Source organism: Tetrao urogallus, assembly GCF_951394365.1.
Source record: "Tetrao urogallus genome assembly, chromosome: 2".
Classification (NCBI taxonomy): Eukaryota; Metazoa; Chordata; class Aves; order Galliformes; family Phasianidae; genus Tetrao; species Tetrao urogallus.
In genome coordinates, this window is record NC_136814.1 from 66,476,704 (window position 1) to 66,620,882 (window position 144,179).

The window sequence follows — 144,179 nt, forward strand, 5'->3', positions numbered from 1 at the left end:
GGGAAATTGGCGTAAATGTGGTAAAAGTTACCTATCCCGTGATGGTTTTGGTACAAGCTACCAAAAAACCTTGTTGCTCGGTTCTGGGCCAAACAAGTGTTCTAACTGACAGATATTTAGCAAATAGAGAAGTACAATAATAAAACTTTTGAGATAGACTAAACATACAGGAGTGAAGAAGAATCCGGGCAAGGGTTTATTGGAGAAGGAATGGAGAAAAGGAAGCCCAAGTTTTTCAGTCTCCCGAATTCCTATGATTAGGAATACCCCAGACAAGGCAGAGCCTGCCACATGGCTGCACACAGCTTGCACACAGCACACATTATGCAGCAAAGGACTATAGGTCACGTCATCAGCTGGGAGAAATCAGCACAGCTTCATTTACTTTCATGGAACACCACCAGTTCCCCCCAGCTGCAGATTCGGCTTCTCAGCACCCTTTTGCTCTGCAAAGGGAGCTGTTTTTCCCAGCAACTTTGTTTTCTGGATTTAGGTTTTGCTGTGGGAGCTGGGAGAAAAACAGAGATGTGTCTTTCCCAGGTGGACTTCAGAGCAGCTGGAAGGCTGTCCCTTTGCACAGCCACCCTTTGGCACCATCTCCCGAACCCAAGATTAGTGCAGCATGCTCAGTTACACAGTCCTCTCGCTTCAGGAGGCAGCCATCCTTACAACTCCTGTAAAGCCCTACAATTAGTCCCAGGAAGAGGGAAGTTTTGTACAAATTTATTAAAAGATCTGCAATGAAGCCTCAAGGTTACCTGTGTTGTGACCAACTCAATTCTCTATCCGCTTCTCCAGACTGCACAACTGAAGTGCTTTTCATAATGAAGGAGATGTGAAGCCTTCTGCCTCGGTGGGAAGGGACAAGGGGCCAGGATGAGCTGAGAATCATAATGAATCACAGAGTCATAAAATCATAGAATGGCTTGTGTTGAAAGGGGCATCAAAGATCACCTGTTCCACCCCCCTGCTCCTGGCAGGGCTGCCACTCCTCAGCTCAGCTGCCCAGATCCCCATCCAACCTGGCTTTGAGTGCCTCCAGAGATGGGACACCCACAGCTTCTCTGGGCAGCTGTGCCAGCACCTCACTTCCCCGTGAATGAAAAAGTTCCCTCTGACATCCAACCTAAATCTTCCCAAAGGATTAGGAGGCAGTGAGGGGCAGAGACCAGTTTCACACTTCATCCTCTGCAGCTCTTCACCCAGTAGTTCTGGCACCTGAGCAGGGCTGTGAGGCCACTGCCCAATCAATGAATGGGCCATGCTCTAATAGTCTGCTAAAGAAACACTGCTCCCGTTCTGCCATATTGCTTACCAAATGCACACAGTACAAATGACAATGAAACCCAGTCTGTCCAGAGCATGAATTCCAGGCTGTGGTGGCTGTGTTAATGCAACCCAAAGTACTTCAGCCCTCCCATTGCCCACAGTACTCCCCTTGGAGCATCCCATAGTCCTGGAGGCACTGACTGGAGAGACCCAATCTGGGATGCAGGTGGGCTTCGGGCTGGGTTTGCGTTCCTGGTGAGATGATGGCCCAAGTGCAAACGAGATGCTCTGGGTGCTATAATTTGTAACCAAGATTAAATGAGAGGTGACACGCCTACAGCATACACACAACAAGGGAAGCACTCCTAAAACATGAGCTGCCAGGGAGTGGGGAGCTTTTACATAATAGCAAAATTAGGCTTTGGATGACTGGTATTCCTTCAACAAACTTCTCAGAAATATTTCCTGGAGCAAACCCAAGGAGAGGATCCTCATTTACCCTATTCCTTTCAAAGGTAATTGAATTCACTTGTTTAGGGTTTCTGCCTCCTCCACCTTTCATTCAGCGGCAATGTGAATTCTGCTAATCTCCCCACAAAACAGTCAATCTCCTCGGGTCTCACTAACATCATTCAGCCACCCAGTAATGAGAAAGGGCTTTGATCCTCTCCATCTACTTCTTATTCAAATATATATATATTTGTTTAGTTTAGTGAAGATCTATCTATCTATCTATCTATCTATCTACCTAGATCTTCACTAAACTGCCAACAAGAGGGATGCGTAGGGTTAGTGCAGTTCTCCCTCTAATGTAGGTTGTTTGTGAAACAAACCGTGGGAGCTCAGGGCACTGCAAGAGCAGCTCACAGCTTTGGCAGTGGGTCTGCAGTGTTAATGTGAGTGTTCAGCGTTATACAAGCCACTGTATATACAAGCCACACATTATACAAGCCACTGAAAAGTATGTGGAGGAGAAAACACAGAAAAATGCAGGGAGGGGATTAGCACTCTTTCTGGATGCTGCATCCACAAGTGAAATCATTGCAGTACCTCTGTGTTGGATTTACAAGCTGATTGCCCTCTGCCTGCTGTCCCAGCCCCATGATCGCAGAACTGATGCTACGAACACTCTGCAGCACCTGGGAGAAGCGGCCACGCACTGCAGCTGCCAGCAGCCATGCAGGCACTTGGGGCATGATGGGGAACACAGAGCACGGGTTGTTTCCCTGAATGAAGCACTGCCGTTCCGCACACAACCATGTGTCTCTATGTGTGCTTTTATTTTCCTAGACACATTAGTTTTAGTTATTTATCCATTTGTGCTCCAGATAATTGCACGCTGCACATTCAATTGGATGCAGATTTATTCTTCACTTCCTGTCCTAAATTCTCTGCAATTAAACAGCTGCTGTGTGCTTGGTGTAATAAATTTACACAGAAGCTGTGATGGTTTGGCACAGCAGGAAGGTGCTTGGAACAGGCTTGGGATGGCCCCACCACTCACTGTGGCACCCCAGATTGTGCTGTGCACCCAAGGAGCAGAGCGCTGCCACGCAGCCACACAGCAGGGATACTTACAGACACAGAACTTGGTTCTCTTGGCTGTTCTGGTTATCTTCTTGTGACCTGAAAAAAGAACTTCCTCATGGGCTAAGTCTTGTGAGAAGATTTAAGTGGGAGAGAAGAAATTCCCCAGGAATTCTCCACACCCTTTTGCTGCATGCAGCTTTCTCCTACTGTCCTGCTGAGAAGGATGGGAAATATGGAACCGGGATCTTTTACATTTTGCCTGTCATCGAGTAAATGCAGATAGGACTCTGATTCTCCCATTGGTAAGGGCATACAGCATCTCTAGGTCCTTGAAGCCCTTCACCTGCCCTGTTTGGAGGATGTCAAATCTCCAAACTCCTTTTCTGCATCACTTCTGGTGCATGCAGCATCCCCATCTTTCTGCAACCTCAGATATCCGTGGTCTGTGTTGTCAGCCCTTTTTGGGGAGCAGATGTAAAGTCAGCCCTAGCACGGCCTGCAGCACAGAATTGGTGCTGCACTTCTGCCCGTGAGTTAGCACACGTGTCTTTTTGTTTCCTGCTACCTTCTGCATAATGAAGTCAGTGAGAGTGGCACTTCTCAGCTGTGATTCACATATTCATTAATCTGCTGCAGTGACAAGAACACATTTTTACAATGCATACAGTGCGCTTATTACTCAAGTAAACAACTTGCAGCATCCCCCTCAAGAAAAAAGAAAAACAAGTGTTGCAGGAATTAGGTCCCATTGTATTGATGGGGAGGGAAGTTGAAGGAATCTGCTGTGGTGCTGCCTGGGCTCGGATGGCTTCAGTGAAGCTGTTACTCCATGGTGGTATGGATGTTCTTGGAAGAGGCAGCCCACCGCTTCTATGGCTGCCATCGGGTTGAGGGAATTAACGGATTTAGCAAGCCCTGAGAGTCCCAAGAAATGCTGATAGGAGCATTGTGTATAAAAGCAAGAGCAATGACTGATCTTATCAGTGCAGTGCTGAAATGACACCCAGGCAAGAGCTGCCAGCCCTTGCTGGGTCTCCTCCATAGGAAAATCTGAGGCAGCTTCTCCTTGAGACATCACCCTGCAGCTTCTGGGGCTGCACATTGAAGGGTGCCCCTCCTTGCCTCAGATCACTTTGAACTTGAGTTAGGGGCAGAACTTAAGTCAGGATGAGGAGAACCATCTACCTCTTCTTTCCATGCTCTTTGTAGCTCTGTGCCTGCATTTCCTGAGCCATCCCTGCTCTGTGGGGACTTCCCTTACACAAGTTGCTTCCCTTACACAACTGACATGACCCGCACCCCATTGGCTGTGGGACATTTTGGGAAGGATCATTTTCCACTGCCCGAATCCATTTGACTCCACTCCTGCTCATGTTATAGAACGATTTTCCTTTTTGTATTGAGTTCAAGCAGACCAGGATCAGGCCCACGACACAGCACTGCAATGCTTCTGGTACTTTCTCCTCTAATTCATGATTTCTTCCCCCTGTAGAATGAAATCAGAACCATGAAGGCTCTGGGCCCTCCTGAGGGCTTCCTGGGCCAGACACGAAGCATGAAGGTGGTTGGCTGGGGGCTGCCGCAGGGATGTGTGTGAGGAGCACAGCGCAGAGGGAGCTGACGTGGGCAGTGACACAAAGTGGCTTGACTGTTAGCTTCTTTTTTTCCCCTCTCTAAATGACAAGACAAAGCCACCTCTACTCCCTCCAGCCTCCCTCGCCCCCCCCTCACCCCCCATCTCCCCTTCCCCCTGGGTACTTGGTGTTTCTTCTTTTTAGAGGGAAAAAGAGAGAGAGGGGGAGAGAGAGAGAGACATTTTCTTTCACACAAGCCCTCAGAATTACAGTTCATGAACTATTCAGTAAACTGACCGGCATGAACCTCCCTTCAACGGCCTAATCTAAGGGGTGGATCTATGTGTTTTGTTGCTTGTCAAAAACAATCACTGCTCGGCCCATTACATTTACAGCACGTCGTCCTTTAATTGGTGTAACACACTGAGGGCTGAAAGGAAGAAAGTCCGACAAAAGCCCCCGAGTGAATGAACCCTGACTCACACAAAAATACTCTTCAGAAGTTCAGAGCTGGGCACTAACAAGGGAGGTAGAGAGTTAGCTTGAAAAGGGGTTAAGTTCAGAAATGTGCCACCTTGAAGACCCTCCCATCAAAGCCATGATAGCATTGACAAGATGCAGGGGGAAAAAAGTTAATATTCTGGCCCTTGGGGTTTCAGGGGAGGGAGGGGGAATCCCTCCTTGCTCTCCTTTCTGGTGTAACCCTTTTCATGTCGGGGGCATTCTCATCGTGTCTTTCGGATGCTTAAGAAAAATGTGAAAGGGGGAAGGAGAAATAAAAAAAAAAAGAAGAAAAAAAGTAAAGGGGGGGTTGTGGAGGGATGGAAAGAAATCAAAAAACAAACAAACGAGCTGAAAAGCGGGATGCAGCACGGTTGGGCCGACAGAACTCACCCTACCAGGGCATGAAGCCTCCCCTCTCGCTGCATGCCGCCTCCCCCGGCCCGCTCTACCCGGCCCTTAATGATTCGACTAATTAACAAAATCGAAGTTAAAACGTCCGAAGCTTCACTTCGAGGGGAGAGAAGTGAGGGGGAAGGAGACTGGGCCAGATCCTGCTCGGCGCTGCCACCCTGGAGAGAAGGGGCTCGGGAGCGTCCACCTTATTCTCCTTGCAGGAGTCTTGGAGTCTTTCTCCTTCCTACACCTCTTTTTCTTTTCTCCTTTTCTCCTTCTTTTTCCTTCTTTTCTCCTTTTCCCTCTTTCTCCTTTCTCCTTTTCTGCTTTTCTAGTTCTTTTCCCTTTCCTTTCTCCCCTGTTCCCCCTTCTTAACTTCTCTCCTTTTCTCCTTGTGCTTTCCCCCCTTTTCTCCTTTTCCCTATTTTTTCTCCTCCTTTTCTTCCTCTTTTCTCCTCTTTTCTCTTTCCTTTCTCCCCTTTTCCCCTTCTTTTCTCCTTCCTTTCTCCCCCTTCCCCCCTTCTTTTCTCCTTCTTTTCTCCTCCTTTACCCCTTCCCCTTTTCTCCTTCTTCCTTTCTCCCGTCTCGCACCTCTCGGCGGACCGTTGCAGCCGCGGAATTTTCGCTCTCCCCCCCGGCACAATGATCATTCTGATGTAAATGGAGCTTTGGGTGGGTCCCCGGGGTACAGAGTTAGTGATTCCCCTGACTCGGCGCCGCGCTCTCGCTTTCCCTGGGCGCAGCACCGCGTTAAGGGCATCGACGCACCCACCTTCCTGAGCTGCTCCCCGCCCCGAGCCGCGGCCCCGAGCTCCCCGGGCTGACCCCGTTCGGACACTTTGGGAGCCGAGCCCGAGGCGCTTTAAATGCAGCCCCACGGTCCTTTCCAGGTTTGTAATCCGTCAGAAAGCCGTTGATTGCTGCAAGCGTTACTTTTCATTAAGAAAACTTCGAAGCAATTTGGAAGAACCCTTCTCAATGAATACATTTACCCCCAAACGCTTTTTATTCTTCGCCTCTACTTGATGAGTTTCTCTTGCGCAAATCAGTTCTTACAGGCACAGAATGGGCAATCCCCTGATCCCCATCAATTGTCATCCAGAGTTTGGGCCACTTTGACCGCCAATAGTGGGGAAGTCAGAGCTAATCCTCAGAAGGAATCACGGGAAAAGAAAAGCAACAATAACCAAGTCAAGCGTAAAAAATGAAAGAGAAATCTCTATTATCACTCACTACATTTCCCAGCGATGTACTGAAAAAATCAGCTCGTTTGTCATTCGAGTCAGACACCCGGAGAAGAATATGGGGTCGTGGTGGGTTGGTAGACTCACACGACGTAAGGAACAATATTTTAGAGCGAAAGGCCTCTTCATTTGCCAAATCCTCCTCACATCCGCCATAACCATTAAATACAGACTGACTTTATTCTCTATGGGAAGAACAAGGGGAAAGGAGCCCTCAGCCACATCGCAGACAAAAGTCCCCAAAAGGGCCGGGCCGGGGGAGCCGGGGGGAGCGGGACGGGGCCGCGAGAGCGGGCGGGGGGCGGCGGGGGGCAGCGGGGTCGGGAGCCTCCGGAGCCGGGGGACACGGGGACACTTGGGAGAGGCGGCGGGCACCGCCGCTTTCCACGCTGCCACCTACGATTAGCCGCAACGAGGGGCCGGGAAGCCTTTACTCCGCATCCAAGAGAAGGGGCGAAGTTAGCGCTAAGCGGGCAGCTGCCGGCCCCGTCGTGGGGGTGGCTCTGGGACGGCGGAAACGGCTTCGTAGAGGGGTGCCCTGTAGCACGGCCCGGCTTTAGGGGAGCGCCCCGAGGCCGGCCGTGCTAAGGGGAGGCGGGGAGGCGGCCTCGCGGGGCAGCGGGGGCGGTCCCGGTGCGGGGTTGGGGGGGGATGCTCCCAGCGGCACGCAGGTGCGGGCTGGGGGCTGCTCCCCAGACTCGGCCCACGGTTCTTAGCGGCTCCCCGCTGCCCTCGCACTGCCGGTTCCCTTGATATTTTTATCAGTCTTTTTATTTCCCAACGGCGCAACGTTTCTATTTTTCTCTACTAAAATAAAATAAAATAAACCTCCTAGCAGAGGGTTCCGACATTCCCGTCCTCCCCCCCCCCCCCCCCACCCTCCCCCCGTGCCCGCAGCGCCGCACCCCGCTGCCGTCCCTGCCGCCGGCACGGGTTCCCCCCCGGGCCGGGTCCCGACAGAGCCGGTGCAACCGGGAGCGCCCCGCGGCCGTGGTGCCCGTGTCCCGGATTTACACGGCAGCGCGGTCTCTTTGTATCACCCCTCATCTCCAAAGGGTGCTTGAAGAACTCGAGCCACTCCGCGCTCCTAATTAGTGATTTTTGTCCTCTCGTTACGGGGCTCAGCATCTCATGCAAATGAACTCTTCATCGCGGCACCATTACCCGGCGGCAGAATTAACTGACTCTTATCGTTAATGATATGCCGCGGAACGCTCGGAGCCCGGGCAGCTCCTCGTCTTGATTACTCTAATCAATAAGGGATGATCAAGTAGAATTACAAACTCTATTGGCTTCAGAATGCTGCCGGCGGCCCTCCAGACGCGCTCCCCTCTCATCGCTATTTATTAAAATGATCTTCAGCCGACGGAGATGCAAATGGGGAAAGGGCCCGGCGCGGACCTCCGCTGGGGGCTGCGGGGACGCGCGGCTCTTTTGGGGAGCGACTTACAAATAACAACAGTACAACCGTAATGAAACAAACACGAAACAGACCGAAGAACGCCTCTCCCTTCCCGACGGGTCCGGACAGCCGGGGAGGGGGCACCGCGAGAGCCGGTGTATGTGTGTGTTGGGGGGGGGGGGTGCGAAGCGGGAAGGGGAGGGGGGCTAAGGATGAGTTGTAACGCAAAGGAGCGGGGCCGCGAGTCTCCGCAGCAGCCCGTGCGGAGGAGCCCGGCCGAGCCCGAGGTCACGCAGCGCTTTGCGGGTCGGTGCCGGTGCCGTGCAGGCGGCCGCGGGCTGAGCGAGATGGGGACTGGGTGCGAACGGCGCTCAGTACGTGCACATTCCCGCGGCTCTCGGGTAGGGGAGGATCCGTTTGGTTGCCTGCATGGAAATGAAGGCGCTCCCAAACGAATCTGTGGGAGAGAAGCGCGGTTTCGCGTAACCGCGGGCTGGGGCCGAGGTGATTTGCAGCCCTTTGCCTTCTCCCGTCGGGGGAGAGCGGAGTCCCACCGCCAGCATTTTGTACCTAACAGACGCACTGCCCCGAGTGCTTTCTGTCCGGATCTGTGCTCCGCGCGGGGCTCATTCCTTACGGAGATAATAAAACAGAGAAGAGAAACGGTTGCGAGATTCTGGATGAGCCGGGGAGCAAAATAAAATAAAGCAAACTAGAAAACGAGACAAAACTGTTTGACCGTCCCTTTGCCGGGCATGCTTTTTGCACACATCCAGACTCACTGGCAGTGCACGGGGAGAGCCCACCGCGTGTGCCACGTGTGGAAGCGAAGTCGTGTGCCACAAAGGCACAGGTTGGCTCCTGGGGGAAGGGCTGCGCGGAGCGGAACGCCGGCGGCCGCCGCTCCCGGTCCCCGCTCGTTATTATTAGGAGTGATGACAAAACCTCCGAGATTATTCTGGACTGTAAGTTATCAAGAGCCCACTAATTTCACATTAAAACCCATTGACTGCAACGGCGTGATTGAAGGGTTTTTAACAATTAACATAATCAGAAAATGAGCGGAGATAATTTTTATTCAACTCATTACTTTTTAATCATGTATTGCTTTTAATTAATATCTGCTCCGTGAAAATAACAAAAAGCCGAGTCCCGGCGCGGCCCCGGGCAGGGGAGCCGACCCCTCGGTGGCAAGGATGGATCGGGGGGGTCGAGGGGGTCGGGGCGGGGGGCTGCCTCGCTCCCAAAGACAGCGTCGAGCAGCAAGAGCCGCCGCCCCTTCGAAAGAACCCCCCCTCCGTGAGAGAAACGGGTTCCCCTGGACTGACCCCGCTCCTGAGGGGCTGCGAGGACCCCCTGTCGTCCCCTGTCGTCCCCTGTCGTCGTCGTTGTCGTCGTCGTTGTTGTCCCCCCCCCCCCCCCCCCCCCGGACGCAGGGCAACTCTTCGGCTGGGTCTCTGAGCCCTGAGGCCCTATCAAAGAGAAAGGGCAATTTATTTAATATTATTATTTTTTGGGGGGGAGGGTGGGGGGTGGGGGAGGGCAGACCCTGGCTCCCCAGGAGGCTATTGGTGCAGCAGCTCTGCCAACAGGTCGCTGCCGCCTACTTTTTACCACTGCTGCCCTCCCCGGTGCCACCCGCCCCATCCCTCGGGCACTTGGAGTTTCCCATCCGTGTCCCCGTACTTGGGCGGGGGAAGGCGGGAGGTCAGTGCCACCGATGGCCGCTCGCATACGGCCGCATCCTGCCGGGGGCCGCTTGGGCCAAGACGGCGATCTCACCTGCAATGACCCTGCAGGGAAATGTCGGGTACTGTCCTGCATCCAAACTATGATTTAATGGTTGTGGGGCTTGGAGTTGTTGGTTTGTTTGTTTGTTTTCTTTTTTTCCAAAACGTAGGATAAAATTACATTTTTAGTGAACAACTCTAAACGATAAAAAAATAAATAGAAGAGAAAGAAGCTGAACGCCTATAAATCTTATTCTAGCAGCATAAAATGCATTTGGTATGTGCACCTGAGATATTATTTGTGTATTTCACTAAGTTCTGTAGGCTGCCAGGTTGCAGCAAAGGACCCTGAGCTCTGCAATTAGCACCGTGAGGTGTCACAGCCACTGTTTGCAAAACATCCTCAGGAGTCCCCAATCGCCTGCAGCCTTTTGGAGCTGACTGTTGGCATCAGGAGAGACATCTGGCATTCAGTGTTGTGTTTACACCCTCTTGATCAGAGCGTGCTGCCTTTTCTGCCTGTGTACAGCCCCAAGGAGCTAGCAGACTCACACATTTGCAGATGGGAATGTTTGGCCCTAGTAGGACTTCCATCACAGCCTGGGCAGTGACACCGTGTTCTCAGCAGCACCTAGCTCAGAGCACTGCCAGCATCAGGGTTCCCAATGCCCACTCTGTGCTGCCCAGGCAGGGTGGGAGATGCCCTGCTCCTGGCACTGGGCTGTCCTCCTCATGCAGCCACAGAGCATCACTGGCAGTGGGAGCTGGCTGGTGTGACAACCTGAAATACTGCTGTAGAGTCTGAACCCCACTTCTTTTTGCTTTCCTTCCCTCTACCCCAACCAACATGTATGTGGAGTAGGATAATCAGTCCCTAAATTCTGAGAACTTTGCTGAAATCATCTGGCGCTGTTAGGGGCACTCTTCTGTCATAGTTTGTCTTGTGATTCAGAGGGAAGTAGAAAAATCACAGAATCATAGAATTATAGAGTGACTTGGGTTGGAAAGGGCTTCAAAACCCACCCAGCCCTGTCATGTCAGGGCTGCCAACCCCCAGCTCAGCTGCCCAGGGCCCCATCCAACCTGGCCTTGAGCACCTCCAGAGATGGGGCACCCACAGCTTCTCTGGGCAGCTGTGCCAGTGCCTCACCACTCTCTGAGAAATGATTACGCCCCTAACTTCTAACCTAAATCTCCCTTCTTTAGTTTAAAGCCATTCCCCTTTCTCCCACCACTATCTGCCAATGTAGAAAGATGGTTCCTCTCCTGCTTATAAATTCCTTTCAAGCACAAATACTGTTTTGTAATATGGCTTCGCCAAGAAGCTGTACTACTCTGTGGGGAGAGCTTTCCCCACACTTGGAGGGCAATCCCTGCCCACTGCCACAAAAGGAGAAGCAGAAAGCCTGCAGAAAACAGCTGTCAGCTCCATGCTGACACAGCACAGAGACAGACTGATCAACTCAAAGGGCTGAGGGCTGAGGGCTGGCCATTCTTCTTGCTTTAGGCCTGTGCTTCAGGAACTTTGTGAAATTCAGCAGGAGAATATGGGCATCAGGGTATGACCTGCTCAGAACAGAGCAATGGGCTTGGATTGGCTCTTTCTGGGGAGGAGGCTGAGAGGAGGCTGGGGAAGGTGGAGCAATCACTCCACACCAACACTGGGTTATGGAAATACAGATCTGGGCTCTCTGGGTATGTCTGCGCATGGACAGTCATCCACACTCCCAACAGGCTATAAAAGGAATGTACCTTTCATACTGTTTACATTGATCAGGAAGTTTTTTTGTGGCAACTGCACTGTAATGCTGCCTCTGATGTTTCTGCCCTGTTTTAAACATCATTATCTTCAAAAGATTATTTTTTCCCCCCCCGTGCATACCTTCATTCTCTTTCTATACATTTGCTATTTTATCTGTATCATCCTGTTTTACTGCTGTGGAAGATATCCAGGCTAACAGCTCTTCTTTCATTTCATAACGAATGGCATAATTAAGGCTTAATTAGAAGCATATGAATAAGGAAATGGCATGCCACCCAGGACCTTAAATGTAATACCATTCAATTGCTCAAGTACAGCACTCTCCTGAAAAAAAAAAAAGAAAGAAAGAAAGAAAGAAAAAATCCTAAACCCACAAGCTTATTTCAAGCTGGATAGCTGGATCTTTTCAGAATGATATGATTACCTACTGACAATTAATTGTTTTCTAGTTGTAATTCTAAAAAGATAATGTACTTTCTTTCCCCTGCCAGGTGTGTGGAAATGACACCTCTCTGTGCATTGGATTTACAGAGAGTGTTATATGCAAACATTTAAGGTCTTAGCAAAGATCATACAGCACCATCTATGATACTCCAAGCTATGACACTGTTACACACTTATAGAAAATGAAAGCCTTCAAAACAAGATGTGGGTTTGTTTTCCCTCTTTAGAAGCATGATGATGTTAAAGAGGGAAGAGGGTCAGCTGATAGATGTCCTGTGTTCTCTGTATCTTTGGTAATGGGAAGATGAACGCAGGCTTCCCAGCTCCATATGTCAGGTCTCTTCAGTTCCTTCTGACATTACAGCCCCAAGGACGGGGTCGCATCCATGACTCCTCCACTCAACTCCTGGTTGAAGGAGACCGGAGTATCCACCAGAGGCCATGGGTTTAGAAGTGGGTGACTGTGGAAAGCATAGAGGAATGATGGGCAGGTCTCTGTGGATTGTGATGGTCAGTAGAGGAACTTTTGATCCACTCACTGCTATTCATTCTTCCTTGTTTCATTCGGTGAGCTCAAGGAGTCAACCTTGAATTTCTAGAGGGTTCCTAAAAATATATGAGACATTGTCACTCCTTTCCTAGGAGGTCTAAAATTTCTGAAGTTTGCTTGGGAATAGCATTTTCTCATAGAGAGAATGCTGTCTGTGAGTGTGTGTTCACAGTTCAAGCGTCTGACCTTCCCTGATTTCCATTCAGCCAAAGCAGCTTTATTGCTCCAGAGCACAGGGGAATGAAGGACAAGATTTGGCATCTAATTTTCAAATCCACTGGTAATTTGGGGTGTTCTTCAGTATTAATGACTGAAATTATTTTAAACCATCAGTGTCAGTATCAGTGAACTGCTTTTCTTCTATCTGCTTCTGCTCATTCTTCATGATTTAGAGAAGATGTGACTGTATTCTTGCACTGAGGGAAAAGGCTTTAATATTCTTTGCTATGCACATGAAAAAAAAAAAATACTCCAGCAGGACTGTGCTAACAGGCACGATGTCTCAGGCTGGCCAGAAATATTGCAGCTAGACAAGGCTTTGTCAATCATTTTTAAACAAAAGCTCACATAATCTTTTGAAAATAAGAAATTGCTCAGACAATTATGCTGTATTGCTAGGATGATTTTTACTTGCAGCCAACGAAAAATGGATCTGCAAGCCAATAGGTTATTTAACATATTTATTTCCTCACCAGTTCATTTTCTTGTATGTGATAGAAATGTGTTCATACCCTTAATTACACAGTTATATGCCTGAACCGCCTTCTGATGTTCTGTGGAGCTTGGAAAAAAGTCACTGAATTGGGTGAGCACTGCTGAGCTCTGACATCTGCTGTAAGCACCACATGAAGGAGCCAACATTGGCCTTGTGAGTGATCAGATACAGGCAGGGCTGTGAGGGAGACAGGGAAGAAAAGCTTTCCGTAAACAGGATACGGCTCTGCAAGAAGATGTAATATGCTGGTTCTTTGCTCATGTTTAGCTTTGCTGTCTTCATAAAGAAATTAGTTAGGATTAATTAAAAGATTCCCATTTGTTCTACTTCAGAGACACCTCTTCACAGACAACGCTGGCACTGCTCTGCTCTCATTTGCCCCTATTTTGGACGAGGGCAGCAGTTTTGGATCAGGGTTTCAGTTCTTAGCTTGCACTGCTGTAAGTCAGGAGAAAGATCACTGAAGGCAGTAAGGAGAAACCATGCAGACAAAAATAAGAACCAGCTTTGCAGCTCCCAACTCATTTTCTCTGGTTCAGGCTGGCATCTCCACAAACTTACCAAGATTGCATAGGAAATCAACATTCACCTGCTGTGTCCAGCTTCTTCGCTGTGAAGGTAAAGCTCTTGCAATTATACAGATCTCTTCTCGTAGTCAGGGTAGGCACTGTAATATTTTCTGTTCTCAGGAACCATATAGCTGAAACTATATAACAAAGCAGGACTTCTGATATTCTTAGATATTCTTAGACATTCTTATCCTGAGATTTCTTGGCAGAGACCCAATCCTGCTTGCTTTAGTCGTGAGTATAGCCACTTGAGAGGAAAGAAAACAGCACCATTTTTATGAGAAAATGAATCAAATTTGTTAATGGTTGACAAGGTGAACACTGATTTCTGCCCAAGAACAACACTTTATTTTCAGAGAAGAGATCTGGCTTGTGTCTTCTTCAGGTCCTGTTTTTGAACAACATCTGACAAAGTTTGCAAATTTCTGAATGAGAAGTACTTTAGGACTAGATACCTTTCTAACATGTCTGCAGCAATGCGTTTACTAATACCAGAAATGCTTTTATTCTGTTTAAACCTTCAAGATTTTATCCGAAACTATTACAACTTTTTTTTTTTTTCTTTTTTTTTTTCTTTTTTCTTTTCCCTCTGATCAGTTTTCTACTGACAGGACGAGCATGTTCTTGCAAAGGAGCTTATTCAGCTTCCATGCAAAATGGGAAAGCACATCCTTGCGACCCATGGAAATGAAGCCGCTGCACCCCACAGCATAGTGGGACCTCCCTGGTGACGGTGTGTGTCAGCAGGAGAGAGAGCCCGGGTGACGAAGGCTGCTTTGGGGATGTGGGAGGCCTGTATGTCTGCTGACCCCGTGAATGCAGATTTTCTGCAGGAAACTCATGGTTTGGGGCAAAGCGAGAGTGAGCGCAATGCGCCCGATTGCTGCTGCCCTCTCCCGGGTAGATGTGGCCAGACAAGACATACCGGGGCGAGGAGCCCAGGGGACACCTTTATTGTGCTTGGATTGAGCGAGAAGAAGGCAAGAATCCACCCGGAACAAGGTGATTCCAATTCCAGAATAAGGTGATCCATGCCCCAGAAGAAAGCAGTCCCCATACAGGTGCTTGGCTGAGGGATGCTGCAGGACACCCAGAGCCAAGGGGTCTGCACCACTCAGGCTTTGCCAGCTGCGCTGCGCTCACCAAACATACCCCATGGGCAATGTTTCTCAGTGTTCAGCCTACACCCCATGGTCTAGTTGATACTAAACTAAACAATAGCAGGGTAATGCCCAGGCCCTGATGCCCATCCTATCAAGCAATTCTAGTTTTCTAGAGGTGTTTCTCCTGTCCATGCTATCTGTTAGACACGGTCCTTGGCTTGGTCTACCAAATGTTGCACAGTATTACTTAGACCCACCTTGGCAGGCAGAGCAGTAGTACTGGGTGAAGATCTGTTATCCAGAATAGTACCTGATTAATGCACAGTGAAAAGCTTAAGGGAATGGTCTGGTGCACTTTTTGTCCCTGGTTTCTCGTTTCTCTGTGTCACACTTGTTAAGTTTTCATTTCATTTTCCATTTTCAAACTCACTGTTTTGTAAGACATTTCTTCACTGCCAAGATGTTCATCTTGTCTGAAGATATTAGGTGCCCTCTCTTCTGTCGATTGCCTGCCGGATGACATCTTTATAACTACCTTTATGTTGTATTTTCATTTGGCAGCATAAAAACATCCTAGGCATATCCATGGCATGATGCTGTGACATTTATCGTCAAAGTGAAATAAGTTAATGCTAGCTAGACCAGATCACAGCAAGCTAGCACTGTATCACTGCCATATCTGACCTAGACCTTTTCCAGAGAAACCTAGATCCTGTGCGAAGCCCATTGAAGTCCCTGGAAGTAATGGTAGTGACATGGAATGGGCATAGGTGAGGGTCCCGGTGGACACAGGAGCAAGCAGAAAGCAGGGCACTGCAGCCCTGGTGGAAGACTGCCTGCCTGCTGTCACTCACACCTGCTGCTCTGGAAAGGGCCTGCTTCCAGTGACTATGCTTTTATGGAAGCCATGAGGGAAAATTGGTGACCAGGTGTGAACAGGGGAGCCCTGCCTTGGGACACTGCTCAGGAGGTGCTCCGACTGCAGAAAGTGTGGTATGTTCCTCCCTCATTGATTCCTTTTTCTGATTTGGGGATTTTTTCTAATTATTGCTGTTTTATTTATTTATTTATTTTTTCTTCACACTTCAAAGTGCCTTCCTATACAACAGGTACTTTTAACCGTTATTTTTGGATGAAAACAGTGTTGCCCGACTGGAATATGGTACAGAAAATGCACTCGCACGTCACGAATATCTAAGAGAACAAAACTTTTAGATGTACTCAGAACCAGGGACGTCTTAGGGCCATACAGGGCACAGTGCATCTGCGCGGAGCCGCAAACCATCGCACCCCACAGGCCGCCGCCATTACCCGGCCCCATCCCCGCCCGCCCGCCCACCCACGAGCCCGCTCCGCCTTTGGCCCCGCCTCTTTCTCTGTCTCCACCAATGAGCGGCCGCTTCCCCAGGCGGAGGCGGGCCGTTGCCCGGCACGGCACTTCCGGTTCCTCGGCGCGGCCGCCATGGCGCCGCTGCGCTGTCAGCTGCTTCTGCTGCCCGCTTTGGCTCTCGCCTTCGGTCCCGTCGCCGGGCTGGAGGCGCCGGACGAGGCCGAGGAGCTGGCGACGGGGATGGCGGCGGAACTGCGAGCCGCGGGGTTGCCCGGAGATCTGCCCGAGCTGGAGCCCGAGTGCCGTCGCCTCCTCACCGCCTTCGCGGAGGGCAGCGCGACGCTGTCGGGGTGCCTGGCCCGCCGCGCCCGCCCAGTGCGGCTCTGCCAGGCCTGCGGCGGCCTCTACCGCAGCCTCCTGACGCAGTATGGGGACATCGCCCGCGCCGTCGGGGTGCGTCTGACGGGGCGGGGACGGGGGCCCGGCTCCTCGAGAGACGGGTGTCCCTGCGCTGAGGGGAGCGCTTTCGGTGCTCCGAGTTCCTTTTATGGCCTTGTGAAAGGGGAAGCGGTGTTCTGGTACCGGCTGTCCGTCTGTGCCAGTTCCTGGTGTGGTGGGGTGCACAGAGGGAAAAGACCCTGCCTTCTCCTTTGGATGGGGGTTGCTTTGAAGCTGCGCTTCAGGTTTGCTGAGTGCCTGAGGGGAGGCTTCGTGATGGCCTCCCTAGAGGAGGAGAAGGGCAGCACTTATCTTTGCTCTCTGATTATGGCAGCGGCAGGACCTGAGGGTATGGCATGGAGATGCGTCAGGGAGGGTTACATTGGGCACTGGGAAAGGGTTTTTCACCAGAGGGTGGAGGGCATGGCCCAAGCTGCTGGTTTGGATGGTGTTCTCAGGCATAGGATTGAACTTTGAGTGGCCCTGTGTGGAGCCAGGGGTTGGACTCAGTGATACGTGTTGGGTCCTTACAATTCAGGATATTCTGTGATTTTATGTCATCAACGAGTAATGCTGCCTTTCTGGGGAACCAAATCCCCGTGCGCATGGATCCAAGGCTGGTAGGAGCGTGTGGCAGAAACATGGTAGCTCTGGGCACTGGCTTATGCCTCTGAGCCTCAGCAGTGGGAAACCCTCACTGAAGACAGGTCTCCTGCTGCCATCTTCCTGCATCTCCATCCCCTTATTTTCATTTCTCCCTACTGGACGTGGTTGATGACTAATGCTATGCATTTATGTCTGTTCTTTAACTCATCCAACTTGTCTGTTTTTAAAAGTTAGTCCCTAACATGGTGTGAAGATGACAGCGGTTGGATGAGACCGAAGGGCTTTGTCCATTCTCTGATGATGACTGGAAGTGGTTGTCCTCCTAGAGTACAGGAAGAGTTTATAGCAAGTTTATAGCAGTCTGTCACTGAGACTCCCAGTTTAGAGATTACTGAATCTGTGTTTGGAATCACTACTGATAGACAAAACCTGCATAGACTTCTGATAGTGCAGCTTCATGCTGTAAACAGTTTCACATTCAGTTAGCTGTCATGTTAAGAAGTGTCACTTTTTGCCTACTTTTGATTTGTTGTCTGCCTGACCCCCCTCGCCTTTGTTCTGGTAGTGGAAAAGCAAATGGGCATTCATTTGATATTTGCCCTCTCAAGGACAAGTACCTAGCCTGTAGTCTGCTGTTTGAGTGTAGACACCTGTGTTATTTGTTTCTTGTCTGGAGACCGTTCCATGCCATCTCAGATTAGGTCATGTGAAGGTGTGGGAGTGAGCCTGCGATTCTTACTTTTATATGACATCTTAAAGATACGTACAGAACTCTGCTGAAATACCTTGCATTTGTGGGCGCAGGTTACCTCTGGGATACTTCTGGGTAGGTTGCCAAACAAATCCCAGTGCTTGCAGTATGTAAGAACTCATTAGGGCTGTTTTTCTGGAGTGCTGGTTCAGAATTTCATCTGAAATTTGTTTCGAAGAGCATTTGACTTTCCTTCTGTGCAAGGATGACTTAACCAAATAAATACAGAAAGTGAGCTCCTTTGACCTGAGTCCATGATCATGATTGATCAGGTATTTGATGTTTTTGGTCATTCCCATCCTGCAGTAGTTACACAGCATGAAAGAAACAGTCAAGTTAAGTTTTGGACATCCCCGAAAAGTAAAATCCTCCTCACTAGGCTTATTAAATAACTTAAGAAAGCATCTTTAAGGAACAATATAGTTTGACTGGATCCATGTTGGGATGTAAAATGCTTTTTCCCACTCATGAGTTTGTGGTGAGGAAGTTTCAGTTTTAACTGCACCTTGTGAAGCAGTCGGGGAGTTTCCTGCATATGCAACTTGATTGCGTGTCTGTTTGCTACTTACTAGAATTGAAACTGTGGGAGTTACCAGAAGTGGTAATATTAGACTTCTGCAGTTCAGTCTCAAAGGGAAACTTTCTTATTTAAAAAGAACTAAATAAATGTATTATAAGGGTGGAAAATATATGTCTCATACAGCTGTATAAGCCATGCATTTCTTGTTGAAGAGATTCTTTTCTTGCATGTCCCGGTCTGTGGGTCTGTGTTGCTTATCAAAGAGGCATTTGGCAGCTGTGACAGTTCTGAGGAGTGCTTAAGGCAATTTAGCAGCTAGAAACCAGGAGCTAGAGCACAGGAGTCAGCTGACTGCAGATCATGGTTTCTATCGGGGATTTGAGGGAGAAAATAAAGCTCTAGAGGAGAAAAACACTGTAAATTCTAATAGGGATATTTCATTTCCTGTTTATTTTGTAGCTGCTTTTATAGTCATTCTTTTTTTATTGGTTTCATCCAGAGAATAATTTGTTCCGAGAATTCTCCTAATGTGTCCCCTTTGAGGATTGGGTATGTTGGATGGCTCTCTCAGATGAGATCAGCTTGGTACCCACATCCAATGAAGAAGAGAGCCTGGCTTAATAGTAGGCTCATGGGAGTTTACTGCTGTGTTGCCCTTTGGAGGATTTTGTTCCTGTATAGCTGTATGTGGAAGCAGCTTGCTGCTGATATAGTATGTTGGTCCAGCATTTCTGGATGTCGTTTTCTGTTGTTTGGGTTTTGTTTGCTTGGAGGCCGTTGCATTGGTTCAGCTCCTTCAGATAATTCTGTGGTCTCTTGAGAATGACCCCATCTGTTTCTCTGGCTGTGAGGGCCTGGAGCTGGCTCCAGGGACAGCTGTCCAGAAACAGGGGAACAGGAGCTGGCTGGCAGAGGCCTGTCATAGAATCGTGACATCACAGAATGGCTTGGGTTGGAAGGGATCTTAAAGATCACCTTGTGCTTCCTTCTTGTTGGTGTCACATACTTTTAATTGATGTTCATGCAGTCCTAGTAGCTCTTCAGAGGCAGTGCACAGCAAGCTGTGTTGCTTGTAGTAAGATTTTGAGGATCAAAAGACTTTTTTCTTCAGTCGATTCTGCTTTGCTTAGTCTAGAAATGTCAGTGTGATGAGATGTGATATTTAGCTGTTTGCCTAAAATACCTTCCAAAAGCTTTCCCTTCGTTTTTTTTAACATTTGATTGTTCTTTTTTAATTTCATTTTTGTTCTAGAATTCCTCCGAGAGCCACGACTGTGCCAAAAGTATCCTGACCTCGGACAGGCTGCAGGTAGTTGTGACCCTTTCAGCGTTCTTTAATGACACGTGGGAGGCAGCCAACTGTGCAAGTGAGTGACTCGTTCTGTAGCTGTCATGCTACTGTTATGACTTAGCTCAGTGCTGCATCTAAAATTTGCACGGATTGGAATTGTGTGTATTTTTTTATGCTGTATATAGTATAGTACATACTGTATGTAGTATGTGAAGATCCTAGACTAGAATAGCTTCAGTGAGGAGTACAAGAGATTTTTGTATTGGCTGTGGGGTGCTGCCAAAATCTGAGGGTGCCAGTCTAGCTAAAAAAAAAAAAACACCAGATATTGTATATATTTCTTTTAGATAATTTGTTCAAACAGTAGTCATGTTAGGGTTTTGTTTATGATCTACAAACTCTAATGGAGACTTTCCTTGTTTTCAGTGCAGTTTCTTCAGTTTTTCTACCATCTTCCTTTTATTTAAAAAAAAATATATATATAAGAAAATTTGACTTCTTTGTTAATAAAAAGCCAATAGCTGGAATGCTTTCAGGTTGAATAATATTTGCCTTCACAGCTGTGCTTTTGATTTCACTTAATGGGTGGAGAGTATCCAGATCCACCGTTGTGCCTCACTGTCCTTGTGCTTGCTGATGGTGCTGTGCTGTGCTTACAGATAAAGCATGGCTTTTTGCTGTTCCCCTGGTGTGAAAACTGGGACCCTAACCTTAAAGGTGCCCTAGAAAGCAGGGAATAGTACTGTGAAGCTACGTGTTACAGATGAGAGCGTGTAGAATTATTTTTCTTTTACACATCTGGGATCTGTGAAGGCTGGAAAGACAATACAGAAGGAGCAGTGTGGTCTGTGCTGTCCTTCCGGGTTTTGACCTGTATGTTGCCCTCCCAGTGTCCAGCTGAATGGCTGTTCTCCATGCTGATGTCAGTTCCTTCTCTCAGGAAAATTTTCTGGAATGTTGGCTTGCTCTCATAGTGTCCTTACTGAACATTTAAATTCCCAAACCCCTGCCATTTCCAAGGGTGTAACTGATTAGAGCATCTGAAGTAGGATGGTTGGCTGGAAATGGTAATATGTAGGGGTTGAAATGGTGAAATGGCCACTTGTATTAAACAATAATAACTGCACTCTGATTTCTACCACTGTGTTTGTGGTCTGGCCTTTGCTTGGGTGCTGTCCGTTTAATCTCCATTTCTGATGCTTCTGCTTTCCCATAATAGCTATTACCGTTGCTGGGCAAAGCCAGGTTTGCAGGGTAGAAAATAAAAGTAATGCCTTGTTTTATCTTGAAGTCCAAAGATAATTCAGACCCCCTCTTCAGAAAACTCTTGATGATAGTCTTCATCTTTCACTTAATCAAGGCCAATTAATTCTGAAATGTATTCTCGATGAAGAGTTAGGTCAGCAGGTCTGAGAATCAGTGGCAGGCAGATAAGGAAAATGCAGGGTTGACTAGACCCGTCTTTTATAGTCGAGAGCTCTTTTTGCAAGAGTGGAGTGTCTGGGAATTGTCAGCTCTGGAAATGTTGGAATATCCTCATGTTTTTCTTTCTCTTTGACAGATTGTATAAAGAACAACAGTGAGGGATTATCAAATTCTACTCAAGAATTCATGGATTTATTCAATAAATCTCTGACATGTTTTGAACACAATCTTCAGGTATTTATGCTGTGTTTTTAAGAGAAGCACTAAATTATCTAATTGCTAGAAAAACCTAATTTATGCTGAATATAATGCAGGTATATACCAGGCAAAATTCACAAACTTAGTGGCAGTTTATGCAGATAAAGCCATGATCTATAGAAATGCAGATGTTTAGAGATGGTGACACTAAAATTAATTCTAATTGATATTCACCTTGACTTCATTTTGTATGTAATTGTGATGCTGCTTCACGTCAGAATTTCTGTATTCACAACAGTTGATAATTACTTAGTGAGTGCAGTAATGTCTGCATGCTGTAAATTTCTTTTTTTGCCTCTTTGTGGAATTGTTGTCTTCTGCCTGAACAATTCAATCTTTAAATAACCTTTTAATAATAGAGAGTAGTTCAGAAGGACCAGCTACTTTAAATGATGGTTACAGTTGTTTTGACTTGTAAAATAATTAGCAGTCCATACTACAAAGGTAATGTAATGCAGTTTGTGAAATAAATGTAGTAATTTTCCTCAAAGAAAATGTCCTAAATTGCCCAAGAAACAGTGCACGTTCTGTTTCAGTCAGTAAGTAGGCACATTCTGTGATCAGTCAGTGGTAAAAATGGGAAATAATGAGTATGGTACAATCTCAGAGGAAACTTTTTTATTATTAATGATGTGAGAAAAGTGAGCTGGAGTAGCGTTGGTTGGGAGCCACACAGTCTGGTCTGTCAGTCAGAAGTCTAAATTAGATCTTAACCCATGGGTGTCAGTGATGAACAAGGGTGTGCATGCCATGCCTGTAAAAGCCTGCACCAGCAGATGTGTCCCACTGTTGCTGTTGCCACATCTGAAGGGCACCACCCACCTCATCACTGTGCTCACATCCCATTTGATCTCCATAAACACTCAGCAAGTGTTGATGAATGTCAGTGGATGTCATTTTTTCTGCGTGGAGGAATTCAGTGACACACCTTTGCTTCATACACACTTCCATGTCAGATGCCATTGTGTCAGACTGCCCCTCTGCTGCCGTCTGTTGCACAGCAACAAAATGTAATGGGATATTGGTGAGAAGGTGCTGCTGCCATATCTGCTTCTGATGTCATGGACTAACATAATAAAATAGGAGGCATTACTTTTGAGCTACTGTGTATAAGTAACAAAACATTTTATTTTTTAGTATTTTTTAATTAAAAGATTAAAAAAAAAAAAGGAGAACAGCGAAACCATAATGTGGGGTATTTGACCTTGTTTTTGTGAAACTAATGATGACATGAAGATGTGATGGTGAAGCGAGAGATATTTCTCTTTGTTAAGTTAGGGCTTATAAAAGTTTGGCAAAGAGACACGATCAGATTTTTGAGTTGAATGTCAAATCGCAACTCTGTGCATTCCATTTGAAAATTTGCAGGTCGCGTATTTATGCTAACTGAAAATGGAGTCACAAATACACCGAAAAATTGATAATTTTTTTTTTTTTGCAATCTTGAGGTTTGTGGAAAGCACAGCTGCATATTTTTTGCTGTTTACTGGTTTGTGTTTAGCTGATGTATCAAAATACATAAAATTATTTGCCATAACTTGAGTTAGTGCTGCACTGTGCCCTCTACTTGTCCTGGTTTCAGCCCTGATGGGTTAATAGCACACTGATGTTTGGTTGTTGCTGAGCAATGGGTGCATGCTGGCTGTCTCCACGATGTTATAGGGCAGGGGGCAGCCACACTGCAAACCATGCTGGGCTGCAGGTTGAATGTGCCTCTCTTTACCCTATGTTGGTCATTAGCTGTTTTCAAGTGTGTTGTATTCCATTTAGTAATGGTGAAGTCCATAAATGAAATGGGTTTATTATGGCAGGGTCTGTAATGATCATGGTTGCTCAGCAGTAGTAACAACTTCTTGACAATGGCCAGGTGATCAACATGGCGTTCAAGGCCAGGCTGGATGGGGTTTTGAGCAGCCAGGTCTAGAGGGAGGTGTCCTTACCTATAGCAGGGGGGTTGGAACTACATGGTCTTAGAGGTCCCTTCCAACTCACACCATTCTATGATTCTGTCATTAAAAGAAAGCCAAGAATACTATTAAGGATCCTAATCTGTGGTTCCAGAGTAAGAGTTACTAGCAATTCTTTTGTTTCCCTTTCTTCTCTCTTATCTGATAGTGATACTCTCTTATCTGGTACTTTTGAAATAAGCTTTACAAAATACTGCTAGCCCAAGGAGCAGTTTGAGTTGCATGATCTACAAAAAATGGATTTTGTCACTAGAACAGCCTAATGAATTAAAGTTGGTCCCTTTCCTTCCTGCATTCTCATGTGAGTCATTTGACTGGGCCTTTTTGCATTGTGGTTTGTTGCAGATCTGGATTTTTGGTTCAAACTTGACTCTGTATTTTAAGATTTTTATAATACCTTAAATCTCTTTATGAGTACTGCTGTTTTATAACCTTAGGGGCAAGCCATGGATCTATCACCAAATAACTACACTGAAGTATGTAAAAACTGCAATGGAACCTACAAAAATTTGAATGACCTCTATAACAAGTTGCAAAGGCTGAACAGACATGGTGATGAGTCTGGGCATTCCACACATTTGTGTATCGATGTGGAAGATGCAGTAAGTATTTGTTAATATTCAGCAGGGAGATCTTATAGAAGTTAACCTGAGCCATTTGTGCTTACCTTGCTAGGGATTGCCTTTTCTCTCTGAGTTTGGGACTGGCAGTAGTGCAGATGTCCTGCAGGAGGGAGCCTGGTGAGGCAGTCTTGTTAGCTCCTGTCCTCAGCTCCTGATTGCCTGAGCACGTTCCAGTATGAGTAGATGCACTTTAATTTCTTGCTACTGTGAAGGGGACAAATACTTTAAAAAACAACAACAACAACAAAAGCTCTTAATCTTCTAATGCAAAGCTTTGCTGCTGTTTTTGTAGACTGTAATGTTGATTCCTTATTACAGCAGCTGTGTCCAGGGGTCTACAGGATTTGCAGCATATGTTTGGAAAAAGCTTTGTTACGTTGTGGGGTTTCAAGTGATTGGGCAAAAGGAGTGTTGGTGAAAGTGTGAGATTAGCTCCATCTGCACAGGCTATCAGTGAGTTCTGTAGGAAACAGGCATGTGGCAATATATGCAGTGTATGTGCATACAGCCTTTTTATCAGTTTGTTGATGTGAAATTTTGGCTCTGTGTAAATGGTCTGCTTTGACACTTCCAGGGATTTGCTTGTTTTTGAGGGGAGATCTGTGAAAAGTTGTTCCCTGGGGTCATGTTTGAACACTTGAACATCTTGAGACCTGAACGTCTGCACATCAAGAATGTGCGTGCTCTCTTACTGCTGGCTTATGTTTTCCTTTTAGATGAACATCACTCGGAAGCTCTGGAGCAGGACTTTCAACTGCTCTGTTCCCTGCAGTGATACAGTCCCAGTGATTGCCGTTTCGTCCTTTATCCTCTTCCTACCTATTGTTTTTTATCTTAGTAGCTTCCTTCACTCAAAGCAGAAGAAGCGGATACTCATTTTGCGTAAGTGATGTTGCTCATTTTGCTGTTAGAGCTGGGTGTTGCCAGGGACTCTCTTGGCTCTGGTGGGAGCAGGGGCCCAGCCGGCTCTGCCTGCAGCTGTGCTGACGGCGCTAATAGCGACTATTAGTCTGCTGCTGTCCCCTCAAGAAGGGTAGTAAAGAGCTTCAGCCATATCTTTTCATTAAAGTTTTTGGACGTGAGCAGAAAGCTGTTTGCAAGTCTGTGCCGAATAAATAGAGGGAGTGGAGAGACTAGTTTTGTGGAATTCTTTGTGTTTAATTTTCATATAATTTTTCCCTTTCTAGCCAAACGTATCCAGTCAAATGCCAGTCTTGTGAACATCCAAGAAAAATACAGCTGAGCTGCAAAACAAAACCTGAGAACTGCTGCTGGTATACAGTGGGTACAATTGTGTTGGAATGAGGCCGGCACAAAAGAGGAGTTAATTATGGTTTAGTGTAATGATACAGAGCAACACAAGTTAAACAAAATGCTGTCTGACTTCTAAGCGAGGATATTAACAAACATGACAAGGCAGGGCTGTGTGACACTGTGTGGACTCCAGTTTTGAAAAATCTGTGTTTTTTCCAGTCTCAGGCTGAAGCTGGTGTTTTTCTGTCTCTGAGCCTTTGTATTTCTCACCACTGGAATACTTTCTTGGCACGTTTTTTTTCCTCTTTAATTTATTCTATAAGTTTCACAGAAACCTATCTGAGATTCTGAATCTTTTCGAAATGGTTTTCATAGACAGGAAAGACTTGAATTAGCATTTGACATTCCTGTTTGAAACATTATTTCCATGTAATACGGCCTTGGGATCAGCAGAAAACTTGAAAAATAAAAATTCTCTTCTGATACCTCTTGCTGAAGTCATACAGCTGCTGAGCGGGTTGTAATGGTCTTTGTGAAAAACATGAGATCTGCAGTGGAAGTGGTAATATATAATGTCCAAAGCCAGCAACAAAAGCAACAGAACTGCCAACACTAGACGTGAATAGCAATCATTAATGACTACAGTATTGAGCTATTTCAGAACGGGCAGCGTATTTACTCATTTGCACACTTGAACCACTAAGTAAAATAATTGCTCTTTATATGTTAAATTTTCAGAGGCTTATTCGAATGTGTGCCTGGGTAATTGGGAATATCACTTTTTTTCTATTTATTGTATTGTTTCCTTTTTTCCATTTAATTATAAAGTGATTTTTTTTTTTTTTTTGGTGTGAGAAGTGAGGTAAAGTCAAGTCACTGGAAGGATTTCCTAGCCTAGAGCTTGCTGTGGCTTAATACAGAGGTGTTTACAGGAATGTGGTGGGAAAAAACACAATCCTTTTCTATATAACATTTTATTTTATCAGTACATGAGCCAGGGAATTCTCTAACTTGAAAACTGTCCTGCAGGACAATAAAGATACTGTGTTGGCAATGGATAACTTTTGATAAATAGTTTTAAAAAATAGCCATGTGGAACAGATGAATAATTAATATAAAGTTGCAGGATTCCAAAGCAGATAAAAAAAAAAAAGCTGCATAATAATGTCAGGATGGACAGTGCTGCTGGTGGGCAATGGCATGGTTCTACAGGCAACAGCTGCAGCAGTACCAGAGGTTCAGTTTGGCTGATGGTGGTGCTAGCTTGGGAGAGCAGAGGGGTTAAAGTGATTTATAGCTATATCTGAGATTAATGAATGTCTTTGCCCCCATTTTGAAATGTGTTTTTATAACCATGAGATAATAACAGCCACATTGGCAAAAAAAATTTCTCTTGAAACCTGTGTCTGACTTCTGTCGAAGCTCCTATGAAGTCGTATGTATTTGTCTTGCTTTGGAGCCTGATATGTTTAATTTTTCCTTTGCACAAAGGCTCAAATAAATATATAGCAATTTAACAAAACATCCTAAAGCTCTTTGAGTTATTGTGGTTCTTTGTTTTTTTTCTTTTTTTGAGTCAGGACACACCATTTTAAAGTCAAGTGTGTGTCTAATATGAAGTACAATAGCATGCTACTGACTGGTTATGTCCATATGATTGGTGGTTTGTTTTTCTGTATTTTATAACAAAAGAATAGTATTTGTACTTATCTGCCTTTGTTATGTGTGAATTTCTAGGTCAACAGTCAGTTTCCTCCAGGTAGTGTATAACAATAATAGAAAACTGTTACTTCTGCTTATTACTTGGTTATTCTGCAACTGGGAAAGGCATGCTGCCTTCAAAAAGAAAAAAAAGATGAATTTTTTTTTGTATCTTGATCTTTTTGGTATCTCTTATTCTCAAACTTACACTTTCTGGGACTTAGCTGCCTGTTCTAATAGCATTACTTTGATTTGGGACATCATATGATTGAGAGTTGCTGAAAGCAATCTTTCATTCATGCAGATAAAGCCAGTTTGTATGTGCAGCATTTCAGAATGACAGCTTTTATACTGTAAGCAGTGGCTTTTTGAGCACATTCGTGTTAAGTAGGTCTCAAAGTCATTACTTTGGATGTGGTGATTAAGCACTTTTAAAAAAAAAAAAAACAAAAAAAAACCCAACAACCCAGCTTTTCTTATTTTCCTGGTTGCTAAGCCAAATGGAAATGCTCATGTGACTTTTGGTTTTTGTTTTAAAGCAGCAGTGATGTTTACACTTGAGATTTTTAATCTTCTATCTACGGTTTCTCCTTTTTCTTTTTCTGCAAATTTCGCACTACAACCTTGCTTTACAGTCTTACATTTTCGGTAGGATGTTTCTTATAAAAAGAAATTGACTGAATTCTCTTTATACTCTTTCTTAGAGAAATGTGGAAGCACACAGTTCGTGTGTCTGAAGGAGGCCTAGAATTCTTTTGGCTGCTAATCTTTTACCTTGGTTTATTTTTTCTTTTTGGTATTATATATACAAAATGGCAAACTTTGGAAATCCTGGTTGTTTGTATCTTTTTGTGCAAATAAAGATTTCTAACGGGGGAGCAGCACTTTGATTTGTATTTATACTTATTAGGAAACTTCTCAACACTGAAGTCAGCTTTAATAAAGATTGTCAATAAACAGTGAACAGTGTGGTTACTTAATTGCTCCATTTGTAGTGGTTTTATGCTCCCGCTGTTCTGGGTTTGTGTTTAGAGGCACCTGCTTATTATTCCTCATTATGCCATTTGTAGGAAAACAGGATCAAAAAGACATTTTCAAAGCAGTGCTGTGCTGAATTACAGAACAAATGAACTGCAACTGCTGAGAAAGGGTGGAGTTTGAACTCAGTTCAAGCCTGCTGAAGCATATGGAAAGACTGCTGTTAATAGCAGTGGAGTTCCTTGCATGGGCATACATGCACAGTGGTGGTGAGGATAACTTGGGTGTCTCCCTCTGTGGGGAGGCTTTTACTTGCTGCACTGGCTGCTTTTTTGGCTTCAACGGTTCCACTGCTGAATTTCAGTTAAAATTCATGATTTTCTTAAGAATGACAGTGCAGTGAATCACAGCAGAAAGACTTGGGCAAATATAATCTCAGTGGGTTGCATGCTAAGGGACTTCTGGGAAGACTGAGAAAGTATTCATGCCAGCATGTAGGGGCAGCTTCAGCTGGAAAACTAGGTACTGTTCTGGTTGTGTGTGCTCTTGGGAGAGGGATTCAAGAGGGTGTAAATGCAAGAGGAGGATAAGCAGGAAGGGTGGAGAATGAACCCAGGGAGTGGAGCAGACATGGGAGGAGAAACCGAGGCTGGAAATGGGTGCCTGTAAGCAAACTAAGAGCAAAACACTTCAGAAGGAGAAGCTGCTGAAAATTCACAGGTGGCTGAGGCAGCCTGCGGGAGGAGGGCACAGAAGGGGCTTGGCTGCAGCTGAGCTGGAAAGGGGAGGCTCAGGGTTCCGGGTAGAGTGAGATGGTGGACTGGCAGCAGGGAGGAGCTTGTTTCCCCACTTGTCTGTGGTGGCACATGTAGGCCAGGAACAAGAAGGAACAAGTGGTAGGATGGCAACAGGGACTTGTGAATTGTGTAAAAGCAAAGCAACTGCATTCTTCTGGGATGGCACTTGGTGTGATGCTGTGGAAGTGTTGAAGAGATCTTGATTCCAAGGTTTGCAACAAAGCTCCCGTTTTAGTTGAAACAGTGTGGGTTACTGCTTAGTAATGAATAATGGACTTGATTTTCCTTGAAAACAAAATAATAAGCCTTGCTTTTTGTGTAATGGCTGCTTTTTTCCATCTTTATGAAATGTCTCTTAGAATCACAAAATGGCTCAGCTTCTGAATATTTTGCTTCTGGTGCTCCCTGTCCAGTTAATCAATTGCCATCAAATCTTGCAATTCAGCTAATTTATGCATTAGGTTTCATTTCCTGAGTATAGAGCTTCTCTGGAATGATAAACTACATGATAAGCAAAATTACTGTTCTCCTAATCAGAATGTATGTGTAACTTACTGCTTTTGCTTCATATTTTTGTGTAAGTTTTCCTTCTGGGATCAGTGTAAACATTTTTAGCCTGGCTGTTGTTAAACTTAACCGTACAGGATGCACCTTCTGTGTTTATGCCAGGGTAAAAAGTTACACACTGGAACAGAAAAGTCAATCAATTCGGCAACTTCTCTGAAGCATTCCATCTCCCAGTACTGCAATTAGTGTCTCTTGTAACCTGCTGGAGTCAGCCAGGATGATGTAGGTGCAACTAGCAGCTTTCTGTTGTGCCAAGAGTTGAAATTCAGCAACTATCTACTTCAAAGATGATGCTGGTCCAAATTACTTTTCCCCGGCATCTGCCTCAAGGTCTAAGGTGTTGCCTGGAACACTTCTGATTTATGCCCAAGTGCTTATGCAGTGGTGAGGCCATTTGGTATTGGGAAATGTTTTACTCTTTGATAAAAGTCTTAAATGTGTTTTTTTCCCTCGTCAGCTCTGCTTTGAGACTGCTGGAGGTCACCTAATCCAGCTCCCCACAGGACTGTCTCCAGAGTTGGATACAGCTGCACAGGACCCACAGCTGTGTTTGGTTCCCCACTTTTGGGCATTCCTGGGCTCTGCTCTGAACAAGATGTGCTCCCTGCTCCCCAGCACATGGGTGCTGGGTAACTGGAGAAATAAACAGGAGAAAACTGACGTGCCCTGCAGCCTCAGCAGCCTCCTGGCCCGTCTGCTGTGGTTAAAGTACAGGAATAGTACAGTACAGGAATGCTCTATAGCACAGCATTGCTTTGGAAGGAGTGTGAGCTGCCTTTGGGCTGTTTTGCTTCTGTGTATCTCGCAAAAGGGAATGGCAAGGAGAGCAGGGATGCTGCTGCACTGCATTGTGGCCAGATGCAAGTAGTGTCAAGTTAACAGCTGCTGATTATGTTTTTAAAATTACTTAATGAGTTATGCTAGAAGTTCAATAATTAAATGAACCCTGAAAATCTTTCCCTACTCCTGTCTAAGGTGAAAGTGTTGGAAAGCTATTTCAAATATTTCAGAAAAGAGAGAGACTTGCTAGTAGTTGGGTTGAAGTTTTAACTTTTAATACTGAAAATTCCACTCTGGTGCCAGTGCAGTAAGTATCATGGATTGCTGCAATTAAACCAGTGCCTTAAGTTATTCATAATACTCTTTCTGGGCAGCATTCCCACCTGCTTAATCTGTACTCTGCAAGCATTTATTAGAACTGACTGTTGAAAAACGCCAGGCTAAATCAGACACTTAAAAAAAAAAAAAAATCAATATGATGCCCTAAACTGGTTTAATATGTCTTTCCTCTTCAATAATCCCACACGTTGCTGATTTATTTGCTGTAATGAACATGCCATTCAACCAAAACAAGATTAGCTGCTTAAACCACAGCATTAGGCACAGAGCAACTTTAATGCTGCTTTATGTTTTGTTGTAATGCTCAACACTTTACAGTGTTGTCTCTTTCTTCCCTCCATAATAAAGAGTTTGCGTGAGGATCACAAGGGGCTCTGGAGTGTTGCTATTTTACTATCTTTATTGCTATTTTGGAGCAATAAATTTGAGTTTGGGTTGCAGCAGCTCCTTCATCCAACCCAAGGTGGAACCAAACTGGTGAGCAGGATTAATGCATGAATTTCTGTTCCCTGCAGGACTTTTCCGGGGTTAACCATGAAATAAATGGCTTATGTCAAACTGATCTAGTTTAAGGCAGAACAGCCACTGACAATCAGAATATTCCTTTGGACTTCATTCACTTCTTGTTTATTTATTTATTTGGAAGAGCAGCAGTCAGCTTGCTAAAGGTAGTGTTCACTGCAAGGTGCAGATGTCTTGGCTTTGCACAGAGAAGACCTGGGATAGATGGGGTATAAGACGAGTGACTTGAAAAGAAGTCTACAGAAAGGGACAGAGAAACATAAAGTATCTGTGTCACTCATGCCTAGCCAAGGTATAAAACACACACCTGCTTAGGTATAATGCCTGGCAAAATCTGAAGACTGTGAACTCTGCATCTTTCAGCTCAAGCTCTGTGTATCTGCCTTCCTGCTCCAGGGGCAGTCCTCAGATGGAAGGCTCTAAAGTCAGCGGGTTTCAGGTACTGTTTTGTTCTTTCCTTGTCATGGAAAGACTGCATTAGACAGCGCCCTTCTTTTTGGTTAAGAAGCAGGTTGTAGTTGTTAGGATGTTTGTATGTTCTCCGTGGTTAAGAAAAATTGTTAGGAATTTTCCAGGGATGCTGTTTGCAATACAGTGTTATCATTCTTTTTCTTTGCAAGACAGATGAGTTGCAAGTGTATACTTAGCAGCTTTTCTGGGTCTTGGTGTCAAGTACTGCAGAAGTGTGCTGAATTGAGAGCCGTTAGTCAAACACAGAAATGAGAAAGATATCAAAAGTAGAGTGTTTGCGGTGTGCGAGAATAGGTTATCGAGCTGAGGTTGTGTTTTCTGACTGGAACGTGTGTGTCTCTTTGGTGAACTGGGAATTCAAAAGTGATCTGACAAAGGAAGAGTCAAGAGATTCAAGGTGGCTTTTTCTGGAGCTGGAGATGCTCTCTGAAAGCCTGCTTGGAAGAGCAGTCTTAATTTGCATAGCTCCTTTGAAAAAATATCCTAAAGATGCTTTCAGGATGTCTGTCTGGATGATGGCTACAGGTATGTAAAGAGAAGGCTGGCAAGCACTGGCCAAGATGCTGGCTTGCCACTAATCTTCCTGGAAAAAACAGAGCCTCAAGCTGAATAGGAGGGGATGCTTTGGGGGGAAAAGAGATTTGGAAGGGAAAGTATCTTTCAGAATAGTTGCAATGAAGCTGGCTGTGGGATGAGTAATAACAGTCATGCTATTTGTATGAAATAGGGTGGTACATTTTTGGTTTTTTTAATTATCAGAACAATGCCATTTGTTATTTTGCCCAGACTGCACAGGTATAAGTGATGGTTGCATCTGATCCCTGTGTTCTAACTGCTTTGCTTTGGAGCAGACTGTTTCACTAGTGCAGAATGAGCATTACCTAAAGGATCAGAACTGGATGATCTTTAAGGTCTCTTCCAACCCAAGCCATTCTATGAGTATGTTTTTTTGTTTGTAACACAGACAGACAGTATCTGTATGCATAAGATACACATACATGTATAAGTGTGTGTGTATATATATATATATGAAAATGTATATTACACTTTACTGCAGCCACTGTAGATTACTGTAGTTACTGCAGATCTCCCTGTAAGCTCCCACATCTATTTTATTTAAAGACAAAGTGATTGGCAGGAACTCCCGAATCACAGTGATGGAAACATGTGGACTGATCTGTTTGATGTCCAAGCAGACATCAGGAGAAGGGACAGTGAAGGAAAAAAGGAATGAGCAAGAAACACCAAACTGTGCAAGAGAAAACAGGGTTGAATGGCCCTGGGAAAGCCTCTGCCTGCCTTGGCTTGTGTAACCGGGACTTATACAACACGTAACCCAACCTGACCCTGACCCTGCCAGCGCTCAAGGTCTATATTTTTACTAAGATTAAGCTTTTCTTTCTTTTTCCTGGAACAATTTCCTTGGCTTTTAACTTTCCTGTTGGCCGGTTGACATGGCCAACACAACCTTGCCTGTTTGTTTATATGACATTCAACCAGCTGCACTTTGCAAAAGGCAGCCCAGCGCGTGCCCAGCAACCCCTGTGGTGTCCCCCAGCAGTGCTCACCAGGGACAGGTACATAAGTGACTGAAAAAATAGATTTCTAAATGAATCTTCTTGACTTTAGAGCACATTAATCAGCTGCTGCACTGAGTCAGACGAACCATAAAGTGTGGCGACTGAGCTACTGACTTCCAGGGTCTGAGGTGAATGGTAAAGGAGAAGGAAATAACCATTAGAGATCATTAGATCTGAGACTAAGAGATCCCATCTTACTCTCTGGTAGGAAAATAAACGTAGATGCTGCTAAAAGGGTAGAAAAAGAGCATGAATTCCAGTCAGATGTGCCTCTCGTGAAAAATGACTAATTAAATGGCATCAGTGGGTTAAAAATAGACATTGCTTTAAGGGAAAACATTGTAAAGGTCACTTAAAGAAAAATGAAACCCCAGGAAAGATGAGCGAGTTGGCCTGCCTGCTTGGGCTTCATTATTGGAAGGAAATCTTGTTCTGCAGGTGGTTTGGGAGCAGTGCAAAGCCATGGCCCATGGACAACAGCCATGCTCACGGCAGCAAGCACCTCACCGAGGGCCTGCTGGGCGGAGGATAAGGTGCAGAGTGGCACATCAGCAGGGCAGCTCCAAACTCACCCTGTGGAAGCACTACACAGGAACAGCACCAGTCCCTGGTCGTTATTTCTTAAACCTTTGCCATTTCTCTTCTGCGATTGCCCAGAGGTTTCTCAAAGCACGTGTCCAAACACCTGCAGGGTGTTTTTTTAAATGTAACTTATGTACTGGAAACATGAAAAGGATGAACTCAAAGGGGAAACGTTTGATCTCTGATCAAATAACCATATCAAAAGCTCTTCTCAATGCCTTTTGTTGAAAAGTCGAGAACTCCCAGGCTGCTAGCCAAACACATCTGAGTGCATGGCCTCGGCCATTGCCCAGCATAAGACTATGTCACTCTGCTGATCTCAGGGGGTATGGGGTGACTGCCACCATGTCTGGGTCCTGCCTCTGGGGATTAAGAGAAGCTACAGTGAGCTGTGCAGTCTGCAAAGAAATGAGACAAATGAATGGGCTGGGAACCACCAAGGAGCCACAGTGTCAGGGAGATGGGAGCACACGGGGTGCACGGAGTTGTGTATCCAGCATGGCCTATTTCCTGGCAGCTGTGTGCCTGCAACAGGACAGCTGCACAGCTTCTGGGGTCTATTGGAGAGGAGAAGCTTCCCCTTGTGCTCCCCATTTTGTGCTGCTGCCCTCCTTTACACCCAGCAGCGCTCAGGTGGCAGCAGCCTTCCTCCACGGCGCCTGGCAGAGCCGCAGCCCAGAGCAGTGCTGGCGAGTCCCACGTTTCTCCAAGGCAAGAGGATTTTCTTTCTTCTTGGTACCAGGGAGTTTTATGCTGAACTGACTGAATAAGACTTTCCAGCAGAATAATTTCCCTGAAAGATTAGGAAAGTCAAATGTTTCTTAGGATGTCTATCATGTCTGAAATCTCTTTGTCCTGCATGTGAATTACTTTTTTTTTCTTTTCAAGCCCTCAAACACACTGATGCTGAACCTGATGCTTTTCCTCCCAGCTGTTGCAGCTCAGCTGTTCTTTCTCCTCTCTACTTAAAAACTTGTTTTCTTTTTTTTTTTTCTTTTCTTTCTTTCTTCTTTTCTTTTCTTTTTTTTTTTTTTTTATTAAGGAGAGAGCCTGAGGGAGGTCAGATGGAGCATAAGTGCTCTGCTTTTTTTCTTTCATTAGCACAAATGGTGGCTACCCATGGATTTCAAATTTGTTTCAGCTCTTACCAGGAGCTCTTTGCAACCTGAAGCAGGCATTGATTGCCAGTGAAGAGGCTCTGCAATAACAAAGACAGAAGTCGTACAGCAGAGGTCTGACATGTGAGCTGTCAGAGGTGATGCCACTGGCAGCTGACCTATCATAAGACCTTCGGGAAAAGCCACTGGGAGCCGTGCTTGGGAGTTTCTAGTGCCCTGCTCCCCGCTAGTGTGTGCTTGGAAACAGATTGACTAACATAATGGAGTGATTTTGTAATCTGTCATAATACCATAAGCTACAGATCCACAGACTTTGACCCCTCACAGGTATAATGAGCTCCTTTATTCAGCTGCACATGCTCTCTCGATGGGGGGCAGGGGGGGCTTTTCTAATTATATATCCAAAGCATATGTTTTGCCCAGAAACAAAGCATTATATTCATTAGTAAAATCCTATAAGCTGGGCTCTTTCTATTAGCCAGTTAACTAATTGACAGTTAAGAACATGTATTAATATCACGGTATAACCACGCAGTCACTTAATCTGACAGCTTTATTAAAATCATAGCATTGCCCTCTAAGTTGCTGCCATGAGAGGCTGTAGCATTCGCTGTGTAAACCCTGGTGCTCAGAAATGTGTGCCTCAACATAAAGCGGTATGGACTGAGCCTCACGGTGGCTTTCTTCAGTGTTCTGACAGGGTTGGAAAAACGCTGGAGGTCCTTCCTTAAAAATCTGTTCAATCAATCTTAAATACACCTCTGGAAGCACACAAAACAGATACTGGCACGTTTTCCTTTACTAATTCAGAAAATGATCTTGCTGTAGGAAAACACAGCACTGTGCATCTGAAAGCATAATGTGAAGTGCTGAGCACAGTGAGAAGACATTGCACAAACCAATCTTGCATGCTTACCTCATCCAGGTGAGAGCTCTTTAGCAGCCTGTGCTTGGGAAGGTTGTGGTCACAGACGTGTCACAGAGTGCAGTGTTTTGGTGAGGAGTAATCAAAAGAGTTCTACAGAACTGCGTTATTCACTCAGTGTGCTCACATGGCCTCTGCATTTTCTTGCAGATCTTTATCACCTGGTGTCTGAGGTGTAAGACAGAGAATATAATATGGCTTTGGGATTGTCAGCCTGATAGGTAAAGAGATTAAAAAAAAAAAAGCCAGGCAAATTGGAAATGTGTGAAGGAAAAAATGAATTAATATGAAAACAGGTATTTTTACAGGTCTTTATTTCATACACATCAGCAGACAACAAGGGAAAGAAAGCTTTCAAGAATACTTCCACTGAGCATCAAAGCTGCAGTTGTCTGGCCACACCACTGCCATTGCAACTGGAGGAGATTTGTGTTTAGCTGGGCTGGAGCTGCTGTGCATAAGATGAGCTGGTGTGAGGTAGGATATACCTCTTGTTAATCACTGTCTAAAGTGCTGGCCCGACCCTTTCCCTACAAATATGTAGTGATGTGTCCCTGTCCCCACTAGGTTAGTATGAACCCCACTGATTCAAGCCTATTCCCTGCCTTCTGCACCCACATCCCCAGTCATTGCTTTGGCTCACTGAGCAGAGGATTGCAGTCTGACACCAAGGGCCATCTTACTCAAGATGCTCTGTGTGCATGGAGTGCATCCTCAGTGGCTCACACAAAATCACAGAATCACAGAATGGCCAGGGTTGGAAGGGACCTCAAAGATCATGAATCTCCAACCCCCCTGCCACATGCAGGGCCACCAACCTCCCCATTTAATACTAGACCAGGCTGCCCAGGGCCCCGTCCAATCTGGCCTTGAACACCTGCAGGGATGGAGCATCTAAACCTCTCTGGGCAGCCTGTTCCAGCACCTCACCACTCTCTGTAAAGAATTTAGGGTCTTGGAACTTAGAACTTAAGGCTCATTGCCTCCTTTCTCTGTTGCACTGGGGATGTCCGGGGCCCAGTCCTTGTAGCACCCATCCAAGGGCCTGATGTCCACCAAATTAGTTTACGAACTAGCTGACATGATCTGATTCCCTCAGCATCTTACAGCTGACAACTATGAGAGTGCACTACATTCTGCATACATAAATTCTTTCCTTCGTCTATTTGAAACCAGTCTCCTGCCAGTTTCTTCAAGTTGCCCCCATGCTGATATTGCGATATTTGTGAGTGGTGCTTCTGCTTATGTGTAGTTTTCAAAGCCTTGTAAACCTTGAACATGTTCCTTCCCACCATTCCCTATGCAGGGTCCTTTCCTGCCCGGTCTCTCCTTATGAGGTGATCATAAGATGATCTCCTCAGTCCTTCAGTTGCCCTTCCACATGCCTCCTCTTTCTTCACTTTCCCCATCAGGTGTACATGCCAACAGCCATTCACTTGCACAAGCTGCCCAGAGAAGCTGTGATGCCCCATCCCATCCCTGGAGGTGCTCAAAGCCAGGTTGGATGGGGCCCTGGGCAGCTGATCTGGGGGGTGGCAGCCCTGTCTGTGGAAGAAGAATGAAGATCAGTAATGTTTAAGGTCCCTTCCAACTTAAGCCATACTTTGATTTACATTAGCCACAAATATGAGATGTAGTTAAAGTCTTTTTTATTTTTGCCATGATTTCTATTTGATATCAACTGCATATCGACCTTCAAGAAAACAATTGTTACCCTCTGCTTTCTGATGCTTTGGTCTTAATACAGGAGATTTTGCCCCTAAAAAATAAGCAGAAGATAAAGCGAAGCAGAGATCTGTAGTTAATTATAAGTCATAAATGAAAACTGACAAAAGCTGCCTGGAAGCCAGCACAAGCCCTTATGAATAACATTGCATGTGCAATGTGCTTCTGCAACTATTTTTTGGGCAACACTGGCATTGCTGTTAGTCAGACAGCGGTGTCAATGTGAATTTTGCTTGATCACTGGTAGCTGAAGTGAAAAACAAATGTCAGGGAAAGCCCTTCTTAAATATTCAAACTGCCATGGTGAACAGACTGTGGCATTGTGCTAAGCTGCTGTAACTTGGACCAGGTTTGTAGGGTGGGCCATAATATCACACTTACTGAGCATTTTCTGAGCAGTACAGGAGTAAACAATACCTCTAATGCGAAAGCAGAGGTAAAATGAATTAGGTGATGATAACCCTTTAAAAAGAAAAGGTATTTTGTGAGTTTCTGTGCAAAGGCCACTTGAGTGCTAAGCTTTATAATCAGCTTGGAAAATAGTTTAACCCACAGGATCTTTGTGACTTACTTCTGTCTTCCCCACTTTACAAGGTCAACTATCAAAACGGATACTGTTTGAACAATTCCAAATGCAAAGAAGTAAGTACAATTTCTAAACCATTTCCCATTTCTAAGGGAAATGCTACTATATCATTTTTAGGCTATGTTTAATACAATGGTATAAAATTGCTAATTTAAACAAAAAAAAAAAAGGGAAACATAGGGAAAAAAAAAAGGGATAATCCACTTACTGCACCTCTGTTGTGCCTATCCTCGTAATACCCCTGAGTCCCAGTTGCTGGATTTAACCACAACGCTTTCTGATTTCCAGAGGAGCAGCAGCAGCACTCCAGCTTTCATCTTCAGCATTCCCAATTATGAGAGCTTTGTCAGCGTGAAGCAAAGCCTGAACCTTTGCATGGGCTGAACCCTCACGGCAGCACTGGTGCTGGGGCATCCTCTCTTTGTGAGAGCAGGGAGAGGGAAAGACAGTGGGAGAGGGAGAGAGGGAGAAGAAGAAAAAGCAAGTGAGGAAGAGGGAAAGATGAGAAAAAGAGAAAGTCAGTGAGAACACAAAGAGAGGAAGAAGGGAAAGCGGAGTTTGCCTTTGCTGTGGGCCCAGAAAGAATGAAGAGGGACCTCCCCTGAGAAACTTGCATGTTGGACTCCCACCCTCTCAGTTATTCCTAGCACCAAACAGGAAAGGTGAAAGTAGGCCAGAATGCCAACAAAACTAATGTACATCCCTGATGTAACTTTTCCATCACTTGATCTTCTTCCAAGGGCAAGACTGCAGAAAATCACAGCCCAGATGAGCTTATGAGGTGCATAAATTATGTGCCCACTCTCTAGGTTCTTCTGGTACCATACTTTGTTCAGGAGCACTAGGTGTATTTTTTTATTTGTTTGGTTGGTTTTTGTCTGTTTTTATTTTGTTCTACTTCTTTTGGCTGCCATTAATCTCTATACAATTGCGATACAGGCTCCCAGCAACTTCCTCTAGTATCTTTTTCCCGAATTTGTCATCTCTCAGTAGGAAATACCACCGATTTCCTGCCATCTGTAACTACAGGTATGAACTACAGATGCAAACCAGGGCGAAGGTCTGCAGTACTCAGCAGGCTGCGGGTCTGTCCAACAGATCTTCACACCGCTGCCCCCCAGCGTCTATCCACCGCCTCTCCCATCGCAAATCAGCCCAGCAAACCGTTGTGCCTAGTCAGGAGCGGATCTGTGGAAGCTTTTGTGGAATCATGCCAAAATGTTGTGAAACGTGCCAAAGAGAATGCATTACGTGGCTTCCTCACCCCTCTTCAGAACCAAATCAGGTACATAAGAACGAGCAAAGACTCCTGTGTGCCGCTGCCTGCAGAGTGGAGGTGGCTGTGAGATGAGTAAACACTGAACACGACTGAGCAGCCCAAAGAGAATCCTAGTTGCATGCACAGTGTACATCCTGCTGCCCTTCTCACACTTTTTCACAGCTACAGGTGCTTCTGAAACTCTTACAAAGAGCTATTCTGTTAGCAATGCCCATTTCAATGAAATATGTCATACAAATCTGCTATCTTCTCTCCTCCCCACCTAAACACACTAAGAGCGTTCTTCCATCCTTGCCTTAATGACCCAGATATGGCAGACTTACATAATGTCACACTGCATTTTATTGGAAACCGATATACCCGCAAAACTGGCAAATCGTTTGAAATACATCACCCAGTTATCAGATTGGTTTGGCAGCTGTGTGAGCTGGAGGGAGTCCCAGAGCAGTGTCGGATTGCCATCTGCCGGCCGTTCCCTGCTTCTGGCAGTTCTGCTCCTCGGATTTCATCGGATTTCAACGCACAGAAGTTCAGGAAGGCCGTGACATCTGGGGTACAAGTACCCACAGCTGTAGGCATTTCTGCTGAATTGTCATTCCCATTTCACAAGTCATAAAACCTTTCATTCTGTTTTGCAACTGCATATCTGTTGCAACAGGGATGTTTGGAACGTCACCATTCCTACCTGCTGAACCAGTCCTGCTGTCATCCTTAGTGCCTGATCACATCTGGTCTGATTTTTCTTCCATAGACACTATGTGTAGATCGGTTGCTGTGCAACTTCAGATATTAGGCTTATAGATTCCTACCTTCACACTGCCATTTCTCCTTTCTCTCAGCAGGCAAACCTGCCAGGAGCTTGGGTCTCTTGCTCGCGTGTTGAGGAATTATGGTAGGACTGAATGTAGGAGACTGCTTTTTGGAACCTTTCCTTGACAAAAGCTTGAAGCCTCATGCTTGGTAGTGGCAACCAGCAGCTGACCATCTCTCATGACTGGACACATTGCCAGTGGGTGTGCAAAACTGATGCTGATGCTGGTGACTGTAGTCATTCACTGAGTGAACAATCATGTAGGTGATTCCACAGGTCGGTGATCACTGAGCCATTACTGCTTATAGGGAAATTGTGCTAATAAGAAACAGCACTCTGCTAGAGTGTGAGGGTCTCTGCTACAACTGCCTCTGCTCTTCAATTTCTGGGTGACAGACCTCCCACCTGAGGAGCCTTTCACCATCAGAGCTGGACAGTTCCACACCTGGAACAGGCTGATGGGAAAAGCAGAGGCAGGATGAAGCCTGGAGCAGCCCCCAGGACTCTCTTACTAGATTAGTTAATGCCAAGACAGCACCCTCACAAGCCAACTGGGCAAAGGAACAATGTTACCAATACCCAATAGAAAATCAATGCAAAACAATGGCATTAGGAATTAGTTTCATGACCTGAAACATCAGTGATGCCTGCTTTGCTCCTGACTGGGCTCCCAGGATCAGCTGAACACACTGACTAGAGACCTACACTTACAGATACTGTTCCCTCTGTGAATTATACGGTGATCTGGTGTGAGCTCACCCGCTTCAGGTCCTTCAGTTACGATCAGCCAGCAACCTTCCACCTTCAACAGGCTATTTTCACAAAACCCATGTAATCTTCGTTGCCTTTGAAGGCTCTTTCTCCTTATCTGAGTGAAGCAATGGACTTGCAGAGGAATAAAGTTGCAGAAGAGCATTCCCTCTGCTTACAAAACTAGGCTAAGTATGTATGTAGATTATATAGACCCTTACTTGTCTTCTTGCTTTTTTTTTTTTTTTAAACTGTACAGAAGCGTTTCATTTCTTCACTTTGAAAAGTTAGAGACTGGAGTCCAGCACATGGAAGGGAGTATTCCATCTACTCAGGTACCTTCCAAACCAGCTCTTTGAACAGTTGTCACCACTGCAGAGGGTACCCAAGGGAATACTCAATCAAAGGTAGTGTATAAAGCAAGACTAAAGAAAGTATCTTAAATTTTGCCTATCAACTCTAGAAGGATCTAACGGAAAAAATGAAAAGTATAACTGGAAAAAAAAAAACAAACAAAAAACCACCTATATATTTTAAACATTTTAATTAACAGAAAATCATTTTCCTTGAATAACTGAAGATTTCTTCCATCTATGGATTACTATATACCTTTCCCTACAGCTGCCACATCAGCCTTCCCCAACACTGGGACATCATTATGTTGCCACTAAGCAATACTTAACACCTCCCTTTCTTGTGCTGCCATCCCAACTTATCTGTCACCTTTTCATAGAATCACAAAATTGTAGGGGTTGGAAGATTTCTGGAGATCATCTAGTCCAGCTCCCTGATAAACCATATATTACATAGGAAAGTGTCAAGGTGGGTCTTGAGTATCTCCAGAAAAGGAGACTCCACAGCCTCTCCGGACAGTCTGCTTTGGTGCTCTGTCACCCTCACAGTAAAGAATTTCTTCCTCATGTTTAATGAAACTTCTTGTGACCCAGTTTGTGCCCACTGCCCCTTGTCACATCACTCTACACCACTGTAAGAGCCTGGTCTCATCCATTTGAATCCTTTAGATATTTATAACCATTGATGAGATTCCCCCAGCTTTCTCTTCTCCAGGCTGAACAGCTTCAGCCTTTCCTCACAAGGGAGATGCTGCAGACTCCTCACCATCTTTGTGGCCCTCTGCTGGACTCTCTCCAGAAGTTCCCCATCTTTCTTGAACTGAGGAGCCCAGAACTGGACACAGTACTCCAGGTGAGGCCTCACCAGGGCAGAGTTGGGAGGGGGGAGGATCACCTCACTTGACCTGCTGGCCACGTTCTTTTTAATGCACCCCAGGATCCCATTGGCCTTCTTGGCCACCGGAGCAGACAGCTGGCTGATGGCCAACCTGTCACCTACCAGGACCCACAGGTCCTTCTCTGCAGAGCTCCTCTCCTGCAGGTCAGCCCTAACTTGTGATGATGATGATGATGATGATGATTATATTATGCATGTGATTATTCCTCCCCAAGTGTAGCACTCCACACTTTCCCTTGCTAAACCTCATTAGGTTCTTCTCTGCCGAACTTTCCAGCCTGCCCAGACCTCACTGAATGGCAGCACAGCCTTCTGGTTTATCAGCCAACCCTCCCAGCAGCCATCATCAAACTCCTGAGGATGCATTCTATCCCTTATTGTGGGTCGTCGACGATGTTGGACAAGACCGGCGTTTTCCCAGTGCGCTGAGCTGACACGTATCGAAACACTGGGGCACTGGTGAGACGCGCTCCCTTCCTCCCACCATTAAGCACCTCACGTCCCCGCGCACTCCGCATTCCGCGGGACGGACGCGGGGAGCGCGGGTCGAGCGCCACCTCGCGGGCGGGAGGAGCCCGGCCGGCAGCTGTGCGGTCGCCCCATGCCGAAGGTGCGGGGCGGGGCTCGTAGCGGATGCGGCTGCGCGCGGCTCGTGACGCCAGAGCGGCTATGGTGGCTGCAAAGTGACACGTCTCACGCGCGGCGAGGGGCGGGGGCGCGGGCGCGGCCGTTCTCGCGGGATCGCGCGGCGCCTGCCTCGGCCCCGCGCGAGCCGGCAGGGCGAGAGCGGGGGCCGCCGGGCGGCGGGGGCGGCGGTCGGGCGGCCATGGCGGGGCAGCAGTTCCAGTACGACGACAGCGGCAATACGTTCTTCTACTTCCTCACCAGCTTCGTGGGGCTCATCGTCATCCCCGCCACCTACTACCTGTGGCCCCGGGATCAGCACGCCGGTGAGCCCGGCGGCGGAGCGGGCCCCGGAGCTGGAGGGGCGGCGGGGAGGGGGGCGGCCGGCGCGGGGCTGCGCGGCGCCGCGCTGCGGAACGGCCATTGCGTACGGGGCGGGCGGCGCCGGCTGCGTGCCGCGGGGCCGGCGGAGCGGCGGGGCTGGGCCCGAGGGAAGAGCTCCGGGTTCGACAGCGGGGTGCCCGAGGTCACGGCCGGGGCAAGGGGCTGCTCCGCCGGCAGCGCGCTTCTCCCCGCGCGCAGGTCTATTGTTTCCCTATCGTAAGCCGCTGTGAGGGCTGCTGTCTGCTCTGCCCTCTGGGATGCCGCTTTGTGGCACGAACTGCTTTAGAAAGTTTCTCTGGGTATTTGAAAATTTCCCTTTCGCGGTCGTTTCCCTCTTTGTCTTTATTTTTCGTCGAGGAGGAAGCACCGTGGCACCAACCGCGGTTCTGAAATGGAAAATAAATAAATAAATAAATGGATCCGACCAAAAAAACTGTAGGAATTGTCCCTGTTTAAAGGCAGTTAAATGCCCTTCGCGACTGAGCTGCCCCGTGCTGGCTTGCCGCTGTTGGGAGCAACGAGTGTTAAGGGTGCTTGCAGGTCACTGTCTGAGAGAAGTCCCTTTAGCTCCCTGCAACTCTGCGTTATTTCATGTTTCGGTATCTCATGGCTGTTTTCTAGTTCTGTGTGCCATTTGCAATGGCGTCCGTGGGGTGCTTTAACTCAGGTGTCATTGTGGAGTATTTCTTCTGCGTGTGAAGCTTCCATGTAGGAGCATGTAGAAAAGGAGCCAAGAGAACAAATGGCATTTTGGTGCTAAATCACAGCTGTTTACCAATCGTCGTTGCTGGGGCTTCTGCCAGGGCCCTGGCCAATGGAGGGCTGATCCTGCCTTTCTCTGCGACCTGTTGTGCAGCTCAGGAGTTAGTGCTTTCTGTTAGGCAGGAAGAGTCCTGACTGTATCTGTGTGATACTTTGTCATCCTTTGGTTGCTTTTTCAGGAGGAGGGGATCAGAGAGAGAAAGTAACTGTAACTGTTCCTCCAAATGCAACTTTTTTTTTTTTTTTATTCCATCATTGTTCTGGTGAAAGGTGGGAAGAGGTAGTGAAAGAGAAAAGGAGACTTGCTTTGATATGGAGGTTTAATTGCTCCATAGTTTTTAGCAGCTGATTTGATTTGGTTGAGATGCTGTGCAGCAGTGACACTGCTGTCAGCTTTGCTGTGCCGGGGTCTGATAGCAGCACCAGGATCCATAGAAATCTTGTCAGCCTTGGGCACACTTCCCAAGCATTATGTTTGATCTTCAAATATGAGATTATTCTTACAGAATGCTAGAAAATGGCAATGTAAGTTTTACTATATGAGTGTATGGATTGTTCCCAATTTCCAAGTAGGTCTTCCCACTAAACATTGCTCATCTCTTCCCCTCTAGCTAGCCTTGTCTTGTGTGTGTATGTGTATGTGGAGAGCCTATTGCATATCACTCTGCAATTAGTAGTGGATTCTAAAAAAGCTGAATCAAGCTGTACTTTTTAAAACAATGTAAATTTTATTATGGTGTTGGTATGGTACAGAAATGAGTCAAACTAAGTGAAAGTCACCAGGCATTGCAATGATTGGAAATAAAAAAGAGTGATTTCTGCCTCATAATTGTCTTAATGGATTTTAAAATGTGAGTATGTAGTCCAATTTTCAGTGTACGGTTGAATTGTATGCCTACATTAAAAAAAAAAAAAAAAAAAATGCCTGGCAGGTGTCATTGCTGTTTTCTGTTATGTGTGGCTCTTTGTATTTGGAAAGTTGAGGTGTTGCATAAGATCACACGTAGAGCTCCCAAAGCCCTTTCTTGCTTCATCAGGTTTGTCTAGTTGTTCAAGTATCTTCACACAGCTTTGTATTAAGCTATACTCATTCTACAATTTGAACAACATATAAGGAATAAATCAAACCTATGATGATGTTAAATACTTTTTAGCCATGGCTTCTTATTTCAAGAATAATTCATGAGTTTAAAGACCATGAAATCAAAGCACACGTAGATAGGAAGCTAAGGGGAAGCCTTTGGTCTTCAGAACAGAGATCTTCTCATTGTGTTAGCTTTTGATGTGTGGTGTTCATAGAACAGAACCATAGAACCATTAAGGTTGGAAAAGACATCTAAGATCACGTAGTTCAACCACCATTCCACCCCCACCATGCCCACTAACCACGTCCCTCAGTGCCACACCTACACATGTCTTGAACACCTCCAGGGTGACTCCACCACCTCCCTATGCATCCTGTGCCAATGCCTTACCACTCTGAGAGGAAATTTTTTTCCTAATATCCAACCTAAACCTCCCCTGGAGCAACTTAAGGCCATTCCCTCTCATCCTTTGTTGGTTCTGGTACTATTTTAGAGCAGTTTTGCCAACCAGGAAGGCACAGCACAGGGCCAGACTGAATAGTACCTCTGTTCTCTCTGTGTAGGACTAGCTAATGTTTTTTGTTCTGGAACCGTATTTTACCATAGCTGTGCTAGAGGATCTAGCATGGAGATACCTTTAATGCTTTTATGGTGCTGGGCAGCAGGTTAGGTGCTGCTGGATGTGGCTGTTTCAGCCCCAGCTCAGCCTGTCCAAGAGTGAGGAGATGGGATCAGAGTGAACTTTTGAAGCAAAATGCATAGCTGGCCTTACTTCAAGACCCTTCTGCAATGTGAACTAAGGCACCTTAAACATATACTGTAGCTTTTTGAGGGGGCAAAAAATAAATTGTAAGATGTACTTCAGCCACTGATGGGGATTTGATTTGTGAGCAGACTAGAGGTACTCTGGAAGAAGAGAGAAATGCTTATAGTCTGGAGGTTGAACCTTCAGTGCCCTCTTTTATCTTAAAGATGCTCTGCCTTGGATTACTGGTATGTGATTCCCAGCTGCCTTCCCATGCTAGCACTACAAACCTGGGCGTAGCTAATATTTGCTAACATCTCACTGTTATTTCCATGCTGTGGTTTTGTAGTAAATGCCTGTAGAGTAAATGAAAGGGAAAGAAAGAAAGTCAGTGTTTGTTTTTGCCCCGGTATAGTTTAGAAAGTAGGAGTATATCTGTATTGCTTTATTACCTTGAGAGATCTCCAACTGTGTTACCTAATGCCAAGTTTATAATAGGATAACTTTTTGGCAAGCTGTTAAGATTTTGATCTTTATTCTTTTTAGAATAAATTTTTGAAAGACTGTTTCAACACTCCTGTCTTGAAGAGCGTGACTCAACTTCTTGCCTCTCTCAAATACTGAGTAAAACTTGATCTGCTTTGGTTTCCTGTGTTTCTGAGCTTATTTTTCAGGGCATCGAGAGTCCATATGAATGTTGCTGCAGCCTGCAGTAGGGATTGGTATTTGTATTTGGAGGAGGAGCTGTCCTTTAGTAGTCACAGAAAGAGCTATCCTATCATTTTGTTACCTCAGCTTTGATAAACCAAACAAGCAGGTAATTGACTTTGTTAAACAGATTTGTCCCAGAGACTTTGCCTCCTCAGTGTTCGTTGTCAGGCCAATAAGGCTATTGTAAAAGGTTAATTGTTCAGCCTCATGTCTTGGGCTGTAGTTTCATAACTGCTTCAAGGTAATGGATTCTAACAGAAGTAGTTTTGTGTTTCTCCCCCTCACTGTGCCAAATAGGACAGCTAAATGTTGTGGTGGACTGAAAGAGAGCAAGTGGAGCTAACTAATCTTTAGCCTTTTTTTTTTTTTCCCCCAAAAGTCTAATCTTGAAAATTACAGGGAAAAAAAAAAAAATTAATCCACACAAACTTATAATGTAAGCGATTTGAAGCAAGTCCAGTAATGAGTAGGTTCTTAGTCAGGTGCTTATCCATTGCTGGCTGCTCAGAATAAAGACCAGCATCCAGAAAAGAAATGGAGAGGAAGAGGTGAATGAATCTAGCTGAGTAACACGTCAGCTGTTGCACAATACCGATGTGCTTGCTGAACTCTGTGCACTTTTGATGTACACCTGAGCTGCAGAATAGAGACGTGCAGTTATAAAACTGTACTGAAACAGATAGCTGTCAGTTGTGGTGTGTTTTGTAGTGAAGTCTGCATATCTGTGGCGCTTTGTCGCTCAGTCCAGTTTTTGAGTTGAGTTAGGCAGGTATTAAATAAATCACTTTGTTTTAGGGCACTGGTTATTTGTGATATGTTAAAAAGCTGCTTTAAAAAATAAAGGTCTCTGTCCTAAGCCTTTTACATACACTTGACCAGAATGAGCTGTTGAAAACAGTTCAATACCCCTGAAGAATAACAGCTGCATGAGTACTGAGATTAGTGTTAATGCAGCTCTTCTCTCTGTCTCTCCCATGATAGAAAGAGAATGCAGGAGATGTTCTGCTTGGAATGTAGGTCTTCTTTCTGCAGTGAAAGAACAGAAAGACCTACTGTAGGAATGGAGGGAAGGGGAAGGACAAGCTGCTACATTTTTCTTATCTAGGAACAAAAATGCTGACACAAAATGGAGAAAAGCAGTTTAATTGTGATAAAAAAGAACTGTATAATGTGTGTGGCTTTTTTGATTCTGTCCCTCTGAAGAGCCATGTGCTGTATTTGCACTCATCTGCTTCCCCTGCTCCCTCCCTTCTCAAACGTTTTGGTGCCTGAGGTGCAGCTACTTTTCTAGAGAAACACTTGGCTAATACAAATAAATGCTTACAAAATCAGGTTATAGGATGCTATTCCTTGTTGTTGTTTAGAAATGCCATGTCTCTAGGAAGTAGCATAGGCAGTTTGAGAAATGCTCTTCTAGTCTAGCCTTTTTGCACTGAGGCTGGACAATGTGCACAAATGGATATATGGAATCATAGAATCATAGAATGGCCTGGGTTGAAAAGGACCACAATGATCATCTGGTTTCAATCCCCCTGCTATGTGCAGGGTCACCATCACCAGACCAGGCTGCCCAGAGCCACATCCAGCCTGGTCTTGAATGCCTCCAGGGATGGGGCATCCAACCTCCTTGGGCAACCTGTTCCTCTGCATATATCTATCTATGATGTATATAGATATACATATACTGTAGCACTTGGTGTGCATGCTCAAAACCTCAAGTAATGTCCTTCTATGTCAGCTTCCAGTGTTAGGAGCTGTACCTCTCTGCATGCATTCCCACTAGACTGGATATCCCCATAGTAGTGTAGTAGTGTAGGTTTCTCTGTGACTATTTTTTGTGAACTCCATAGATCTCAAGGCTCTCTTCAGAAGTCCGTATTGATCTGACTACTTAAAGATGGAAGTAGAGGAGCTGAGTCTCTGAAGTTTTTTGGCCCTTTAAGGACAAACAGTGAGTCTGCAACTTGGGAGTGACTCAAGCCAATGTAGAGGATGCAGACAGCATTTCTTCTGTCGAATTTGTAATGGAGTAATGAGCTCTTGTACCTAACGACAGCTGTGGGAGAAGGGAATTCTCAGAAGTACAAGATGCTGCTGCTTCCACTCCAGGGCAGAATTTTGTGCTGTTTCTCATCTACCTGAAAGATAAAATTGGTTGAAGTGTGTTGACTGTGACCTCCATCCTTGCCTCACAGTTTGTTGGAATCTCATTAACCTCAGAAGTATTTCACAGCGTTTTTAGTGTTTGGTAGTACGGCATGCTGGTAAAATGCAGGATATCGTGCTCACTACCAGTGCTTATGTGATGGATGGGCATGGGTGTGAAAACTTGTTATCTGTGAATTTAAGTAATTTTTGCCCATGTGTGCGTGTATGTAATTTCCTGTTAATATACGCTGTGGGCATAGTGTCAGGAAGTGGAAGCAGAGCAGTGAAATTCAGTTATGCGTTTAAGAACTGTTATTAGATACAAATTGATTTTTTTCTATTTTTTTTTCAGTGTCGACAGACAGAGTGCGCTGTGGTTAACTTCAGCCATTTCAAGTTGAGGGAAATACATCTTGTTAGGTGACTCTTGAGGGGGAGAACAGAATACAATGGCAACATTTAACACGATTTTAAAAATATTTTTTTATTATAGCACTGCTTTGAAGCAGTATTATTTTTTTTTAGAAACATTAGAAGAAAGGGCAAACATCATAAGATGTCTTTAGTAGCGCCTAGCAATTATCTCTATAAATACATTGCAACACAAAGCTTTTGGCCAGAGTTATCTCAACTGCCCTTTTATTTGGGGAAAAAAAGACATGTCTTTTAATGGGAAGTTTTTTGAAGTATTGTAATCTTATTATGAGCATCGTAGCAGTAAAATAAAATTAATAACTCTGTGTTACAGATTATTTGAGTAGCTTCAAGACTGTCCAGAGCACTTAATTCTGAAAAGCTCTTTGTTGCAAGACAAAGAGCAAGCTATTACAAGAATTTCATCTCTTGTTACATGGACATGAAAATAAAGATATTTCTTTTTTTTTTCTTAATTAAATCATTGTTATGGAAGCTTATGAAATCAGTATTGTAAAAGTTGCTTTATGTACCTCTCTGTTAATGCCCTACTTTCTGCAGGGATACACTGGCTACTATGTGGACCCTGCTGAACTACTAGAAAATTCAAATTTGTGTCATTTTACCCAATTCAAGAGTAAAATACGATGGTTCAATTATGGCTTCATGAGCAGCAAAACCTTCTTTCAGTAGGGACAGGAACCTGAAAGAGGAACAAGGTAAGAGAGCTTAGGTAGGGACCTGTAGGATTATGCTTACCTTCGCAGGATATTTTATGTATGTAAAAAATACTATTTTGTTCACATAAATACAATGTGAAAGTGTCCTAAAAGCTCTCTCTAACACAGACTTCATGCAGAGTTGGTGAAATGCACAATTGAATTAGTGGAGGGCAGTGATTGTTAACATTGCTCCTTACCCAACTTCTCAATTTTTCCATTGTCTGCTGTATCTCTTCCATTATCGAGGTAGAAGTAAATCACAAGTTTTTTGATTTTTACTGAAGTATATTCATGCCCGGATAAGAATTTTGGTTCTTTTAATTTATGCTTTTTTTTCACCTGAACTATTGTACAGTTAATTGTAATGGGAAAAATAGTTCTAAAGACATGTACTGGAGTCTTGCTCATGTTGCTTCATCTCGTATTACTCAAAGTGATGCATCAATTGCAGCCAAGCAACTCTCTTTTTCCTTTCTGAGCTGTATTCCCTCTGAAGTTGGTTGTTTTTTTTTTTTGTTTTTTTGTTTTTTTTTTTTTTTTTTAGTGTTATCACAATATCAGTGATTAAAATTGCAGAGCGCAGAGGGTGGTCGTTGGCGGTGCAGAGTCCGGTTGGAGGCCTGTAACCAGCGGTGTTCCTCAGGGGTCGGTGCTGGGTCCGGTCTTGTTCAACATCTTCATCAATGACCTTGATGAGGGGATAATGGCCACCCTCAGCAAGTTTGCTGATGATACGAAGTTGGGAGGATTGGCTGACACGCCTGAAGGCCATGCTGCCATTCAGCGAGACCTGGACAGGCTGGAGAGCTGGGCAGAAAAAAACCGGATGAGGTTTAACAAAAGCAAGTGTAGAGTCTTGCATCTGGGGAAGAATAATTGCATGCACCAGTACAGGTTGGGGGATGAGCTGCTGGAGGGGAGCTCTGTGGAGAGGGACCTGGGTGTCCTGGTGGACGACAGGTTGGCCATGAGCCAGCAGTGTGCCCTTGTGGCCAAGAGGGCCAATGGCATCCTGGGGTGCATTAAAAAGAGCGTGTCCAGCAGGTCGAGGGAGGTGATCCTCCCCCTCTACTCTGCCCTGGTGAGGCCTCATCTGGAGTACTGCGTCCAGTTCTGGGCTCCCCAGTACAAAAAAGACAGGGATCTCTTGGAAAGAGTCCAGCGGAGGGCCACGAAGATGGTGAAGGGCCTGGAGCATCTCTCCTATGAGGAAAGGCTGAGTGAGCTGGGTCTGTTCAGCCTTGAGAAAAGAAGACTGAGAGGGGACCTGATCCAGGTCTATAAATATCTAAGGTGTGGGGGGCAGAATGGTGAGGCCGGACTCTTTTCAGTGGTGAGTGGAGACAGGACAAGGGGAAACGGCCGGAAACTGCAGCATAGGAAGTTCTGCACCAATGTGTGCAAGAACTTCTTTACAGTGAGGTGACGGAGCACTGGAACAGGCTGCCCAGGGAGGTGGTGGAGTCTCCTTCTCTGGAGATGTTCAAGACCTGCCTGGATGCCTACCTGTGTGACCTGGTGTAGGGAACCTGCTTTGGCAGGGGGTTGGACTTGATGATCTCTGGAGGTCCCTTCCAACCCCGACAATTCTGTGATTCTGTAAAAACGAATATAGAAGAATGATATTTTTAGCAGCTTTCTTATTGTTTCTCTCACTAACTGGTGCAACTGTAGGTATGGCCCCCACTATAAACCTGATAAATTGGGTGATGTCATCTCTAAGACTACTGCAGGTAGTCCCATTATAAGTTTTGTCAGCACAAATGGGACAGTAAACTAATGGGGAAGTGACCAGGTGTAATTGTAATATGGCACTGTGCTCCAACAAGGCTAACTGCAAACAAAAAATCCAAGAAAAATCTATATTCTACATTAACTTTTAAGATGTTGAATCATCTTACAATGCTATTCAGCAAAGTAGTTAGTAACAAATACTGTCTTTTGGTCAACAAATATATGTGCAAAACTATATGAACATAAGATTAGGCTGTGTTTCATCCCATAGTCTAGTTGCTGTGAAACATGCTCTGGAAGATACAGCTTACTACTTAGACTTTAACAGGATCTTCTATTTTTTGTGAACTGCTTGGAGTTTCAAAAGTTAAGAACGCATTACTCAAACGCTTCTGGTATTTTTTATTACTTCTATGAATATTTACAAGACAGAAAAAAATCTCTTGGAAAAACACTAGGGTCAGATTTTTCAGCTATAAACACTTGAGAAGTGAGCGTGGACATGATCTCTTTATGGATAAACTCAAAGTAATCATAGACTCATAGAATCATAGAATGGCCTGGGTTGTAAAGGACCTCAAAGATCATCTAGTTTCAAACCCCCTGCTATGGGAAGGGTCACCAGCCACCGGACCAGGCTGCCCAGAGCCACATCCAGCCTGGCCTTGAAATGTGGACAATCCTCACAGTAATAGATATTAATATCAGAGTATCCATTTAATCATTTAATTCTTTGCTGATATGATCAGTTCAAAGTCTTTCACAACTGTTTTGTGGGACTTGCCTTCTGAAGCATGCTTTTCATTTATATATATATTATATATATATATATGTATATTATATATATATATATCTTAACTGGAAAATTAGTGTTCATTCGAAAGCTTTTAGGTTTATGCAACTGCTTTTTAAAATGCTTTTAAACCAACTAGATTTACTTCATGCCTAAACTTGGTGTTTTACACCAGAAGTCAACCCTGTGATAAGATCTGAAATTATTTAGTACTCCAGAAGAGTTACTGACTTCAGGTTATTGGGAGTTGCTATCTTGCTTCACTTCTCAGGGAAGATGGGTTACAGCATTGAGATGTTATTAACAGGTATGTTTCAGTGGCTTTTCCTTAAAATATGCATAGGGTTTTTCCTTGTCCTTTGATTCCCTTAAAATACTTTCAAATACCTTAGATGGCCTGATCAGTCAGGAAGGCACCATACCCACACTTGTGTTCATCACCTGCTGTTTGAGATTCAGTTTTGCAGTTTCAAAGCAAATTTGTTCAGAGGTCCCCAGTTTAAGACATAAGTAAATTAGTTGTCTGTCATATTGTTTAATTCCTGTGTTGAGGGAGAAAAAACTCTTAAGACCTCAGCCTTTGCATATGTACCTATGTATGTAGCCTGCCTTAAGGGCTGGTGATTAGCTCTTGAACAAAGTGGTAGCCTTTTAGTGCACCCTGAAGAGAATGATAACACTTAAACAGCAAACTCAAAAGCTCTCAAGAGCAGTGTTTATGCTGAGCCCTGTTAGTCTGATTTAATGGGACAGGTTTACCTCATAGGAGCTCTATGCACTTGGGTCATAACCCTGTAACCTTTATTGAGACACTTATGCTACATGCGTTGCTTGTATCTCTGTGTGTATTCTGCTGGAAGTGCAAGTTTCTGTGCTAGGGATAGAAGGAGATGACACACTAAAAATACATTTTGCAAAAATGTCTTTGAAGTGATCGTGGTATTTTCTAGCCTGCAAAGCTCTAGTCTGTTACCCCATTCCTTATTGTAAGGTGTTATTTTCTGGTGAAACCTTGGCAGTGTTCACCTTTGCATAAATTGTCTACATCTGGTTGCAGAACATTTCGTATGCACCCAATCTTATTTGCTGGGTTTTTTTGAATGTCCACCGGAGCTGTATTTTAGACTTCCTGCCTTTGATTTTCTAACCAGCCTAAAGGTATAAAGGGCACACAGGTGGCTAGAATGTACTTCTATTCTTCCTGTTATTTGAGGTGGAATGAGGGCAAACCTTTATCTTTGATTTGTTCTGCATATTAATTTTGTGTTAGTTTTTGATTGTCTTAAATATTGATAATTTGTTGTTACATCTTTAGACGTGAAATGAAACTGTTAATGTTACTTAATTTTAACTTAATAATTAACTACTTAAATTTTTTTGCTTAAAGCAAACCTGTTTGTTGCAGCCAAAACAAGATTCTGACGGTTAAAACTTTTCTGTACATTTCCACGTGTACATCCTTCTCATCCCTCTTTTCTAGACTTACATCTGTTATATCTCCGATAAAATGTATTATGTCCTCATTCTTCAAGAGGTTGAAAAAAATGAGAGAAATCTATCTTACGTTTTCTTTTGAGTCACTTGTTGGAGCCTTTAGAACCTTTAAGATTAGGTCTAAAAGGACTTAATTTGCCAAGCATTCTGAGGGATGAAATGAAGCCTCCTGAACTTTCAAAACCAAGTAAATAAAACTTCTCAAGCGCTTCAAATAGTAGAGTAGTGACAACCGTTTCTGCTCCACCATCAGGATGGAGTAAGACCAAATGTTTCTGAAGTGATGGATAGTTTAGGTTATCTGCTTATTCATAATGTAACAAACCTCTTGCAGTCCTGATATAATTCTATTACTTTATGGTGTTTTCTCAAAGCCAGCTTGAATCCTAGATGTTTCTTTTTATGTCTCAGCATAACTAAGTTACTGGGTGATGTCGTTGCCCACAGTAGTAGTACATCCTTTCTGCAGGACTGCTTTTAACATGATTCATGAATTTATACCAACGTATGTTTCAAATCTTTTTGTCAATAGAAATGCTTGTGTTCCTTAGCTGCCCAGCAGTGACCACATAGCTGGTATTCTTTGTATCCTGTCGGTAGGAGCATGTCTGTACTGTCCGTCATCAGCACTGAGGCATTGGTCACACTGTGGTAAAACAACAAGCCTTGGATTTTGAAGATGATATTTGTGTGGGAAGTCAAAGACTTTGCAGTTGTATAGTGCAGTGGGAGGAGAGGTGTGTGCTGGAAAGCAAGGTATGGGTGTAGGGGTATGAGCATCAGAAATGTATGGCTAAGTCAGACTTGGCTGAGTTGTAGGCCACAGGCTGTGTATGAGCTATGGAAACTGTGAATCTAGCCTGTGATTGGCTTCTTTGTGTTTGTTTGCCCTTGTTCCTCACCCTGCCTGTGATGGGGGAATAGGTAGATATTGAGACAGATGTGAGAGAGGTTTTTTTTTTTTTTTTTTTTTTTTTTTTTTTGTTTGTTTTTTTGTTTGTTTGTTTTTCCACTGTGAGATGATCAAACACTGGAACAGGTTGTCCAGAGGGATCTCTGTACTTGAAGATATTGGAAGGCCTACAGCCAAGATCCTGAGCAACCTGCTTCTCTTGACCCTGCTGTGAGCAGTGACCTCAAAGTCTCTTTGTGCCTTATGTGCTCAGGGCTTTTTTGATACTCAAGAGCTCTGTGGTCTGGGTTACCCACCTAGAAAATTTAGACACATCTGCTTTACTTATCCTGAAATCACTCTCTCTGAAGACTTGGTTAGTCAAGAAGAATACGTAAGTTCTAACAAAATAGAACAGATTTAATTCTTTAGTAAAGAACACTCTACTGATGTCTTTATTGTTGTCTGGAATATAAAAAAGGAAAGCTTTAGTCATCAAATAAGAGAAATAAAGACCAAAGATCAAGCAGTCTTCTTTTTCTCTTTCTCTATTTTAATAATGGCTTTGAGCTTGTTGTTCAGGCATTGCATGCCTGTTTGATTTCAAATACAGTTGGCTGTATCTTGAGTCTATTGATCAATGATCTCTAATCATAGTCCTGTTAAGGTATGTAGTAGCCAGATGGACATCTGTCTTTAAGGAAGAAAAAGTCTTTCTCCAAAGGTGTACTAACCAGATTAATGTACAAATAAATTGTGCTTTTTTTACTTTAATGTAGTTACCAATAGCCTAACAGTGCTGATTCTGTTTTTCGTTAATTTAAAGATTTTAGACAGTGTTGAGCCAGTTGATTAAAATACCAATTAGTATTGTTAGAGGATGTGATTAGTTGTTTCTGAGTATATGAAAGAGGTGGCCGTCGGATTGCTTTTTGTCCCAGGAACTCTTTAATTTCTTGAAGACCTAAGGAGTGTATCAAGATGCAGGTTTATCTGGATGTCTGTACACAGTAAGATACTGTAATAGGCACTTCTGAGAAGCCAGTGAAAGGAGAAATTGTACTGATGAAAAATTGCACGTGAGTCTCAGGAACTTTAGATGCATCTGAAACTATTTGGAAGGAAATAGGGGAGTTGTGGGATCCTTCCCTGGATCACTTGCAGAAATGAACTGGCATTCTTTATGCTTGTCTAAAAGGGTTGCTTTAGCAATACCTTGATACACAGATTATCGTTAGTGAGATTATTTCAGAAACTCACAGATGCATTATGCCTTTGCTTTCGAAGGCTCTCTAATACTATTTTAGGAGAGATGCTCTATTGTTAATGAGTTTACTCATCAAATGAGAAGTTTCTTATGACCAAAGAAAAAGCAGTTCCCCCCCACACTTGTCTTCCAGTAATCCCATGTCAAAGCACAGTGTGTGAAGTGATCTTATGCTTTGGTGGAGTGTCACGTTCTGGAGCAAGAGGAAACAGACCTTTTTGACCAACTCTGGATTTTTTTCCCTGACAGCAAGGATTCCAGAGCTAAAACTGAAATGAAGTACAATTCTTACTGCATGCTGCTCAGGGTAAAGCCTTGCTGTAAAATATACTTATTCCTGCATGCTTGGGGTCTGCAGGATATTGCTGCGGCAGCATGCCAGTTCTCTGTTATGGCAATTCCACTTGAGTGAAAGAGAGGTCCTTGGAAGAGGAAGGCAAAGCAAAAAAAAACAACCAAACAAAAAACAACCAAACCCCAAAAACTTGATTTATCCACAGCACCTTGCTCGTTAGAGGATGATACTGTTTTTGCTAAGAAAGTAATTGTCTGGTATTCAGGCTCTAGCTAGAAGTTTTTTTCTTCTGCAACATATTTCTTCCTAACTGGATAAGTATTTTCTTTGGTGCAATCATACAGGTTGTCTCTGAATAAATAGGAATTCTGTTTTTCCTAGATAAAACAGTAATATAACATATTTGCTACTCAGGATGATGTTTCACCAATAGCTTTTGCCTAAACTGGGGCACCTGCTGTCTTTCCTCTTCTTTCCTTATCGCAAGCAGTTGTCCGCTTTTGAATTCCCTAAGTTAATGTGTGTTACTGATTAATTTTATCAGGAGGAGTGCCTAGGGATAGCAGGAAATAATTTGCATGGTCTAGACTTGCTTCGGCTTGGGAAAGATTTGATTCTCTCTTTATGTTCCAGACAGATAACTATAAACAATCATTCATCTCTTTAATGCCCTGTAGCCTTGTGTGTTGTTAATCAAATGAGACCGTTGCAATCCTAAGATTGGAAAGAAGTTAAGGATGTATTTTTGCTCTGATAGGGTTTAATCAATTGTAATTAGATTTGATCCAGAGTTGTTCACATGCTTGTGTAAGATGCAGTGGCTGCTTAGCATCGTGTCTTAATTTGGTATTAATCTGAAGGAGTCACCCTGTGCAGCATTGCTTTTCCAAGACATCATTGCCAGGGTCTCTGTAACTGCCTTAGGCATCATGTTTATCCTTTGAAAGGGCTTAATTTTTGCTCTTACTGTTTGCCTCATTTTCCTTGATGCTGTTTTCAAATTGTTCACAAAATATTATTCCTGTGGCCGTTACTAGAAGGCTGTTCCAAAACCTCAGTTCTCTGGTCACTACAAAACACCTTCGGTTTCTAGCCTCATTTATCTTGTGGTCAGTTTTTATTTGACCTAGTGCCAACTTTAATTTACCTCACATAATTACTGTATATGTATTTATTTTCTTTTTTTACCCCTCTGTGGTGTCTTCCCCTGTGGGCATTTTGGAAGCTTTTTGGCTCAGTAAGATGAATGATATTGACTGTTCTTGCAGGGAGAATGGAGACAAAGAAAAGAGGAGAGGATCATCTGGCACTTGTCAGGGCTGGACAGCAGGCAGATGTGAGATCTGGGGCACTGTGTCGCAGTACAGCACAGATTTTTCAAGACAAGGCAGAGCATCTTGTTGAAAGCATCTTAGCAAAAATGTTAGAAGGAGTCATATCCTGTTAGGCTTAATTTTACAGGATTAAGTGAAGTGAGCTTTCTTACCTCTAGGCCCTCTACAAGTTCTCTTCATCACTTTCTATTTCTCCAAATGCAATGGCAATCCATTTTCACATTAATTCTATGTATTTCTCCAAGCAATGTGATCAGCTAAGACAGTTACCAAGCAGCAGTGTCCCTCAGTTGTGCTGCAGAAATGCCTGCAGGGATGTGTTGTGGATTGGGTCGGTTAGCTGATCTCAGACAGTGGGTTTGCATTGAACGGTTGGCTTCGTCCTGCTTCAGCACTGCAGAGACAGGATTATAGACAATATTTGCAATAAAAGATTTGTAAAATGAACGCTTGTCTTCTATTAGGGAGGTGATATAGGTGACTTCAGTAAAAGCATCACGTTGTTTCCCAGTAACCATTTGAAATCTGTAGACCATTTTCCTACCTCTTTTGTAGCAGAGTTCTTTGGTCAACATTATTTAATTGTCTGTGTAGTCTCATACCATCAGCTTTTTGATACGCCAGCTCTATGCGCTGGTCACATCCCTCAGCTTTGCATTAAAAATCTAGTTTAATTTTAGGTAACTGTGTGCTCCCATCTAGCTGTGGTGAATCCAGTTCTGAACCACTGGAGGAGATGTCCCACAATTCTTATCTTAAAAGAAATAAAAAAAGAAAGAAAGAAAGAGAAATTGCCAAACTAGCTTGGTATCTACCTTTAGAAAGTCAGTGTTGCATTTTAATCCTGTATTCATTGCCATCTTAATTTTTCCTTGCAGTGTCTTCCTTACACAACAGCAACATGAAACAGATTGGGCAGTTACTCAACCAATTATTGACCGTATCTTTTTTGTTTAGTAAGTTTCATTTTAGGGCCTATTTTAAATATGGGATCATTTTTTGTTCTCATAAATATGGGAACATTCTCCTTGCAACTCAGGAGAATAATGGAATCCTGAAGCATGTGTAGCTTACACAAGTAAGTGAGACAAGCCTGGAAGCTTGTTTGGGAGCTCTCTGAGTTGGATCAGACATTTCACTCAGGATTGAATTATTTTTTTCTCTTTCTCCATCTCTCCATCTTTGGGGATGATAGGACAACTAAATCTCCAGAAGGAATCTTATCAAGCTGTTTGTTATCATATTGGGTCGCTGGGAAGATACACTCTAGGGAATTAAGTAGTTCAGAATAAATTGATCCATTTGTAGTTAGGTGTTACTCTGTGCCTCTTGTGGCTGATCAGGTATTGTCTGCATTTCCACTTTCTGCCAAAGTTTAAGCTACAATCCTGTGCTCACGTCTGATCTGGATCATGTTTTTCTGGCCCCAGATACTTTGCTTTCTGTGATGGGTAAATTACTTAAAGATAAACAAGATTAAAGTCACTTTTAAATATACAATTTCAGTGCTTACAGTAATTCTGTACAAGTTTTTCACCAATTTATTTTTATGGTGTGAAAGAGTTCTTTGACCAAGTATAACCCGGTCTTGATGAATGCAGAAATACAATTAAATTATGTTAATGGAAATAGCTTCCATGTTTTGTCATGGTGATGGTGACAGTTTCTTCCTAATCCTGTCCTGTCCTGAAAGGAGATGGAAGAAAATGTTGTGAGCTGGCTTGTTTTTAATGCATGTGCTTGTACTGAACTACATGATTTACAAATAGGTATTAACTTCTCCTTCTTCCACAGCCCCAGTAGGAAAAGCCTAAATGAAAGCAGCTTATAAAAAAACAAGCGTTGCAAAGAAATTGGGAAATGCATCATAATTTGAACTGAGGAATTAGCTGTTCATCTAGCCTTTTTTTTTGGTTGCATAAAGACAGTTCTGCTCTTCTTCTCATATACAGTAGATGGTATACTGAAATGGGAGACTCATTGGAGTTTACTATAAAATAGCAGAAGAAATTGCAGGTGCATATTAGAGAAGCAAAAACTGGATTCAGAAGTGATAGCAACTGAAAAACATGGCAATTGAAAAATATAATGGATTCCTTCTAGGTCATGGAGCATAATCTAGAGTAACTTCTTGTGGTTATTGAAGGTAGAGAATCATTTATTTGGGTCAAAAGCGTTATTTCTTCCAGTGTTACTGGATTTTTTTGTTAGTCCTTAAAATGACCTTCCACTGCCTTTTGAAGGATGAAGTGAGCACATGAGAAGTGCTCATGGTCCCAAACCTGTCAGTGTTAAGCGTTTGGACAACGCTTGTCAATGGGTGATTTAACACTTAGGTTGCTCTGTGGGGAGCCAAAAGCTGAACTCAGTGATCTTTGTGGATCCTTCCTATGATTCTGTGTTTGCCAGATTGATTAATCAGAATCCTTTTTGTTATTTTCCACAGAGCAAATTCGATTAAAGAATATAAGAAATGTCTATGGAAGGTGCTTGTGGTATCGCTTGCGGCTTTTAAAACCACAACAAAACATAATTCCTACAGTAAAGTAAGTGTGTTTCATTTGCATGACTTTCCACTAAAGCAATTCCTGTATCTTACTTTTACAAAAATATGTCTGGAATTAATTGTACTGTGGTTGTTTTATATCAGATGTTTGTAATTTCCTGTGTTTGAATAACACCTAATCATTATCTAGTAGTGCTTGAAATAATGATGAATGCCTTGTCCTTTGTAAAATACCCGTTAAATGAAACTGTAAGCCTCAGTGCTAATAAATATGTAGACAGTGCATTTATTGTTCCTTAAAACAAAGGTCCTCCCTCACAAAAACTAGTGGTGCTAGCAACATATTTTGATTTAAATATTTAATATGTAAATATATGTCTTTGAATACACAATAGTAAAGAACAGGTATGTTCAAAGCTGAAGTCTTTGTATCCTTCAGTTCTTAGTTTCTTGCTCTCAGTGTTTTACCTTCTGTTATGTATCTTTTCCACCTTTTTTTAAAATAACATTTGTCTATGTCTAGGATGAGATTAAAATCATCCTTTGGAAATACAGAGTGCTATTGTATACTGCTGAAGACAGCTAAAGAATAGAAAGAGGCTTTGCTGATAGTGGCTTGCCTGTGTTTTGTTTTGTTTTTTCTTTTTAAATCAAGTGTCTCATCTTTGCCAAATGTGCTGTTATCACAGAAATACTCATACCTGCTTTAAAATTTCTGTAATATTTCTTGCTATTTTAATATTGTGCCTTGTAGACTGATAACAGATGGCTTTACATGTTATTTCGAGAGTTACACTAGACCTAGTGGATTTGTACCTGTTAAAAATTCTTTCTTCCAAACAGGAAAATAATCCTCCTTGCTGGATGGGCATTATTTTTGTTTCTTGCATACAAGGTTTCCAAAACGGACCGAGAGTATCAAGAATATAACCCTTATGAGGTTCTACATTTGGATCCTGTACGTAACAGCATTTTTCAGTAGTGTATATTACTGTAATTCTATGCTTTGTCTAGTGTTTTGTGTCTAGATGTTGAATTTGATTTGTTTTTTTTTAATAAGGTAAGTTTGGTGAACATATCTCATGATTTTGTTCTTCTTTGACATTTGTTGTTCATAGAATGGTTTGGGTTGGAAGGGACCTTTAAGATCATCCAGTTCCAACCCCCTGCTACAGGCAGGGACACCTCCCTTTAGACCAGGTTTCTCAAAGCCCCATCCAGCCTGCCCTTGAATACCTCCAGTGAAGTGGAATCCCCAACCTCTCTGGGCAGCTTGTTCCAGTATCTCGCCACTCTTACAGCAAAGAATTTCTTGCTAATATCTAGTCTAAATCTACCCTCTTCCAGTTGTTCATTGTAAAGTCTGTCATTAGATATTCTGTGATGACTTTTGCATCTAATAGCTTCAAAATTCAAATGACCTCACAAGAGCAGAGTAGAGGGGGACAATCACCTCCCTGTCCCTGCTGGCCACCCCTCTTCTGATGGAGCCCAGGATACCATTTGCAGGCACACTGCTGGCTCATGTTAAGCTTTTCATCCATCAGACCCCCAGGTCCTTCTCTGCAGGGCTGCTCTCAAGGACCGTTCCTTCCAGTCAGTAGAATGCCTGGGATTCCTCCAGCCCAAATGCAAAACTCTGCACTTTGCTGTGTTGAACCTCATCAGGTTCACCCAGGCCCACCTTTCAAGTCAGTTGAGGTCCCTCTGAATGGCATCCCTTCCTTCCATCACATCAACCGCACCACTCAGATTGGTGTCGTCAGCAAACTTGCTGAGGGTGCACTCGATTCTGTCTTCAATGTCATTGGTAAAGATGTTAAAGAGCACTGGTCCCAAGACAGACCCCTGGGGGATGCCGCTCGTTACCGGCCTTCACCTGGACATAGAGCCATTGATGACCACCCTCTGTCTGCGGCCTTTCAACCAATTTCTTATTCACCGAGTGGTCCACCCATCAAATCCACGTCCCTATTTCTGGGTTAACTTTGGTTAAACAAAGCTGACAAGGAATAAGTCATTAGTGGGTTTTCTTTTGTATTCTTTAGCAAATTTATACAACTCTGAGGGGGGAAAAGGTGTGTATGTACTGAATTCTAACTTGATATTTATTAAAGAAAATTTATTAGCTTAATCAAGACACATGTATCTTATTCAGATGAAGAAACCAATACTGGAATGCTCTGTGGTAGGTAGAGCAAAAGGAAAGTTGAATTAAAACTAGAGATGTTAAGAGATGAATGGATGAGTATGAAGATGCATCAGTTGCAGTAGATTTGTTTAGTAGAAGTGAAGATTTCAGAACGTGGTGGTGTTCGATGTTTTGATGCTATCAGAGAATGTCTGAAAAACTTCTTGATTCAGCCTGTGTGAAAGTTTACACCACCACCTCCTTCTATCCGTGTAAAACCATTAGTTATTGCCAGCCCTGCTGATGTATGATACAGTTGTCGAAGTGTTATTACATAATGACGTTACACGTTGGTGTGGCTTAAAAAAAAAAAAACAAAAAACAAAAAACCAAAAAATAAGTCAACGAATTCAAATAAAATGAACTTTGTTTCCTAAAAGTTGATGAAAGGGTTGAAGATGCAAGCACTTGAAAACTGGTGTGCAGTAATTTTCTTCATTGCACTCACATCCACTGTTTGTATTTTTGCACTTTCCAGCTTGTGCTGCTCGTCTGACACTTTTGTATAGTCTTGAAATGACTGTTCTTACTCAGTCTGATTTATAGCAGATTAAATTCATCCTGTGCTGCAAATGAGGCAGGCATACTGTTAAAATAGCAGTGGAAAATAGATATATTGTATAAAAAGACATGAGGTAAGGTAGCAAATGAAGCCTTAGGGTAGGTTAATTTCTGGTTAGGTTAAATTCTGTTTAGGTTAGGTTAAATTTGTTGAAACAGTGTAATCACTTTAAAGTAACTTCTGGTATGCTTATGAAAGGCTTCAGCCTGCTAGACCACCAGGTGTTGAAGAGCTTTGTCGGTGATGGTTCTGTGCAACTTAAAAAACTTAGTGGAAAAATTTTATCTGCTTGAGTTAAAGCTGTCTGACCTGAGTTAAAATTGTTTGAGTTTACTTGACTAATGAACTTCCCAACCCAATGTGAAAGTTAGTGTACGTGGGATTGTGCTGGTGGCATCTAGCAACGTGCGGTGATAGAATAAAGACTGATCTTTTTCTCAGCTCTAAGTAATGTATTCCCTTTATTTGAGAAGTTTGAAATAATTTGCAGATAGCATATTTCTAGTCAAAGGCAGCCTTAAGTAGCAGGGCTATGAATTGTTCTTGTGATAGACAAGACTTGCAAGCTGCAAGTGAACTTTCATACTTGATTTATGAACTCTTTGCTTAAATAGAGGATTACTGCAAATTAAGAATTCTTTGTGTTCTTCAGTATGTTCAGGGAAAAATCAGAATTGTTAAACTGTATAAAAGCCTTATTTTTTAAATATAAATGGATGAGCAAGTAACACAGGAAAAAAAAAACCCAAACAATATCCAATTATCTGAATATCTTTTTGTTAGCCTGTGGCTTCTAACTTGATTTAAAAGTAAAATGATTATATAAATGTTATTAGAAAAACACTGTAATAGTGTTTCTACTAGATGCATATGTAGTTTCTTGATCATATCATGTTAGAACATAATTCTTTAAACATGAGTGATTCAGAAGAATATTGCATGATGTGCTTTAGAATACAGATATAGAATAATGGATTTGATTTACAATATTTATTAATAACATAAAACTTTCTTTTTTAAGGGAGCAAGTATATCAGAAATCAAGAAGCAGTACCGTGCATTGTCACTAAAATACCATCCAGATAAAGGAGGAGATGAAGTTATGTTCATGAGGATTGCTAAGGCATATGCAGCGTAAGTTTGTTTTCTGCCTGTAAAAACACTAGAAGGATTAAATCTGTAAGGTAATAACAAGGGTGACCTAAGCAGCCAGAGATTATGTTTTTGGATATATGATAAACAGAACAAAATGAGTCAAAATGTGACTAGATTCCATGCATGCCTGTTATGTGTACAAGCTAGGAAGAATAATTTGTTTGTTTAGCAGCTGTGACAATACTGTAAGGTATTAGTTCCTTGTATTTAACTTTCATGGCAGCTAGGAAAAGTGCTTCCACTGTGACACAGGCTGAATCTTAAAGATGACAAAGAACAAAAAAAGTGTTGCAGTGTTTAAGCAACAAATCCTGTTGTGGCCACTCTAAAGCATCCCTTAGACAATAAATGTACTGTTCATTTCATCTGATAGTAAAGCCACAGTAAGAAGCAGCATTCTAATCCTGTTCCCATCTAGCAGTAGAGGTGCTTCATTCTGGTTCTGGTTGTTTTCTTTCAGCTCTGTCACATCCCTTTTCCTTTGTACTTGGCTTGCAGACCTGTGTTTTGACTCAGTGACAGTTTCATATTATCTGTATAGTTCTTAAAAACTGAATCCTAGGAACTTCTTTTTCTCTGAAATATTTTCTTGGTCAAACTTCTGTTTGTGCATTTTTTTTTTTTCTTCTTTTTTTTCAAATCCAAGTGCAGATGTGCAATATTAGAATTCAGTGTAAAAGAAAGCCCTTTAGAAAAATGAAGTTATCCATAATAAAAATCTGGGTTTGATTCTTATAATGCTGTTTTTTTGTTGTTGTTGTTTTTTTGTCTTGTTATAACGATCATCCGAGGAGCTAGCAAGTTAGTTTTAAGTCAGTTGTTTATCTGGTTGATCTTACTGAGATGGAAAGCCAACACCATGCTCACTTTGAGTAGTTTTGAATTTATTCTTTCTGCTTTTAAACCACTGCATCACTATGGAATCTCTTCAATAGAAGACTATCATACTGCTGTCTGAACTCCTGAAAAATCTCACCTTTCTATTTTGCAAACTAGCAATCAAATGCTTGGTGAGTACAGTTTTATACATGTGCAATAATGGTGGCAGAGGCGTATCTTAAAGAAAATGACACCAGAGTTCCTTAGCCCTGTTGTCTGGAAAGAATACATGCTCAATAGTTAAGGTTGTTAATAAGGATGAGACTTAAAAATGAGTAGGAGATCTCTGACTCACTGGATTTCTTTTCTGACAGTCTTCTGTATAGCAAATGTGCAGTGGTGTTTCCTAAAGCAGAAACTTCCTATTTCCATGTAGTAACAGGGATTCTTCTTGAGATAATCTGTTGGCAAAAGAAATGTCAATATAGAATAGGCGTAGGAATGTTAAGATCTGCCTTCATTGATACGAAACTAGATACTTCCAGAAAGGAAAGATACAACAACAGATAACCAAACAAATGTGCTATCAGGGGCTAAAAGTCTAGAGTAAGGGAATAAAAGCCCGTGCAAACAACTTCTGCATTATCAACTCATCTTGAATATTTACCTTCTTGCCTCCAAAAGGTAGCTTCTTTAACTTGCGTTGTCTTTTGAAACTTGCTTGCATAAAATGGCAGTGAAAGGTGCTTTTTCTTGAGAGCGAGCAGTCAGTCTCACAAAAGTGAAATGTGATCATTCTCTTTTACTGTAAGAGGCTGCACCCTTTTGTGTCTGATTTCTTTTAATTTCAGAGTGCTAAGAAAAAAAAAAGCCTGTGTATCGTAAGGGAATACAGCAACATTGTTTTTCAGATTTTATATAATCAATAAAAGTTTTTTTAGTTTGTCAAACCATCTCTGAAAGAAAGTAAAATGCCACATTTTAAAGTTTCCGTATGCTAATGACTTAAAGAAATTTCTTAACTTCTATATTAACTTAGTATTTCTTCTTGAAACTAGCTTGACTGATGAAGAATCAAGAAAAAATTGGGAAGAATTTGGGAATCCAGATGGACCACAAGGTAACAACTATGAATGACAAAAGTGCTGTCATTTCTGTTCATTAAGTTTTGAATTTATTAAGATGTGTAGTACTTGTTCACTTGAGAGGCACTTCAATCTTAGCATATATGGAATATATTTTTCCTTAGATTTGAAGATACGTTTAATCAATTCTTTGCATGTAAAACTGGCACTGGTGTGGTGGGAGGAGTGAAAAGTCAAGATAGAGTTTACTGTATGTTTCTTCAACTTTTTATTAGAAAAAACAGAAAGGGTTTTTTTTTTTCATTATTAATACACCACTTTCATTAAGTACTTGTAGTGAATTGCCAGCATTAAAAGGAGTTATAAGCAGAAAACAGTCCATTAGTCTTCAGAAACTTGTCATTTTAACCTTTTTTTTTTGTATTTATAAACACAAATATAAGTAAGAACTTTCTTCAGAAGTGCTGTCATCATCAGCACAATGGCACTGTTAATATTATAGTAAAGCTTTCTTAAGGCCTTTATTGATTTTTTCCATCCAGAAGCTATTAACTTATTTTTGCCAAAGCATAGGAATTTGAGTTAGACTGTATGTCAGAGTACTTGAAGCGACCTGAAGCTATGACTTTAAAACAAGATTTGCCCAAAAGCAGATAAGATTTTGAAGGTGAGAAGATCCTTGTGTGGTTTGCTCAGAGGAAGCTTTCACAGACTTAGGAACTTACGATTCTTGAATGTGAAAAGTGAAGTGATTCTTTGATAGGACAGGAGTTCACACAGTTAATTTGTAGGCGTTCTGCTCTACTGAAACCTTAACTCAGCCTGTGGAATAAGAGTTCTCTGCTTTGCTACTAGATCTTGCATTGTTGCTTGATCTGAAGGGTTGGAAGAAGCCTGAAATTCTCTTCCTATCTTATGTGACCTTGTTCCACGCTGCTGTGTGAGGAGCTTTCTTTCTCATTTAATGAGATCTTTTCATTTGCACTCTAATGTAAACAAATGAATCTGGGTTATGTACTCTGGTTTTTAGTTCTGTCTAGTCAAAGAAGGGAGACAGGTATATAGGTATATTCTGGGATGAGGTGAAGAACGTCTTACATGCTTAAAGTCAGATGAGGTGCATCCCACTCTCTGTGTCTAGCACAAAAGAAGGACAAGCATTTCCTGTCCAAATGAATCAGAATGAAGGTTAGAGACAGGCCAACAACTTTATCACGTCTTCAATATGACTTACTCCTTTAAGTAAAATACTTCGTGTGCAGAATCATTTGCACAGTATTTAAAAGCAGATGAATAAACCTGGAGAATAAAAATACATGCTTTAGGAATATTAAATGTAAATTGTTTCCCCTGGGTATTTGCTTGTGTTTCATGTTGGTGAGCATGGTAGGAGGCAAGGAGATTCTCCAACCAGAAGAGAAAGAACTTTTTTGTTGAAATGTTCTATTCCTAGAACAATTTGAAGCTACAATCCTAAAGATCAAAAGTTTAGTGTCCCACAGTACCACCAGTAAAACACACGTTACGTTTTCAGTAGGTTCTTCTAAAAATGCGTAACTTTTACAGTTTGGGAAGTACCATCAGATTCTATTTATCAGCCAGGGCATTTCCCATAATGTACTGCAGTAAATTCATTCAGTGTTATTCCACTGAACTCTTAAGCTTGAGATGTGTGTTGGGCAGATGTTGAGTTTGATTTTTGATAAATAGTAGTTTCCAACTGAAGGGCTTCTTAAAAATTGTGTCAGATTTGTGCATAATAACTGGTTATCTGAATGAATGGCTGTCAGAACCTATTGGAAACACTATCAGTAATTTCTAAGCACGTAGAAGTTCCTAGTCTGTCCTAATTCAAGGTGATGTAACTCACTGATCACTGCTGGTAGTGAGGAAATGATTATTTTTTTTTTAATTTATTTTTTATACAATAGAGGGGGGGAGGTTTAATGTAGGTCCTGGAAATCATTAAAGTTGTGGGGTTTTGCTGTTGTTTCTTTTTTTTCTTTTTTCAATTTATGTATTTACTGATCTATATTTAAGCTGTGGAAACTTCTATGAGGCTGAGCTTATAAGCCTTTCTACCTGCAAAATCTTTCTCTCCTTTCACGTTAATAAATCTTGCATGTTTGTCTCATTGTGAAATGCTAAGATAAAATCATTTGGATTTCAGATGTTGCACTTACAATTTCATTGCATACTTGAGTATATTTCTAATTTGTGTTTTTGTTCAGTTAAATTTGTTAGAATTTTACTTTATGATAAACATGAGTGATTTTTTTTTTTTTAGTAGACTTAACATGATTTAAATATATTTCCTCAATATTATAGAGTGAATTTCTTTTCTTTCATCCTCCAGCTACAAGCTTTGGTATAGCTTTGCCAGCTTGGATTGTGGATCAGAAAAATTCAATTTTGGTGAGTCAGCTTACTTAGGTTGATATTTTAAGATGGCTTTTCAAGTATTCACCTTAAAGCATGTGCCTGTGCTTAATTCTATGTTTGAGTCAAAGCATGTAGAATGTCAGTGCTGACATTCTGGTCCAAATGTGTCTCCGAAGCAAGTTCCGTGAGTCAAAAGTAACAGAGTAGCTTAAATTTAACCTTTGAGAGTAGACCATTAATGTGCTTTGAAGGATTTAATAGCAGTGATAATTAAGTGATGCTGTGGTCACCCCTGCTGCGAAGCATGTGTTTACTGTGGTGAGAAAACACATACACAATTATTTCTGCTTGCTGGATTTCTGTAGTTCCATTTGGTTGCTATAGATGCTGTAATCTTAGTGTCTATATGTTGTTCTTTCCATTACATTTGTTCCCGCAACATACTCAGCTTGCCTGCTTGCTCCTTGTACATTTATCATCTCTGTCCACTGCATCACAATTTAGTTACCGACTCTGTAATAATTAAATAAACCCACCGATGACTTAAATGGATGGCTTAAGTGGTTGCTTAGCTAAACAAATACTCCTTATTTAAACTCTACCCAGCAGATTGTATTACTTTCAAGTTGTTCTTCAAAAATAACTGCTATGCAATGAGATTATTTTAACTTGTAGTAGGTTTGTGGTAATGCTGCTTGATCTTATTATGAGATAAACAAGAGTGGTATTAAGAAATTGAAGTTCCTAATGTCATTTCTTCTTTTTTTTTCCTAGGTTTTGCTTGTATACGGGCTAGCATTTATGGTTATTCTTCCAGTTGTTGTGGTAAGCGTTATTATCTGATTAATATTCTACCTTCTTTAAACGAGCTGTGAACAAAGCTTGCTCGGACATTAGTGGACTTGCTCATTCTTTCTTTTCATGGTGAGAGAGAGCTTCAGTTTTTTAAAGTGAGTGTTCTCTTATGGAAAAAGTACAGTTATTGTAGTGTTTATTTAAAAAAAAAAAATAATGCAGTGATTGAAGGGGACTGACTGTTAGGAAAACAGCAGATAATCGCAAGAGTTAGAGATTGGGTTAGGTAATTTGTCTTGTCCTTTCAGTCATGTGTCACAAGATAAGTAATAGCATTTGGTGAAATGAGAGTTTATTCAGTAGTGTTACAGTAGGGCCAAGACAAAGATGCTTTTGGCTGTTGGTATGGGAATGATTTCTACTTGAGGAACAAGTTGTCTTCTTGGTTTCTCCTGACTGCCTTTATTTTCATAGTTTTAATTGTTGTTTATCTTCCATACGCTCTGAAATGTCTGCTCTTAACATTTCTTTGTGCGAGGAATCAGTTCCAAGATGAGTAATATTTCAGGGCTCTGGTATTGCTTCTGACCATTGTCCCTTATCCTCAGAAAATGACTCTCAGACTCGGAATTCCTAAACCTTCCTTTCTCTTTGGGAAAAAGATTTTCATTTGAGAAATTCTGCTGGTCTATTGAGAACTGCTCGTGTCTTTGTGTACAGGACATCAGCTTGGCATTTTCCCTTGTCTTAGGGAGTGTTTCTGCATCACTGATGATCTAGTGTAATAAATTTCAGATACACAGTTTTCAATGAGGAGTTGAGTAAGGAGTCTAAAATGCAGCGTAAGATGTCTACCTACACATCTTTCTTTTCTTTTTGGGTTTCAGTTGGTGTGAGTTGATGCTTTTTTTGTACGTGTGTACTTTTAATGATTTATACCAGCTTTATCATAGCTCAAGTGAAAGTAAACTTCCGTTCTGTTGTTGTGGAAAAAAATGTCCTGAGCAGGATCAAAACAATCTGCCTCTTCTTGTCTCTGTACCAGATGTAGACTTCTGCATTCAAACTTGTCATTGTAAATTTCTTTTATAGTCGGTGAAGAGGAACAGACATTTTTATGGAGCAAGCTATTTTATCATTTAATTCTAAAGTAGACATATAAAATGATTCATGCCTTTAATAGGGCTGTTTCTCTTTTATGAATCAATAAAGAAGCCGAAGTTAACTACAGTGTAGTCATTTCATATCCGCGATAGGCATCTTAAATAAAGTAAGGCTAGTTCACCCTTTGAATCCACGTGTATAAAGGGAAAATACTGATATACAGTTCTTTATAGACTTCTGTTGACTAAAATAACAGAAAATAAAAGCAAATAAAATAAATATAAATAAATAAAAATAAAAAGCAGACCAAAATAACGTTCTGCTTTCATATGTGAGATGAGATAATAAGCTACTTCTGCAAAAGCAGTTAGGACTTTTAGGGCAGTCTCATTCATGCAGACTTTGTTAATGTTTCGCTTACTGTACCTGTACTTAATTTGACAAAAAACTTGGAGATCCTTGGGATTATAATATAAATTATTCTGTAGAAAAACTTTTCAGAAGTTCTGTATTCTTCTGTGTACAGAAAAACTTTTCAGAAGTTCTGTATTCTTCTGTGTGAAGGTTTATCTATTCATGGAAGAATCAAAGTTAATTTATCCAAAACCAGCAAATGAACACACTTTTTATGAGGAGAATGTGTTCCAAATAATTAAGTAAATTGCAGAGTCCTCACTGTGCTATGGGAGTTAATGCCATTGCCTATTAAATTAATAGTAGTAACCATTGATTACTACTTCATTGCTTGCTACTTTTCACTCATGATAAACTTTACACCAGATGGAGATTTATCTTGGATGTTTTTCTCAGGTTAGTGAGCTTTGTTTACAGAGAGAATTTTAATGAACACATTGCATCTTATACTTTTCCATGCCACTTTTCTTAAAATTATGGACACTGTTCAGTGAGTTCTGTAATTTGAAGTCACTGGTGTTACTGCTTATAAGGAAATTACTGGAGTGTTTCTAAAGGTTTGGGAAAAAGCTCTGGTCGTCTTAAAAGGGGGTATGGCTTAGGCTGGTGCTTGGTTACCTCCAAATTCCTCTAGCAGAAGGTGGGCCTCCCTGTGCCATTAAGGTGGAATTTAAACCACTCTAAATTCTTCTGAAAAGCACATTTTAATTGGGTGACTTCAAGAGAATTTGCAGAAAAATAATTCAGAATGAAAGTTCCCTTTTTGGTCTTGGTTTATGCTGTAATCAGCCTAAACTGAATTTGATTTGAATGCTGTTGCACGATACTACTTTCTTTGTAACTGGTAATTTCAGTGTATTCACTAAAATAACACCATAAATAAACAAAACTGCATATATATGTGTGTACGTGCATGTGCTAGGGGGAATCTTTAGGCTAAGAATTGTCCAAAAATTTTTAGCATCAGAATCTCTCAGATGAATACATTGATGCACATTTAAAGTTCATTTTGGAGAGGATTTTTTTTCTTTCTTCTTTCTGAATTTCATTTGACCTTAATGTAAAAAAAAAATTGTTTAGGCTTGGTCTCTTTTTTTTTTTTTTTTTTTTTTTTTTTTTTTTTTTTTTGTGTGTGTGTGTGTGTGTGTGTGTGTGTGTGTGTGTGAGGTATAGGCTACCTATGAACAAGTATGAGATGATCTTGTGTAACTATTTTGATACTCCATTGTGGCTGACGCTGTGTTGTTCATACAAAATGTTTCAGGGTTCCTGGTGGTACCGATCGATACGATATAGCGGAGATCAGATTCTCATTCGGACAACTCAAATATATACGTACTTTGTCTATAAAACACGGAACATGGACATGAAGCGTAAGTAAAAGGCGTCTTCACATCCTGATGTGTTCATCTGGAAATGTCAGTTGGTGTTAAAATCCTTTTGCTTTGTAAGCTTTGTTACATTAAAGCATTGTTTCTGGTTCTTTCAGAGTGTTTCTTCAAACTTCATTTTTTTTGCAGGTGAAGAAAATTTTCTAGAGAGATGACTTAAATCACATAGTGAATTTGCTTTGCTTTTGCTTGGTTATGAACTTCACGCTGGTGAGGTATCAGTGCCAAAACTCAAGATTAAAGTTGAACTAATCAAACTGGGCTAGGGAAACAGTGAGACACATCTGCATGAGTTGGTTTGTTTTAGTTATTTTTTAAGACAAATGAGTTTATAAGACTTGTTTTCTATCTGTGAAGCTCAAATAGTAGAGAAATATTTAGATTTGTCTAAAGCTTTTTGTTACACTCTGCTCAGGAAGTAAATAATAATTGGAACAAAAATGGCAGCTAATGCTCAGAGAACTTATTTACTTGTTAGTAGGTGGAACTCACTGAGCACTGCAACTGTCAAAGTAACTGACTTGCTCAGAGAAGAACTTGGCCAAATTTGAGAATGAAGCTTGAATAACTGTAGCTGAAAAAGTTATAGGAACCTGAGCAAATGACAAGTTGGATTTTCTCTTGTTTGCTATGGCAGAGGTGTCTGATACAATTATGAGCAGAAAGCTGTCTAGAATATCCAATTTGGCTGATTTTTAATCTTAACTAGATAATGAAGGATATTTTGGGGTACTATGGATTTTCCTAATCGTATTTTCCACGAGAAAAGGACCAATGCATTATCTTCATGGGATTTGTTTGCAGGGGTTTTTATTGAACTGCTCTTCTAATCATTAAAGGGAAAAAGAATGGTGAATTCTCAATGTCACTTGAACAGAAAATGGAGTTAAAATTTTTCCTGTTATTTTGCCCCTGGTATACACATTGTGGTGCAGCCTCAAACACATATATTGCTGAGGCAAGCGATTCTGGGAGCATGCAGTAATGATTAAACTGCAGTGCAGTGATGTCTGCCAGTCCTAATGAAACCTAGCTATGGTTCTGTGAAGACATTTATTGTTTGATGCCATGCAAAATGGAGTCTTAAGTTATCTCAGATACTTTGTGCCAGGCATTTGCTCATGCCAGCTTTGCTCTGTAACAGTATAAACTGATCCAATAAATAGAGAACATGAATATTCATAGTTTTTGGGGAAAGAGTAGAATTAACCTTTGTGGCTGAGATTTCTGAACAAATCACTCAGTAGCACAAGACATTACTGATATTTTTTTTCTGTATACCTCCCATCATCTTTGCAGGGCTTATCATGGTTTTAGCAGGAGCATCAGAGTTTGATCCTCAGTACAACAAAGACGCTACGAGCAGACCAGCAGACAACGTTCAGATACCACAGGTTAGTTACACTGAGAGGGGTTTTATTACTAACTTACCCCTTCGAGGGAAGAGGGAAATGGCACACTTGTTCGACCGTTTGGTGGAATTCAAGTTCTCAAGGCATTAACTGTTAAGATTGCATCTGTACTTTTTCAGAAGTACGATTAGAAGTTAGACTTGATTTAGAATTAGAAAAAAAAAATAACATTAACTGATTGTAAAGCTTAATACTGATAGAACTGATTTAGTATACAACCTATTGGATTGCTTTTTAGAGGAGCAGTGGACTAAATAATGAATTTAAGTATCAGTCCTCATACACGTTGTGTATCCGTATAAAGACATGATTGCTGCTTGATAGTTCCTTAGATAGTATTCAGAATTAAAACCAGTTAAATCAGCAGCACAGATCTGGTTAAATATGTTAATGTTGAAATAAAATTATGATCTTGTTTGAAGTAATAATATCTTGAAATATTATGAAGGTTCGTCCATGAATATCAATTCCCTTCTGGTTGCCTTTTTTCATTTCCGTTCTGTCTTCCTAGCAAAGATACTGTAATAAGTACTGTGACAAATAATGATTGCTAGCAAAGATTAGGAAATATTTTTTATCAGAGACTGGCGCTTTGGTTTAAAGCACAGTACACAAAATGCTCCACTTAAAAATAGTTTGGGTCTGCAGAATGAGAGAGAGTAGTTGTGCTGATTTAAACTTTGCATGCACACAGTGAGGTTTTCAAGTCATAAACATGTTTTCATACTCTAAACACAAATAAAATAGACTAAGATATCTCCTTACTTAACTGTCCTCATCTCTTACAAATTCTTCATCTTCTCTTGTAGACTTTGAGAAGGAGCTGGAATTATGGTTAGGTGCTTTTCTTTCTTTTTTTTTTTTTTAATTCAGCCGGCATTTTGCTTGTGAGCATGTGGCTGGGGAAGATCATCTTGATCATCAAATCTTCTCCTGTGCTGTTGCAAACACTGTGGCATTGTGCAAGCCCTTTACATTTGGTCATTTTTCACTTAAAAGACAGTCAAGCCTCCTGCTCCAGAACTTGCTGTTCTAGTGGTTAGCGATCTTGTTTGTGACAAATTTATATCTGTAGTTTTTGTCATCATTATTCTTGAATTAAAGTTATTCTTGCTGTGCATATCCTTAATGCATTTATAGTCAGAAACAATAAGCTGTTTGTTTTCTTTTTGCCTTCATTTTGTTGAACTAGGACAGCTGCTGTCTTTCAACACACTTTCCTAGAGGGCTCTTCGTTTCCTTCATCCTGTTATGTGCTGAATGGGGTACTGTTCACTGATATATTTTTAAGTTTGATATTACTTTTCACTTTGGCTGACCTGAACTTCCCACAGTATTCCACGTTAAGTCTCAGCAGTGCCTTAGTTGCATTCCTTGCATTTCCGTGGGGAATAACTTTAAGCGTACTGTTCTCCACAACTGTTTCACTTGGGTGCATTAATGTATTCTTCAAGCCTTAATTCTTGTTACTATGCAGTTGTCAACCTTACGTTTTATGCTCCTGAATTTTGTTTGATTTCTAAAGCTCCAGTCATCAGTGTCATCTGTGTTCTTTATTTCTTAATATATGCCAATACAAGTCTCTGAAGTATCAATGCAGAAAGATATTGCTAATCATTTTTGATAGTACATTCTGCTTTTCAGGCCATTGTCATTGTTCCCATTTTTATTTCACCTTTTTTTCATAAACCTAATATTGACACTTTTTGTAAAACATTTCTTATCTAAGTTTTACTCTCTTGGACTGGTGTGTTACACCAGAATGTGATTATAAGGAACTTCTTGTTTAAAGATTTTTTTAACAAGTGTAGGGAAAGTCTAGTTAAAAGTCAGTGTTGATATCTTAACTTCCCTTTGTGGACAGAGATTTTGGAACCTCAATTTCTCCTCAGGTGACTTGACCTAAAAAGTGAAGCTTCTGGGTTGTCTTGATTCTTATAACTATGAACTTCAGTTACTCAGCTTTGCAGCCTCTCTCTCCAGGGTCTTCAGCAAACTCAGGTGAGAGACCTGTTTGAACTGTGCATCTTGGTCCAGTCAGGATCAAGTTAGGTCATCCTGAGTAAAGAACACTGTGCCTTTTCCAAGTATGGGCGATTTGTAATTAAGTTAAAGTACTTGATCTTCAGCCTTCAGAGAATTTAGGCTTATAAACCTCCTTCTTTCTGTGATATTTGAGAGTATTTCTGAGGAAGCTGGCTGGATCTCAGGTGAGTGAAGAGTCTCAAGGTGATGCTGTTACTGGTGCATACTCAGTGTAGTGTAAACAACCAGCGATATGGCTGAATCTAGTAACTCTTGGCAATAATATCAGATTCTGAAAATGCTGAGCAAGCAATATAAATTTACTCAGTGCTCACTGAAGGCAAGTTTTTTGCATGCCAATCTCTTCTCCTCCTCCCTCCACAATTGAAACAAGACAGTGAAAAATAACTTCTGACGTTTTGGAGCTGTATTATAAAAAACAAACAAACAAACAAATGGCCAATGTTCATCTATAGAGATCATTTCAGGGAAAAATTACTTGAAAGCTCGCATGTGTGAATGTGACATATTTCTCCTTGAAAAATGATCTCCTCACGTTTGGTTTTCTTTGGCACTGAAATAGCCATTTGTTTAATTATTATTATTATTTTTTTTTAGCTAATCAGAGAAATTGGTGGCATAAATTTAAAGAAGAATGAACCTCCACTGACCTGCCCTTACAGCCTGAAAGCCAGAGTTCTATTGTTGACTCATCTTGCCAGGATGAAAGTTCCTGACACCCTTGAAGAAGGTAATGATGTCGCTGTCTAATCAGACACTGTTGGAACAACAAATTGCTTGCTACAATGCTCATAAATGTAGTTTTTTTATCCATTAAAAAGTTGCATGGATTTCTGCTAAATAATTTATACACAGAACACTTTGTTTTTCAACTTGAATTATCGTTTAAAACATTTACTTAGCATTTTATCATTCTCTTGATAGCCCAGTAGTACTAGTATCATCATCACTAATGCTTCTTGGCTGCAAAAGTGACTTTGTTAAGAATGTTTTTTTTTTTTTCTTTGTAATAGACAAAAAGAGATTTGACATATAAAGTATCTTTCTTTCTCAGAGTAAAGAGATTAAGGACAAGCTCCCATTATATAAAGCATGGGAGATGAAATTGAAACTTTAAAATATCAATTACATATGAGTTTCAGTTTTCCATTTTACAGTTCTTCATGCTTATGAACATTCAGATAAATTAATGTAGAAATGTTTCATTTTCCTTTAAGCCATGACAGTAGTGGTTTCTAAAGCTGACCAGTAAACTTGAGATATTCTATATTTTAATTCAAAATTAAAACAAACAATAAAGATTTTTTGGTTCATTTTCTCTTTTGAAAACAAAAAAGAGGTCAATTTAAATTTCCACTAAAAATCTCTCCCCTTCCTTGCTACTGAGATACCGATTCTTAAAGCCTCATCGTTCTTTATTTATAACCAGATAGTACTTTACAAGTCATGTTGTTTTTTTCCCCAATTTGATGCTTCACTTTAAAATCCCACTTTTAAAAACAAGAGATTACCTAAAGGGTAAATTGTCTGTGACATTACATTGCTTTTTTTGTTTTATCTAATAAGTACTTTGTGTGGAAGCTGTGTGTCTTGTCTATAAAATTTTTGTTCCTTCTTAGTTGTTCTTTCCTGTTTTGCTAAGGAATATTATAGATACTTCAGTGGGAATGAAGTGGTATTTTTTCAGAAATACAAGAATGAATACAAATGAAGACTGCACAATTAAATGCCCATTTCATGTAAACTACTCACTTTTTTCATAATAGAAGTGCAACGTAATTGCAGCAAGTGTTGTTTTGCAGATCAGCAGTTTATCCTGAAGAAGAGTCCTGCGCTACTTCAAGAAATGATTAATGTGATTTGCCAGCTAATAATAATGGCTCGAAGCCGTGAAGGTAGGGAAAGAAACTGTATAATTAAAAACAGTAAATATCATTCTTCATTGCAGAACTTCAAAAAGAGTCTGTGGTTTTTGTGGAAAACTTAATCTGTGATATTTAGAAATGCCTAAATGCATTTTTTTTCCCTGCTGTAGTGAAAGAGTTTTCTACTTTGAAGGCTGAAATGCTTCTGTTTCTTCCAAGTCCTGCTCTGAAATCTTGGGTATCTGAGTTATGCTTTTAGTTTTTACAATTTTTGCAAAAGCTTCTCCTTGAATGCTTCAAAAAGCCCTTCTCTTGAAGATGAGGTCTGTTTTTTTAGTATCAGAGCGCTTAGTATAAGATATATTGTATTCATCCATCTTTAACTTGCATTCTTTTATAGTTCTTTCTCTCCTGTAATGTACATAACTTGTTTTTTGACTTGTTTATTGCTGTCATTTCTTTGTTTTTGTGTTGCTCCAATTTCTCTGTTTCTCTTACTTAAGTTGTTTTGCCTGCTACGTAGACTCTTTTTTTCCTGAATTTTTAATGGCAGATTCTTTGCTAAAATTGTTAAAAAAATGTAATCAAAATATATTACATAAGCTTTTCTGTTTTTACTATACAAAGGGAATTATGCTGAAAAGTTTTGTTTGCGGAGTAAGGACTTACGTCTTTTTCCTTTATCACAACAAATGTAAGCAGGGCATTTTTAATGCTTAATCCGTGACTATTTTGTTGTTTGTCAAGCAGTACTAATTAGCTGGTCTTTACTGGGCCAAAACACATTTAACAAATGTTAACAGCCTCCTAACAAGAAGGGTTTGAGGAAAGATCTTCCCTGACACTGTTGCAAGCACTGCTGGAAATGGTGTTCTGTAATCCAGTAAAGTGAGAGAGGATGTGAACAGTAAAATGCTGTTTTACTACCCTAAAAAAAAGGAAGTGTTGAATAAGTGTATTTCTATTTCTTTTTTTAATCTCTGCTTTTACCATTCTTTGAGACTGCTGGAGACCAAACTTGAAACCTAGAAATACAGTAGCTGTATTTTTCATTGTGTAACTTACTGTAGCGTTTTATTTACTGGTGATTATTAGATCATAGGTAGTGGATATGTTTTTGTGAAGCTTCTTTGGACAAGCACCATAACAGTGCTGCAGAAGTGCCTCCAGTATGGGTTTAACATTGGGAAACCAACTGCATGGACTTCAACAAGAGCAAGGAGGCGAGGCAACTCTGGATATGTGTACAGAATAGGGGATGAGAGACTGCAGAGGAGTCCTGTGGAAAGGGATCTGGGGGTTGTGGTTGGTGGCAAGTAGAACATGAGGCGGCAGGGTGCCCTGGCAGCCGAAAGGGCCCTGTACCCTGGGGGCACCAGCCCAGCACTGCCACTGAGTGAGGGGAGGGCTTGTGCTGCTCTGCTCTGTGCTGTGCGGCCTCATCTCCAGTGCTGGGTGCAGGTTTGGGCACCATGATATAAAAAGGACATAAAGCTGTTGGAGAGTGTCTGAAGGAGGGCTACAAAGATGGTGAAGGGTCTGCAGGGTAAGACTCCCATGTGTGGGGAGCAGCTGAAGACCCAGAGTTTGCTCAGCCCAGAGCAGAAGAGCTGAAGGGAGCCCTTATGGCAAACTGAATCTATGTAGTTGAAGTATAAAAAGCGCTTGTATGGAAACATCTTTTTTCCTTCCTTATCTCTTGTATATGTCAAATGCAAGTATTTATTTTTACAGAAAAAATCATCCGTCAAACTTCTAGAAATGTCTTTTAAGATGACCTACGTATATTTGTCAAGTAGCTTTTTCTTTTTCCACTTGTGCAAAATAATACAACCAAAAACTGATTTCTTTTATTGTAGTCGAACTGAAAGTCTTTGAAAAAATGAAGAATGTTTATATCTCTTGTAAAAGCTGAGATAGGATATCACCATACATTGACACACTCTACAATTTGACCTCCAAGTAGCCATATTCTTCTTCTTCATTATGTATTTATATTATTCTTTATTATTCTTCTTCTATGTTTACATAAAGATTCTTTTTTTATTTGGTGAAGTAATGATAGTTTATAGATGTGTTTTATAAACTGCTCTGAAGATCCAGAAAATATACAGCTGTCATTGCATATGGTAGAAATTGCTTCCATAGATAATAGGAAAACAAAGTAGAGTATATCACTGGTACAGTTGAGCTTAGTATTTCTTTAGCAGTTTTTCTCAAAAATATTTCCACAGCTTTAAAGTGCCAATATTTAGAAATTGAATCTACCAAATCTTTCATGAAAATATTCTAACTGCAGGCTATTAAACTCGGTGTCTTTTGGGTAGCATGGTATCAAGTAGTTGTTCTGGCCAATGATAATGAATTTTAGGACTTAAAAGTGAACCACTTAAGAACATTAGGTTTTGATCCACTGCAAAATCTCATGTTTGCTAATTTGTTGCTCAGTATATTAAAACTGTTGGCTCTATTTCTAGTGACAGTAGATGCAGAGAGGGTTTTACTCCCTGCTGATTTTCTCATTGGGAACCAACTGGAAATTGAAAAGTTGTTTTCTTAAGATATGAGTGATATGAGTGATATCCAGGTTACATATTGTAATATTTAAAAGCCTTTTTTTTCTTTTTTTTTTTTCTTTTTTTTGTTTAACTCTGTATTCATTATCTTCATGTAATTTTAATTATCATAAAATGCAGAAGTTCCTGATTTCAGTTCTAATTTTCTAGTCAGTGACACTGTACTTCAAATTAATTATCATGTGCTATAATTAGCAATAACTGTCCGGAGGTCCTTGCCTTTGAAAATACAAAGGTGAAGGCATGAGTTAATATTATCTCTGAAGAAATATTTTGTGGATAAATCATAATTTGTGAAAGCATAATTGATAGTTGGATGAGAAGTTCATTGTGTACTACATTTGTTTGTCTTGAAAGTATCAAGTGATATTATCAGTAGTAAAATCTATGCATTTGGAAGCATCTGTAAACGTTTATGTATATTTCTTTGTAATCATCTTTTGAAGAAAAACACCTTCATAATGAATCTTCAGAATCTTGATACTTGGTTCTGTATAGCATTTGACTATTGGTCCCGTGTCAGCTGTTCTTAAAGGAGGTGCAAGCAACTCTGCTGCAAAGGATGACTTACAAGTACCCACAAAAGTCAGGGATGCTACTTTTTTGTCAAACCTACTAGAAATAATCTATCATGAAAGAATGAATATAGGTCTTAGTTTTTAACAGATCTATTGTTCTTTGCAAATAAATTTGAGATTCTTCTTAGTTGTTCAGATTTGTTATTTGCAAGTAACAGTTTTGATTTGCTTTCATAAGAGCAGAATGGATATTATTTTCATTCCAATCCAGTCAGTTTTATTTACTGCTATGACTTATTTATCTTTGTGGAAAATGTGGCAGTTGTGAGCCACCTTCTGATAAATAGTACATTCTTGCTGAATTTCTGTACAGGCTGTGAGACGTTTTTTACATTCTTCTGCCTGAAAAATGCACTTTGCTCTGTGGTATCCCTTGCTTATATTATTTTGTATTGATAACTGATAGCTCATAGTGGCCAAAGCTATCTTGTTGGCTTCGTTGAGATCATCATTTAGGTAGAAAGTTGCCCTGTCAAGTGAGGAGTGAGGTGTTTATTATCAAAAATATGGTGTGCTCTGGTAACTGTCCGTAGAGAGATTAAGCATCATCTCAGCTGTCTGCACAATTTCATAATTCAGATTGGGAGCTGAAAGTGGAAGTTGTGGTTTGACACGTTCTCTCACGAGCAGCTATTATTTGCATTTAAACTAGTGATTGATTTCTTTCCTGTCATATGTTTTGAATCACTTTGTGCTTCATAGATTTAAGGTCATCTTATTTTGGTGCTTTGATAAGCAGAGGCTGTCAAAATGTGCAGTAATTACAATCATATTATAGTGAGAGCAGTTGAGTGTTGTTAAAAGCTAGACTGTCTTCTTGTTGACTTTAAAGGTGATACACATTCCTGTATTAGTTTCAGGGAACTAAAATAATATTTTCCAACTTTGAAGTATTTTCTAGTGTGACGTAGATGGTGAGTTTAATACTTAAAGAAAAATGAATTTCAGCTTTGTGGACTTAAAGTAGGTAAATTTCCTGTGAAAGCCAGCTTGACAGAGAATATTTTGGACTCTTTTATTAACTTAGTTTGCAGTATGATTTTCCAGCAGACAACAGCAAACAAAAAAAAGCAGGGAATGTTGTAGATAGGTAAGATGAAAGGTACGTTTTGTGCTGTTTAGTTGGGATGTCAGTCTATCCAGTACTATTTTTCAGAAGGTACAAATTCTATCTTTGCTCGTTAGAATTTCTATCCATATAGTTCCCTTCATAATCCTCTGGTGTTATTTTTCTGTCTGCTTTGCATATTAATAAACAGCATGAAAGATTATACCTTGTGTTTAAAATAAAAAGTCCTGTTGTGTAATTTGGTCTGACAGCTGATTACAGCTTGGTGTGATTCATGAGGAAACAGGCCATGTGAGGGGAAAAGGGTGGCAGCAGAAGAGGTGATGATGCAGTGATCTCTCACATGCATTTAACAATCCGTAATAGTTGCATATAGATGTAATTTATAAATGTGCAGCAGGGTGGTGGTAGAAGTGAAGGAGAAAACATGCTGAAGACATCAAGCTTGTTCTCTTCAATCAGATTTGTTATCTTTTCATATTTCCTCTGTAAAATGTTCTAAAATTAATGCAAAATTGTTTTATATTTAAAAAGTAATGAATTGTGGCCACTGGCATTTAAATAGAACACTTAGCAGTTTTTGCTTTGGCTTTTTGTTGGGGGGGAGGGTGGGGGTGGTGATGGGAATGCAGGCTATGGCCTATCTGCCCTCCGATCCAGGTGCAAGTAAAAATGCATTTATCCATACTTAAAATTGCTCTGATGCTGTGTTGTTTGATCATGCAGCCCTAGCAGAGTATATCTATTCCATCTGGCTATCCATCTATTTATTGAAAGATGCCTGTGTTCCTGTTTTAACATCTCAAACAAAGCTGTAACAGCCAAATCCACCTATACCGCATATTCATATTTGTATAGACATGTATGTGTGTATGTAAGCGCACAAATATTTGTATTTATACTTATATACTGAATATAGCTGTAACTGCCAAGGTAATTAAATGTTGATGTCTTCTGGGAAAAGATCAGAAAAATGCATACAGTGGTTTATAGGGAAACTGACAGGCATCTTGAGTTATAGCTACTTTCTGTAATACTTAAAATTGTCCTCAGTTCTTTCATATGCTACATGAAAATTCAGGAAAAACAAAAACAAAAACAACCTAAGTAGATAACTTATTTTTGTAACTTATTTTTCTTTTTTATCTAACTTATTTTTCTCTTCAACTGCAAAGTATGTACAGAGCAACCCGAACATTGCCAATTCCAGGCTAGTGGAGGTTACAGGTTCCTGGAGCATTCTGAATTCTGACTTTCCTGAACAGGGTTTTGAGAAATCTAATATGTGAATGGACAGTTATCTAAGTATCTCAGTATGTGAAAGTCTGTCTGATGCGGTCTTTTATTTCATTGCAGACAGGATGAATACTACATGGCTTTTTTAATACTTTTATTTTTACTTTTGCTGTTTTCTGCTTAAGAATTTCTTGTTATGTACCTTCTCTTTGTACTTTAAAATACTAAAGGAGTTGCTATTTCTATAAGAAAAATCTTACAGATGTTCACTCAGACACCTCTTTAACCTTTAGATTTGCTTATAACAGAATTACAGAATTGCAGAATGGCCAGGGTTGAAGGGACCTCAAGGATGATGAATCTCCAACCCCCCTGCCACATGCAGGGCCACCAACCTCCCCATTTAATACTAGACCAGGCTGCCCAGGGCCCCATCCAACCTGGCCTTGAACACCTCCAGGGATGGGGCATCCACAGCCTCACTGGGCAGCCTGTTCCAGCACCTCACCACTCTCTCTGTAAAGAACTTCCCCCTGACATCCAGCCTAAATCTCCCCTCCCTCAACTTCAAACCATTTCCCCTTGTCCTGCAGTTATCTACCCTTTCAAAGAGTTGATTCCCCTCCTGTTTGTAGGCTGCCTTTTTAGGTATTGGAAGGCTGCAATGAGGTCACCCTACATCCTTCTTTTCTTCAGGCTGAACAAGCCCAGCTCCCTCAGCCTGTCTTCATAGGAGAGGTGCTCCAGTCCCCTGATCATCTTTGTGGCTCTCTTCTGGACTCTCTCCAACAGCTCTCTGTCTTTCTTGTGCTGGGGGCTCCAGACCTGGACACAGTACTCCAGATGGGGCCTCACAAGAGCAGAGTACAGAGGGACAGTCACCTCCCTGTCCCTGCTGGCTACCCGTCTTCTGATGGAGCCCAGGATACCATTTGCTTTTCAAGCTGCAAGAGCACACTGCTGGCTCATGTTAAACTTTTCATTCATCAGGATCCCCAGGTTCACCCAGGCCCACCTTTCTAGCCTGTTGAGGTCCCTCTGAATGGCATCCCTTCCTTCCACCATGTCAACTGTACCACTCAGCTTAGTGTCATCAACAAACTTGCTGAGGGTGCATAACAGTTACTTTGCTTTTGATATTTTACATCTGTTATTGTCTTTTAGCATAATGTGCTTTGCTTAGTTTCAGTTATATATACTTCTTTTTTTTCTTGGATGTGCTAGGCTCCAATTTCTATGTTCATGTCTCAAGATGATCTTAGAACCTTTTTAAGTCTCGGAAATAATGTGTTGCAAAAGATTAATGATAGACTATATTTAAATGATACAAAGTACTGCTGAATATGTGTTAAATATGTATACGTATAAGATATGAATGTAAACCAAGTTTTTCTTGCTGCATTTTTTTCTGCAAATTTCAAGGGGTAGAACTTTTGTCTGTAGTTGGTAGCTGAGATACATTGTGCTGTTGTTCCTTGAGACTATTGGATGGAACTCTTTCAATTTCTTAGTGTTTGGCTGTGACAGCGTAGAGGGAAGGAAGTGTTTGCTGAACTATGTGACAATAATGACAGTAGGAAGGCTGCCTGATTAATTATGCTGGGCATTTAAAAATAAGTCTGTCTTCTTATCGAAGAAATTATTATTATTATTAATGAAATCAAAATGGTCTGCAGTCAATAACTCAAGTACACATTGTGAATGTGTTAAGAGGGGGGAAAAATGATGTATTATTTTCCTTTCTCCCCAAGAAAGGGAGTTCCGTGCTCCATCTTTGGGATCTTTAGAAAATTGCATGAAGCTTTCCCAGATGACTGTCCAAGGACTTCAGCAGTTCAAATCTCCCCTTTTGCAACTGCCTCACATTGAAGAGGACAATCTGAGGCGTGTCTCTAATCATAAAAAGGTATAAGACTACAAATGACGCTTGTTAATGTATTGAATGATGCTTATTAATGTATTCTTCTTCAGCCTACTTGTCTATAAGAAAGTGAGGTCATAAATTAACTAAGGAAAAAGAAAATACTTACATTTATTTATATCTAGGTGTGTATGTATCTGTGTGTGTGTTCTCAGGAATTCAGCACAACACCTCTTAGATCTGTGTGTTTATTGTTCTTTTGAAGTCCATCTCTGTTAGGAGGTGGGAATTAAGATTGGAGATCTAGGTGTAAAAGAGGTATGCTGACCTCAAAAACAAAAGAAACATGATACCAATATATTAGGATTTTTTTTTTTACAGGATTCCCATGCAATTCATTTTTGGAAACATTATGGTTCCCTGGATATAGGCGTGATCAGTCTCCCTAGAAGCACGAACTTGTTTTTAATAAAATGCGTACTTCTGTAGTGGTCTGAAGTAACCAAATTTTCAGACAAATTTCTGTTTATTTTGTCTTCACCACTCTGCTCTGCAGATCTTTAAAAAAAAAAATAATAAATAAATAAAAAAATTTAATTTATCTGCAATTAATGTACAAAGCTAAGTAATTCGTACTTAGTTGTTCCTACAAATGTAAACCACAAAGTACTGAAATATTCTAGCTAAATAAAGAACTCAATTAGTGAGGTTTCTTGGCTCAGCTTTCTGAAAAAACTGGCTGAAGCAATAGTTTTGTAATAAATTTATTCCATTTTGTAAAGGATGGTGTACTATAGAACATGCCAGTATTTAAAGCAGTTGTTTTTATTAAGTTTGAATAGAAACTCTTTGCTTCATTGCTTCTCAAAACACACTTACTGGTTTTCTAAATAGTGATTTCATTAATAAGAACGTGTCAAATGTGTATGTATTAACAACATGGGGACATGAGTTACTTGATTCTCATCATGTCATTATGAGTTTTTTGTGGACTATGTTCTCTACTGCTATGTGATTTTTTTCTTTTTTTTTTTCTTCTCTAAATGCAGTATAAAATCAAAAGTATTCAAGATTTGGTGAGTTTGAAAGGTTCTGATCGTCGCAACTTACTGCATTTCCTGGAGGATAAGAAATATGATGAAGTTATGGCTGTCCTTGGTAGCTTTCCATATGTCACTATGGATATAAAACCACAGGGTGAGTAGCAGGTCTTTTCTGTATATGTCACCCTCCCGACATTTTGGTAGTCTATTGGCAGTAATCTTCTGGAGGCTTCTGAGACACAACTCGCAGTTATTTATGTGCCTTGAAAATGACATACTTTCATGAGTGACAGGCTCTTGTACATGAGATTTATAGTGTGACAAGATAAAATGCATTACAATATTTAACAGATTCCCAAGCCACCTATAGTTTCCTGCAGGAGCTTATCTGATGTTTCAGCTGTTCATTTAATATTTTACGAGCAATGTGGAATTCTGGTTGAAATAGCACTTTTATTAGCTATCTTTAAAAAACTGTGCTTATTCCGGAATTTATGTTCAGTTTATTCCAGTATGGAGAGTCAGTTAGGAGATCTTTCAATTAGAGATTTTGACTACATGAGTTTTTGTGATCACCTTTGCATGGCTTTTGTATATGGCAGAACTTTTCCATGCTATGCAAAATGTAGCTACATTTCGTATGCACTGTATCAGAGCACATAATGCTCTTACTAATGCTTAAAATTTCACAGTGAAATATTTATTTCTCATACTTTGACAAGCAAACCTTTTCTGTCTATAGTTTGTTACTCAGCGTGAAGAGGAGTGAACAATGCACATACTTTTCTGTTTAGTTCTGTATTAATATTTTATAAAATACATAGCTGTAAAACTAATAAAGATGCTTTCCTGGGGAGGGAGGTAAATAAAATTTCTACGCTGGGATATAATTATGTTCTTCCCTGAGACGTTCTCAAGCTCATAGACTGCAGAGATAAACTCCTCAGAGGCTTTCCTGTGGGTTTAGTGTTTGATATTTTAGTTAAAGTAATCACTGCTGTTCTTTTACTTTCCTTTGCCTCTATTTAAAAAAGAATTAAATGCATGATTGTGAACGTGGCATTGAAATTGAGTTGTTAATCATATGAAAGCCAGGAAAATCAAAGTTACAATTCCCGGAGCTAATATAACAAGGTCCTTTTGGTCGTATGTGGTATTTCATGTTTCTGAAATGTTCCACTTTAATATATATAATGCACAATATAATTGAATTACAGTTCCCACAACAATCTTAACTTTGATTTTTTTTTCCTAACTTCCATGCAATTAAAATCTCAAACTCAATGTTGCTGTTTTATAGTTTGCTGAGTGACTACCCCTCATCTTGATGGAGCATTTGATGTTATAAGATACTTACTAAAAATATTTTGAGATTGTATGCTTACGTTTAGACATAACAATGCCAAGATTTTTTTCAAACAGAAAATAATATGTAATAAGTTAATAGATTCCTTGCTTTTCTTTTTATGCTAGTTTTGGATGATGAAGACAGCAACAATATTACAGTAGGTTCTCTTGTCACTGTTCTGGTCACACTAACAAGGCAGACCATGGCAGTAAGTATTAAGATTACTTGTTTGATGTGGCTAACTGCAACTATGTGCTAATAAGCAAGCATTTTTTAATTGGGGAACTAGTATGTTGTTTTGCAAATGTCACTGTAAAATTACAATTTGAATCTGAGGACTTGTGCTCTTAACCCTTTCTTATATTTCTGTTTCTGAATAAGACAGCTGTCCTGGGATTAAAGTCCAGCCAGACTCATTGCAGCTGACTAGGAAACAGTAAAAGAATAGACAGATGATACTGCCCTGTGATTTTTAAACAACAGAAAAAAAACATTCAGAAACTCAGTTCTTGAGCTAGAATGAAGTGTTTGCTCTAATACTTATATGTTTGAAATTGATTTTCCTTTATGTGGATTCATAATGCTAGAAATCCATTGATTTCTTGGACACTTAGAAACTCAGTCCAGCAAAGTGTGGCATATATACAACAAAATAAAGGAGGTACACTTGTGCCATAAGAAGGAAGTAGCAAATAGCAATGTGATGTGATTGAAATAATACTGCATCCTAATAGTTAAACTTCTTACTTGTGCTTACTTACCTTAAAACCTAGTAATGATGTTCTTTGAACAAAGAACTTAGAAACAACTAATTTTTACTCAATGTAGCCTATAATATAAATTTTTACATCTGTAATATTCAGATAATTGTTTTAGTAAGTGGGAAGTCTGTGTTAAGTCACTAAGATAGGGCATACAAGCATGAGCATAACTGCTGGGGACTAGACTGCACACTGAAGCTTAACAGAAAGTAGTCTGTCTATCTACATTGTGTTCCTGTTGAATTTCAGAATGGAGCATTTAGATGTAACTAAAGATACTGTAAGTAGAAAGTTGACGTACTGTGTCACTCTACAGGAGGAAGCTAAACATTATAAACAAATTTAATTGTACTGAGAAATTCATTAAATGGTCTGACAGCGTATAGAATAGTGGTTAAAGATGCTTTCTGGAGTGAACTCCACTAGGCAACCTGTGGAGTTAAGATTAAATGGTGTAAAATGGGAGCTAGCCTATTATATAATGCTTTTTTCTTGAGTGGTATCTCATATCTGCCATCATTCTATAAGACACATCCTTAAATTTTTTGGATGTTGTTTTCAGTGGTGTATTTTGTGTTTTGAAGTAAGAGATGCATGAAAATGTTCACTTTATATATAGATATTCCAGTCTACAGAATACTAATACTAATTGTGTTTTTGTCCTAATGTTTCATATTTCTAGTCTAATTGTCATCTTGTGTCCCTGAGTAGCAGTGCAGCTGTTAGTTTTTAATGCTCTGGCAATTGGAGCAGAATTTGCATTTTACTACTGCTTGATTTTGTGATGCAGGATTTCTGTTTTATAAGACAATCAGATTCTCTGGAACAAGATGACACTTTTTTTTTTTTTTTTTGCTAAATTTCTTTTTAATGCTTGTGATGGGAAAATCCCAGACCAAATGTTTGAAATGGTGTTTAATTTTTATGTGTTAATCCCTTGTGGTGTTTGTCCCCTTCAGACCCAATTTCACTGTATTTAGCTTAAGTTCTACTATGAATTCAACTCTTTCATTATTCACTCCTTTGGTACAGAGAGGCACTAATGCTTTTCACATGTTTCTCTGTCAGGAAGTGTTTGAAAAGGAACAGTCTATATGTTCAGCGGAAGAGCAACCAGCAGAAGATGGAGTAAGTTAAGAACGAATGTTCCTCTTGCCTAACTGAAAGAAACTCTCTTGAGTTGCTCATCTTGCATTTCTCAAGCAGCTTTTTCAGAAACGCCTACTAGGTGTCTCTTGAACTCTGCTTTCTAACTTTGGTTCTCAGCTAAAATGCTTGAAGTGCAGTGAATGCCTGAAATTTTGATGAACAGAAAAAAATACTTTAAATACTGCTTTCTTGCAGCAAGGAGATAGCAACAAAGTTAAGAGCAAAGGATGGCAACAAAAGAATAAAGGAACCAAGAAAGCTTCAAAATCAAAGAAAAAGAAGCCATTGAAAAAGAAACCTGTGCCACCTTCATTGCAGCCACCGAAACAGCAGAAACAAAAGCAAGCTAATGGGGTAGCTCATAAATTCATTGATATTTTAACTTTATGTTCAGTTTATTGTTCCTAAATTGACAGAGTTTTTTGTCTCTTAATTCTATTCTTCTATGAAGTATGTTTTCTGAAGTACTTTCTGTCCTGAAATTTAAAAATCAGGGGTAAAATTTTAGGTAACGACCCTAGTAGTATATCTTGTGGCCCACTGGAAGTTGTGCCTATCTAGTTTAGAAGGCTGTCGTCTTATTTGCTTTTTATTACTTTTGTTATGCTGCCATCTGGGAGATGAACAGTTCTATACTTTTTGCTGTTCATTTAAGGGCAAAAAGGAGATGAGGTTTTCCTCTGGTAAATTAAATAAGTTTAGTACCTTTACGTTCGCTCCGCATGATGTTTTCTCCATCTCTCAGGCTGTGTTGTAGATATTTTTCTTACGTTCTCTCTGTTTTTTGTATAATTTCTTTGAAATGTCACCTCAAAATCAAACTGTTTTCTCCTATTTATGTTGCTGATGTCATACAGAGAAGAGACATTGCTTCCCTGTTCCCCTTAAGACATGCAGTCAAAAAATAATCTTCACTGTACACTTCTCTGTGATACAGGAAGAGTGTTGTTCAAATAGGAAGCGAGGGCCTTGACCTTAAAACATGTGCTGTTAATGCTACATACTACCATAATGCAGACAAACTAAGAGTTGTGTTTTCTGTTGTTATTTTCCCCACTAGGAAGTAGTTGTGAAGGAAGAAGAAGAGGAGATCTCTGATAAAGGAAGTGAATCTGAAGAAGAAGAAACAAACAGGGACTCTCAAAGTGAGAAAGATGATGGAAGTGACAGGGAATCTGACAGAGAACAGGATGAGAAACAAAACAAAGACGATGAAGCTGTAAGTTTGTTGGTTTTTTTTTTTTCCAAGGGTAATGTTACCACTAGGATTGAAAGAAAATGTGTTTTAATCCTCTAGCATCGCCTCAGGCTAGGCAACACTAGAATGAAGGAATAATGCTGGTACTCCGGAGGTTTTCAGTCCTTATTCTGGCAGAAGTGCTTTGTCTGTTTTAGAGAGAACAGTGAAAGGTCTTTGAAGCATGGACAGAAAGCTTAAAAATGACATGAGAAAAATAACTTCAGGGAGAGATTATAATGTTTCTTTCAGCTTAATTTGATTATTAACTGCTACAGATTGTGAAATAAAACCTCTCTTTTGAACTTTGTTCTTTATATGCAGTTACTGTTGCATACTGCTGCAAGTATGCAGTAGTTGAAGGAAATCGTACATGCTTGATATGAAAACTTTACTCTTAATAATTAGCTTAGTCTTTTGAAACTGTGGCTTAAGAGCTTGCAATTGGGAATGAGGCATTATGGATGTAGATGACTTCTGCACCACAGGTCTTGCAGTAGAAGACTCCGTAGGCAGCTGGAGGCCTCATCGAGGATGAGAATAAGCTTCTGATTTGAAAAAATAAAATCATCAGGGCACTTACAGCTTACATAGTGTTTGTGGGCAGTGCCGCAGAGGGGAATTCTAAAGATTGTGCACAACCCTGCAGATCTGTGATTTGTTTTTGTTTTTTAAAATACTTAGAAGTGATCTCTTAAGTTTTACCGTTTTACTGTTACTCGTTGTTGTGGTGTTTGTTTTTTTTTTTTAATTGTACTTTATAACCTAATCTCTGTGCCTCTTTCTTTCATGATACATAATGTAGCACAGTGTGAGAACTTGTCAGAGATAGCTTTTCCATGGAGAGACACACACATACACACACGTTCGTTGTTTTTTTTTGTGTTGTGTTTTTTTTTTTTTTGCCAGGAGGTGGCTAGTGCATAGTAACTCTTTAAATTTGTCTTTGACAGGAGTGGCAAGAACTACAGCAAAGTATACAGAGAAAAGAACGAGCCCTTCTTGAAACCAAGTCAAAGATAACACATCCTGTTTACAGTCTCTTTTTTCCTGAGGTCAGTAATAGAAAACTTGTATGGTTGTGAGTCGTAAGAATTTATATAATTAATTGCTCTCTATATATTTTTACAGGAAATTTGAGGCTTTTTAAAGAGTCTTTTAATACTTGAAAAAGTTGCTGATCTTTAATTTTAAAAGTTTGAATTTCTAAAATCCTCTTAACTCCCCTCAGATACTTTCATAAAACCTATTGTTGCATTATTCTTTCTACCCAGAGACTTGCAAAATTGTATATAATTAAAAGTTCTTCTTGACAGCAACAAAGCTAAGGTTTTCTTCTGCTGATTTATTACGTAAGGATAAAATCAGAATTCAATTTTTCTGATACAGGGTTCTAATTTATAGTACTTTTCTTCCCTTTGTGCTATGGAGCATGAAAGCCCTGCAGCAACTCTAGTACAGAATTAAGGTATAACAATACTTCTTTAGCAAACTGCAAGCATCTGTGAGAGAGGGAGTTCCTGTCCTGTGTTAACAGTAATGACAGCAGAGTCTGGGAAGTTGTTTAGATCGCTGGTAGTTCTGGCTTGCTGCTTGACTCAGTGCAACAGCATGGTGGCAACACAAGGGTGAAGCTAGAGATGAAGTTCTGGAAGTTGGAGAGGGTTAGCAAAGCTGCCCCTGTACAAGAGTGTATTCTGGAAGTGGTGCAAGCCAGTCACAGACTTGCAATAGACAGTCTTGTCTATTGACCTTAAAAGCACAAGGGCAGGTGTGAGGAGGTGTCAGAGAAAGGAAACAGGGATGTATTTAAGAATAGTGCTTCAGGATTGTACATAAAAGGTGGTGTCTCTGTGGCAGCCTTAGGTGTTGAAAGTCCAATTGGTTGTTTCTTATGCAAACTGCTGACCAGTTCACAGGTAACTGAAAACCCATCACAACAATGAAACTTTGAAAAAGGTGGGACTTTTCAAATGTGGCTTTTATGTTCTGAGCAAGTAAGTTAGGTTTCTGGGGGATGATCAGATTGGAACCAGAATGGAGTGCTTGGGCATGCTTTTTTTCTGGGCCAGTGGTTTAAAGGGTTCCCTTTGCTTCCCTGTTGATTGACTAGGGTGCTAATCTAGGATCTCTTCTCCTGCATTGTGCTGGCTCTGGTAACTGGAGGGTGTGAAAAGGTTGTGCTTCCTTTTTAAAGGAGGTGACTGGGATGAGGAAGAACAGGAAAACATGGGTGAAGAGAAGGGTGCTGTACACTTACTCCTCCTCTTCACTCCCCAGGACTCTTTAAACACATGCTTGTTGCATTCCCTTTTGTCCCTGTGCTTGTGATCCTATTATTCCTACTGCTTTTAACCAGATCTGCCAACTTTAGGAAGTGAAGTGTGGGAATCACGAGTCTTCTGGACCTCTGTAGAGGTGAGGGTGTAATTGCAAGATCAGGGATCTGACCAATTAGCCTTTATTTTCTTACGTGATTTCATCTTAATTGTTTCTAAGGAGCCAGGCAATATATACTATACTATAAACTATACCAAAGAAACTGTCTTCTTAAAGACCTTATGTGAGAATTATGCTGCCTCATGATGTCCAATTTTGTAACAACTAATCTTAATGCTCAAGCAGTGAGTAAGTGCTAAGCCCAGGACCAGAAAGGTGCTGACAATTAGTATTTCTCTCTTTTACTGCACCAGAGCTTCCAGGCTTCAATCAGAGACTTTGCTTTAACTTGCTCTTAAGAAATAAGCTGCCTAAACCTCAGCTGTGTTACACACAGCTGCTGATGGATTTTGTGATTAAAAACACAGTAGTGTAGCTAAAAAAAAATAAATAATCTAGCACTGAACTGTATGTTTGAACTTGAAAGATACACGTGTAGTCTCATGGTATTGCTGTTATAAGTTTTCCAGTCTTCACTGATTTCCCGAAAGTTAAATGCAGTTGTACTTAGTGCTGCAGTTGGAGCATATTCAAACCTGTAAAATCTGAAGAACAAAGCACTTTGGGCAGGTTTTTTTCCCCTCAGTGTTTTATACTGTTACTTATATTGTGGTCACTGCCAGTTCAGAGGTGTTAAGGATGAAGTGTTGTATCAATCCCTGTATTTCCAAGGTTTATGGATATTTGAGTGTAGCCGAGCCTCATATAATGGTCCTCAGGAGGCAGTCCTAACACCGTCATGTAAGTTTTTAGGCAGTTGATTGCTTTGCCAGCGACGAATCTTTATGCAGGTTCCTAAATAATTATCTTCTGCTTCCACATCCGTAAATCCAGAAACTGCACAGATTGTAGTTTTGACATTTTTAGGTAGAAACTGGCCCTGCTATTCCAATTTTGTGAGCATATTGGTTTACTGGCATGCCAAACCTTGCACCCATCTGTTAAAGGGCATTTTGCCCATTTGCCTGTTAGCTTGCCAGATCCTCACAGACATAAACTTGAAATTCCACCCAATGAGAAAGCAGAAAATCACACTCTTGCACAGTTGTCCTTTCTGTAAAGAATTACTTTGTGTTCAGGAGTTTTACTTCCAAAAAGTTTATGCTATAGAATCCTTCAAACATTAATTAATGTCTTTGTGATCTATAAGCTGGTGTCAACAGGGATAGTTAACTTTCTTCCTAGTAGCTGGTATGTTGCTGTGTTTTGGGTTTAGAATGCTAATAATGCTGATAATGCACCAATGTTTTAGTTGCTGAGCAGTGATGACACAGAGTCAAGGACATTTCAGCTTCTCATGGTGCCCTGCCAACAAGGAGTTGGGAGGGACCAGCAGCAGGACAGCTGACCCAGAATGGCCAGGTGGATATCCCATATCGTGTGACACTAAAGTGGGGGGAATTTGGGGGGAACAGATGCTGCTTGTGAGCATCAGTGTGTGGTGAGCAGTTGCATTGTGCGTCACTTATTTAAATATTCTTTTATCATTATTATTATTACTTTCCCTTCCTTTCCCATTCCATTAAACTGTGTATCTCAGCCCACAAGTTTTACTTTTTCTCCCGTTCTCCCCACCTACCCCACTGTGGGTGAGTGAGTGAGCAGCTGTGTGGTACTGCCTTGCTGCTGGGTGACATCACAGCAGTCCTTGTACTACTTACACTGTCTAGCTTTCTGTTCTTAGAACCCTCTTGGCTAGGAAGTAAATATCTTTACTTCTCCACTACAGCTGTTAAGGAAATTGACAGTGTATTATTTATTGCTGAAACTTAGAGTTAATATAATTTATGGCTTATAATCATATAGGACAGTCATAAGTAAAGTCGCTGAGAATAGTTGAAACGAGTTGTTTGTAACTAATTCTGGACCCAAGCAGTGGCCAAATAGTTTTATGTCCTGTTCTCTGTGCCTGCTGTTGTAAATACACAAAGTAATGCTGTTGCTTTGCTGTGATGCAGTTGCTTTTACTTTTATACACTGAAGGATGGGCATTACCATATTGAGTCAATTTTACTCTCCTTTGCTCTGGGATGGAGCAGTGCCAATCAGGGTCTTTTGGTTAATGGTGTGTGTTCTGCTGTTATAAATCTATGCTTTGCTAGTTGAATATTTCACTGAGGTGACTGTAATCTTTTCTTGCATAGAAATTAGCCATTAGCCACTTTTAAAGAGAAAAATTAAATTATTTAAGTTTTTCTTTTCTTTATTTTCTACTTCCATTATATGGATTTCAGACCAGGAAACACTGGTCCTAAAGTGTTCAAAAAGGGAAAAAAAAAAAACACTGAATTTTGGACTATTGAGGGGGAAAAAAAAAAATCTACTTCTACGTTAGCAGGATTTGGTTTCCACCTGTGGAATTTGGACAAGGCTTAGCAGTGTCGTTAAAGCCCTCTACACCCTTTCAGTCAGTCCTTCCACAGAATCACAGAATGGCCAGGGTTGGAAGGGACCTCAAGGATGATGAATCTCCAACCCCCCTGCCACATGCAGGGCCACCAACCTCCCCATTTAATACTAGACCAGGCTGCCCAGGGCCCCATCCAATCTGGCCTTGAACATCTCAAGGGACGGACATCCACAACCTCTCTGGGCAGCCTGTTACCTCTCTGGGCAGCCTATTAATGTTCCAATATTGTTAGATTTAAAAACAAAAGAGCAGCATTCTTGCAGCACTGAAACATCCACATGGTGGTTAGTGGTATAAATACACAAAAATTGGTCTTCTGGTTTGGAGCTCAACTTACATAGCTATGATAAGACATCCTCTTTAGGGCTTCACTCTGTTACAAACCTGACCAGTTACCAGACCTTCAAGAGTGTGTAGGAATTGTCTCATAACATAGCAGTGTAACATTTGAATTGTCTAAAAGGCATAGGGTGTTTCATCCCCATTTTCTCCTTAAAGGTAAATTTATAGTGTTGTGACTATTAAACTTGTCTTCTGTTCCTTTTCCTCACTGTTTTATTTTTATCTCCCCATCTCTTTGCTATGTATTGTTCTTTTATTTATTTTTTATTTTTTTCTTAAGAGAAGACTTTAGGGAATTATGGAAACTTACATACTTACATTGTGGTACTAAACTAACCTTCCAATAGAAAGCTTTTATTTATTAAATCAACATAGGATTTTGTTGCTGTTGTTCTAAAACGTATATTAGAGGGTTAGCCAAAAAGGAGTAGTGGTTAAAGGAGTGATGTACAGCAGTGGTTAAAGGAGCTGTGCAGTTGTTTCCATTTGAGAATGGTTGCTGCTGAACTGCACCACAGTCTTAAAAATCCAATTGAGAGATAAACTATTATTTTTGCGTGGTAACTTGCTGTCTTTTATGAGGGGTGACCTGCATTTAAATTGTTTAGGAATTCTGCTTTAGTACCTGTCGTACCTTCAAAACCTGTAGTTCTTTTAAAAGCTGTGTGTGATAAACAACAGTTTGGTATCCTTTACAAATATCAATATTGCATACAGTTCCTTGAAGTGAAACATTGCTACGTCCAAATTACAACTTTCGGCAGATTCCTGTTTTTTGGAGGAGGAGGAGAAGCAAACCGAGGCAATACATGCTTTCCTGAAAAAGATTATTTACTGGGAAGAACACTTTTAACTGTCTTGTGGCATGCTTTGCTGTGCACGCTTTTCATCCAGGCTGGGTTTCTGTCAGAAGACCCAAGGTAGTATTATGTGGAATGGATGATATTGCTCCAGTGTGAAATTTGCTCAGTAATTCGCTGTGGGCACAATTCTTCAGAATGGTTGTGTGACTGACACGGTATCTTAGGCTGGCTATGTGGAATGAAGCCTTTGGAGTCAAACAGCTACTTGTGATAACCTGGTTGCTTTTAGTATGCAGCATATACTATTATTTTTGTTAATACGTAGCCAAAAGTTTTCAACTCATTCGTTCTGCCTGACCCGACACACACAAATCTTTGTATCCGTATTGTAAGGCCCAGTGAGTCATAACTGCCAGTCGTCAAGTGTGGAAGCATCTTTTTGTGACTTGTCTTTTCTTAATATTTTATTTTCTTTCCTTTCTGAAAGGAAAAACAAGAGTGGTGGTGGCTATATATTGCCGATCGGAAGGAGCAGATGCTAATATGTATGCCATATCATGTTTGTACACTAAAAGATAAAGAAGAGGTCAGTACTGGAAGAATTTACTTTTTGAATATTACAAAACCACACTGAAGTGTCTCATGGTATGCAAATATGCAGATACATTTAATTGATTTAAATTTTAACTTTTTCATACTTGTCATACTTTTTACTGTTTACTGTCATACAAATTTTACTGTTTTGATAGAGGCAGAGAAGAGCCTTTTAACTGTGAAAACTGATAATGGAAAAAATGAAAAAATAAAATTGAGGCCTTTTAACTTTGTTTTCAGATCATATCTTTTTTTTCGTGATATCAATAGCTGATGAAAACCCACATTCATACAAAATGATCATTTTGTATGAGTGAGAAAGTTATTCAAATATGTAAGAAATACTCACTCCTCTTTTTCTGTAAAAACAGAAGCTGTGACAAATTAATTAGCCTCAGCTCACATGAGCCTTTCTGAGACCATAAGTTTTTGCTGTGTTTTCATTTTTTCTGAGAACTGGAGATTTGGTGTATTTTGTACTTTCGAAATGGATTTCATGTTCCAATTCAAATAACAGAAGAGTTAAGCTAATACTTCCAGCAGACTCAATTTTTAAACCTGTTTGGATTTTGAAGATGTAGGAAGTGTATAACAGGGCGATGTTGTGTACTGAAAAATGTAGAGCTACTTTGGTCTAAATTGGGGGAAAAAAATGACTCATTATTTGTCTTTAATGGGAATTATTGTTCTTGGCTATTCAGTCTCTTTTCTGTAGATATTTTATAGTGTAGAGATTCTCAGATATATGTCACTCATAAGAAACTCAAAAAAAAAAGTATTATTCTGTAGTAGTACTTATTGTTCATTAGAGTACTCAGTTGTTTGTTTTAATGTGTCGCTTCAAAGTAGTAAGAATTCATGGAATGGTTTCTGTTTTGCAGGTGGAGCTGAAATTCCCAGCACCGGGCAAGCCTGGAAACTACCAGTACACAGTTTATTTAAGATCAGATTCGTATATGGGTTTGGACCAGATTAAACCATTGAAGGTGATGTTTAATGAGATTATGTGTTACTTGTTTAAAAACAAACAAACAAACAACCCCATTATCTTTAAGAATTCAATATGTTCTAATTTTAATGTTGCTTATTTAATCTGCCTGATCCCAGTAGTTGGAAACATTATGTTGGATTAAATAGAACTAAAGTTTGTGATGCTTCCCAGTGTGTGCATTTTAACACCTTTTTTTTTCATATTGCAGAATTTTTGCAATATAATTTGCTCTGGCCTTGAATCTTGAGCTCTGCCGTGCAATTTCTCTCTGCCTACATACATCCAGTTAATAGGAAAATCCAGCATGCCTTTTTACTAGAAACAGATTTTTTTTAACTGTCATTTTTGTGCAGCACGTCCTTTTTACTTCTGTTTTTATTCTCTTAGTCTGGTTTGTGGTTTTTGTGACTTGTTTTTTCCTCTTTTCTTTGTTTCTCTTAATTCAATTACAGCTGGAAGTTCATGAAGCAAAACCAGTGCCAGAAAATCATCCTCAATGGGATACAGCAATAGAAGGTGATGAGGACCAGGAAGACAGCGAGGGCTTTGAAGACAGTTTTGAGGAAGAAGAGGAAGAGGAGGAAGATGATGATTAAAACAATACCGTTAATTAACTACGATATCTGCACACACTGCAAACTCTTGGTCTGACTGTGGAACTGTACAATAAACAAGAAACGCAGTACAGAAGCTTTGAGAAGGCTGAGTTTAATTTTTCTTTACCAATTAAGAGTGCATTATGTAACTTCTCAGTGGAGGTGAAACAAATCTGTTGCCATTGATACAACCTTGGAATATGCTTACGGCTCATTATAGCCTTCGAGTGCAGGATGGTGCATTTGTTTCAATTGAAAATAAAAGCTTTTTTATTATAAATATCTGGAAGTGTGGGCTATGTATCGTCTGATGAGGTTAGGGTCCAATTTAAATAAAAGGTACTACTAGCTAGGACAAAACTTAAAATCAGATTTTCTGCATTAGAAATTTATTTTAGAAGACATCTTGGTGTAGTTGACATTACACATCTCTGTTGACTGAAACAACATCTGCTCAACTTTCAAACTTGGTTTCGTGGTATTCTTTCAATATTTTGCTGTGAAACTGCTCACATCATTCATAGCTTTAAAAATCTGTTTTACTTAACTTGATTAGTATAAATTAACACCATACCTATTGCCACATTCCACTTATACCAGAGGGCTGCTTTTTTAGGACTGTTGTCTTTTTATGCCCAAGATAATCATAGAAATCAAACTTTTTTGACTCTGGCTTAAAACATTTTTAAGCCTTTATTTCGCCAGGTCAACAGAAGCTCTGAATCTTTTGATAAACAGAATACCTGAAAGCATCTTTGCAACCATGTGCTACGTAAGTTGGTGGCTTTTGTTTAATGCCTTTGTAAAAGGTAAATGCTGGAAAGCCAAAAGTACAACATGCAAAGAGTGCGTGTTGTGCATCAGTTTTGAATTTTCATCAACAACAACAAACTGGAAAAAAATGATGCCTGTTTTCACTTGTAATAATGTGCATCTCTTAAAGTTTGGAGGTATTTTTTTTTCAGTCTCCTTCAGGTCTGTAAATAAGACAGTGATTCTACCCAACCCATTTAGAAAGATTAGATATTAAGTTCAGGGAAGAGAGAATCAGGGCTGTTGGTTTATTGTGTGACTTGTCAAAAGCAACAGACAGGTTCTTCTTCTTCCCAACTATGACAGTGCGATGGTGTGAGACATGGGACAAGCTGTCATGCAGAGAAAACTCCATCCTATGAAAATCACCCAAGGCCAGGTCAGCTGTGCACTAATTTGTGACCTTGTTTATTAAAAAGGGATGTCACTTTAAATGCAAATTTACATTGATATATTCTTTGTAATTGCAATAGTTGCAAATAAAATTTGAAAATGTTCTAAATGAGGTTATGGTATCTTTCAAAGTGCTTCTGAAGTGCATATCATACAGAAAAAAACTTGTAAAGCTTAAACAGTGTCAGGTGTTCAAAATCAAGTATGAAGTCTAGGTTTACTTTAAGTGACTCGTACACTTGTCATCTTTTAACTCCATTTCATTTGCAAAATACAGTAAAGAATTAGCAATAACAAGCACCGGTTGCATTCTAAAGTCTCTCAAGCCAGACACTGCTCTGGTGAGTGACATGCATGAAGAATAGGTGCTGGACACTATCATCAAGCAGGCAAAATGAATGCCAAACTTGCATTGTCCTGCCAGAGCAATTCATAGTACACGTGCTGTTGTGAAGAGTTGGAAAGAGTTAGGAGAAAAGAATGATAATAATCATAAGCATAGGAAGGGAGGAGAGCGTTCTGACTACTGGTTTCTAAATTTTACTGTGAGATACTGAGTTATATTTGCAAGATGCAAATGCTTTGAGGTGACTTAAAAAAATGTCTGATCTGAACAGTGAAGTATTTTCTTCTTAGAGATTAAAGATAACAGCTGGGGTTGCAGGTTGTGCACTGAAACTAGGCTAACCATGGATAATTGCTGAACTAATAAGGCCTAAGTCTAATTCATTTTTCTATGTTGCTTGTCTGTATAGTCAAGGTAACCTTGTAGAAGGTGCAAGAGGATGAACTGCAAGGGCGTTGGAAATTTAGCTCATATTGCAAAGAAGGCAGGCTGATACTTTCTCTCCTAAAAATGTTGGCAATATAGTCGTGTGTCAGTTTACGAATCTGCTGAGATGGGTGCAAATCTGGGGACGAGGAGGTGTTGAGGAGCTTCATGTGAATACAGATACCTGTATTCTGCAGATGTACAACTGAATGTTGCATTATTAGTTGATCTGTTGTGTGTCTGACCATTAATAATAATTTCTGAGTAGCAGTTTGAATTGTGACCACTGAGTTACTGGCATAGGTAAAACAGGAAGAAATGGTGTTTTGTGTTCACTGTGGTTTATGTTTCATGTTTTGAGAGGATTTAGGAACAAATTCAACCAATTTGTTCACTTAGCTCTTCTGAATCTCTGGACTAGTCACTGGAGGGCAAGAAAGGAAGAAAATCTGCTGTACGGTAAAGAAAATACCCTGTGCAGTAGTTTCCTAAGTAAAACTTGGAAGCATCTACTATCGCTTCAGTGTAAGTAGACTCCCTTCTGTTGGAGATCGGAGGAGGTCCTGCCACTCAAGCAGAGGAGCTGCTGATGCCTCCAGGGTCTATAGAGGCCAATTCCATGGACGTCTGCTTGGACTGGAAGAGGGAGGTGGGTGGTGCAGCACCTCTGGCCTTGCTGCTTCTGGCCCAGCTTAAATATCGGTGTGGGAAACGGTGACATGCGGCTGGCAGATGTAAGTACGGGAAGTAGATGTGGGCTAAGTTTGAAGTAGATATGCATGAGTAAAAGGAACAAATCATAAAAGTGATTTTTGTTTGCATAAAATGACGTAAGCCTCCTGCCCCCCAAATGTTATCAGTGGTCAGTTAACACTGAAGGAAACATCACAACACTTCTTTCTGGTCTGCTGCACGACAGCTATAAAGCTACAGTCATATGAAATCATGATAAACCCTTTCAAAATCTATTGTGAGGGAAGAAACTCTTAATTTGTGCAGGAAAAAGTGATACTTCTATTTAAAATCACTTAATTTCAGTAATTCCAGCTTTTCCTCCAGCAGGGGGAAGCAGGGGTATGAATTTGTTCAGGATCCACTGAAACTGTTCCATTGGATGCCTTGCTGGCTTTTATCTGTGGGTTTGGTTTTGTTTTCCCCCCTCTCCTTTTTACTGGAGGCAGAAGGCATAGATGAAGGTTTATTTAATCTATTTATTTTGTTTTTGACTGTTGCTTGTTCAAAACTACTGCTTTCCTCTATTTTTTTTTAAACGTCTATTTATCTGTGTCATCTAAAAACTGCTGAGGAAAATCCATTCTAAGATAGGAATAACAATAAAATTTTTTAAAGATGGAGCCCCTGGGATGGGAAAGGCAGATTCTTTTAAGTAGCAGGAATTAGCGTGTTAATGAGTCCATCTTGAGGCGTAAGCATTACTTTGGAAAGGAATTTTCCTCAGTGGACGTCTTGCAGGTATGTCCAGCTCAGCTGTACTGTAAGATCTGCCAAGTTGAAATCTGTTGGTCGGTTCTCTTTTGAGTGCCCATATCTGGAAGACCAGATGTAGGGGTACCAGGAGTGCTGGGCTGGTCACTGCCTGCGTCCTCAGCACGTTGTCACCCAGGGTTTACATCTTGTGCAGAGACCTGATAGATCAGTGTACCCAGCAGCCAGTGTCTTTGAAAGCTGCACAGTGCTGGGATGCTCTCTGTTCTTATTATTCATCAAAGACTTTGCAAGGCACAGGATTTCTTTATTAGAATTTGAATATATGCTTGAATTCCTTTTATTCTCTGGTTTGAGCATCTTCTTCATTGCCTGTGTCATACTGGGGCCTTAGGAAGTCAGGGAACAAACACAAAAAAAGGTGCATGGGATAACTTTGGGCGATTTCAGCTAGGGATTGAACTCCAGACGTGATACCAAATTGCTCCCTTTGGATATTTAGCCGTTATTTAGATGGAAAAAATAATTTTCTGCAGATATCATTTATCTTTGTCACTCAGTTAACTAGTGGAACAGTTACCAGCAATGAAAATTATAATAAACCTAATTAGCATAATAGATTGGAAGGCTAATTATAATCTTTTTAAGCCAAGTTACTTACACTCTACTTAGAATGTAATTTCAAATGTGTGCTGAATCAAGGAGCACTCTCACCTTCTGTGTACAACCCTTCCACATGTATGCTCTGATAATTAAACAGGGAAGTTACATTGCTGATGTCAAATTTAATGGCACAAAGGAGACTTCACGGGCCACTTTGAGTAATTGTTTTAAAATCGCCTGCTATTTCTTCCAAATAAGGTGAGAGTGCTTTCCTTTTTATGCAAGCAACATTACCAGCCTAATGGGACAAAGCTGGAGGAGCTCGTACGTTCTGGAGAGAAACCCAAGAAAAAAACATGGTTGCAGGATCACGTCCCTAGGCTGAGCTAGGATTACATCCTATTTCCTGACAATAGGAACCGTAGAGCAGTGTTTCCTGGGAATTTTGTTGGCTGTGTTCGCAGCTGGGGACTGACATTTGTTTTCTGTCTAACACTGGTGCTAAACACTGGGTGAACTGGAATTCACAGTTAAATGGTTGAAGGCCACTAGTGCAGGACACCCTGACTAGTGCTCAACTGAAGGCAGAGCAGTGATGGTAAGGGCTTTGTAGGGACAGTTGAAGTGTAAGATCTAGACCTTTGAGATACATTTTTATTACGTAAGAATAAGAGTTTGTCTTTTCTTCCCAAATAATGGTTTTGGTATTATGTTAATGGATGTATTTGTTTTCAGACTTCCTGGGCCAAGTTCAACAGCACTTCTAGAAGGCTGGCTATTCCTTTAAATTCTACAGAAATGGGTTACACCTAATGGGAAGTTGATTAATGATTAATGGGGCCCTGGACAACCTGATCTAATGGGTGGCAACTCTGCCCGTTGTCTTTAGATCCCTCCAAACCCCAGCCATTCTGTGATCTGAGCTGAGATGCCATCCTCCTGACTGTAAGAGGTGTGGAAGGCCAGCAGCATGTTGTTTATTGTCTATTTTTTCTTTCACAGCATGCAATCATTTCTCCATGCTTTGATCACAGCTATGGAATTTGTGCTGTCTAATGTATGCATGTGCAGTAAATTAAACTCAAATTGAATGACCGATTTCTTTACAGCTGAAGCTCCATTAATTACCATGCGTAAATCACATTAGATGAGATTAGACTGTAATGGCTGTAAAATAGGCACTGTCCATGACAGAGTGGCGAGGTTCAGAGGCCCAGGTGACAATCACTTGGGTCCTTTTGAAATGAAGAGATGAAATGTGGTAGTGCTGCCTTTGCCTTGCGTGGGGCTTCGATCTGTTTGACACACCCAGCTGTGCAGGGGCCTCCAAACAAATTCAGGCACACGACAACTGGCTATTCTCCTGGTCTTGTACACAGCACACAGGCTGCAGAAGCCTGGGGCCTCCCTGCCCTCCTGCAGCAGGACCTCAAGAGATGCTTTCAGCAATGTCTGTGAGCTGGCACCATGGCAGCAGCAAGCCAGGTGAGCTGTCTGCACTGCCCAGAGAGACCTGCCCAGTGCAGCAAGCCCTACGCTCGCTGCTAAAAGCCAATTAAAGCCAAAAATAGAGCTGTGTTGTTCCAATCCCAGCATCTCTTAAAAGGGAAGCGTGCCCTCCTTGGTCAAATGTGAGCCTGGGAGACCTGCGGGAATGACAGCAATTAATCATCGCCTTGCTTTGAGTCTCCATGTAAGTGCTGAGTGTTAAATATTACAACAGCACCGATGTGGAGGTTGACACCAGCCTTTGTGCTGCAGGTCTCTGTAGATGTGAGGTTGTAGGCTAGGCAGTGATAAAATAATTCAGCTTGTTAGACGCAAGCAGAGCTTGTTGGTATGCACATCGTGCCAGCCTGAAAAGGATGGAAGTGTCAAAACAGCGGAGGAGGGGGAACATAAGGAAAATCCTAAAATCAAACCTTTTATTTCAGAAACATCATCACTGAAATTAGATTAGTTTTATTACAACCACAGTGTGATTTCTGAAATTCAACTTTGAGCAATTAATTGACTGGCTCAGATAACTTCTGTGAAAGATGCTTTGACTCTGGCTTTTTTTTTAATTCTTTTTCTGTTAGCAGCTATTCCACAGCTAGAAAAAAAATTCATCCCATCTCAGGCACTGAGCAGAGGCCACTTGCAAAGCTTAAACCTTCTTTGCTAGATCACGTAATTGCATCCCTGTGATGGGAACTGACAGCTCTCTGCAGAGCTGCGCATGGGAGAAGGACAGCAGAGCCTGTCTGGCAATTCCCAATTTCATGCAGCTTTGAGATGCTTGGGTCTAAACTATATTTCCTTCTCTTCTGTACTTCCCAAAGCACCAAAGCTGGGATTGGAGCTCCCCCTGTCCCTGGAAGCACCAGCAGATGCTGTGTGGGGAGTTCCTCGGCTGAGTTTGTGTGCAAACACCATGCAACTTCCCATTGATGGTGACAGTCCAAATCCCTGGCTAATTAAGATCTATAAATGAGGCTGCCATATGTAATTTAAAAAATAGATAGACTATAGTATAAGTACGCATGCATATAGACTGAATAAAGCACTTGCCAAGAGAAAAAAAAAAAAAAGAAGAGATAATTACAGTAAATTTGGATAGTGACTGATTTTATTTTTTTTCCATTGAATTAAGGAAAATGAGTATGCAAACATATATGAAGGCGTGTATTTTTACTGCTTTTACAGCTAAGGCTAAAAATCTATCCTTCTGGCCTTGGATGTACCGGTAAGAGGCTGTTCATGAGGCTGCCATTGCTGGCAGGCCGTAAGATCTTCACATGATGGCAGCCTCAGCCCTCTGCCTGTGGCCTGCTGCAGGGAAGGGTTTCTTCACCCTGCTGCAGCCATGAGAGGTTCCAGAGCACACTCTGGTGATCAAAGCTCTTGCTAGGAATGGTTTCTTGCCCGTCACCCTGCTCATGTGCAGCACCCATCGTTATTATTCCCATCCCTTTGGGTACTGCAGCATTATATCCTCTGGAAAAAATCTGGAGGATTTTGTTTTTTAATCACTACACAGACACAATTACTGCCCAGCCATGCTGTTTTAGGTGAGTTACTTGTGAAAGGTGCTTGAAAGACAAGATGTTGAGATCTTTGCTTCCATTATCTTTTCCCTGAGCCAGTCATTGAATTTATTGTTCCTCATGGCATTTGTGAACATAGACCCCATTCACTTGTCAAGAACATAGCACTTGTCACCTCACAGTCCCATGCTATACAACAGCCAAAAGTTAGAGCTGAGGTGCTGCTTACTCAAATTCTGGAAATTTCCCAGATTATGGGAAATCCCCACATAAAAAATGCTGCCTAGGAAAGGTGCCCTTTTGGGACAAGTACTCTTTTAGGAAAGGTATTTAAGACAGTTTGTTTTCCACGGCGGTAGAAGGCTTAATGAGCATGGTGGTGATGGGCTGATGGCTGAACTGGATGATCTTAATGGTCTTCTCCAGCCTTAATGGTTCTAAGGCTTTTTCCTGGATTTTCCCTGCAGAAGCAGCAATGTGTGGGCCATGGGGTGCTGCAGGTGTGTGGTGGGAGCTCTTGTAAGGAGGGGGCTGTGTTTTCTTCTTGAACCTTATTTCCCTTCGTTCAGTTGAGTTGGCTCTGTCTGGGCATTACTGCAGCTCTCACAATAAGAAGCTGACGTTTCGGTGTATTGCCTCACAAACAACAATTCTGGTACAGAAGCAGTGAAGAGTTTCTAATTCAGCCTTTCAGTGCCTTATCCTTGTCAGGCATGGCTAACGTAATTAGCAATGGAAAGTCATGCAAAAAATAATCCCGACTCTTCCTTGATCTTCACACAGAGCGCAATGCAGCAATTGCCATCACCTTGGTGTTTCAGGAGCAAGATGCTCTGACCAACATCTTCTGGGCTCAGTGCTGAGCAAAGGACCTGTGCTGTGCTGTGCAATGTGCATCCATTCTGGTGGGCGCAGATTTGGAAACCTCAGCATGTGGGTAGCATTAGCAAAGCAGCAGAGAGATACATGAGCTTCTTGCTCTGCTTCTGGAGCTGCATCAGGATTTGAATACCACTGCTAGCACTGGGCCAGCAGACATGGTCCATGGGAAGTCCATGCTGTATAAACAGGTGGAAAGTGACCATTTGAGTCAGGCCCTAGCCTAGAGGTGTGAAGGGAACTCTGTTCCTTAGCTGCAGGAAGGTGTGCTGATGCTCCAGGTCTGTCCATGCTTATTGCACTTTATTTCACTTGCATGCTTCAGATGTAGGCAATTTTGTCCAAGTACTCTGCTTTTTGGGTGCTGTCAGTCTTGGGGTTTGCCTAAAACAAGTGCGGAAGGGGGGGGAAGACATTATTTCTGCAGCTCTGAAGGGTTATTTCTTCTATCACTGAGGACGCCACGTTACTGTATTGCCTTTCTGAGCTCTTTAACACAGCAATAAAAGAGCTGTTAAGATGTTTTTAAATCAATAAGTGTAATAAAGAACCAAACGAATTACAAAACCTGCCCTCTGGTGGCAGCTCCAGCATCCCAGGCCATGCCCTGTTGGTCTTGTGCCCGCATGCCTGATGGGATGCACATGCATGAGGGACTTTTAATTTCCTTTCTCTCTTAACCTGAATGATTTTGTAGAAATCTGCAAGTAATTGTTTAAGCAATCAAATCATATAAATTACAGGGTGATGCTCGAAGTGAAACGGCGTTCTGAGGGAGTATATCAGTGTTGGTGGTGCTTTCACTGCCAGGGATGGAGGTTTGGTGTGATCCTGGAGACATGGCACCTAGCAGCTCCTGTCTGACCTGGTGTGAGCTGGTAAGAGCTGCCCTTGCCTCATGCTGGGTGCCCTAAAAGCTTCATCCACCTCCAGGCTCTGCCCAACAATGAACAGAGCATGAAGGGGAATGCAGGACTCAGCAAAGAAGGGAGACAGAGTTTGTGTTTTTGATGTTGTGTTGTTGTGTTTGTGACATGTGCCAGAAATGGGTGTGATGAGCTGCAGCCACACTGAGCTGCTGAGGAAATGGGAAGCAACGGGGATGGCAAAGAGTCTCACTTGGTGTTTTAAACAGACATGCTGTTGGAAAGGTCTTGTCTTGATTATTTGTTTTTAATCAGATTATTTGTTTTTAATCACTTTTTTCCCCATTTATCATGTGACGGAATTTACAACTGAGATCTGTATATGTTTCCAGCTTCATTCCACTTTACTCCTGTAGTGGAATCTGTAAGTGCTGTCCCATTGGCCCTGATTTAAGAACAGAGCAGACAACAACAACAACAACAACAACAACAACAACAACAACAAAAAAAAGGAGGGAGAAAAGAGGCTCGGAATGAAGACTGAGCTGTGCCATTTTACCCAGCACCTTTGCAAACACTGTGGGTTTCTGACACCAGTAGAGGAAAGTAGAAAACAATTGATTCCATTCTCTGCTGATAATACATTTTTTCCAATCTACACTATCTGCTGAATTTATAGAAATGTAAGCAAAAGAAGAAAAAGAAAGAAAGAAAAAGGCAGCCTTGTTTCCCTAAGATCTACTGAACTTCTGTTGCTTGTATTGTGTTCTATTTTTTTCACTTTAGGGGCAAAAAGCTTTTCTCTGGCTGTGGGCAGAGCACCAGCTGTCCTGCAGGTACGTGTTCTTGCTAATGGCTGATGCTGGTGGGAGGGTACAGGGGCTGGGTGCCTGTCTCTTCCTCTTCTTCCTCAGCTTCACCCCTGTCCATGCTCACAGGGCACCAGCAGCCCCCCTAAACCATCTCTGCTGTGAAAGCAGGAGACCTCTCCCAGCTGCAGCCCTTCCTGACTTTGGTGCCGCTGGCTGCCCAGGGAGGTGGCAGAGTCACTGTCCCTGGAAGTGTAACATGGAGATGTGGCACTGAGTGACACAGCCAGTGGGCATGGTGGGGGTGGGTTAGGGTTGGACTAGGTGATCTTGGTGGTCTTTTCCAACCTTAATGATTCTATGATTCTAAAGCCATCAAAGCCAGGCTGGTGCACCACTGGAGAGCATGGACCACAGCCACGAGACCTCTGATGAAGCCTTCACATTAATGAGAATGAAGGGAGGTGAGAAGCATATTCTGCAACAAACGCCGTGTTAACAATGTACGCGAGCGTGTGAAGTGGGCAGTGGGGAGATGTGCAAACAACTGCGACAAACCCCTTCGCTGGTGTAATCTGATCAAGAGCAGGCAATGGAGCGTGACAGGGTTGTTACGACCATTATTTTTTTGAAGTATTACGGGCTTTCTTTTTCTGTTTTTAGGTGAGAGCTCCTAGAGATGTGCTGAATAAGGACGGACTCGGCTCCTTCTCGCAGGTGAGCAGCTGAAAAGGCAGTGACAGGCTGTACCCACGCACTCACGACACCGCTGGCACAAAGGTCCCGAGTGCTGCCCCCGGCTCCCATTTAAATAATTGGAAAAATAATGCTCCAAAATTACAGAGCGAGTGGTCCTCCCCATTGTGAGCTCAATATTGGGCCACGCTACTGCATGATCGGGACAAAGAGACTATGATACAGGCTGGTTTCTATGGCAACAGAGGAGGGGTAGCTAAAACAGAAATGTTGCAAACACGGGCGCTGCTCACCGCACCGCTGCGCAGGGTACAGCTGCCTGCAAAGCGTCCGGATGCCTCCACCTTTCGGCTCGCGGAGTTCTGACATGCACGGACATGGCAATGTGTTCTCCGTTTAGCTGCAAAGAGAAAGGGAACACCACACACGGCCTCCCGTTTTCTGTGTGTAAAATCTGTGCGTTCTTTAAAAGGCAGTGGTTGGCTGGTTTTCCGGACATGATGTGGTTGAAGCTGTCATCGTAATGGAAATTCATTGCTGTAGCTATGGTAAATCGAGTTTTCTGCCTGTGCTGAATGCATTAGTCTAATGAGATGTTTGCAGCTGGAGAGCGGAGCTGCTGGAGGCTCGCATGGTGCTAGGAGGCAGGAGAAGATGGCTTGTGCTGGGCTCTGTGTGCATGTGCTGAAAGTCCTGTGCCTAGCGGCTCCAGATGCCCGGGCACTCTAAAGGCACTGCCCAGGCTTCTAACAGAGGCGATAGGTAAGGGGAAAGCATGCTTTTTCTTATTTTTTTCTCTGCCTGATTCTTGCTGTTGAGCCCGGTTTGAGCAGTTTCCGTTCTGCTTGCACGCGCATTAACTTCGCAGCTCCTCAGTGGAGCCTGTGGGAGGTGTCAGGTGCCGACGTCCTGGTGCCCGTCCCATCTTCAGAGCAGATGCAGAGACTGATTGTCCCCTGTTCCTGAAACTAAAGGAAGCGATTCTGTTGGTGTGCCAGCTTGTCCCCAAATACCAAGGAGCGCATCTCAGCAGTGCTGTTTGTGCTCATCTTCCAGGTGCTTCTAGGACAAGCTGGGGAAGGACCCTGCGCCAGGAGGAGATGCACACACGACCTGTCAGTCCTGTCAGCTGCTGTCCAGCCCACAGCCCGTGCCTCGTCTGCCACTGGTGAAGGCCAGCACAGGTCTGTGAGTAACCCCGCAGTGGGCTGATGGCAGTGGTCTGTCAGATGGGACTGGTTGGGTGCATACAGGGCTTGTTTGGGTATGGGCAGGGCACACAGCAAGCTATGAGGGAAAGTTTAATTCTCTGCATGAGGGGGAGGCTTCTGTTTAGTGCTGATTTTCTTTTAAGAGGCTTCTGGAGGTGTTTTGCTCAAGGATAGACCAAGGGCTTTTAGAATTAGGCACAGTGAGGGGCTAAATAGTCAGAAACTGTAGGAATGGTGTCATTTGTGGGTGTGGGGATGCAGACTAAAAAGTGTCTTTGTGCCACTTTGCACTCTGTGCAAGCAGTTCTTGCAGCCCCCTGTCCTTGCGCGCTACCAATCACATCTAGCTGCATGCAGCCAGGGCTGGGGTTGGTCAGCATGGTCCCTGTGTGATGCTGGGGGACAGGCTGGGCGATGGAAACGTGTGTCATGGGGCCAGGTGCTGGTCAAGGGCTCCGGCCCTGCAGGCTGCAGTGACTACTCACTTTAAGCTGCCACAGCAATTTTCCCAGCGAGGCAGAATCCCTCTGCTCCATCTTAAAAGTTACTTGGTTGGTGCATATGCTGCTCAGGTCAGAGAGGTGTCAGGGGAATCAGCTTGCTGGCATGGGATTGTAGAAGTGTGGCAAGACAAAGAGCTATCAGTCATACCTGAAGTTGATATGCTGCACCAGGTCAGAAACACTGCAGCATTGATAAATGCTTTGTTGATATCACATGTAATTGAGACAGTGATCAATTCATTTAGATATGCTTAACTTGAACACTTTCAAACTTTTTGTGGAAAAGAGTGGGCAGGAAGAGGCAGCTTTCTTCCTAAGGCAAGGACTGCCATGCCCGGAGGTTCCTCACCTGCCTGTGGTACCTCACGAGAAGAAAAGTGCAGCAGGACTTTTCCCCAGTCCTTTCCTTAGCGTTGTGTTACCACAAAAAGTATCTTTTGAAATACTATTTTAACAGTGAAACCACTACAGAGCATCTCATCACAGTACACAATTGACAGTCCAAGCTTCAGCAGACTGAGGAGTGACCTTACACTGGTCTCTCTCAAACATCTATCTTCCTTCTTCCAGATTTAATGGAAAAGCCCTAACAGCAGGGGGTTTTAGATCACTTTCACAAAGTATGTTTTAGGGTGCAACAGTGTTCTTTGAAGAGAAAAACACAATGGTGAAGAAAAGTACCCCAGTTCCCTGAAATCCTGCCCTACTTCTCTTCCTACAGCTTAAAAATGGTGCAAAGGAGGAGTCAGCTGAATTTACAAAGAGCGCTCCCAGCTGAGCTCTCCCTCTGACCATTAGGGTGGCAAAGCACTTCACAGGTGGTGGTCACCACAGGTCTGCCAGCAGAGTGAATGAGCAGTTATTGGTTTATTCCTGAATATAAAGATACTCCAGCCTCCTCTGAAAGAGAACAATGAATGGCATGCATTAGTTGTGTAGTAGCAAGTTGCACCACAAGGAATTGTTTTTCTGTGAACGAGAAGAAAATTTTCTCCTTGTTGCACTGTGTCATAAGAATGCTTATTGGAAACTGTGTCTATGTGTTAGGGGGCTATATACTGCTCTGTGAAACAGAATCACGATGACTGGGTGCACTGAAGGCAGTGTCTATTGATTCATGAAATGAAAATAACCTACAATCTAGGAAGCATCTTTTCACCAAGTTTTCTTATTGATGGGAATGAAAAAACTGACAAAAAAAAAAAATAATATGCAGGGAAGCTAGGGTTAAATTCTACTAATTAAAGATGCAAAGTTCTGATATTTCACTTCTGTAATAAAACCTTACAAAGATGATGAAACTGTAAGTCGTTCATTAAGATTGACTGCTCCCTTTAGGAACTAGTGTAAATTTGGCCAGAATAAAGAATTGCCCAGAGACAGTCTGGATGTGTAATTATGCTACGCTGAAGGATGAATAATTCCTCTTGAATTGAGCAGTTTGCTGCTGCCCTGCAGTTTATCCTGACCCCATCTTCAGAGGTGATTCGCATCCTACGGGAAAAATGCTGCTATAAATGCCAGCCCTTTGCTCTCTGACTGTTCAGTTTGCTGTGTTCGTTTGGGGCACAAGATGTCAAGGACAGGATTTGCTTTCCATCCCTCTTTCATCCTCATCTCCACCTCACCCTCACATTTCCCACTACATTTCCCTCTGTCACAGCTCCACAGGGCAAGGAGATAGTCCCTGATTTCCTGCTCCCCTCACCTAATGTGTGTGTGATGGATAGGCAGTTCTGTAAATTGGAATGTCCTGGCAAAGCAGATCCCCAGAGGTAAACACCTCCCCGAGACCCCTCTGAAGAAGCAGGCCAGCTGGAGGTAGCTGGCTGTGGATACCATGCTGATGTGTGTTGGTCCACCCTAGATAGCTGGAAAGTCATGTCCACATGACACAGAAGCCCTTGATGGTATTAAAGCCCTTAGCAGCATTGGCTCAAATTCTAGACCAAGACCTCATCTTGCACCAGATTTATTGAGACTTGTGATCATTGCTATCCTGAGAGCCTCCAGCTAGTGTTGAGGCAGTCTATAAACCCACCGCTGGAGGGAATGTGCCACTCAAATGCTTCATGTAAAGCCCAGCAATCTAGAAATCAATCCAGATTTATCTGTCTAAAAAACAAACTGTGCTAGACAGTGATCTCTAGGTGGCCTGACCCTCTGACATCAACCATGAGCCTCAGTGGCTGCTCTGGCCTGCCCCTGGTGCCATGTTACCAATGTTCTCACCACTGTGCCCTCAGGCTTGTACAGCCACACCAGCCTGGAGCCGACAACAGGGACAGTGAAGGACTTTAAGCTTGCAGGGATTTCTAGGGAAAAGACCCATAGCTTTCACTAGGAATGCAGCCCAGCAGGGAACAGCGATCCTCAGGGGGTGGCTGATGTGCAGATACGCAGTAAAGACAGAGTAAAAATAAACTGGGGAGAAGATGTTGCGAAAAAACTGTTAGTGACCATTATTTATATACATGCAGGAACTCAGTACCCTTCCCCATTACCTTAGAAAAACGTTTATAGTGTTTATCTCCTGATTTCATCCAGCAGCATCCATCTATTTCTGCATAAACGATGAATGAGAGATTTGCCTAGTAACTGTCTCTTATGGCTCAGTAAATACTTGAATTTATTTGCATATCAAGCCAGCCATGCTTATACTGCGCTCACTAAATGCAGCACCACAAAACACTACGCAGGGGAGGCTAGCTGGCCATTAACATGCTTAGATTTTATGTGAATGACTCCCTTCAACATTAATGGAAGTTATCTAAACAAATTGCCTTCCTATGAGGGAATAGACCATAACGTATCTAAATACTTATTATTCACTCTAGTTCAGTCATTCAAAGGGGTACCCAGCAAAGCAATGTAAAGCACCACTCTGGTGCTGGTGCTCAGTTTTCCCTGCAGTGTGGGGAGGGAGGTCACAGCATCCAGCAGGCCGCAGGGGAATCTCACCCCATCCCACAGCCCTCCTCAACTGCTGACATACAGCTGGTGCAGCCAGCCTGCTTTGGGGTGAGAGTTATGTTGTTACCCATCTGTCACCGCATCCTCAGTGGCTATGCCAAGCAGATAGTTGCTTTCTTTATTTGCAAAATCCGGGCTCCAGAGCCTCTGTGTTTATGGCTTCCTACCAACATGAAGGTGAAGCCTGGTGGTTTTGACTGAGTTTCACAGTGAGTATTGGAGGGAGTCCACAATACTAAAAGCAAAAGTCCACAAACCCCAGTGAGGTGAAGTCATACCATGCCTCAAAGTCATGTTTTTTACATGAATTTGACCTTTCTGCTTCTGCTGCTACCCAGGGTGAGCAACTTTCATTCCGTATCAGCCAGTGGGGCAGAGTGGGTCCAGCCATATGTAGCCATCTACATGCATGGGCTGCCCTCTCTTTCTGAGGGACCCTCACCACACTCGTTCCCTTGCTCCATGCAGTGACTGGAAAGCAAACTCTGAGGACAAGCCTTGAAATTCAGAGATATTTTCATTAACAGATGATGAATTCATGCTATCACAGGTGTTTCAGAACTTATATTAAATCTACCTGCTATGGTTGCCACAGGTGATTTTTAATTAAATGAGGCTATTAAACAGGGAGACAATATTGCAAAAAAAATATTATTGATCTCATGTCCTCAGCCATTATTTGTACACCATCACTGTGTCAGGCTGTTGACAAAGGAGACTGATGCTGAGCCAGCAAAGAAATGAGGTTGCTTGTCATTGTTGGAAAGAAAGGTCTGCTCAGGTGAGGCCCATCAGCTTGGTACTGGATCTCTGACCTGCTGAGAGCTCCTAGGGTAATATGGTGTCACAGGAAGCTGACACAGGTATTTAGTCAGTGCCCTGGTAGCAGGAGAGGCTGCTGAACTGTCGTGGTTCATAAATGTGAATTATTCCCTTATCTTCTTCCTGTACCTGCCAGCCTGGGGGAGAAGCAGGGCCCTCGGGCTGAGAGCAGCTTGCTGGCTCCTACCCAGAGGGCAAAAGTAACATTTTGCTGCTGCTTAGCCCCAAAGTTCAGATAACTGATGAGGTTTTGTTTTTCATTTGGGTTTTTTTTTTTTTTTTTTTTCCTCTCTTCCTGAATCCCTACCAGCACTGGCCCTATTTTAAACAAATGTGAGCTGGGGCAGAGCATAGCTATCCTATGCTTTGATGCAACTACCGCTCAAGCCAGCCCTAGGCTGCTGCGTGGGGACCTTGGTGTCATCTGCGTACCCAACACCTCCACAGGAAAGGGAAGAACGCTCCTGTGCCTCCAGGGAGGAAAAAAAGAAAGATTGTCTGGGTACATGGTCTGGAAGATGGCAAGAAGGAGCATTCCCTGCTGAAAAAAAATGGGGAAGAGCAGGATGAACCAAAGCTTCTTGTTGAGTCATTACAGTGAATTTGGAAGTGAGGCTGTTCTTCTAAACTCATTCCTATGCAATCTTGCACAGTCCCATGTGACAGGAGTCTCCTACAGCCACCAGACATGTCTTCATCCAGGATGAGCCACGTAAGGCTGTGCACCACTCTTTTCTAATAGATTTTAGCAACAGAGGAATTAATGACAACAGAATGTATAAATAAAACCAGCTTCTGAAAAGGTCACATTTGCCTGCACTCATAGCTGATGAGCTTCTTATGCTAATTTCAGGGCAGTGAAAAACTTGATACTGCGTCCCACTGCCTTCTGTTTGCTAGAAAGAACAGCACAGGCTGACAGTCAGCACAAGAGCGTTAAAGCATCAGGGCAGAAATGACACACTAGGAAAGCCTGAGAGTGCTCAGGAGGGAGTGCAAACTGGGAAGAAAGAGAAAGGAAAACTACTTACAGTCTGAGATCCCTCCAGGTGTTTACAGGGCTCCATTCATCATCATGTGCTGCTTAAGGCACCCTGCCTCAGCCCCTTGCAGGCTCTATGCAAGTGTGGTAATCTTCTCGATGAAGAGCGTTAAAGTCATCACTTGCAAGATATGATAAATGAACTAAGAAATCTTGAGGGCAAAAATAGGATAAACTTTGAGTGCAGGAAAATAACTTCAGCTGAAGAGTGTGGGACACAGTGATGACACTGGTGGTGTTGGATCCCAACTGAATCACAGTGCTGGAGAGAAAATCTGACATTAAGGTGCAGAGGTAGGCATTCACAGTGGGGGACTTTGCTTCCCTTGCTACAGCTGCCTTAAGCACACCTGATCCTTTGGCATTTACCCTGGATTTCCAAAAGATATACAAGGAGAATTTCAACCTACCATTTCAGACAGCTTTCATTAAGAGATACGTACCAGTTGTCCCAAAAGCTTATAATAAATACGTCCCTGAGCGACATGGTGTGACACCACAAAATGATAGAAAACAGCAATGATAGCAAGGTAGCAGAGTCTCAGGCTGCAGCAAGTGAGGATAAACCCAAGTGCAGCAGCTGCAGATGTAAAAACAAAGGGAAAAAAAAAGCTGCTCACCTTCAGAAGGTCTCACATAGGTAGAGATCTCAAGCAAGATACCCTCACTTCTACTGCCAGCCCTTAAAGAAGGTCTGGGAGGGGGTTGATCCTGGCTCCACCCTTTCTGGTCATTCAGGTGCACTGCATGCACCTGAGTTCCCCTGGAATTGTCCTTCCCCCAGGTGTTCAATCAAGCCGTGACTTAGCACTTCTGCTACACATGGTCACACAAAACAAAACTGATGTCCCCTTCACCTATGTATGTGTGTGCAGAGTGAATTAGGACCTGCAGATACTTTATCTGTTTCATAACCACTTTTTCACTGGCAGAAGCTATCAAAAGCTGGAACATTTTATTGAACAATTTTGAAATAATTCTGCAGGGCAGAAAGTTGACCTGGACCTCTCATGTGGGGTTTATGAAAGTGTTTGAGCTAGAGAGATTTTTAGGACTAAGTAACAGAGTGCAACCCCTCCTCACTAGGCTCATGTAGATACCTTGGTTGCTTCTCTAGAAGAACATGAAGGAGAGCATGCTGCAACTGGCAGGAAATAGAGATCTCTTCCTTTCCACAGAAAACCAGGTGTTACCAGTCGCTTCTCCACTGATGCACATACTGGGACAGTCCTCAGGCACTGAGAGATTCCTCCCAGCACCCAATGCCACCGAGTTTGGAAACCTCAGTCCTAAGTCAGAACGTGACATGAGTGGTTGATTTGCCAGCATCAGGGATGCTGCATGCCTGAATCTGACCGTACAGACACTTCTTCCTCAGCAGCTTCAGGCACTTCTGTGGAGCTGTGAGCTGTTGTCTTCACTGCTTACACTGCTGTCCCAATAAGTGAGAAGAAATGTAGCCAGGAGTGGAAGACTTTGCCATCCTACGTTGGACCTTTGTTGGCAACTTTGTGAAACAGACATATTAAAAATTACAATAATGGTATCTCAAGAACCACTAAACAATGTGTCATGGAGAAAAAGAACTCTGTGCGGGTGTGAATGCTCCATATGCGCTCTTCTCCAGTCCCAAACTACTCTTGCGGAGGCTTAAAATGGACAGCAACAGCGTATTTGCCTTCCGTTGCTCTCTGCAGCTAGTGTTGGCACTTACAAGGTCAAACTCACTGGAAGTTCATCCTATAATATCTTTCACCTCTTGTGTGCTAAGCAGGCATCCCATCAGTCCAGTTTTGCAGTGTATTGCCCAAGGTATACACACAGTGACATGCAAGTCAGCTGCAGCATTTTTATTCTCAGTTTAAAGTGTTTAGGCGATGAATGGAGGATTGCTGCCAAATACAGTCTGCAAATTATATGGAAAATAGGATACGGTGGCTTATTGTAGGAGGGAAGTGTGCCAAAACAGTTCTGAAAGGTGAGAGTAGTGTGTTTGTTTAAAAATGATTTATAGGTATCATTCACTGTGGCAAATGCAACTCTGTGCTGTAGTGACAATCTGCAGCCAGTAGGCCTTACTGACCAGCCCCACTTACCCAGCCCCACTGACCTGCCCACCACATTCCCACGATCTGAGCTCTGGGATGCTTTGCAGCTTCCCAGCATATTTCTGCTCCAGATGTGTTGGAAGGCTCTGGTTTCCCTTCTGAACCCATCTGAGTTTTAGGCAAGGATTTGGGCCACATCAGAGTTTTTCCTCTCACAAGAGAAGTGGTGGCAGCGGGGACTGTTAGGTCTGTAGCAGTGATGCACATTGTTTTTCTGGTTGTTGTTTCTGAACATAATGATTAAATAAGTATCCTCTTATTTATGTCATTGATTCCAATGTTAAAATGTGGTTTGAATAAAAACATGTCTCCTGTGTATGGAAATGAAAGCTTGGAGCATCTTCAGAAGCTGTGGTTCCTGAAGTCCCTAAAGGCAGAAACCTAAGAACTATTCCAGTTAATGCCAGAAAGGCATGGATCTTTTATAAGTATTATTGCTCAAAATGTAATATAAAAGTGCAGAAGGTCCCTGAGGAGTAAGGATAACTTTATGTGAGAAATGAGTGAAATTCCTGCCCTGCATCTAAGAAAAGATATTTCCCTATTGACTTTTGTAATATCACTTCCTCAGATTTAGGGGATCAATTTTATTTCCTGGGGCATCCATCAGCTCCTCTGAGACACAAGCACATTTCTCACAGCTCAGTCCTCCACTCTGTGCCACAGCTGTGCCCATCCCATCTTAGTCCAATGGCCAGTGGTTCCTGGTGGCTTGTGGTTGCTCTTGCTGGCTGGCTCTTGCTACTGTCACTTGCCCATTGGGCTGACGTCAGGGAGCATGGACATTTAGTGAGTTTTGCTGCAATGCAGCATAATTAGTGTAAACTAAATGTGCTGCTGTGTGCATGGGTGGTGTAATTAGTGTGAAACAGAGGAAGGAGAGGATTGCTTCTATAGTGTTCAGGCTTCCAGTAAAGCAGATTTTAACGGGCAGAGGTTTCCCACTTCTTTTTGCAGTATGGATATATTAGCCCTGCAGACACGTTCAGACAAGGAGGGAAGCATGGAAGTTTCAGTCTCAGCAAAGCAGGGAATGATGAGGGTGTACCCAGGGTTGGGGCTACCTCTGTGCTAAAAATGAATTTGTTTGCTAGAGTAATTGAAGAGGACAGTATGTAAGCAATAAAGAAATACCTAGAGTAGCCTGGGAGGCAATAATGCCAGAAGAGAACTGCCAGGCCACACCAAGCACACCATCAAAGCAATTTTCTCTTTTCCACTATAAAATTTGCTTGCATTTCTTACTACACTGCTGGAGGTCTGCTGGAGTTGGGGAAAGAGGGAGTTTTCCAACTTGACTGAAGCCTTTGTGCCTATGACTCTTTTCCTGCTAGTTCCAGATTATTTCAGGGATCAGTTCCTGCCTCGCTGGTTGACAGCCAGGCGAGTTCCAGGCGAGAACTGCTGGCATTTGTTTCCAAACTCTTCTGCGATTAATTAAACATTCATAAGCCGTGTTCCTGCAGTTCAGGACTAGGCTGAAAGCACTCTCATAGAAAGACCTGCTGCTGATCTCAGATGCTAGTGAGAGGAAGGGAATACCTGTGACTTGAGCAAGGGTGAAGCTGACAGGGGAGGGCAATACCAGGGTTACATTCACCTCTGTATGGGATACACGTCTTCCAGGCAGCTGTGACAGCAGACCATGAGAAGCCAGGACTTTGCATTTGTTACATTTGTCTTCAAAGACCAATTCATCACAAGAGCTCCCCTGTGAGGCCACCTGTTACTGCTTCCAGCTTTCCAGCAAGGAAACTTCTCTGACAATGTTTTGTTGTACCATGTGCTTTCCTGTAAAATGGTTTCTTAAAAAAGAATAATTTTTGTACATTGCCTTTTACAAAAACTCCGAACCATCTCATTGCAGTGTTCACCAGGCAAACTGGGAGAAGCATCCTGAATCCTCACACATCTGTGTGTTTGTATCACACTGGCGAGACTTTCTCTCTGCTGTCTATTTCTGCTTATTCTTGTCCATCACCTCTACAGAAATTTGTACAAACTCCCTCATCATATCCTGTGGCACATGCACTCAAGAGGGATTCTGTATGGTGAGAAGGCAAATGAGGTGTGTGGGGCATTGCCTCTTCTCCCTGACCATCTCCCTCCATCTCAATGCACTGACCTTCTCTAAGTCCTTCTTCCAGCTCAACATGAATATCAAACTCCTTTTCCTGTGGGAAAGGCAACATACAGCTGGTTCAATAAAACACTGGAAGCATTTCAGGGAAATTATCTAGGTATCTGGATCCTTCTTGGAAATGAGCTTTGTGAGGCTTATCCATTCGCTGCAGAAACTGTTTGAGGATGTCCCATAAATGCAGAACCTGCAAAAAATTAGGGGAAAAAAAAAAAGGCAAGCAGCTATAAAAGAAGAGGCCAGAGTACTGCCAGATGAGCAAGAGGGAAAAAATATGAGTATCAGCCAATTACAGACTCAGTTGGAAAACTGAAATGGCAATAATATAAATGTTGCTCATTTCACATTCATTTGTTCCAAATCTTTGCCCCTGAACATTTAACAAAGAGCAGAAGGGGTCTTCTGTGGCTTATCGGTGATGAAAGCTTCTGGCTTCTGTGTGAGACACAGAAGATGAGAAAGAAAGTAACTGCTTTCAAAAGAGAAGTTGGTGCTTTCTTTGCTAGTCTGAAGGTTGTAGATAAATAAGATTGCTTTGTGTGCCTTCAGTTCAAGGAGGGTTAGCTTGTTAACCGTGCGAGTTCCCTGGTAACAGAGCTAATGGCAGGAGGGGACTTCTAGAAAGCAACTTGCACATCACAAGGGGAAAATGTATGATCAGAAACCAGAATGTCTGAACCAGCTCTGCTTGACCGAATATGTGAAGCAGGAACTGCTAAAATACGAATCCCAATTTAAATTTAATTGCTTCTTGTTCAGAATCACTCATCCCTGGTTTTGTGGGTTGAGGTCCTATCAGGGCTACGGACACTCATGTATGTAATAAAAGATTTACTTCAGCATCACCTAATTGGTTAAAACTTACTAGGCATCTTTGCATCTCCAGTATCCACAGTTTCAGCTGAGGAAACACAGGCTGGAGGATTCTGTTGTTGGAAATCATGCTTGGCAGTTTGCAAAGAAGGGAGAAATGTGCTCTATATCCTGTTAATCCCTGGGAAAGCTGCTCGGTCCTGGACTGAAGGCAGCCAGGTGCAGGGCAACAGGGATGCATGCAGAGAGCTCACAGATGGTATTTTCATCCAGTTGTAGGCAGGAAGGGTGGCAGCTCTCAATTTCACTTCTCTATGCCCTCAGAGATGCTGCATCCCATTGGCCTCCCGAGTGGAAGGAGGTGGTGGATAAGAGCTTTCCTCCTTCGGAAGCTTTGCAGCCTATCAGCGAGATGGGGAGCACAGGTAGGGAAGGCAAGAGACAAAGTGGAGGTAGACTGACAGGAAGGGTGGGCCAACATCACTCCTGAAACTGCAAGCCTGCAGGAGCAGCTACTTGTACCGTAGTAACAAATAATCTTAAGATGCCCTGCCCTCCACCTCAGCTTTCCATCCTTCTCCTCTGAGCTTGCACAGGGAGCTTTGCACAGCTCCTGGCCTGCTTCACCAGCAGCCTACACATGGCCACCGTCAGGATATCTGTGGAGAAGAATTGAAAAGGCTGCTTTTACTGAAACAGAACGGCACTTCTGCACAGCCAGAGGGTGGGGCAGGGTTATTTTGCTGAAAGCTTATCCTGCAAATCATAAAGAACTACTGTAAGAGGAGGTCTACAAAAGGAGCTCCTGCAGACTGCTGAGGTGGCAGACTGAGGGTCTGTTTTACCTTTTGCCTCTCTACACTACCAGAAGCAGTTTTGCTAGCTGCACCCTATCTCACAAGAGCCAGAAGGAGTGACTTTGCCTTGTTTTTTTCCTGCCTGATCTGCACAAACCCACTTGGCACATGTGGCCTGCCCACCTAGCAGAGCAACCGTCAGCACTCTTGCGGCCACCTCACCTCCACTTTCCAGTCCTCCCTCCCATGCTCTCTGCTCATGCTCACTCGCTCTCTGTGAAGTCTCATTTCCTCAATCCTCTACCACAGGCTACTAGTCTGCAACAAAAATGTCAGGCCAAATGAAGAAAGGTGAGCTGAGGAGGCGAGGCCAGCCTCGGCTGCTCCTGGGGGTCCCATTCTTGCAAGGGTTTTCAGGGTTTTCTTCTGGCTCATTTAGCAAACCTGAATGAGCAGGCAGCATGGCTCTACCTGCTGTCACCAGGGTGCTATACTTCAAAGGGTACCTCCTCAAGGACAGCACTGTCACTATCATGGAATTAACTTTAAAAAAAAAAGCAGCCTGTAAGATAACACTGGGAATCTTTTTTTTTTCTTTTTTTTTCTTCTTTTTCTTTCTTTTGCTCTTACTAACAAGGAAAGGAGCAGACACCATCAACACTGTCTGGGTTTTGAAGAAGCCAGTGCCCTGCCCTACCCACTCCTATTCCTTTGCTGAGGCACCCAGAAAAGAAGAGGTGAGGGCAGGGTGCATCACCAGCTGCTGCTTATGCTGTGACAGATGTTCTCCCACCCTAGCTGCCAGCCACACGTGTAAGCAGCCAGCAAAGCACCTGTGACAGAGATGTTGCTGCCTTTCTGCTGTGCTTGGGCATGCTTGGGGATAATTTTAAATGCAGAGCTGAAAAGGTATTTTCTTGTTTGATGTGGATCTGTTGGCAAATTTTTTAGTAAAGTGATTGCCCTTGCAGTGTAACCTGCAGCATTTCCGGGAGTGATGTGTAGGTAAGAAGCTAGATGCAAAGAGAAATGCCATTTTCCAGAGATGTTAGGCAGCCAGACAGCAGCATGCCAGTCATGTCCAGGCTAGCTGGTGCAAAGCAGGCAAGAAGCATGAACGTGGAGCAATTAACAAAGGTCTTCTGCTCTCACTTGCGTGAATATTCTGGCATCTCATAAGACAGATAGCCAAAACTGGGGACCTGCAAAAGTGAGTCTTACATCTCTACCAGTTCTATATTTCTACCAAGCCTACAAAACATTTCACCCTTTCTTCTTGTGCCCTATCTGGTCTGCTTGAAATGAGTTAACAGGTTCAAATGAATCTGAATGAGTTTGTGGTTACATCAACTCTTACCCTGCAGGAAAGTAGAACGCACACCTTGTCTTTGCCAGGTGTGTCTCAGGCTCAAAATGACTGTGCTGAAGGAAATGTTTCCTATCTCGCCCTCTCCAGCACTGCCATTCTCCCTTTGCCTCTCTGACTGAGATGATGGCTCTGGGGCAAGGTAGACAGTGTGTAGGCAGTGATGGATGCTGGTGTATGCTGTTCTGGATGCTGCTGCCACTTTCAGTTCTATTGGAGAGAGTTAAATCTCCGCTGTGCTGCAGGGAGAAAATTATCTAACAGAAGATTACAGCTCATTAGAAAGCCATGTTTTTACAGCCTAGAACAAAAGCACATTCATTCATCTTTGTGTCTTCTTAGTTTCTGCAGTAGCACTTCTATGTAGGGAGGAAGTACTCACAATTATTTCTTTTCAATGTCTAAAGATCAGTGTCCCCAAGAGTGGTTCCCAGCAGGAAAAAAGTGTCCTTTTATTAACATAAGAAATAAGTGTTAACCTCATCCTAACATTGGGTCAAAAATAGACAAGTCAGACCCAAAACTATTAGAAATTAGTTTAGTTCCATATACTGATGTCCATAATGAAGTTCCCATGATCGTCAGATTGGACCTGGCATGTGGACCCTAGAGCCACTGAGCCCATCATAAAGTACATCCACATCTGGTTAGCTGGTATCTTTGGAGGTCACACATCCAGACCATGTGGACATACTTTTGGATAACTGTCTGAATGTAGGCATTTAGATGTAATCTTTCATTGAAATCTCCCCTAAAGCTAAATCTGGTTGCCTAAGAGTCTTCTAGTGCTATCTGAGGTGACCTGGCGTGCCCAAGAAATTTTGGCAGATGTGACACAGCATCTGAAAGATCTGAAATGACAGGAGGTACCTATGCTGAGGCAATTGACTAAGGTTTGAAATTAGGAGTAGTGAATCTCATTCTTGATTCCCACAGCCAGCACAGATGTGGTTTTTGTATCTGTAATGATTGGTTTGAAATGGGTATTTCTACTCAAATCCTGTTGACTGAACAGTCTCAAGATTTACAGACAGAAATTCTCTTTCTTTGGTCAAAATGGGCAGGGCGGCCCTTCAGAGAAGCAGTTTCTTCTTGCTTCTGTCCCCAAGACCATTGTAAGAAAAGAGGGAAGCCACACTTAAAGAACTTCATGCCACAGCTGGACATTATCTTGTTCTTTCTTCAAGCAGTGGTGAGATGGGTGCCATCCATACAGTGACATTAGGCAACCACATCCTGACAGGAGGACAATATTGGTTCGATGCCTTTATTTGCAAAAAAATTTCTACTGCCTGCTTCACTAGAGACCTCTCATGTATGAAGCTGTGCTGCTTTGATATTCAAATTAAGAGGAGTGTAGTGCCTCATGTCCCCAAATACTATCTAGAAGGAGCACACAGGTATAAGCTTTGCTTCCAGCTCAAGCAATGCTTCTCATGTTACTCACCCACCACACAGGCTGTCATCTCCAGATAGTCGCTGTGCAAGGGCAGCACAGCTGCATGTAGGGAAGGAAGGAAAAACAGTCCTGTCACTGGCTGAAGAATATCATCTTCCTTCCATTTAATAATGCAGTATTCCCCTGCAGGCTGTGCTTTCCTGAGCAACAGCTGAAGGAAGTCCACACAAGCTTATGAGAAGTTTATCTTTTCCACACACAAACGTTGGTAATGTAGGCCTGGGAGATGTGCAGAAGGCAGGAGTCAAAGGCAGACCTGCGGGTGCTGTCAGGAATTCCAGGACCTGGGATTCCTGGGTCCCTACAACTGGGACCAGTGACTTCACTGGGAATGGAGGGGATTCTCCTTCAGCTGCTGTGAAATTGACACCCTTCCTGCTCAACTCACTTCTGCACCTTGCTTTGGATTAACACATGTACAGTTCCCTCGTTCCCTAATGCCAGCCCATGCACAGGTTTGCATAAGACTTGGTGTAAGCCAAATTTAAATGATCATGATCTGGAATTACTGATATAAAATTTTATGTGATATTTTTACTCCCTTGCAGTTACTGGAGTGTAGGTTAAAAGCTGCATTTATTACAGGCATTTGTTTTTATTAAGAACAGATCCTTGCAGTCCATCAAAAATCCTCAGCTTAGGAGGAAATACACTGTAGCTCCCTCTGCTATCAGCTGCATCCACCAGCACAGTGTTGCCAGTCTCAGAGCAAATATACCAACACATGATGCAGGGCAAGCATGGCGCAAAGCATGGGCTTTTGGAAATGTCCTGCTGTGCGTGTGGAGCTGCTTGGGGTCCCCACGTATCCCTGCCTGCCCAGATGGGCAAGGCATCACTCTTCCTGCAGCACTCCCTTCTCTGTGCCTGCTCTCCAGCACCTGAAGGGGCAACGTGGGAGGCAGGGCTGGAAATAAAATCAGCAGACCATATCGTTTGTGAGGATAAGGGAAGGTTACTCTGCGCCTAGCCCTCATTAAGTGAAGAGAAGCTGTACATGTAAAACAGTTTCCTGCTGTTATTTTAAACTGAGGAAAGGAAAGTGGTAGACTCGGGTCAGTCTGAAGCGTCACCATGGTGAGGGCTGTCCAAAGCTTCTGCCTTAGGAAGGGTACAAGGACAGGGCAAAGAGCTGCAGATTTCTTCCCCACGTACTGTCCCCAATTATTTATGCCACAGCTATTCCCTGAATTAGGGAGGTTTCTGTTAACAGCCTGTAATTTTCTTCCTTGGATTCACCTTTAAGTGTCATCAAGTTCCCTACGACAGCAAGCTTTTCGGGAGCTGAGCTGAGGACCGAGCATCATTATTCTTTTTCCCCACTGCTGGGGAGCACACTTGTCTTCCAGCATCTGCAGCAGTGTAACACAGTAAATGCCACCAAAAATGTTCTTATATTTCCTGAAGCATAAAGGAAAGGAGAGCCAAGCCATGGCTGGTGCAGTAACAGTAGTTTCTATACTGCCTCTGTTTTTTTTTGTCTTTGTTTTGTTTATTTATGTACTTTACACTGAGGTTATTTCATGCATGGTCCTGTTGGCTCCTATATGCTGGCACATGTGGGAAGGGGCTTAAGAGGTTTTGCTGATAGACAGTGTCACGTATCTCAAGTTTAGAGGACGGGACAAAATAGAGTGACTGCTAATATCTAGTGTGTGCTGACAGCCACGTGTTTAATGTCTCATTGGTTCTAAAAAGAAAGCGACATTTTACTCAAAGAAATTCTTCTGGTCATCTTTGGGGGCTGTCACCTCTCTGAGTTCTGGGGTGCCACCAAACCACCTGTCACCACCAAATAAGACCACAGCAACTGCAATGCAAAGTGCAGCATCCAGTGCAGATCCTTGTCCCATGTCTCACAGCTTTCTGGCTCCCAGCCTGGCACTGGTGTGGGTACCACTGCTCCTCCAGGGCTCTGCCAAGCTGCCACATCCAGCATCACATTTTGCTACCCAGCCCAGCCCCCTGCCCTGTAACATGGCATCCTGGAGACACCATGTTTTGGGAGAGGGAAGAGACACAGAGGATGTCACTCAGAGAGCACTACAGGGAGGAGGATGCATGCTGCTGTAGATAGAAGGAAAGCAGTGATGCTCAGGATAGAATCAGCCCTTCCATTTGACTCCTGCTGTGGTAAGCCTGATGCTTTTAACCCTGAAACTACACTCTCCACAGACACACCAGACTTCTATTCGGTAAAAATCAGAGATTTTCAGTGGGCTTTCAGGTGGCTCCTGAGCTGGTTGAGCATAAGTGGAGGATGCAACCACGGTGTCCTTGGACAGTGTGGTACAAGGTGGCAGCTTTGTCATGTAGCGCTCACTCTGACCTGATGCTGTACACCCAGTTTTAGGCAGTTGACATTAAAGACTGGAAACTGTATATTCAAATGACAACTCATATGTCATATGTAATGGATCTGCCTAAGCTGAGCAGATAGCCCTAATGTTATTTAAAAAATCTGTTTCTAATATATTTCAAATAAATGCATTTACTGGGGATTGGGCTTGGGAGCTCTCTGTTTTTGCTCATGCAGCAACTGATTCTGTAAACTGCAGAGTGGATAAGACCAGAGGAGAGAGCTAGCTACCTGTGAGCCATGCTTTCCAAGTTCTGACCAGGCAGAACCTATTTACCCCCGAGGCAGGGGATCCCCAGCAGCAGACACTCCTTGCCAGGCAGCCCCTTTGCACCACGCAGTAGCACAGCCTCATTTCACTGCCAGCAACGTCAGCTCTGCTCAGTCTGATCATTTCAGCTTCTGAAATTACTAGATTTGAATTTGTAGTTTGTAGATTTTGTAGAAATCTGTAGTTGTTTGTAGTAATGAACAAACCTCTGCTTGCTCTCTGTTTCTTTCGAGCATCAAGGATGCACTGGGACCACATCTTCAGGCTTTTCTCCATAAGCGAGAGGGCCAGGAGTCAGCTCTGTAAAAATGTAAAGCAAGGAGTCTTCTGTTATCACTGGCCTGGGGGAGCATGAAATTGAAAACGTCAGCCATAGCAAGGCTTATCAGAAAAGCATGAGAATTGCTTATGCCCTTATGCCTAGCAATGTATGCCGGCTGGGGCCGGGGTTAGCATTCTGCCCACGCTCAGGAAAGCAGATGCCTGCAAAAAACAACATTCAAAAAGCTATTTCTGCATGGGTTTTTTATTGACCTTTGTTAGCACACGACCCTTGCCAGAAGCTATGAAGAATGCTGTGTGTTCCCTTGATTCTCTGTGTATGGTTGTATATTTGTTTTCTTTATTAAAACTTGGACAGAGGGAAATGGACCAGATTCCACTCCATTACCCCTGTTCAACTTCATCAGCTGCACGAAGTTGTGATGAAATAACAGCTTTTGATGGAGTACATCCAAAAGCCCACTACTAGCATGCGTGGTAACAGATGCTATAAAATTGCAGAGAGTAAATGTTTGGCAATCCTCCTACTTTATGCCGGCAGCCTGGCGGTCCAGCTCTGCCTCTCTGTTCGGGAAGGCTGTGCTTTGTGAGATGGGGGGGAGGCCTGTTTGATGTGGGCAGTGCTTCCAAGGTGAGGAAGGAGCTGCAGAATCAGTGGGTTGTAGAAAAATGCAGGTTGGAAGGGACTGCAGGAGAGTATCCCACTGTAAGCGGGGTGGGAACATTCAGCACCGAGTGAGTTGCTCACTACTTGAGCTGGTTGGCCACCAAATCTCTGACACTGGCAAAATGAGGACTCAACAGAGACATTGAGGTGCTTTTTAAAGGCCATGGGATAGCGCTCAGTGATCCTAATGGGTGCAAGAAAGTGCCTTCATCAGCTCATCTGCAGGATGCAGGGTAAGGATGCCACTGTGGAATTCACTGTTAGCCACCTGCAATAGAGACCTTGCCACCTGATGCATCTCCCTGCACTGTACTCACAGTCAGTGGGGAGGAATGGGCATGCCTGCAGACTGGTCTCATTTTGGAGGAGTAAGAGTTGAATGTGGTCAGTGAATTGCACGATGGGTGGATGTCTGTAGCACGTTCGTTGTTGCTTTATGGTCCACAGTAAAAGACAAAATGACGGTGTGAGAAAACGTGCTACTGCTCGGTGTGCTGATGAAAAGCCATGAAATGAAAAATTGAGTAGAAAGTTCTTTTCTTCTTTCTCCCTGCTCCTGGCTGACCCACAGCTCCTGGGATGAGCCACTCTCCACCCCTGCCCACCCTCCAGGACCCCGCAGCCATGCCATCCCCCCGCATTGCAGGGAGGAAGCGAGGCCGGCCCCCGTTGCAGCCTGCACCCATCAAGGTGACCGTCCAAAGCCTATTCTCTGCACCCAGCGGGGCTCTGCCAGTCGTAAAGATCCCAAAGAAGAGAGGGAGGAAGCCCGGACACAAGGTAGATATGTGTTTTTCACACTCTTCTTCCCCTCCTGTTGTTTGTAATAAGTTTTGTCCTAGGATTTCAGGGGAAATGCAGGAAAGGAGGCAACTGTGCAAGTGCTGGGGGGAGAAAGAAAGAAGAGCCGCTTCCTCTTCCACCCTATTAAAAAAATAGAATGTTTCTAGTTTTGGGTTTTTTTTTTTAAACATGGCATATGAAAATACTGAGAAAGTATTGTTTACTTCAGTATTAAATTAAAACTTCAGGATGGAAACATCTGAATTGATTTACTTCAGTCACTTGCAGTTACCAATGCTGTTATCAGTGACGCTGGGTCACTTGTAGGCCCTTTGGATTAAAACTGTTCAATTCTGATGTAATAACACTGTGGAGATGTGGTGAAATGGAGCCCTGAGTTGTTTGCCAGATCTCACTCTGACCTTGTGCATGGTGTGTCAGCAGCCTGTCTGTCCATTTGCAATGGATCTGTAACGTGAAAAATAGATGTTGGTCGCACATTCTGCTCCACACCAATCACACCCCTCCTCCTGTGAGAAAGCCTTTTGCGCAACACCAGTCTGTGCACAGGAGAATCAGAGAGGAAGGCTCAGATTTGCCATGGTGCTGCCATGGCGTTGTGCTTTGGATCACAGTGTCAGGGCAGCTGGGCACCGCCATCGAGATGATGTTATTCCTTGGGGAGTGGCAGCTAGCAGCAAGAAATGCCATTACGATTTATGGCCCAGTGTTCTGAGGTCTGTACCCCGAGGTGTCTGGCCCCATGCTATTGTTTTACATTGCAGGATTTGTACACCACAGAAACATTTTCTGGCAGGAGCCTTTGCATGTAGTGCACTCAGCTGAAGCGAGATGCTCTGTCTGAGCATGAGTCAAAGATTGCCTTTTTGATGGGGAACTCGAGCTTGATTTAATTAGCTCACTAATTGTACAACTTTCAGATGCCATGAGATTTAAATGCATTTTTAAAAATGACTGTGGCCAAGTGGCAGGCAACCAAATTCTTTATAGCAACCAGATAGCCAAATTATTACAGAGCAGATGGAAAAATACTTCTGAATTTTTAGTGAACTAGGAATTTACAGCCTAGATTTAAATTTATTTTGACCAAGATGTGAATACCATACATTTTTAATCACATACTCTTTATAACCAGATGACCCATTGCTTGTTTTCATAGATATTAAAGCAAATGTCTGTGTCTTCCTTAACTGACATGTCACCATGCTTCACCTCAGAGCAAAGCCCTTTTCTCCACTCACCTGTTTATTCTTTTTTGCAGATTCAGTTATAAAATTTCACTAGCTCTTTTTCCAAAAATCATTTTGTACCTGATGCTGGCTATTTGCCAGAGAATCACAGAATCGCAGACTGCCTTGGGTGGGAAGGGACCTCAAAGCCCAGCCAGCCTCAACCCCTGCCGTGGACAGGGCTGCCAGCCTCCAGCTCAGCTGCCCGGGGCCCCATCCATCCTGGCCTTGAGAACCTCCACGATGGGGCACACACAAGCAATAAGACACTGTATTTTTCCTAAGCACAGAATTCTTCCCAGAATTCTAAATCTCATTAGCAAGAGATTGTCCAGCTGCCCCGCCTGGTAGTGGGAGGATCTGCCCCGCTCCTTGCACTGCCAGAGCAGTGCTGCTGCAGGGTGTGTGCGGTGCTAGAGGGCATCCAAGTAACAGGCAGCAGAACCCGGAGGGGGGAGGGCTGTATCTGGGAAATACCATTGCCTATCTCCCTGTTTTTGTATAGGATGGCAGAAATACCAGCTCTGCTGAGTGCTCCATGTGGGTGTTCAGGGCATATCAGAAACCCTAGGGCTCACCAGAGTCATCCCTGTCATGGTTGAATACTCAAATCAGCGCACAGCCTGCATCAACTAGATGAAAACCCACATGGTCTCTGCCTCTAATGCACAGTGACTTTGCCGAGCAGACATGCTTGTTTTCTCCCCAAGCTTCCTCTGGTCCCTTTTCCATGGTCAATAAGACCAGGGTTGTTGTTGTACAGTGTGTTCTAAAGCAGCCATTGTCTTTTTTCTCTTATGCTGTACTCAGTCAGTTTATGGCATTTGGTACTCAAAAGCTGCTTGAGAGCCTTACTGCAAGGAATTCCCAAAGTGCTTTGGCAGATTTGCTCTGTCTTCCCAATCTCTCTTTCTCTCTTTTTTACCATTTCTTTCACTTGCGTCTGCACATGCTCTCTACTGCCCAGCTCTCATTCAGCTGGCGGATTGGGTTTCTGATAGAGAAGAGTCAGTCCGAGAAAAGACACCTTTAATTTAAAGCACTTAGTGAGACACAGGGACAGCTGTGGGTTTTGGTACCCAGAAGGTATTTTAGCCATGTTCGCTACCATGCTGTCTCTTGTTATTAGGCATTGTTTAATTTTGATCAAATGAAGGCATAGTCTCTTCTACCCCTTATAAATATGGCATTTATCTGTACCCAAAGGCTGAAGAGCACGTACCGTTGCAATTAAATTTGCAGTAAACCTCTCACTACACCAACAGAATGTCAAGAAGGAGCTTGCAAGCTGCTGAGTGTTGGCAACACTTGCCTTCTCTTTCTTTGCTCTTGAACAGCAGCCTGCCTTGCCCCCAGCACCAGGTACCAGGTAGAAGAAGCTGCTGGGCACTGGCAAACCTCTGCCTCCACCAGCAACCTCTGCTTGAGGCCAGTGAGCTGTGAGCACAGGGACAAAGAGCTAGGGTGCAAGTGAAACAGCTGTTTTGTTTGTTTTGATGGATACCATCCCTGTACTAGCTACCATGCTACTGAAATCAAGAGAGACCCTAAAATCCTCTTATAGTGAAGCCCTTGCTGGGATAAGCCACTACCTGGGGAAGGGCCCAAAGTCCCTAAGATTTAAAAAAGTCCCTTTGGTGGTGGTAAGCCCAGCAACCGCCCCTCTCCCTTCCTCCATTTCCCGTTCTTACTGTCACACTAACATAGCAATGCTTGTTTTACATGGTTGCAACCATAAATCGTGGACAACATAAATCTTTATCCCAAATAACCTCTATTCTCCATCAGGACTACTGGAGGTTTTGGTCTGTAGCTAATGGTCTGGCTTCAGTTCTACCTAAAATACATGGTGATGTTGTGCTGTAAATTCACACTGTTTTTCTTCTCGGAGACAAGCTGTGGGTCATGAAGATTGCTGGGTGTAACTGCAACAGTTGTTATTTATTGCTGGGTAGTAGCACACTGTGGACGATGGTCTGAGCTTATTTACACAGGTGCCAACCCAAAGGAGCCTCATGGTGCTGCTGGATCCACAGAAGTTCTACACCCCCATAACCAAGAGCAGAATTTAGCCCTGAAGTATGATGTGGATAAAACACCCATGTCTCCCCTGTTGTGAATCACTGGGAATTATTTACACGCACATGAAACAGGTTGTAAAATGCCACTGCTCTGATTTGTTAGAGTGTTATGCCCAGTTTGCTCAGGTGTAAATAACTGCCCCATGGGTGGCATAATATTTGCATCCCATAGCTGGAAGTGTTGCTGCCTGCTGCAAATCAGCCCGGCTGTGGGCTCCTGCCTCCTGCCAGTGTAGAGCTCCCAGCCTGCGGCTGCAAATTGCTCCCAGGTGGGAGCTGCTGGGGAGGGACACATGCAGAGCGAAACTGGAATATCTGGTGTTTGTTTTTGTTACCCACACAATTGGCTTTTTTTGCAGCTGAAGTCTCGTGTCCTGATGACTCCCCTACCAATTTCTCCACCAAGAAGCACGCCAGAGCCTGATGTGAGTTCAATTCCACAGGACGCAGCCACTGTCCCCAAATCAACCACCCCACAGGCTCTTACAGGTATGTAAACTGAAGCATGCTGCAGCAAGGGGCTGAACAGATCCCACAACTGGCAGCCGGCTTCTGTGCTTTCCAGAGCAGGCACAGTTCATGAAAATGGGACTTCCAGATCAGACTGTAGGACTATGCTTTGACAGTGCCAGGTATGGCAGAGACTTTGGGCCCATTCTTCTTGAAATGCAGGCATCAGCATCCTATGATCACAACATTTTATGGTCCCCATCATCCGTGTCACAATGACCACACCCAAAACCATGTGAGCAGGGAGTATCTCTTGCCTCTATGGGAAGAGAAAGACAAAGAGGGAGTTAACCAGCACCTAGACCCCAATGACTCACAGCAACAGCACACCTGGTCATTTCTGATGGTAGTCTTACTCCTTTTTGCTTACTTATCAGAGCAGAAGGAACATAGGTCAATGCCTTAAACTGCTGTAAATGAGAAGAAAATCAACAAGACAGTAGATATACCCAGAGATTTCAGCAGAGAAATGGATTAGATAACATTAGGTTCTAAACTAAACATATAAATCCCATTATTTCTTAGCTGGGATGCACAGAGGAGAAGTTTTCCATCTGCTCTTGTAGCAAAATGATACTAAGCATTGTGACGACAATAATATATTTTATTCTCATTTATCCTGTCACACATGAAGGCTGCAGAGCGCCAAGCAGCATCTCACATTCTGCTGCACTGCAAGATGTGGCTGGTGCGTGAAGGCTCCAGCCAGAGCAGGGATGAAGGGACAGAGGCAGGCCCAAGCTAGCAAAACCGGTGAGGCTTGGCACCTGGTGAGATTCACCTGACAGCATCCTGCAACCCATACATGCTGCTGCTGTCCCTGGGTGCACTGTGCCTTGGCTTGCTTGGCGCTTTGAAGGTGCACGATGCCATGTAACAATAATTACAATGGCTATTATGGTCCTGTTTACCCAGGATATACTGCTTGAGCCCCTTCTGCGGCTGGGTGAGGGATGTGGTGGCAGTGTGTGCTATGACAGTCGCACTAGATTTTCATTATAGCGATGCAAACTGTAAATTATTTCCAACTTTACGCAGCTGTCATCATGTCCTCCGCATTGCTTGATGTTTTTTTGTCACATATCTGATTTCTGTCAGAGGATAATGTTATATTGTCTGAGAGATGACAGCTCCAGTGCACTCAGCCAGCTATTATAATACATCTCACTTTAGCCTGACTTCAGGCTGTGTCTCGGTCGCCTGTAGTTACCACAGCACCAGTCTGTGCCTCTGAGATGTCGTTAGCCTCAGCCAGGCTTAAAGGTGCTTACACAAGCATAGGGAGAACACTGATTTTTTGGCTATTGCAAGCAAGTCTGACGGCACAGAAAAACTTCCTGCTCCACCTCGTGGAATGTACCCACATCCCTTGCAGATGTGCCTTTGTGATCCCCATGGGCTTGGCGCTGCAGGCAATAACTGTCCCGTTGGTGTGGTGCAGCATGCAGGACAAGGGGGGTCAGAAAGGATTGGACGTGGAGGGTCAAGAACCTCCCACAGCCCATGGTGTAGCACTGCAGCACAGCATAGCCCCCTGAAATCACCTTCCAGAAGCCAAAGCTTGAGCCAAAGTCTCATAAAACTAAGATCAGAGCAATGTTTCTCAAAAGGCATCTCCATAAACCAGCCCAAAAAACACACAGAAAGAAAAAAAACCAAACAAAATGCCTCAAGGTAGAGTTTAGCTGTTGCTGAAACACCTTGGCTCAGTACTATCCTTCACCCCCTGGGCCCCTGTTCTTCTCACCAGCTGGGTGCATGGACAGTCTGCAAAGCCCAAACCCTAGGCACATACAGGTCATTTGTGGGAACTCAAAGACCTCAGCTTGTCCTTGTCTGTGACTATGAGCAAAGGCCCAAGCTTCACTAACTTCACTTTGGCAATGGGTAATTAGCAGAGGGAAGCCTGACTGTATCATCACAAATGGCATTGATTCATGAATGAAAGAGCTCATGAAATTAATAGAAATACATAAAGCTAGCATTTGCTGGGTGCTCTGAGGGCCTTTTTGTAATAACCATGTTGAGATTTTGTGCCCACAGTCTGCATTTACATCAACAAACAAGCTAATCTGGGGCCGTACCTCGACCAAAAGAAAGTGCAGCAACTGCCAGAGCACTTTGGGCCTGAGAGACCTTCCTCAGTCCTGCAGCAGGCTGTTCAGGCTTGCATCGACTGTGCGCTTCAGCAAAAGACTGTCTTCTCACTCATCAAGCAAGGCTATGGAGGAGAGATGGTGTCAGGTATGGCATTTTTGTGCAGGGGTGGGAGGCCAGTAACAAGTGGAGTACCCCAGGGGTTGGTACTGGGTTCAGTCATTTAACAACTCCATGAACGCTCTGGATGACAGAGTAGAGAGCCTCCCCAGTAAATTTACAGATGGCACCAAACTCAGCTGGAGGCTATGCTGCCACCCAGAGGTATCCCAACAGCACAGAGAGGGGCTGACAGGATCATCTGGGAGTTCAGCAAGGAGAAGTGCGAGGCTGCACCTGGGGAGGAACAGCCCCAGGCACCAGGACATCTAGCTGGAAAGCAGCACCAAGATGCTGAAGGGACTGGGGCACCTCTGCTGTGAGGAGAGGCTGAGAGAGCTGGGCCTACTCAGCATGGAGAAGAGGAGGCTCAGGGGGATCTCATCAATACCTGTAAATACCTGGGGGGAAGGTGCAAAGATCACATAGCTTGGTTCTTTTCAGTGGTGTCCAGTGCCAAGACAAGAACCAGTGGGCACAAACTGGAGCACAGGAGGCTCTCTCTAAGCACCAGACAGCAGTGCTGTGCTGTGCAAGTGATGGAGTGCTGGCACAAGCTGCCTAGAGTCTGTAGGATCTCTTCCTCAGGTGTCTATAAAGCCACCTGGACATGGGATTGGGTGCCCTGCTGGGCTGTCCAAACTCAAGCAGGGATTGGACCAGACAGATGCAGAGGTACCTGCCAACCTCAGCAATCTTGTAGTGCTGTGGGTTGTGAACAACTGGAAAACACTTGAAGCCTTATCATGATCCCTAACATTGCCTGTCCTAGCTGTCCCGTTTACATGAACAGAGTGGCAAGCAGCTTTGAACATCACTTCTGCTTGTGTAAAATGAACTGCTGCACCAGTGTCAATATGATGAAAGGGAGATGTGCTTGTAAGGAGTGTTGCAGCAGTAACTGAGAGTAGGAGCAGGGGTAGCTTCAGAGCTCACTGCTCATTGCTCAAGCTACAACTGTAGCTGAGCTTTTCATGCAGTTGTACAATGAAGAGCAGCTCTGGAACCCTGTGTGGGGTTCACATGTTGCTCTGAAGGAGAGTGCACAGGGTTCAGCTTTTGATGTGTCCAACTGCAGGCCCAGAGCTGAACTTGCTCTCAGCTGCAGGAACTGCAGAAGTCCTGCAGCAGCCTCCAATGGAGCATCTCTAAATAAATACATCAGAGAGAAACAGAGATCAGAGGGAATTTCCCAGGAGCTTCTCATGTTTCCAGAGTGACACTTCTCACTGTGTCTGGATGACCTCTCCTGTCCCATGCTGAGGCCTTGGCCTGTCTCTCAGACTGAACAGGGAATTATTTTTAATCACTTCAGGAGATTTGTGCCACAACGTTGTCTTGGCACATGAGGGTACTGTGGAAATGAAATGATGGGAGTGTGGGAACAGTGCTCTTCAGAGCTTCAGAGAGCTGCAGCTGAGTCAAGCCAAGCACTGTGAACCCCAGAAGTTGTAGCACTTGTACAGGGACCATGCACTGTGTGGAACAGGACGTCACTGCTGCTTCATTCCCACTTCTCTGATTCTCCTATGTGCTCTCTAACTACAGGTGTGCCTTTTCTAAGAGACTTTGGAAGTATGCTAAGAATGACACAAATTTGGACAAAAACACATGAAACTGGAGTAACTTAGTGCAAAACTCCATTGTTTTTTCCTGGCTCTGTGCTGCATGATTTTCATTGCAAGCAGAAAGGTCACATTTTCAACGAGCCTGACAAATGCTCTGTTCTCAATTCCTCTGAGCTGTCCTGGCTTCATGTACCTGAGTTAAAGTCACCTGGCCAACATTGTCCCAAACCTCTCGCCTGTTCTGGACACCCAGGAGAGATGATGGCCCACTGGTCATGGTGGAGCTCTGAGACTGCAGCTCTCTCCCATCCCAGCAGCAGCACAGGCAGTCATCACCTTTCTATGGCTCAGCTCATGACTGCTCAGTCAGATGTGGACTGCAATCCCGTATGGTAGCTCAGGTCTGCAGGAATCTTGGAAGCTATTCTGAAGATAATGAGCCTAAGACTGAAAACTAGACTTATTAGTAGTGACTCAAGGATGGAGGACTAGAGAAAGCCTTCTGGGTGGTGAAGTTCAGGCAGACATATCACATAGTCCTCGCTGCAAACTTGTTGGCACTTGAATGTGTCCTGCTACAAGTGGTCCTCTGGGTCTGCTGTGACCCTTCCACCTCTCTGGGGGCTAGGACCTGTGCACTCTTTGAATTCTGGCTAAATATTCCTTTGACAGCTCCACCCAGGAATTTTAATCTCTTTGCTCTCACCTTTGAGTCCCACTTTGATTTATATCTCGAGAGTGGTTCTCATCCTACTCACCAGATCACTTCAGGTTTCACCAGGACTTGACAATCCCTCTTCTATCCCGGAATGTTTTGCGCAACATCTCCTGGAAATCTATTTGTCTTTTTCATTGATGTGTCAGCTGGGTGGTTCATGGGAATCTCTGGTGAGCTTGTCCCATCTTTTCTCCTCTGATCAGATCTCAGCTTCTCAGAATGAATGAACGAATAAATAGATAGATAGATAGATAGATAGATAGATAGATAGATAGATAGATAGCCTTTATTCTTAGTATTGTATGTCCAGCCAATTTTATTATTGCAATTGTCAAGATCAGGCAGTCCTTTCTGTGTGAGATCTCTGTCCTCTTCTCCATTGAAGATGCTTTCCAGCATCAGCATCAGCAGCAGGTTCTTGTGCCAGTGTTGACCAATGCCCTTTTCTCTTGAGCACAAGAGCTGTCCTGCTGGCAGAGGAGTCTTCTTACTCACCTTTCACACATAGTGATTTCCACTTTAATGAAAGATTTCTCATGGATTAACGAATACCAGATAGACCACCACCACCCCTCCCTTGCCTATAGGTATAGTTATGCCACTAAGTAAAGATTCCTGATTTAGTCAGGCAGACCACTCCTCAGTAGAACCCTGGTACCTTTTATTCTGTTCACAGCCACATCTTTAATTCTCATCTTTTCATTTTCTTTAGAACTTTGAGAATTGCATTGTAATTGCCTACTTTTGATCATATAGAGCAGTTTTCAGTTGGATGCCTCTCTCAGATATCCTTGCACTGCCATTCATGCCAGGCTGCATTTTTCAGTGTTCCCAGGGAAAAGTGATCTGGGTCACAAGAATTCAGGTCTTTAAGCTCTTCTAGTCTGTTTTGGACTTCAGGTGGGGTGACTGGGTAAAATACTTTGAGACATGCAGACAAATATTAGTGTGAAATCTTCCCTGCTCCCAAATGATAAACATCCATACCTTGCTGGGTATTGAACTGCTCTTGTTTCCTTTCCAGTCTCAGCATTTTTTGAGGGGAAGCAGCACTTCCTGAACCTGCTGGCAGTGAACAGCATTGGGTATGTACTGCGCTTCCTGAAGAAGTTGTGCCGCAGCCTCCTGTGTGAGCACCTCTTCAGCAACCAGCCCTTCCAGCAGTACGGCACCATGTCAGAAAGTGTGGAAGTGTACGAGGACAGACGTATCGAGGCAGGTAGGCTGCCCTGTCAATGTGTGCTCCGGGTTTAATAGTGCTGAAGAGATGGTTAGATATGCTAGAGGTATGCTAGAGCAGTGCAGATCCCTGGGAGATCTTTCCAGAGGAAAGCAGCACACAGATCTACAGTGTCTTTCCTCGTGGCTGTTGAGGAAGTTCTCAGCTGAGAACCACTGTGTTGAGAAGCCTCAACATTGACAGGGACAATTTTATGATTGTTTTATGCCTCCTTAATCTCTCTTTCTGAGGAAACAAGGATTGTGTATCTCCGCTGTCCCTGTTTCTACCGGTTTTCTCCCATGAATTCTGGCCTCCTCAACCGTATCTGGCCCTGGGGTAGAAGTCTCAAAGGAATTGAAAGAGAGGTGCAAAGTTATGGTTTCACTAGCAGGACCACCCCAACTTAAATTATTTTGCTGCCTTTCATTAACAGTGATATGAGTGCCAAGGGAACAGACTCTCTCTTATGCACTCAATGACATGTTTTCATGTCTACAATGAGAGAAAGGTGTTTTCATGTCCGCAACTGCATTCCACAAATTTCTTGTTTGCAGGAATAATTGAAGGGTGTAATTTGCACACTAAAGCTGAGAGGGGGGTGTGCACACGGGGCACAAACATTCCTATGTGGAGAAATCCAGCTGCTACTCTTAAGTATAATGGAGGAAAAGAAGGAGCCAATACTGAAAAGCAATATAATTTTCCTCCGAAATAAGGCATTTGCAGCAATCTGAATGTTTCTGAGGGGTGAAGGGATTTCGGTAGAACAGAGAGCAGCTCAGGAGGCCTTGCATTTGTCTTTGCATTTGCATTTACATTTACATTTGCATTTGCTTTTGCTTTTGCATGGTGAGGCTGTATGTGATGAAAGGCTTCAGTTTCTGCCATGGCTGACACACCCTGAACATCTCCCACTCCACCATTTCACTGCAGAAGTGAGTGCTGAGATATGAGTGCTGAGAGCTGGGTTCTGCCATCACACATGCTTCACAGCTTATCCCAGCCTGGCTGCTACCCACTTTTGACTCCAACAGGTTATCATTAGCAGTGTTGCATTATTGGTTGCAAGGTGTGGAAATTGTGGCAATGGACCCCAGGAGATAGACTCCGAGGCTGCTTTTGTTGCAGGCAGATAAATAATATTCCTATTCATAATGAAAGGCTATATTCAATAGCACTGGAGCTTGAGCCTCTGAGTCTCTGTGTGGTGTTGCATTGCCTAAATCTCCTTCCTTCCTCCCTCGAAGCCAGAATTTCTCTGCAGCGAGGTCAGCACAGAGGCCCCTCTGCTTCACCGAGCCGGGACAGGTGTTCTCTGCAGTCGTGATAATGAAGGACAATGGGAGGCCTTTGTGCAGACAGGTCTGAGAGAGCCTCAATTGGGACAGATCTTGCATGAAAGGTGCAGGGCCATAATAAAGCACCACGGGAAACCATGCAAAGCAGCTCCATTTTTCATTGTGTCTGATTTTCAGCTCATAATCGAGATGTTCTTGTCTTTAAAACCATGCGCCTTTCAGCCTCTGTGTGCCAATGAATTTAACACATGTATCGACTTCGGTGCGGTTACTCTTGATTTACACTGGCAGATGTGAAAGGCGAGGCCTGCATCGTGTCCAGTCATATTAATCCACTTACACCATACAGGAGCCACCTTTTAACCTTGCCCTGCAGCACGTGCCCCTGAGCCATTACTCACCTGTGCTTGCAGCCAGCTGCCAGATGTTAATGGCTCACGTGGGCCAGGTGGGATTTGTTGATGCATGTGTATATCACTTATAGTGATGTTGACATGCCTCAGAGATAGCACCCACAGCCTGTGTGTGCAGTCAGCCCTGCTGACACAGCATCACCCTCCTGAGCTTGAGTTAATAACGCCTCTTGCAACCCATGCCTGGTCTCCCTCCCACAGTCGCAGAATCACAGAATCATTAAGGTTGGAAGAGACCACTAAGATCATCTAGTCCAAAAGTCAGCCCATCCCCACTGTGCATACTAATTGTATCCCTCAGCTGGCATCTACACGGCTCTTGAACACCTCCAGGGACTGTGACTCCATCACATCCCTGGGCAGCCTGTGCCAATGCCTCACCTCTCTGATAAGAAATTTTTCCTAATATCCAACCTGAGTCAGTGGCTTGGCACACCTGGGAACAAACCCACCCTGCTGCTCTGTCTTCTAAATGGTATTGTCAGCTGCGAGATGATGTGGATCTGTGAGAACAATTGGTGGGAAACAGCTATGGTAGTGCCCCAGGTTTTTGTCCAGGAAATCCCCAGCCTCGGATCTGCATCATAGTGAAGCTTGAGATGTCACCTGTCCCCATGGCAAGTGGGTTCAAAGCACCTCAGACCTGCACCCTAAAATTTTCCATAGAAAAGTAGTGAATTTTCAGCTAAAAAAAGACAAAATCTCATTTAACTCTGCAAATAATTCTTCAAGTGTGCTGGGGCAATGTGCATGAGAAGCCTGTGGGGCAGGGATCTTGTTCAGTGCTCCCATTCACACCCTCTGCAGTCAGCAGGTAGAGACACTGTGCTACATCACCAACATTTTGTGTCAGAAGGTGGACCCGTTCTGTGTACACATACTGAAAAGATGGTCTGACAAATGCTATATGCACTGTGAGAGCATGAGCAGCAGGCAGGGCACCAGGCATTCAGGAGCTGGGTTTACCAGAGACTTTCCCACTGATTGCATGGGCAAGGCATCCTTCTTTGCTGTGCCTTTATCGGAGCATCTGTCCAACAACAGCAGCAGTTCTTGTCGCCATGTGCAAAGCCCTTCTAGCAGTTTAACAACTGCTAGAAGAAAAAGAATAACATGATAGAAAACTACATATTATTACAATCAATATTGACTGTTCAAAGCACCAAATAAATAGCAGCTCAGAAATTTCAAGCCCTCAGAGGACAAGAAAAATGTTGTCTTTCCCCTTTCAAGTACTGTGGCTTGTTTAATCTTGTCTCGTTCCACTCTATGAGGGATGGTAGTTCTGGCTTCACAGCACATGCAGAATAAATGGCTTTTACGGCTATCAGTAGCTTTGGATCTCTTCAGCATTTAATTACCTGCAAAGGCCATTTATTGCCTCATATATTCCTCTGGCATGAACATTATCCCTTAAACAATAAATAAAATACTAAGGTCAGACTTAAGGAAGGAAGCACAAACCATCCAGCCATGGTGAAATCTCAAATTTAATATTGGCTCTTCCTCCAGCAGCCAGCCAAGGGCAAGTCTTCTTTCTCCTGGCTGTTGTACCTCCACAGATAGGGAATCATAGAAAAAAATCACTAACGTTGGAAAAGACCCCTAAAATCATCTAGTCCTACTATCAGCACATCATCACCAGCCCACTAATCCATGGGTGCCAACCTTTTGGCTTGCCTGGGCCACACTGAACAAACAGAAGTTGTCTTGGAACACATATAAGATATATGTTAATGAATATAAGTAAAGAAACTATTTTTAATGTATTTTTTTTAACTGAAACATAAAAAAGCAGAGAGCACCAAAACCACAAACCTAGTGAGATACTTGATCTTGCTTTTGTGAAATTAGTGAGTCAATGTCTGGTTTGATGGCAGTGGCTGCAATTCTTTCTAAGTTCTCAAAGTGTTTGTCAGAGAGTTTTTACGCAATGCTACTCTTCCTGTACTTCATCCTTGACAGTAATTGTTCACAAAAGTTCGTACTGCCAAAAAGTTACAATGTGAATATGGCATGATTGTGAAGTGAGGCATGCTTTTCTCTAGTAAGATAGGGCTTATAAAACCCTAGGAAAGAGATATGACCAAATTTTTCTTTGAGTTGGATGTTTGATTACAACTCTATATATTCCATTTGAAAATTCACAGGTAATGTATTTATATTGACTGAAAATGGAGTTGCAAATGTACCAAAACATGGATGATTTTTTTAAAATCTTGAGACCTATTCTCAAATTCTTTTATCAAAATGGAAAGCACAGCTTCAGATCTGTCACTGTTCACAGGACTGGGTTTAGCCAATATATCAAAATGCATAAAATTATTTGCCACAACTTGAGATCGTCATAACTTAAGTTTCATTTCAAATGCTCTTTTGGTTTGAAACGTAGCACAAATAAGTTGATTTTCAACTTCAAGATGCAGGTTTAACTTTATTTAAATGAGTGATCATATCACAGAATCATAGAATCGAAGAATGGTCTGAGTTAGAAGGCACCTTTCCACCAAAAATGCTGTACCTGTGAGCCATTTTTAATCTTCACATTCTGGCACAAATTTTACTTTTGATTCCATAAAGTACATGATTTCATTTCACAAATCATAACAACTTTTCAGCATTTTATCTCAACTTAGCCACCTTCCTTCAGAAAAGTAAATGACATCCCCATAATCAGCATCCACACTTGTAAGGAACTCCTGGAATTGGTGATGATTCAGTCTCTTGAACTTTAATAAATTGACAGTTTTGATGACAATTTGCATGAAATTATCCATTTTTAAGACTTTCACAAATAATTTTTCTCGATGTGCAATGCAGTGATATTTCATCAAATGCGAGTTGCCGGTGGCAATTGCATCATCTTGTATTAATTTTATAAGTCCTTCTTTTTTTACCAACAATCACTGGAGTGCCATCACTAGCCATATCAGATATGATGACAAAAGGCAAAACAAAATTGCTTTAATGTATTTTTTTTACTGCTGCAAAAAAATAAAGAGATTTAGTTGTGTCTGTCAATGGCATCAAAGAAGCCGTTTCTTCATTTCTTCTTGAGTATGGAGTTAGGATATGAAGTGGAATTTAAAGAAAGGGAAAATCATGTCTTTTACTGTATTGAAAGGTATGCATAAGGCATGTGGATAAAATGATGGGCATAACTGCATGAAGCATAATGAATGAGGTGATATCACAGAAAAAGTACTGCTGGGCACAAGCACTGAATTCAAGCCTTACATGCTCCATCACATAGAAGAAGCAAAGACACCTTTTGAGAGTCCAGTTCTAATCAGATAAAATGTGATTGCGACTTGGTTTTAGCTTCAGGTGCATCTTTAGCTATGTTTTAGATGCAGAGCTGTATTATTCTTTCAGGAGATATCTGAAGTTAGGAGTGCAATCCTTGATCTAAAAGGTTTAAGTGGAGGTTGTTGAAACAGGAATTTCCATTATTAAACTTCTAAAATATTGATACAAATATCTGTTATCCATCATGTCCATATCTGATGCAGTCAGACTGACAGGCATCACTACATCACTACAGGCAATAGTGACAAAAGCTCCACCCATCCCAGCATAGAGTGCATTACCAGTGGCACACACCCGATTTCTCATTGCTCCTGAGAGGATAAGGATTATCCTCAAGATCATGACTTTGTGTTAGTTCAGGCTGTTCCTTGTGTTCCATGACTGCAGACAACATGAAGGGCATTGTGTGCTGTGGGTTCCCTCACTCCCAGGGCTGCTCGCATTGGGGCAGGTTGACATCCCTGGGGAGAGAACAGAGCAGAGGAGAAGGAGGACAAGGGGGCTTTGTGCCTAAGCTGTTTTCATTGGACGGGTTCTATGGCAGATTTTCATTTTATTTTTCAAAGAGCCTACTGAATTTTGCTTGGATGTTCTTCAGCTTTTCAGCTCAGTTTTTCTCCCATGTTGCCCTCTTTTTTTAACCCGTTAGATTAAAAGCTTAAAAGGCTCTTCTTCCTTTATCTGTCTTCATTTATTTTCTGTTTCAGTCTTTCCTTTTCCATTTTGCTAACAAATAAATGGAAACCTCCATACAACTGCATTTCCAGTCCCATGAAAATAAACCACCCAATTTTTCTTAAGATTTGTTGGGCTCGGTTCTCTCCCCTCAGTGGTACTCCCCAGGAATTATTTGTTAGCAGTAATTATACAGAGTACATCAAAGTGCCTTTCAGAGAGTAATAATATTCAGCATCTGCTTGAAGAACATTCATCTGTCGGCAAAATGAATGCAGAACAGGAGATTAAAGCTAGTGAGGGAAAATCTGCAGCAAAATGCAGGGGGACACACAGTTGGGTGTTGGTGTTCAGATGGTGCAGGCTGTGGGCAGCAGTGAGAAAGGGAAGATGCAAGGTGATGGGCAGCACAGGTGGGAGATGGGCAAGGGAATGAATCTCCACCTCACTGAAAAAAATGCAAATCTGGGTTGGGAAATCACAAAGCATGTAATGCTTATGGTGGGCTTCTCTATGGATTGGTGAAGGAGAAGCAAGGCATTAGGTCCAAGCCATGTTGTGTTCATATCACAGAAAAAAAAAAAAAAAATCAGAAATACCAGAAAGTCCATCTGAGTATTAGGCAGAGAGAAATGAAGTGCAGACTTCATGAAATATCTTATACCTGTGTATAGGCACATACCCATGTCTGTGTGTGCCCATGGGTCTGTACCCATGCTCTGTGTGTGCTCCACCTGATCACTGAATGAGTTTATCAGTTATTAACAGGCAAACACAGCTTGTTTTGCAGTTGCTATGC

The 144,179-nt window shown here is 42.4% G+C and overlaps 3 protein-coding genes across 3 annotated transcripts in view; all 3 read left to right on the forward strand.

Annotated features, from left to right (window-relative positions):
• Positions 1–16,251: 16,251 nt before the first annotated feature.
• On the forward strand, positions 16,252–25,241 carry OSTM1 (osteoclastogenesis associated transmembrane protein 1; the record flags this gene model as incomplete). The annotated part of the gene is made up of 6 exons (XM_079532634.1): positions 16,252–16,572; positions 19,687–19,801; positions 21,287–21,384; positions 23,813–23,977; positions 24,715–24,880; positions 25,186–25,241. The coding sequence occupies 6 exons, from the start codon at positions 16,252–16,254 to the stop codon at positions 25,239–25,241; spliced, it is 921 nt and encodes a 306-aa protein (XP_079388760.1).
• Positions 25,242–42,840: 17,599 nt separating this feature from the next.
• On the forward strand, positions 42,841–98,178 carry SEC63 (SEC63 homolog, protein translocation regulator; the record flags this gene model as incomplete). Its single annotated transcript, XM_079532828.1, has 21 exons — positions 42,841–42,964; positions 59,865–59,964; positions 60,768–60,882; positions 63,699–63,811; positions 65,710–65,771; positions 68,093–68,151; positions 68,893–68,943; positions 71,696–71,804; positions 73,122–73,216; positions 75,878–76,010; positions 77,083–77,175; positions 84,356–84,510; positions 85,515–85,662; positions 86,982–87,064; positions 88,686–88,745; positions 88,962–89,120; positions 89,827–89,985; positions 90,957–91,058; positions 96,485–96,583; positions 97,473–97,577; positions 98,035–98,178. The coding sequence occupies 21 exons, from the start codon at positions 42,841–42,843 to the stop codon at positions 98,176–98,178; spliced, it is 2,268 nt and encodes a 755-aa protein (XP_079388954.1).
• Positions 98,179–127,921: 29,743 nt separating this feature from the next.
• Positions 127,922–144,179, forward strand: part of SCML4 (Scm polycomb group protein like 4) — a gene marked incomplete at both ends in the record, with an annotated part of 35,616 nt that continues 19,358 nt past the window's right edge. The window contains 4 exons of the mRNA XM_079550541.1: positions 127,922–128,077; positions 131,771–131,900; positions 133,965–134,165; positions 137,488–137,682. Of these exons, the coding sequence (XP_079406667.1) occupies positions 127,922–128,077; positions 131,771–131,900; positions 133,965–134,165; positions 137,488–137,682 (682 nt within the window). The remainder of the gene's footprint in view (positions 128,078–131,770; positions 131,901–133,964; positions 134,166–137,487; positions 137,683–144,179) is intronic.